Raw genomic sequence first — 143,776 nt, forward strand, 5'->3', positions numbered from 1 at the left:
GCTATGCTGGTGTGAAACCACAGGAAGCAAGATTAGAATCAGGACTTCAGTGGGTATTAACGGAAGCGCAGAATCTCATCCTGAATGGCACCAGCACAACTATTCAATGAACCACTTGTTAGGAATGGGTGTACATATCCAGTAAAGTGAGTAATATTTACCAGTATGGTTTCAGTTCCAAATTAGGGTCAAACCCAAGGGCTATTATAGAGGAGACGGCCTTAGGCTGCAAGAACTGGATTCAGATCCAAGCTTCACCACAGTTCAGGATTTTGGTTCAGGTCCTTTTCAGGCTATTTTATCTGACGCTTCTAAATCATGTCTGGGGCTTGGGCTGACTCCTCGTCACTTAGGCCAGGCGTCTTTTGGAAGCAGTATGTATGCAGCTCAGGTTCTCGCATTCAGGGCTTGTTTTCCTTTTACATGCAAACTCATATGTAACCACTGCTAGACATTCAGTCTCAAACATAGAAAATCCCTGCATTTCATAGGAATGTGGCCATAACAGATCAATGATCTATCTAGTCCAAGAGTCTGTCTCTCACAGTGGACAGTGCTTCAGAAGAAGGGATCAATACCCAGACTGCAAAATTTGGGGGTATTTGGGTCAGGGGTTTTGGAATGGTTTCATCTCTGCTAGAGACAGGTCCAGCAAGAACACTGGATCTAAACATCCCTTAACTTTGGTGGTACCGGTGTCTATACCCAAAATACAGCTCTGAATTGGGCGCATGTCAAGCTGACACCAACCTTACAGAGGAAGGAGTGGGAAGGAAGTGGCAATCGGCCCTGGTGCTATCTACAAACATATCCAAGATGGCAGATAGAAAACAAAAGTGGAGGAAAGCAGGGGAGTACAAAAGGGGTGAGAGGAGATGCAAAAGTCTCAGATTGGAAAGAGGAAAAAGAAAAAAAGTAAAAAGTCTTAGGACCAAGTTGCGAACCTCTTACTCATCTGGGGGAATGGTGGCTTGAGACGTTCCAAGAACTTAGCTTTCAGCCTTTCTTTATTTTCTTCTAAATAAAATGTGAGGCGCCATATTACTTTTGCCTCTGCTCATGATTTATTCAGACATTAAGCCTGGCTCTATGCACCTATATATTTGACTTGGACACACACACCCCTCCTGTTTTTCCTGGCGTTAATCCCATCATATGGGGTCCTCTCTCTCCAAATCACTTTGCTCAATGCCTTAGCTTCTATCACACCACAAACTAACATCTTCCCTTATCAGGGGGTAGCTGTGTTAGTCTGTATTCACAAAAACAACAAGGAGTGTGGTGGCACCTTAAAGACTAACAGATTTATTTGGGCATAAGCTTTCGTGGGTATCTGAAGAAGTGGGTTTTTTACCCACGAAAGCTTATGCCCAAATAAATCTGTTAGTCTTTAAGGTGCCACCAGACTCCTAGTTGTTTTTGTATCTTCCCTTATGACATCCCTCCATTTCTTCTTGGGTCAGCCTCGCTGTCTTTTCCCTTCAGTCTTGATCTCTTGGATTCTCTTACCCACATAGTTGTCTAGACTGCGCTTTACATCACCAAACCATCTGAGCCTGCACTCCCTCATGCTTTTGTTTATGGCTGTTTCTCTGAGTATGTCTCTAACCTACATGTTCCTCACATGGCCCTTCTTGGCTTACCCGGTCACGCATCTCAACATTTGCCTTTCCACGGAGCAGACCGTTGGCTCATTTTTTTCTTCTTTGGTGCCCAACACCCAGCGCCAGACCTTAAAACTGGACACACCACAGGGCAAAAATCAGAGCTGGTGTAAACGGATGCAACTCCAGTACAAGTAACAAATAAGGAAGTCAATGGAGCTGATTAGCTATATGAAGTCTGAATTTTGCCCCATGTATTAATTGTACTAAGGGTGGAATTCACCTCAGCATAAGACTCAGGCAGCACTCTAGTCCCCAGTCCTGTGGTCTGATCCATATGGTGTGTGCACATTCACGTGAAGCCCCACTGGAATTTGTGGGACCCCACATGATCTGACTGCAGGACTGAGGTCTTAGGGGTCTTAGGCCCAGTACTGTGACTGACACCACATAGACGGACCCCTTCACATGGGTCTGTGGCATCTGTTGCAGAAGCAGGACCCAAGATTTCAAGCTCTCTGGAGGCAGGGACCATGCTTTCATCTATGTTTATACAGCACTTAGTCCAATGGGGCCCCAATCCGGATCATGGGCCTCTGGGCAGAGTTGTAATTCAGATATTAAACAACAGTTAAGACATCATGGTCAATAATAACCATTGACTCCGCAGGATCACTCAGGGGTGAAATTCTCTGGCCTGTATTATTCAGGAATTCAGACTAGATGGTCATAATGAGCCTTTCTGGCCTTAAAATCTAATCTTAATAAGTACAACATCCAACAGTAAATATTTATAGGTTTGGGCGTTTAATTTGTCAAAATCTGCCCATCGTGCATACAATGGATTTAGGCAACAGAAACTTAAGCACAGCTAACCTTAAGGACCTGGATTTAATTTATCTAGCATACATGAACACCAAGAGCACATATCTAAAAGGTCCGGCGTTTTTGCTGTTGAGGTTTTTTTTGTTGATTTTTTTTCGCATTCCACATTTGCCAAGCACACCTAGTAACTTGCCCTTTAAAATAAAAATAACTTGCATTTTCAAAATATCTTCCACTCCATCCTATTCCTCCCCCCGCCCTGCCCGAAAAAAAAGGTGGCAAAGCAAGATTTTGGTGCTTATTAAAAATTGCGAATCACCCCATAGTTCTGTATTAAGGCAAATCGTGATGCAAGATTGGGGAGCTGATTCCCTACCCTATGAAGAAAATACATCAGCTACTTTCTCAGTATGGATCTTGCTGGAATGCACGTTCTTGGATTCCCCACCACAAAAGCCTTATTAAAAAACGATTATTTCAAGGACATTTTGCCTGAACAGATTCTGTTATTGTGAAGGGGAATAATAAATAACCATACCTAGCATTCATATATAGCACTTTTCAACAGCAGAGCTCAAAGCACATGGGGGAAACTGAGGTGCAGAGACTAACCCAAGGTCAACCAGCAGGCCAGAGCTGAGAATAGAACCCTGGTCTCCTAAGATGCAGTCATGTGCTTTAATCTCTAGCCCCCACAGCCTCATTCCAACACAAATGAGATTCTGAAAACCACAGGGTTGGAACATTTAAAAAAAAAAGAAAGTTGTTGCTTTTTTATCAGAATTTTTCCAACCAGTTTGCTTCATACAGGCAGAGATGGATCTGGCTCACAAATAATGGATCCGGAATCACATCCAAATCCAAACTTCATTGGCATTCAGCATCACGGTTTCAAGTCCAGGCTACTACAGAAAGAGGCCTTGCTTCCTGATCTTATAGAACTACTGGTAGACATTAGAGATGAGCCTGACCCAGAACACCACGTCAATATACAGACTACAATATCCTTCTAAGTCAGTTGTTCTCAAGCCTTCCATTCTGTGGACTTGATGACAGAGAAAGAATTATCCATGGACTACATCTTTCCCAGTTTCTCAACACACACACATACACACACACACACACACCTGCCCGCCCCACTCCCTTGCATGGTTCTCCAAGTGCCATTCTGCGGACTAACAATAGCCCATTGTTTGAGAACGGCGACCCTAAGCCTTTGGGGTCTGATCCAGCTCCCATTTAAACCAATGGAAAACTTGTTTCAATGGGGCAAGATCAAGATCTCATTTGGTTAGCACCTTTAATGCCAGAGTCCTCAAACTGACAGAGGAACATTGGCCTGTTTATCTCCTTTAACTGTGGCATGATAGGTTAGATATTAGCTCAACCTTTCTAACTATCCGGATGGTTAAGCACTGGAACAGGTTACCGAGGGAGGTTGTGGAATCCACATCATTGGAGGATTCTAAGAACAGGTTGGACAAATGCCTGTCAGGGATGGTCTAGGTTTACTTAATCCTATCTTAGCATGGGGGGATGAATTAGATGATCTCTCAATGACCCTTCTAGCCCTATATTTCTATGATTCTCTGACTGTAAATTGTAATAATCTTCATGTGTTGGTAACTTTGTTTTATTTTGAAGAGGGGGTGAAAGTTAGTTAGAGATGGGGGGGGTAGGAACATGTCACAGGTGTGAACTCGTGTTTCATTTTCACGCTGGAGTTGGGGTTGGTGGGAGGGTGCGGGTGGGGAAGAGGGAATGCACTCACAACCCCTCTTCGGTGCCAGTCCAGAATGGCATGTGCTGAGCCAGCAGAAGCTGAATGCAATGAAAAGTGCTAACAGGTCTCATATCTGCATCACAGCCTCATCTAAGTGCAATTAATTAGTAGCGCAGCAAGTGGGGGTGAAGTCACATTTTCTATAGGCTTTTCATTCTGGAGTGATTATTACAGGAGTGATATCATCAGCGTGCATTTATTCCAAACTAACAAAATAGCACTTAGTGACTGAAATTTTCTTGCTTCTTAAACTTAACATAGAGAGTTCCCGGAGGCTTTTTTCCTTCCCCGCTCTTACCACTATATTTATAGTGGGACACATTATCTTGTGTGTTATTGTGAGGGAGGGATTTGTGTACTTCCCCACTGACTGAGATGCAATAGTCATTTCCAAGAGGCTTCACTACTGCAGCAAATGGATCGTTAGATAACTTGGTGTCACCATTCTGGCTAGAAAAGAACATGAAAATGGCTTGTTGGCCTAGGTGTAAGGTAGTCACCCAGGAAGCAAAAGGTCATGAGTCCACAGCCTGACCCTTACTTCTAGGAGAGCAATCCTTCACCTTTGGGTTTTGATAAAATTGGATCATCTCCATTTGAGATTATACGGCAAATTGCAACAAGGTAATTAGCCAGGATTCCACTGCAGAACTGGAAAAAGGGAATCAATCATTGTCAATGTCCCCTCCTGTTTCACGAGAGTCTGTTCTTGCACCAAATTATTCCTAAAAGGTGGCCACATGGGCTGTAAAGGTAGCAGCATGTGGAAAAACCTCAGCCCACAGGAGATAGATGGTTTGGAGCATTAGTGCTGTGACGAGGAGGAACTGGTATAGAGAACCAGTTTTACAGCTTGTGAAATTAGTGACTAGCTCCCTTGAGCAGAAAATAAGGACCACAATCATTCCTAAGCTCGCTTACTTCTTCAAAAACCAGTTTAACAGGGAACGATATGTCTCATGCCATGAGTACCCAGAAAATTCACCTCATTTCCCCCAAAGTCTAGATGTTGTCTCAGCCACACCTATTACACAGGAGTCATTCCAGGACCCTCAACCTCTGGTTCTATCTCAGCACAAACCATTCTAGGAGAGGCAGCTATTGGCTATCAGCTTCCTCTACTGCTCTGGTGACCTTGGTGGGTGGGGGAGAAGGAAGGAAGCAGCAGGAGGAGAAGGCCTGGAGAGGAATCAAGATTCAGCCTTCTCCTTCTTTTTGCCCTTTTTCAGGAAGGATGGGGTCCGGAATTTCTTCTTCTTCTTGGAGGGAGATTTGGATGGTGAGCCTTCTGGGGACACAGGCCCACTAGTAATTGACTCAGTTTTGTCCTTAGGGGCATCTGGGTCGGCATCTGTGGTTGTGGTCATCTGGCTCATTCCTTTGCTTAGGGTGTCTTCTGCAGTTTGGTCGTCATCTTTCCCATTCACGACCACCGCTGCTGGCTGCGCCTTCTCTCCAGCAGCAGTGAGATCGGCAAGGGCTTGGCTGGTGTCCGTCTTCTTAGCACCTTCACAAAAGAAAGACACAAGGCATGAGGATTTATGGAGGCAGGGTCCCCAATCTCACTAGAAGGGCTGCTACTTTGTGTGGCTACAGGGCCGGATCACCTGGCTTTGCCATACAGGCAGAACAGCTGATTGCTTTAGGGTTGCTGAAGATAAGTGTCAATGGAATATTGAAGAAGTGGTTTCAACTGGAAGACTGCAGGCTAATAAGGAATGGGCATTTTCCAGCTTACCTAGAACTAGCCCTGTGGTCTTACTATAATCATTCCATCACTGACTTCAATGAGGACACTCTAGCTTGACACTAGTTTAAATAGAAGCAGAATTTGGCCCACGCAGCAAGGAAATTGTCGTGGTCTGATTCCCTTCTCTCTAACACCATTGTAAGTCCATTGGGTCTGGCTCTCCTGTGCCATGCACCTTGGGGATTTATACATCTCTGCAAAGTGGGCGTGATCTGAAGTTGGTGCTATGTTTCATCCACTTTGCACAGGAGGTGCAGGGCAGTGGGGAATCAGGCCTATGGTATTTACATGGACTAGACCTTATCATGCTCCCAGTGAGTGGAAATTTGGCCCTTGATTTAAACAGAAGCCAGAGCAGTCTCGCTGTGATGGGGAGAAAACGGGACACTGATGGGTTGAGACAGTATGGCCGGGAAGGATCCTCTGACCCACATCTGCTAGACCCGGGGAAAGAGCTTGTGCTTCATGTTGCCTCCTCGGTTTCATTTTTCCTCATTGAATGGAGGCAGAGCTAGAAGTTGGAACTAAAGGTATGTCTACATGGTAACCGCTGCAGTGGCAGAGCGATGCTGCTGAAGCTATGCCACTGTAGCACCATGGTGTGGACACTTCCTACAGCAGTGGAAGAGGTTCTCTCTCTGAGAGCCTGACGGAAGAATCCTTCCATCAACCTAGCCATGCCTACACCAGGGTTAGATCAATCTAATTACAGCGTTCTGGGTGCAAAATTGTTCAGAGCCTCTGAGCAAGGTAACTAGGTCAGTCTATGTTTTGCACATAAATCTGGCCTAGGTTTAAAACCAGAAGTCTCTCAACTTCCTCCCTGGGAAAAAGAGGTTGCAAATACCGTCTATGGAAATCCAGAGAAGAAGGGGTTATTGCTAAGCAAACACGGTGCCCAACAGGAGCAGATGGCTGAGGATGGTTAGAACTCCTGGAAGCCTGTCTGCTAAGTGACCTGTACATTTAAACAGTGCTAAGGGTACCTAGGCACTTGGGTTTTTCATTTGCTCACTCATGCGGTTTTTCCCTCCGAACCCACAAACACAGACAAGAGGGTGGTGTTTTGCAAAGGGCTTCTTTTGCAACTAGTGTTAATGAATGACCCTCTTTGACAATGAACGCAGGAAGCTGTGTTCTGGGAAAAAGCAATTAAACAATTGAATACGTGCCTCTCTTCTCTTTTCCTCTTCCTTCTCCTCTCCTTCTCTCTTTTTTCCCCTTGTTCCGTTAGTAAATCCAATAAAGAAATCTAAGATAATTATAACTAACACACTAGACTTCCATAGCACCTTTCAACTAAGGTTCCGAAAGGGCTTTGTAAAGAGGTGCTGAGCCACCCAACACCCTTGTGAGGCATGCGGTATTATCTCCATTTTAAAGATGAGGACACTGAGGCATAGATCATTTAGGCAACTTGCCCAAGGTCACGCAGTGAGTAAGGCCTGGTCCACACTAGGACTTTAATTCGAATTTAGCAGCGTTAATTCGAATTAACCGTGCACCCGTCCACACCAGGAAGCCATTTAATTCGACCTAGAGGGCTCTTTAGTTCGAATTCGGTACTCCACCCCGACGAGGGGAGTAGCGCTAAATTCGACATGGCTATGTCGAATTAGGCTAGGTGTGGATGCAAATCGAACTTACTAGCTCCGGGAGCTATCCCACAGTGCACCACTCTGTTGACGCTCTGGACAGCAGTCCGAGCTCAGATGTTCTGATCAGCCATACAGGAAAAGCACCGGGAAAATTTGAATTCCTTTTCCTGTCTGGCCATTTTGAATCTCATTTCCTGTGTGGACGTCGTGGCGAGCTCAGCAGCACTGGCAGCGATGCAGAGCTCTCCAGCAGAGGAGTCCATGCAATCTCAGAGTAGAAAGAGGGCCCCAGCATGGACTGACCGGGAAGTCTTGGATCTGATCGCTGTGTGGGGCGATAAGTCTGTGCTTTCGGAGCTGCGCTCCAAAAAACGGAATGCAAAGACCTACGAGAAGGTCTCCAAAGCCATGGCACTCAGAGGATACAGCCGGGATGCAACACAGTGCCGCGTGAAAATCAAGGACCTGAGACAAGGCTACCAAAAAATCAAAGCGGCAAACGGACGCTCCGGAGCCCAGCCCCAGACATGCCGCTTCTACGAGGCACTGCATGCCATTCTCGGTGGGTCTGCCACCACTGCCCCACCAGTGACCGTGGACTCTGAGGATGGGATAGTGTCGAGGGGCAGTTTCTCGGCGATGTTCGCCAATGGGGAAGATGAGGAAGGGTTTGTGGAGGACGAGGCAGGCGACTGCGGTTACAATACTGCTTTCCCCGACAGCCAGGATCTCTTCATCACCCTCACAGAGATCCCCTACCAACCATCCCCGGCCGTTAACCCGGACTCTGAATCAGGGGAAGGATCAGTCGGTAAGTGCTATAAACATGTTAACATTTATTTCTTAACAAAACAGGAATAAAAACTATATAAAAAGAAGGTCAATGCATATAGGGATCAAACAAAAATCCTCTTGGGACAGTTCAACGAAGCTCTCTGAGAGGTACTCGAAAAGCCTCTGCAGGAGGTTCCTGGGGAGAGGTGCCTTGTTGGGTGCTCCGTGGAAGCACACTCTTCCGCGCCAGGCCATCAGGAGGTATAATGGGAGCATCGCCTCGACCAGCATGGCAGCATAGGGCCCTGGTCTGTGCAGGGATTCACGCAGCATGCGCTCTCTGTTTCTCCTGGAGACCCGCCTCAGGGTGATCTCCCTCGGCGACTGCTGCATCTAATTAGGGGAATTACTTTAATGTTACTATTGTGAATGCTTGACTTTTCCTTTGCATAACAATGACCGTCGTTTAACAGCCACGTGTTGGAGGCTGCAGAGGAAAAGCATACAGGGATCTTTCACAGGGACAGCTGCGAGGGGCTGGAACAGGGTCAGACTTTATGCTTTCCAGATTGCCTGCAGCAGGAGGGCACTGCTATCCATTAACTGTTAAGCAGCCTAAAGTTTACGGCTTACCAGGCCTGGCTGCTACACGGATTCTGCTGTCCTGCCCCGCTTGTCCGATCTCCAGTGCAAGACCCCAGGCAATGAAAGCGAATGCCGAAAATTCGAACTTGTCCTGAGAGCACATGAGATTAGGTGCCCTGTATGGTCTTGTTCACAGAAACTGAGTAGACTGTGTTCAGTGTTCGCAAACATGTATCTTTGGAAGGAAATCACTTCCTTTTTCCCATCACACAGCTGCGGCTCTTTCCCGAACTGCCCCGGCATCCCCCTCACAGAGGCTGGCGCAGATTAGGCGGCGAAAGAAAAAGACTCGGGACGAGATGTTCGCTGAACTGATGGCCTGCTCCAGAGCCGAGGCGGCCCAGCAGAGCCAGTGGAGGGAGACTCTCTCTCAGCAGCAGCGCTCACACAGCGAACGGGAGGACAGGTGGCGGCAGGAAGACCAGCAGGCGACTCAAACGCTGCTTGGACTAATGAGGGAGCAAACGGACACGCTCCGGCGCCTTGTGGATGTTCTGCAGGACCGCAGGCAGGAGCAGAGAGCCCCCCTGAACTGTATCTGCAACCGCCTTCCCCCGCCACAAAGTCCTGTCCCCCCCTCACCCAAAATCACAAGAAGGAGGGGCGCTAGGGGCCGTGAAAACTGTCACTCCACCCCAGCAGAGCGCTAATGTACCAAACAGCTCTCATTCCCTAAAGTATGAGAATTGCTTGCCTTCCTGGCTCACCCGATCCAAAATCCCAGTTTCATCCCCCAACTGTGTAGTTGAGTATTAAAAATAGTTTGCTGTTCATTACTGTTTCCGTCATGTTTCTTTGCAGAAGACTTTGTGTGAAGGGGGGGGAGGGGTTTGTTAATTGCATAGGACAGCCACCATTAACAGGGTACAGACATGGGGGCAGGATCAACAGCAGGTCACACACAGAGTGCAGTCACTAGGCACCCGGGTCACTCTGCGAGGTGTCTGCTGCCCCAGGTCAGTCTGGGAGGTGTATGCTGCCCCAGGGTCCGAGCGCCTGGCATCCACAAATGGCAAGGCAGGCTGCCCTTACCATGCCCTTCCACCCTAGCCATGAACCTCTCCAATGCCCTGAGCCCCAGCCAGAGCCATCATCCACCCACACCTACTCACCCTTCCCACACACCCCTCACCCCTTCCTGCAAACCCACCCCTTCCTGCACACCGTCCGGTAACCGTCCTCCCCCCAGAGACCGCTGTAGGAGCAGGAGCCTGTCAGTCCTCGAGTGTAGAAGCGGTCTGTACATCACTGCACACCGTACCCACCACAGTCTGCGTCCCTGTTGGAACCCTTGAATGAGAATTCGTTAGTAAAGAAAACTTTGTTAATTAAAAATGTTCCAATAACTTTATTTTTAAACGTCTGTTGGAAGGGGGGAAACCTGGTGAACGGGGTATGTAACCGCTGAAAAAAGTCAATAGTAACTGAAACAGGGGCAGGTTCAGCTTCTCTGTAAAGAGACTGGACAGTCATAGGTTACCCTGCTCTCTGAGGAACCTAGCTTTCAAAGCCTCCCGGATGCACAGCGCTTCCCGCTGGGCTCTTCTAATCGCACGGGTGTCTGGCTGAGCGTAATCAGCAGCCATGCGATTTGCCTCAACCTCCCATCCCGCCATAAAGGTCTCCCCCTTGCTCTCACAGAGATTGTGGAGCACACAGCAAGCTGCAATAACAATGGGGATATTGGTTTCGCTGAGATCTGAGCGAGTGAGTAAGCTCCTCCATCTCCCCTTGAGACGTCCGAAAGCACACTCCACCACCATTCTGCACTTGCTCAGCCAGTAGTTGAAGAGCTCCTTGTCACTGTCCAGGGCGCCTGTATAGGGCTTCATGAGCCAGGGCATTAGCGGGTAGGCTGGGTCCCCGAGGATCACTGTAGGCATCTCCACATCCCCAACACTTACTTTGTGGTCCGGGAAGAAACTACCTTCCTGCAGGCGTCTAAACAGACCAGAGTTCCTGAACACACGCGCGTCATGAACCTTGCCCGGCCACCCGACGTAGATGTTGGTAAAACGTCCCCTATGGTCCACCAGTGCTTGCAGCACCATTGAAAAGTAGCCCTTTTGGTTAATATACTGGCTGGCCTGGTGGGCTGGTCCCAGGATAGGGATGTGAGTGCCATCTATAGCCCCACCGCAGTTTGGGAATCCCATCGCGGCGAAGCCATCTATGACGACCTGGACGTTTCCCAGGGTCACTACCTTTGAGAGCAGTAGCTCAACGATTGCGTGGGCTACTTGCATCACAGCAACCCCCACGGTAGATTTGCCCACGCCAAAGTGGTTCGCTACTGACCGGTAGCTGTCTGGCGTTGCAAGTTTCCAGAGGGCTATGGCCACTCGCTTCTGCACATTCAGGGCTGCTCGCATCCGGGTGTCCTGGTGCTTCAGGGCAGGGGCCAGCAAGTCACACAGTTCAAGGAAAGTGCCCTTACGCATCCTGAAGTTTCGCAGCCACTGTGATTCATCCCAGACCTGCAGCACTATGCGGTCCCACCAGTCCGTGCTTGTTTCCCGGGCCCAGAATCGCCGTCCCATAGCATGAACGTGACCCATTGCCACCATAATCTCCACGGTGCGGCGTACCGTGCTTTGTGAGAGGTCTGTGCCACTCTCACACTTCACGTCCTCACCGCGCTGCCGGAGCCTCCTCGCCCGATTTTTCAGCAGCTGACTGTGGAAGAGGTGTTCGATAAGGTGCGAGGAGTTGACAATGGCCATAAGTGCAGCGATGATCGCAGCGGGCTCCATGCTCGCAGTGCTGTGGCGTCCGCGCTGTCACTGACCAGAAAAGTGCGCGAACAGATTTCCCGCCAGCGCTTTCAAGGAGAGAGGGCGGGAGTGACGGTTGAATGATGACAGTTACCCAAAACCACCCTCGACACATTTTTCCCCCAGAAGGCATTGGGGGCTCTACCCAGCATTCCAATGGGAAGCGGGGACTGCGGGAACTGTGGGATAGCTGCCCAGAATGCACCGCTTCCAATGTCGACGCTTGCCCCGTTAGTGTGGACTCACAAAGTCGAATTAGTGTCCTTAGTGTGGATACACAAATTTGAAATCATCAGGTCGAATCCACAAATTCGACCTAAGTTAAATCGAACTACTCTTGTAGTGTAGACATACCCTAAGAAGCAGAGTGAGGAATAGAACCCATGGATCCCCTGCTCTAATTGCTAGACCGCACTCTTGGCTGATACTTGTCACAGCTTGTGTAAAGCCCACGCAATATACATAGTGGAGCAGCTGTTCCCTTTGTACATATTAGACTCATAGACTTTAAGATCAGAAGGGACCATTATGATCATCTAGTCTGACCTCCTGCACAATGCAGGCCACAGAATCTCACCCATCCACTTCTGTAACAAACCCCTAACCTATGTCTGAGTTATTGAAGTCCTCAAATTGTGGTTTGAAGACCTCAAGCTGCAGAGAATCCTCCAGCAAGTGACCCGTGCCCCATGCTGCAGAGGAAGGCAAAAAACCTCCAGGGCCTCTGCCAATCTTTCCTAGAGGAAAATTCCTTCCCGACCCCAAATATGGAGATCAGTTAAACCCAGGGGTGAGCTGCAGCGGGTTCGCACGGGTTCGCGGGAACCCGTTGTTAAATTTTAGCAGCCATTTTAGAACCGGTTGTTAAGGGCTGCTAAATTTAACAAAAGTTCCCGCCCACTCCTCTCCTGCTCCGCCCCCTTCTCCTCCCCCTCCCCTGCTTCCCGCGAATCAGATGTTCGCGGGAAGCCTGAACAAGCAGCATGGAGGCAGCCAGCAGGTAAGCTGGGGCGCGGAGGGGGAGGGGAGGTGCGGCTGGCTCAGCAGCTCCCGGTCCCAGACCGCGGCTCCCTCCAGCCCAGCGCCGGCCCGGGGAGTCGGGCCCCGCGGCTGCCGCCGAGCGGCCGGGCCCCGGTGCCGGCCCGGGGAGTCGGGCCGAGCGGCCGGGCCCCGGAGCCGGCCCAGCCCGGGGAGTCGGGCCGAGCGGCCGGGCCCCGGTGCCAGCCCGGCCCGGGGAGTCGGGCCCGGGGAGTCGGGCCGGCCCGGCCCGGGGAGTCGGGCCCAGGTGCCGGGCGCGGCCCGGGGAGTCGGGCCCCGGTGCCGGGCGCGGCCCGGGGAGTCGGGCCCTGCAGCGCCAGTCGTGGTCCTGGCAGAGTGGACCCGGTCCCCAGGCAGTGTGGTAAGGGGGCAGGGAGGGGGTGGGTTGTGGGGGGGTGGATGGGGTCAGGGCAGTCAGAGGGCAGGGAACAGGGGGATTGAATGGGGGCAAGGGTCCCGGGGAACAGTCAGGAAAGAGCAGGGTTGGATGAGGTGGTGGGGGCACTCAGGGACAGAGAGAAGGGGTAGTTGTATGGGGTAGGAGTTCTGGGGGGCCATTGAGAATGAGAGGAGGGGTTGGGTGGGGCGGCAAGGGGCAGTCAGGGGACAGGGAAGGGGGGGATGGGTCAGGGGTCTCGGAGTGTGTGTGTTAAGGAACATGAGGGGTTGGATGGGGCACGACCCCCCCCCACGGAGGGGGGGGGAAGGAGGGAACCCGTTGTTAAAATTTTGGAGGGAGGAGGGAACCCGTTGTTAAAAATTTGGCAGCTCATCACTGGTTAAACCCTCAGCATGTGGGCAAGACTCACCAGCCAGCACCCAGGAAAGAATTCTCTGTAGTAACTCAGATCCCACCCCATCTAACATCCCATCACAGACCACTGGGCATACTTACCTGACCTAGCATCAAAATATGGATATTTGATATGGTGAAGCTAGATCTCCCCGATCCAACCCCCCGCAGTAGCTGGTAGTAAGGACACATTAACCTTGTTAATTCAGACAGTGAATACATTTTGTGCAGGCATCCCCGCCATGATTCCATAAGGATTTGGGATAGAAAGGAAATGGCATGGAGGAGGAAGCTTTCTTTTCAGAGCTTGCAGTGCAGGGAACATTTGGAATCAGGCAGTCAACCTCTAATCTTGGCTGCCCTCATTTGTAAGGCCTGGCTCTTTGCTTGACTGCAAGCCTGCCTGCACCTCCACCCAGTGCTCCTTGACTTAGAGCCCGATCCTGGCGAGCACAGAGTGGTACTTACTCAATGCGTTGCGCTGTTTCTGCTGGGGTTGTTCCTGTGACTAAGTGCAACTCAGTGAGAATGAAAGTGACCCTCAAGATGCACTACAGTTTAAAAAACATTAGGGCTTCTCTATGCAGAGACCCAGGGTACATCTACCCTTCAAGCTGGGTGTAGATCCTCAAAGAGACATACCCGTGCTAGCTCTGAGCAAGCCTGTGCGCTAAAAATAGACTGCAGCTGCAACGAGGCACCCTGAGTACGTATCTGTCTGTGAGGATCCTGGGATCTTGAACCTGTGGGCTCTCAGCCACTACTGCATCCACACCACCACATGACAACTCTAGCTGGGACTGAGGAATTGGGAGCCCGAAGGTGTAACACTCCACTAAGTGCACCAGCCACAGGGACCCGACTGGAGATGCTCTGGAGTCCATGATTGGACTGGGTACGCCAGTGGTCCCCAACGTGGTGCCTGTGGGTGCCATGGAGCCTGCCGGGGCATCTATGTGTGCCCACATACTGCCTGGCAGACGAACATCCACTGAAATGCTGCCGACAAGCAGCGTCATCCAGAGGCGTCGCCATTGAAATGCTGCCAATTTTCGGCGGCATTTCAGCGGTGATGTCTCTGGATGACGCTGCTTGTCAGCAGCGACACCTATTGACGTTGCCACTTTTCGATGGCATTTCGGTGAATGCTCGTCCACCAGCCACGGTCCACGGTGGCTCATCGTCTGGCGCCCGCCAGACAAAAAAGGTTGGGGACCACTGGAGTATGCTATTGAAGCCAGAAAGAGACACAGGAAGCAGTCTGTGCAACAAGGTGGATCCTGGCTTGCTGCTGCTACAGACTCTGCTGTCCGCTACTTGGCTCCTGGCCTTGTCCTCGATTCCTGACTTTGATCCTGCTCTATTCCCGGCTCCTGCGCTTGGTATCATTCCAGTCCCTGAACCCGGTTGCTCTGGTTTCTGACTGCTCTGGCTCCAACCCTAGGCACTGATCTGTGGCTTTATTTCCCGTTTCCTGTCTGACTTTCGGCTCTGACTTTGGACTTGCCCATTGATCTCTGGTTCCTGAACACCGTGCTGCCTGCCAGGCCAGACTGTCCACGTCCCAGTCACTAGCACGGTCTTCCACAGCCCCCCAACACCGTCCAAGACACCAGGACGACCCTCCACTCACACCACTGTGTTAGCTTGATGAGAGGTGAGGTGAGTATGTCTCCTCAAACTCCCACGTCAAAGTGTAGACATATCCTTAGTGCACGGCAAGCCAGGGTCATCTGAATGTACAGTGCACTAGCCTGCTGTGGACTAAGTCACCACGCGGACCCAACTACCATGCATGTCAAGTTCTGGAGTGCACTCTGACGTTCCGCAAAGCGCACCACCGAACTTTTAGTGCACGGTAGTCGAGTCCATGTCACAACTTGGTGTGCCACAGGCTAGCGCACTCTACATTCATACCTGCATAGACAAAATCTTACTTCCGTCCCTCCCATCACAGGAGACTGGTCCAAAAGATCCAAAATCTGAAGCAGACCAGAGTCCATCTGTAATTTTGACTGCACCAAGCCATTAGATTTTTGCCTACTTAAAACAGTAACACCCGTCACTACGCAAAGGTATGTCAGTCAGGTGGCTGGTGTGAGAAGTACTTTGGCAAGAGAAGCACAGTGCCGAGTCCTGAGAAAGTACTAGAGTAAGAATTCAGCCACATATTTTCAAATAGAGAAATAATGCAAAGGGGTAGTAAGCCGGCTAGGACTGAAGAAAGAAAGTAGCTTCAGCTCTCAGACAGGCTGTGTATTCAATAGAGCTGGGTGAAGTTTTTCAGCTCCAACTTTCTTCCTCCCCCTTTCCGCCCCCCCCCCCAGCAAAGTGCAGATTTGGCAACACCGAGACATATCACGAGATGTCAGTTTCGCCAAATTGTTTTGGGGGGGGGGGGAAAGTAAAATATTCTGAAAAAAAATCTTTGCCTCTGTAAGACGCTCTCACATTAGGCGGCATGAGGAATGCAACACTGCATCACCCCCAGACCCTGCGCTCTGTAACATCCTTAAATGTACACAGCGTAGGGGCTTGAAACCTGCCCAGACTCTGGTCTTCTGTATGGCAGAGAGGGAGCTGCTAGGTGAAATGATCCCCATAAGTATTTATAACATTGATTTTTTTTTCATTTTACCGCCCCGACCCAAGTAATGACTTACCATCAGAAACCTCACCAAATTTTAGAGCTTTTCTTTTCCCATGCTGTCTTTTAGGACACTAAAGGCACAAATTGTGTATGCAACAGCGGAAAGTGATGTGCACAATGGGAAGCAATGGGGAAAAGACAGAAGAACTGCAAGAAAAGCTATTTATAGCAAGCATAAGTAGCTTTGCTGGCCAGTTTTGATGCTGGCCATTTGAACTTGTACCATTCGTGTTTTGAAATCAGTAAGCTAGGACAAAGCTCTGCTCTCAGATCTGTCCGGCAGATCTTGAATCCTATATTCCATTCCCCTCCCATTCACAGATCTCCCACTGATAGGGTGACCAGATGTCCCAATTTTATAGGGACAGTCCCGATATTTGGGGCTTTGTCTTACATAGGCGCCTATTACCCCTCGCCCCCGTCCCGATTTTTCACACTTGCTGTCTGGTCACCCTACCCACTGAGCTCAGCCAAAGTTCTGTGAACAGGGCGAGAAGAAAACTGTGAAGCCCTCCTGGGCAGAATTTTGTCCCTTAAGCAGATTTTGTGATCTTGGTGCGATGCTTTTGAGGGTGGGAGATTCCTTCTACAAAGACCTGAGGCTACAGCTGGCTTCTTTTTACAACATTCAGGACTATCTTTGGGCGGAAGAGAGACAGGAAATAAAAATGGGGCATAAAAACAAATCCTTCTCAAAATCTTGAGCAAGGAAAAAGTCAGAGCAACTCTTCTGAAACAGCCTATAAGAAAGGAGCCTTTCTTAAAAATCCCTGTGAAATGAGAGGCATTGGCATCTTAATAGAGGTCTAAATTACACAGTTGGATGGTCAAATCAGCACACAGGCAGGTAAAGTGGGAACTTTCAAGTATCAGTGCTTACACACAATGGTGAGGGTTTCTAGAGAAATGACAGATAGAATTTATGATGATAATAATAATAATAATAATGCTTTGCTCTCATGTAATACTTTCCCACAGTAGATCTCAAAGTGCTTTACAAAGCATGTCAGTAGCGTTATCCCCATTTTACAAATGGGGAAACCGAGGCATAGAGTGGGGAATTGTCTTGAATAGAACTCAGATCTTCTAAGTGCTAGTCTAGTGCTCCGTCCAATAGGCCATCCTGCCTCTCAGCCTAAGTGCTGATCGGAACAGCCAAATGCAGAACGTGCAGGTTCTATTAAGGTGCCCAACATTTGAAAACTGGTGCCTATTGGTGTCCCGTAAAACGAAAGACTGATACTGGGCGAACTGAAAGCTAGCGCATTTGGAAGCTTTTCCATGGAGCTGCATCCCTGCTGTGAACGTATTGGAAGATTTCCCCACCCACCCTCTATCTCCCGCAAGGTGATGGTATGCGAGCTTAGAAAACAGCCTCTCTATACTTACTACAGTGACAAGTATTCAGAATCAGAGGTAAGTCCTTTGGTGAAAGCAACACATGGAAAGAGAAAGGAAGAAATTGTGGGGACAGACATAAACCAACACAATGAGACACAATGTGACACAATGAGAACAATAAAAGAGTAATGCCACCACATTGACCTTCATGGACCAGGTCACGCCTTTGCCTAGGACAGCCAGATACCTTCATTGTCTCCGGTGAGCTACGCATCTGATCTGAGGAGCATGCTAATAACTCACACCATTTCTCTCCCCGCATTATGCCCAGCTACTGATTAACACAATGCTGACGTGTTTTCATTTTAGCTATCCGATACCCTCTGATGGTATTATGTCGCCTCTTATATTGAAATCCAAGGCAGGAGATATCTATATCTATCTCTCTATATATATAGATATATCTATCTATCTATCTATCTATCTATCTCCTGCCTTGGATTTCAATGTAAGAGCAGAGGCAACATAATACCATATATATATATATATATAATGTTCTGGAACCCTTGGGACCAACTCACACACATTTGACTGACCCAAAGCCCACTGGAATTAGTAGAAAGACTCCCATTGATTTCAATGGGGTTTGGATCAGGTCCATAGCCAGCAGTTTCTTACTACATGTATTGTTATGCTCACTGGTTGCGCCTCATTTCAAGTTACGCTGCCAACTCTTTGGGGCAGGGGCTGTGTCTTTCTATGGGTTTGTAAAGCACCTAACACAATGGAGAGCTTATTCCAGAGGAGGGCTTTGGGCACTCCTGCGGTGCAAATAATAAAGAAATAGACACATCTTCATTCCAAAGGCCTCCTGTGTGATTTGTTGGGACAAAGGTGGCGCAGAACTTATTGCCATAATAGCCCACCCTCCTTTTAACAAAGAAAAAGAGAACTGGATTATCTTTCCACTGGTGGAAGATGCCCCTCCAAGCCTACAATATGCCCATGCCTTGCTGCCCCTGTGGCAGGGCTCAAGTTTGTCTCAGGATGCGACTGCGGGAACACTGCTGCATCCACCCTAGGCAGTACCCCCAAATGCTCCAATTCCCACCATCCAGCATAACCACCGCCTGGGGCGCAGGGTCAGCTTACCATCTGAGGACTTCGCGGGGGACACAGGTGGGCTCTTTGGTGGAGACTTTGTGGGGCTTTGCTGCGGGGAAGCGGAGGGGGACTTCACAGGAGAATCCTGAGATTCCTCCACGCTCGCGTCTCTCTCACCTAGGAGCAGAGAAGACATCCAAGTGCTATGTAAAAAACGGGGGGTGGGATCCCAAAAGACACACTCTCGCCTGTCTTCTGGGTACAGCTAATTGGAGCGTATTTCCTCCAAGCGCAAATGTTTTGAAGATGTTTCAGTTTCCATAGAGAGGGTTTTCTGGGAGCGCTGTACATACACAGGGATGTGGGAGAGCCAGATGCAAGTCCCTGTTCTGCTCGATTCACAGTGATCTGGGAGGAAGGACTCTGCTCTGAACCAGGCAGAGCAAGGACAAGAACCTGGATTCCCTGGCCAGTGCCCTAGTTAACCGCCCCCCCCCCCCCCGCAACACACACACACACACACTTCACGTGACCGAACAAAGCCATGGCCGCTCCCTCCGGTTATTTACCATCTAATCCCAGTTTCTTTCTTTCCACCTCTTTCTTGTACTCCTCCAGCTCTTGGTCGGTTAGCTGGCTGAATGGGTTGGGGGGCTCTGGCTCAGTCGGTATCTCCTCCTGGGATACTTCTTGTGTCTCCGTGTCTGCTTTGGAAGCCAGGTTACTCTCCGCAGACTGAAACCAACCGCAGACACGACATTGCAGCATCAGCACAAGGGCTGGGGATAAGGTTTAGTGGGTTTTGTGGGCCATGTAACTTAAGCTAGCGATCCTCTTTTGTCACGGACCCAAGACTCAGTATTCTAGGAGCCCAGCCCATGGTTTAAGTGTTCATTCTCACCGACACTGATCCTGATCTGCAGGGAGCAAATCCCCGTGTGTAGAAGAACTGGTGCGATTCCACTATGCACAAGGGGAGCGGGTTATGGGAAAGGCACATAACCCCTGTGGGGCATGAACTCAGCTCCAAGGTGGGAGAAACACTTTAGGGGATGCTGTGGGGGGTTGGGCTAGTGGATCCATTACTCTGTGTCTCCATTTGATACTGCCATCCATGGAGTTGGGGCACAGTGTAGTTTTAACAGGGTGAGGGCAGCTCCACTCCAACTCTGAGCTGGGAGAGAGGCCCCCCACTTCAACACCAACACATCACCATCAGGATTCCCTTGATCTGAGCTCCGCAGCTAGAGCCTGTGTGCTTATTCTGCAGAAAAGGGCCTGGGGATTACAGTGGACGAGAAGCTGGATATGAGTCAGGAGTGTGCCCTTATTAGCCCAGAAGGCCAATGGCATATTGGGCTGGATTAGTAGGGGCATGGCCAGCAGATCAAGGGAAGTGATGATTCCCCTCTATTCGGCACTGGTGAGGCCATACCTGGAGTATTGCATCCAGTTTTGGTCCCCCCACTACAGAAGGGATGTGGACAAATTGGAGAGTCCAGCGGAGGGCAACAAAAATGATTAGAGGGCTGGGGCACATGATTTATGAGGAGAGGCTGAAGGAACTGGGCTTATTTAGTCTGCAGAAGACAAGGGATTTGATAGCAGCCTTCAACTACGTAAAGTGGGGTTCCAAAGAGGATGGATCTTGACTGTTCTCAGTGGTGGCAGATGATAGAACAAGGAGCAATGGTCTCAAGTTGCAGTGGGAGAGGTCTAGGTTGGATATTAGGAAACACTATTTCACTAGGAGAGTGGAGAAGCACTGGAATGGGTTCCCTAGGGAGGTGGTGGAATCTCCATCCTTGGAGGTTTTTAAGGCCCTGCTTGACAAATCCCTGGCTGGGATGATTTAGTTGGGGATAGGTCCTGCTTTGAGCAGGGGGTTGGACTAGATGACCTCCTGAGGTCTCTTCCAACCCTAATCTTCTGTGATTCTATTCACCCTTAACCCACACACGGCTGCTGCCTCAATTGGCAGAGCTGCAGGACAGCAGGGATGTTTACTGCACTATAACATTCCCTGTGAAGTTAGCCCCTTCGTTAATAAGAGTACCGGACTCCTGCTCTTCTCTGCTATCACGCTGGCTAAGAGCTGGGACTGGGGTCCTGCTGATTTCACATCCTGGCGGTTTTGCTCCCGAATCTGTGGGTGAAAAATCAGCCAATAAATAAAAAGAGCTGAAATAAAAGCCTAGCCTAGCTGGCTTAGGGGCACAGTAATAGAGCGGGCCTTGAATTGCCACTGATTTGTGCCTCGGAGAGACATTTACACCTGGGCTAAGGGAGCATAAAAAGCTCTTTGCACCAGTATCAACGACGACACAAGGAGCAAGGAAGTAGAGAGTCAAGCCCAGGATCTCTCTCTCCTTGGCTGCCCGTCTGAATCCAGTTTAGTTCAGTAGTGACTGAATGCCATCTAATGCCCAGTCCTTGAAACAAGCCAACACGTCTCAACCCTGTTCCTACAGGACAGGGAGGTTTAGCGTGACACTGGCACTATTTGGAACTTCTGTCTCAGCCAGGAGGCCAGGCACCGAATGGGTCACAAAGTGAATTTCCCGCTGACCTACGGGTGGTTCATTCTGATCAGTGCTGAATCATGTTTACAAGGCAGTGCTGGGGAAGGGGTATATCGTGAACTACCCTGGTACCTGCTCTGGTGGTGAACAGAGGACTTCAAAGCGACGAGTCTGGACCTCACCACCAGCACTAAACTTGCTGATGTAAAATGAGGAGAAAATGTAAAAAGGAAGTGGCTCATCTGCTCCCCCACCAGCTGCAGGAAAGTCAGGTCACTGGAGTCTCAAAGGAATCTACTGATTCTCAGCCACTTGGAAACTAAAACCTGCCGTAGAGCGTGGGGTGACAAGAGAGACATCTGAGAGCTGCCACACCTTGTTCCTCATTTCCAGCACTTCCTGTGGGTCTGTGTAGAGAGGCACAAATTGGTTGGGGTTTTCGATTCGGATCAAGGTCCCGCTGCTGGCCTTTTCCACCTCGTCAGCCTTCATCCACTGGCCCATACCAAGGATAGGGTAGGGAAAGAGCAAAGAAAATGCATCAAGCCCAGAATTGCAATATCATTAAGACCTAGGAGACACATGGGTCCAGCCTATGAGTTTCTGACCCATCACAGAATTTTGGATGTTCTAAACTTCGTAGACATTCAGAGCTGGGTAAAATCCCTTACAGAGAGAGGGGCTAGCTGCAAAATTCAGGAATCTGAATTTGGATTCAGATCTAACCCACCCCCTTCCTTGACATTCAAGGTTTTTGTTCAGCCCATTCGGGTTCAATTCCATCGATCTGGATTCTGGTGTGCGCAGCTTTAGGGTTTTGCCTTGGCTTGTGTCTAGTAAGCAATTGTTAAATCCCTATCCAAATGTCTATTTAGCTTAGGAACTAAGCATCTCCTCACCTTTAATGTATTTCTCCTCCACGCTCCTGTGAGGCAGAGCAGGGCTATTATTCCATTGTACAGATGGAGAACTGAGGCTAAGTGACTTGCCCAACGTCACACAGGAAGTCAGTGGCAAAGTAAGGGACTGACTGGGTGTCTCCAGAGCCCCAACCTAGCAGCCTCACCACTGGCCCACTCTTTCTGTCTATGCCCCAGGTGACTCCACTCTGGTAAAAGCCCCAGCTGGTTAGTGCATCTCCCAGTAGAAGAGGAAGGTGAACATTTTTATACAGACCAGAAGCCAATTTTGCGAGGGCTCCCTGTGGTACCTGTTGCTGCTGGAAAGCAGCTTTGCTGCCTGGAACCCGGGGGGTTGTTTTCAGGGATGGGTGAACTGGTTTGAATGCAAACTGCCCCTTCCCCCCAAAACCTTCCCCCATAACCTGAAGGTAACGGTTTACAGGCTGTCCTACTCTGGTACTTGCCTGAGCCACAGTTATTCTGGGAGAGTCCATGCTTGGGGGGTCTACCGAGTCCAACCAGAAACATCATGAAAACGTCTAGATTGGCTCCAAGCATCTATTGGGCCTTTTAACTCCTTACCCGCTGCGCTCCGCTGTTGTGGAGGAAGTTGGCCATGTTCCTTTATGATGGTGCCTCGTACCCAGCACACAAAGCTCATTGCCCCTTACCGTGGTCTTAGTCCGCTGGCTGCCTGCGCTTCTCTGATTCTCCTCAGCTATGTTCACCCGTAGGTAGGTGTTGGGCGTGTTTAGCCAGCGGGTCTTCTCCTTCTGCTGCTTCTGGGCATGCTGTCGGAGGGTGGCGATGGGAGCAACCTCCTCCTCAAAGACGAATGCTGTGACGGTGGCAGGGATCAGCACATCACTTTTGTGCTTGATTTTCTCCTGGACAAAGGGGTGCCGGTACGTGTAGCCTGTTCGGTAACCCTGGAAGGACACAAACAGAATGCTTCTTTACTTGGAAAACTCTAGCTCAGAGGTCCCCAAATGGTGGGGCGTGCCCTCTTAGGTGGGCGCAGAGGAACATTCAGGGGGGCGTAGCTAGGGCACAGCAGGGAGTGCCACCCAGCTCCGCTCCTGGCCCCAACCCCGACTCCTGGCCCTGTACCCAGCTCCAGTTGCCAGCCCCGTGCCTGGGGTCCCGCCTGCCGGGTGCATGCCCAGGGTGCCAGCTGCTGGCCCCAGATGTGGCCAGGCCGCTGGCCCCCTTACCCATGTCCAGGTCCCCTCCCTGAGCCACATCCCCGACTCTGGGAGGGGGAGTGCAGACAGGGATTGGGGGCATGAGGTAAAACGTTTGGGGACCACTGCTCTAGCTATTAGGACTCAGGGCCGGTGCAACCATTTAGGCGACCTAGGCGGTTGCCATGGGCGCTAGGATTTGGGGGGCGCTATTTTCTTCAGCAGCGACTGCGGCGGCCGGATCTTCAGCCGCCCCGGTCGCCGCCGGCATTTAGGTGGGGGGAGCTGGGGCAGGAGAGCGTGGGGAGAGCCACCTGCAGCAAGTAAGGGGGGAGAGCGGCATGTAGGGGAACTCCCCACCCCAGCTCACTCCTGCCCCACCTCCTCCCCAAGCACGCCATCGCTGCTTCACTTCTCCCGCCTCTCAGGCTTGCAGCGCCAATCAGCTTAGGCGCCGCAAGCCTGGGAGGCGGGAGAAGTGAAGCAGTGATGGCGTGCTCGGGGTGGAGGCGGAGCAGGGGTGAGCTGGGGCGGGGTGTGTGCCTCAGGGCGGAGGGTGGGGGGTGAGGAGCTGCTGCGGAGGGGGGGTGCCTCAGGGCGGTGGTGCAGGGGGCGCAAGGTGGAAGTTTCGCCTAGGGTGCGAAACATCCTTGCACCGGCCCTGTTAGGACTGGGCAAAAAAATGGCAGGAAAAGGTTAGAGAAAAATGCCACGGGGTTCAAAACAGATCTAGTGCTTGATTTGATTCTTCTTTTTCCCCCTTTTTGAAAACCACTGAAATTTTTATTAACATGTTTTGTCTAACCAAATCCTGGTTTTTAGGAATGGTTCAGTGAATGAAAGTTTTGATGATGATTGCAACAACATTTCTGATAAGAGAACATTTTAAAAACATTGCAACCAACCAACCAACCAACCCCATTATAACATTTAAGATTGTTGCGTTTTTTGTTTTGAAACAGTTCTTCATTCAAGCATTTTTGGCCTTCTCTGCTATCTGCCCATCTCCCTATGGTTAAATGAGGGCTATCTACAGTGATGAGCTGCCAAATTTTTAACAACGGGTTTCCTCCTCCCTCCAAAATTTTAACAACGGGTTCCCTCCTTCCCCCCCCCCTCCGTGGGGGGGGTCGTGCCCCATCCAACCCCTCATGTTCCTTAACACACACACTCCGAGACCCCTGACCCATCCCCCCCTTCCCTGTCCCCTGACTGCCCCTTGCCGCCCCACCCAACCCCTCCTCTCATTCTCAATGGCCCCCCAGAACTCCTACCCCATACAACTACCCCTTCTCTCTGTCCCTGAGTGCCCCCACCACCTCATCCAACCCTGCTCTTTCCTGACTGCTCCCCGGGACCCTTGCCCCCATTCAATCCCCCTGTTCCCTGCCCTCTGACTGCCCTGACCCCTATCCACCCCCCCACAACCCACCCCCTCCCTGCCCCCTTACCACACTGCCTGGGGACCGGGTCCACTCTGCCAGGACCACGACTGGCGCTGCAGGGCCCGACTCCCCGGGCCGCGCCCGGCACCGGGGCCCGACTCCCCGGGCCGCGCCCGGCACCTGGGCCCGACTCCCCGGGCCGGGCCGGCCCGACTCCCCGGGCCCGACTCCCCGGGCCGGGCTGGCACCGGGGCCCGGCCTCTCGGCCCGACTCCCCGGGCTGGGCCGGCTCCGGGGCCCGGCCGCTCGGCCCGACTCCCCGGGCCGGCACCGGGGCCCGGCCGCTCGGCGGCAGCCGCGGGGCCCGACTCCCCGGGCCGGCGCTGGGCTGGAGGGAGCCGCGGTCTGGGACCGGGAGCTGCTGAACCAGCCGCACCTCCCCTCCCCCTCCGCGCCCCAGCTTACCTGCTGGCTGCCTCCATGCTGCTTGTTCAGGCTTCCCGCGAACATCTGATTCACGGGAAGCAGGGGAGGGGGAGGAGAAGGGGGCGGAGCAGGAGAGGGCGGGAACTTTTGTTAAATTTAGCAGCCCTTAACAACCGGTTCTAAAATGGCTGCTAAAATTTAACAACGGGTTCCCGCGAACCCGTGCGAACCCGCTGCAGCTCACCCCTGGCTATCTACATCCCAGATCTTTTCCTCTTCCCTCTCAAGATTAGCAGCATGTACTGCTGTAAACTGGCCCCCCAGAGGCAGGAAGAGTGCTCTCAGGATGCCCCGAAATGGATTTGTAGTCTGTTCAGCTGGCATGCCTGACATTTCAAGGCAGATTCCTTAGCAGGAAATCAGACTGCTTGTTTGGCCAGGGACACATCCTGTGAGATACTGACGCTACGTCTACACTGCAACTGGAGATGTGAGTAGCAGCTTGCATAGACGTATCTGCGCTGTCTCCAGGCAGGTGGAAAGGGAGTGTGGAGAATGAGGAATGGGCCACAGCTAAATCGGCTGGAGACTTACCAGGTTGTCCAGCATTCGCATGAGGGCCTCAAACTCATGCTCTCCCAGGCGGCTCTTCTGCATGGGTCCAAATGTGCTCCCGGCCCATCGGACTGACCCAACGTCGTGGGGCCTGTACTTCTCCCGCTCCAGCACAATCAGATTCTCAGCTCCCCCAGCGCTAGACAAGGCAGAGACCTAGAGCAAAGCACAGAGACTACAGCAACACAGGCACAGCTGGAGAAGCCACTGAGGAAGGGCCAGATTCTTGGTTATGCTCCACCCCCTGTTTGCTCTGCAGAAAGGGGAAGGGATTCTGGCTAGCAGAGAATTCCCTTGGTGGAAGGGAGCTCCTGAATGGAATAAAGCCGCTAGAGTCAGCTCCTGCAGCAGCTACCTGCCAGCCCAGCCTTGGGGGCATGAGAGAGTTACCCTACACTAGTGGTCTCCAAACTTTCTACCTCTTGCCCCCCTCACCCCTGTCTGTAACCCCCTCCCACCCTCTGGAGCCAGGGCTGCAGCTCCGGGACGGGGGGATACAGACAGGGGTAAGGGGGATGAGGCTGGGGCCACAGCTGGGGGCAGGCGCGGGGCCAGGCGCAGAGCCCCAGGCGCAGGATCAGCAGCTGGGACTGGGAGCAGAGCCCCGGGCGTGGGGCCTCACCAGAAGTGGAGCCGTGAGCACACAGGACCAGCAGCCAGGACCAGGAGCGGAGCTGGGTGGCACTCCCTCCCCGCCCAAGCCCCAGGCGCCCCCCCCCATGGAAAAAGTGTCCCCTGCCCTGAAGTGCTTGCCATGTGAGACCCTAATCCTGCAAACGTGCATGTTACTCAGGCACCCGGATGGTTTGCAGCATCGGTCCCAATTCATTTATTTACTGACGACCTTTCCCTCGCCTCAGCTGACAGCACTGAAATAGCTGCGTGGCGCTTGTCCCGGCGTTGCCGTATTTCAGAAGGCCGAGATACGTCTGTAACAGTCCCAGACCCTGAGCGCTCAGAGGCAGAGCGCAGGCCAGTTTGGAAACAAAGCCAAGCAGCTTTGGGAGTCACTGGGCATTCAAATGCTGCTATTGCGCTGGGGAGTTAATGACTAAATGAGTGGGGGCGGAGCGGAGAGACAGGAAACAGGCAGCAGGGCCCATGAGTAGCAGCGTCAACAAGACTGCATGTGGGAAGGAGGCATTCTGCAGAGCACATGTATTCCCAGCCCTTCACCTGCAGATGGCTCAGGGGCCAGGCCTCAGCGGCGCTGCTGACCTCCTTTTCCCAGCTAAAGAAGTAGGTCGATGTGCAGAGGGGAGGACAGTGGCATTTATAATAAATGACACTGATTGCAAGCTAGCTGCCTAACCAGCGCAACCAAACCTGCTGTTTTGGTATAGCCGCGCCCGCTAGGGTGACCAGACAGCAAACGTGAAAAATCGGGATGGGGGTGGAGGGAAATAGGAGCCTATATAAGAAAAAAACCCAAAAATCAGGACTGTCCCTATAAAATCGGGACATCTGGTCACCCTAGCACCCGCACCGCGCAGGAAGAACAGAGCAGAAGAAAGTCAGCATCATCATGTTGCGTTTTCAGGCTTTGCTGACAAGCCACTGTTTAAAAAATAAAAAGAATAAAAAACCAACCCACAAAGGAAATCTACAGTAGCTGTAGGCGGGGCTGCAGGAGGTTTGGCTGTAGGCACGGAGCCAGGGCAGCGATTTGAGCACTGATGCTTTCAGTGATTCCAATGCTGATAACAGTACCAAGCTCTGATGATTGTGGCATTATCACAAACATGTCCATATCATCACTTCCATGCATGGAAAACCTGAGCTGCTGGACCACTGTCCTGTCTTAATGCAAACCCTTCCTACAAACCGGTTTACTCCGCGTGGCCAACAAGAAGCTATTAACAGCGCAACCCCAGTTTATTCCCTTTTCTGTTCTTCCCAATGCATCCTGCTGACTGTCTGGTTTGCTCAGATTGAGACAAATGCTGTATTTTTTGTGTGTGCTATGTTTCTGGGGATTTGGGAAGCAGGACAAAGTGGGGCAATCTGAGTTGGTGACAGAGCTGAGGGCGTTTGTCTGTTAACATTCTGGGTGGCTAACGTTGATTACCCGAGGGAGGATAGTTTTCTAGATGTGCTGATTGATATCATTATTATACAGAATCACATTTATGACACTCATGTCCTAATGACCAACCAAGAGATGGGCCCCATTGTAGTATTCCCCATTCCCTGCCCTGAAGCGCTTACAAGCGGAACACCCAAGACAAGCACAGGGTGGGGGAAAGGCCATAACAGGCAACCGGAGTGAACAGCGTGGTGGCAGCCAATGTCATGTTCCATTTTTAGTTAGAAGGGGATCAGCTAAATGGAAAGAAAAGAGAAGGGGGCGGGGGCATTGTAAGGAAGACGAGTGAGGGGGACAGGGCAGCAGAGAAGAGGGTAAGAGAGGCAGGTGTGGAGTAAAGCACTGGTGCCCTTGGGTGTTTTCAACATGAGTCAAAAGCCTCCAGCGTGCTGGCAAAGCACCCTGCTCTGATCTACGCCTAGAAATGAATCCATGGCATTGGTAGAATTGATGGTACTTGATAATAAGTACTAATCATTTTAACTACAATAACTGCAGCTCCAATGTAGTGAGGGGTTTGGAGCCAAAGACTTTTTCTGGACATGGCTCAGGTTGAAACTTGCGCCACCATTGTCTCAAAGCGTGTGTACAGGTGCGCCTACATGGTGTACTGAAGGCGAATGCTCCCCAAGCTAGCCCAGCGAACACATACTACGCCTGAAATACCATCTCTTGCCATGTGAGCTCTTTGGGACTGATTTGGGCCTGATTCACATCGCGCTTTGGTTTTTATATGGGTGTATCGCCATTGACTTTGGTGGAGTTATTCCTGATTTACGCTGGTGTATATGCAACAGCCAAATCAGGGCCACTGTCTTTTCTTCACCGTGAAAGCACCACACACGTTTATGGCACTGTATAAATAATGAATAGCAGCTGCAAGCCATGCAGAACATCACTCATTTTGTGTCCCCATTTGAGCTCTTGCTGAGCTCTGAAGGCTTAGAGGACGAGGTTTCCAAATCAGCATTTAATCCCTGCTCTGACTGAAGTCAGTGGTAAAGCTCCCAGAGACTTCAGTGGGAACTCATCTAGTCCAATGCCAAACATGTCTGAAAATCCCATCCCAAAACAACAGGCAATAGTGGAGGAGAAGGCAAAGACCCAGTTCAAGTTATTGAGCAAATAACAGGGCAGCAGCTGAAACACAAGATTAAGCTGGGCGTGACTGGAAGCCACGACAGTAAACAAAGCTGTAAAAAAGGAAGTTGGTTTCTGTCCTGAAGTCTGTTCCAGGGACTGCCCAGTAGAGGGAGATAAATGATCAGTGCAATCCAGCCAGATTGAATTGGTGTATTCTCTGCTAAAAGGACAGGAGTACTTGTGGCACTTTAGAGACTAACACATTTATTTGAGCATAAGCTTTCATGGATTACAGCCCACTTCATCAGATGCATTGAATGGAACATATAGTAAGAAGATATATATATACATACAGAGAACACGAAAAGGTGGAACTCCATATCAACTCTAAGAGGCTAATTAATTAAGATGAGCTATTATCAGCAGGAGAAAAAAAAACACTTTTGTAGTGATAATCAAGATGGCCCATTCCCAGGGGCGGCTCTAGGAATTTTGCCGCCCCAAGCACGGCGGCATGCCGCGGGGGGCGCTCTGGCGGTCGCGCGGCTCCGGTGGACCTCCTGCAGACGTGCCTGCGGAGGGTCCGCTGGTCCTGCAGCTCCGGTGGAGCATCCGCAGGCACGCCTGCAGGAGGTCCACCAGAGCTGCGGGACCAGCGGACCCTCCGCAGACACGCCTGCGGGAGGTCCACCGAAGTCGCCTGCCGCCCTCCCGGCGACAGGCAGAGCACCCCCCGCGGCATGCCGCCCCAAGCGTGCGCTTGGTGCGCTGGGGTCTGGAGCCGGCCCTGCCCATTCCAGACAGTTGACAAGAAGGTGTCAACTTCTTACTATCTATATCTATCTATATCTATCTAATCTATATATATATATATATATATATATATATATATCTTCTTACTATATGGTCCATTCTATGCATCTGATGAAGTGGGCTGTAGCCCACAAAAGCTTATGCTCAAATAAATTTGTGGCACCTTAGAGATTAACATGTATTCCTGTTCTTTTTGCAGATACAGACTAACATGGCTGCTACTCTGAATACACTGTATTCTCTGCAGCCCTCTCCTACAGTGCAAACCTTAATCTGCTCCTTGGGGGACATCTTCCCAGGGTCAAAACAAGATGTTGCTATCCTGCGGCCCACCATCTACACCAAGCACTAGAGTATTCCACAGTTGTGGCTGGAAATTTGGGATGGATGCTTTAGAACGCTGCAGTTTATACCACAGTGATAACTTGCAATCAACAAGACTCATTGTGTCTGGTACAGGGGGTTTGTAATGATCCTGGGTCTCTCCCCATATTAGGCGTACCAGACACAATGCAGTCCTGTCTTAGCAAGTTATCACTGTAAGTCTCTCAGTCTATACTGGTGCTAGGGAAGCAGGGCCGGCTCTAGGTTTTTTGCCGCCCCGAGCAAAAAAAAAATGTGGCTGCCCCCACCCCAGCCCTGGGCTCCCCCCCCGCACCCGTTTGCTGCCCCAGCCCGGGGCTCTCCCCCCACACCTGCACCCCCTGCCGCCCCAGCCTTGGGCTCTCCCCCCTGACCCGCCTCCCCTGCCATCCCAGCCCTGGGCTCTCTCCCCCCCGCAACCCACACCCCCTTGTCCCCCCCCAGCCCTGGGCTCTCCCCTGCCACCCCAGCCCTGGGCCCACCCCCACCCCATGCTGCTCCAGCTCTGGGCTCCTCCCTTCCCCCCTCCCCAGAGCCCCTCCACCCACACACCCCTGCCGCGCCAGCCCTGGGCTCTCCTCCCCCCCCCCCTCCACCTGCACCCTCCTTCCGCCCCAGCCCTGGGTCACTGGTAACTTGCTCCCAGGGCAGGTCATTCAGCAGGAATTTTGGATGTGCACAGAACACAGACAGGATTGGTTCCCATATGGTTACAGAACTGCAGTAAAGAGGAACCATTTTCAGCTTGTGTGATTGGAGGATATCTGGATGTGTATTATAAGACTGTCCTCCATAAATGAGGAAAAGTTGAGGTGCCTTTATTATTCTTTTGTTCCACTCTTTCTTTCTATGGGGAATTTGCAATGCAATATCACTGTTTTCCTTTTAAACAAAACAAAACAAACAAAAAAAGGCAATGGCTGTTGAAAATAGCAATTCCCGTCCTAATAACCACTGGGAAGTATTTCTTGCTCAATTTTATCCTACTTTTTCTACAGCAAATTACAGTGGATCAGTGTATTTGATTTGGGAGAAATGAAGTAACAGCTGCCCAAATTGAGCTTGAGCACTCCTGAATTTTGAGGTGTTCAAATCTGGAAGGCAGGTGCTAGATTCCCTTTCTGAATATTAGTTAAATCTGGAAAGAAAAAGTCAATTTCTGCTTCCATGGCTCAGAAGTGGAAATCCTCCTAAGCGCCTGGTACTGTATCTAAAGCTGCCCAGGTCCAGTAGAGCCTCCCTTCCCTTACTTTTCATTTTAAATTCTAGTGGGATCCACATACCTCCCTTGCTAGGCTTCAGATAGAGAGGGGCACTGTCCATTTAGTCCACCCAATTCCTTCTTTGGGGGCTGCAAGGTGAGGTCACACCAGTATCCCTAATCCAGTCTGGGAATGTCTTCTGAAGGGGATATCTGGGCCAAAGCCTTCTACTCCTTGGGCACACTTGCTCCCCAGTCATAGTGCCACCCTGCTCTAGCAGTGAGCTCTCCATTCACAGCAAGCTGCAGCATGAGGTTTCAGCTACCATACTCCCTCCCCCTCCCTTTCCTGTTGATAGCAACCAAGGGAATGCTGGGAAATGTCATTCTTTCCCTGTTCCAGGGCTGGCTCCATAGGCAGGGAGCTAACCAAGGAACTACAGCTCCCAGGGCCCCCTGTTGGTTCTCAGCTCCCAGCCTGGATCCCTGCCAGCTGCCGCTCCTGCAAATGGGCTGCCCCAAGCAGCTGCTTGCTTTGTTGGTGCCTAGAGCCGCCCCTGTAGGGAAGGGAAAAGAGCAAGTAGTTTTGTCTTTAACTTATGGGAGACACTCCAACTTTACAGTGACAAGAGTCATAAGTACCTAGGTGGCTGGTTAGCTGGAGTATTCATCTAGACTACATAGTGCAGTGCCCTGAGCAGAGTAACAAAGCATGGTAATGAGACGCGAGTTTGCAAACACATTGACAAGGGCTGATGCTCATTCCAATGTGCTGCCCTGGTGGAGTCGCTCACCTGGATCTCACAAGCAGCCTGCAAGTGAAAGGTTTTATAAAAAGCTTCCTCCACTGTATCTCCCAGCGTGATCACGCCGTGATTTCGCAGCACCAGGATCTGCGGGGAAAATGAAACACTAGCTAACACTGTGAATCCATTTCTTTCTAAAGAGGCTCAGAGATACAGTCCAATGACAAGTCTGGGTTTTTGCCCAGCACCCAAAGGTCCCTGGAATGACTTGCAGGCTATTTCAGGTCACATTCGCAATGGCAGGTTCTGTAAAAGGTGACAGCAATTTAACACCTTTGTAACTTCCCAGATGTTGAGTAGTTCTGATACTTCGCCTGGGTTATTGGCCATTTCCTTGTAATCTAATCTATGTGGCACTCCTCTTGCTGTGTCAGGAACTCCTCCAGGTATGTCACAGACACAGATGGGTAAACTGAGGCACTTGGGAGGCCCAAACTCAAACAGCAGGGCAATAGCCCAGCCAGCTATGGAACCCAGATCTCTCAGTCTGGTGCTTTAGCCATATGACAGGCCAAAATCTGACGACACGTCAGAATGTGAAGCCCTGACAGGACCTCAAACCAGAACCCCAACCCCAACCCCAGCCCAGGCCTGGTTTGGACCCAGATCTGAACGCCACCTCTTCAGCCCATCTCCAATGAAAATATTACTGGGCCAAACCCTTTCCTGTATTAGCCTAACAGCCGATCAGACATAAAGTCTTTCAGTCCGAGGAGCGTGTCTTTTCTCCTAACCTTGCAGGTTGGTCCAAGGCACTTCTGTAGCTCAATCCTGTCTGCCTCTTCCTCCATCTCTCCATTGAAATCGAAGTACACCATGTTGCCCAGCAGCAATGCATCGTGGGATACAGGCAGAATGCCACATTTCATGGCAGACACCTGGCGAACAGAGAGAATGCAGGAAGCAAAGGGGAAGATCAGCATAGAATCGTAGAATATCAGGGTTGGAAGGGACCTCAGGAGGTCATCTAGTCCAACCCCCTGCCCAAAGCAGGACCAATCCCCAACTAAATCATCCCAGCCAGGGCTTTGTCAAGTTGGGCCTTAAAAACCTCTACGGAAGGAGATTCCACCACCTCCCTAGAGAACCCATTCCAGTGCTTCACCACCCTCCCGTGAAAAAGATTTTCCTAATATCCAACCTAAACCTCCCCCTCTGCAACTTGAGACCATTACTCCTTTTTCTGTCATCTGGTACCACTGAGAACAGTCTAGATCCATCCTCTTTGGAACCCCCCTTCAGGTCGTTGAAAGCAGCTATCAAATCCCCCCTCATTCTTCTTTTCTGCAGACTAAACAATCCCAGTTCCCTCAGCCTCTCCTCATAGGTCATGTGCTCCAGCCCCCTAATCATTTTTGTTGCCCTCCGTTGGACTCTTTCCAATTTTTCCACATCCTTCTTGTAGTGTGGGGCCCAAAACTGGACACAGTACTCCAGATGAGGCCTCATCAATGTCAAATAGAGGGGAATGATCACGTCCCTCGATCTGCTGGCAATGCTCCTGCTTATACAGCCCAAAAGGCCATTAGCCTTCTTGGCAACAAGGGCACACTGCTGACTCATATCCAGCTTCTCGTCCACTGTAACCCCTAGGTCCTTTTCTGCAGAACTGCTGCCTAGCCACTCGGTCCCTAGTCTGTAGCAGTGCAGGGGATTCTTCTGTCCTAAGTGCAGGACTCTGCACTTGTCCTTGTTGAACCTCAACAGATTTCTTTTGGCCCAATCCTCTAATTTGTCTAGGTCCCTCTGTATCCTATCCCTGCCCTCCAGCGTATCTATCACTCTTCCCAGTTTAGTGTAATTTTGGTTCCCTGCTCATGTTTAAACTAACGCACCTGTCAAGTCTATGCTCAGCTTTCAAACCTGCAAGCTGTGGCCAAAGCTGTAGCCTGTGGCCTGTTGTTGCACTTTTACGGCCCTGATCCTGCAGTATCTTGAGCATCCTTCTTCCTCTGTCTCAGTGAAATCAATGGGACCTGAGCTTGCCCAGCATCTCCCAGGACTGGCCCCTCAGACCAGCAGTTGCATCAGCTGATCAGTTCACGGGCATATGAAGCAATGAAGGTTCAGTGTGAAAAATGAACCTCTGCCATCAGTGCCAATAAAAGGAACGCAGAAAACCTTCAGTTTTGTAGCAGTCACATATTTTGGCCTTTCTTCTCCCAGGGGCTGCGGGTCTTTCGCTTACTTTTATGCATCCCACCCACAGTTTCTGCGGCCCTGCATCACATTAGAAGCATAAAGCAACTGACCGAAGGTGAATCAAATGAAGTTTGGAGGAAAAAAATGTTTATTTCTTAAATAACGGAACCTGAACATATCAGAGAAGTGCTCAAGTGAGGGGCAAATGGAGCCCCCTTCTCTGGGGCTGGGCAGCATTCCAGTGTGGCAGAAACAGCACAGTTCCACTGTGCAGAGAGGACTGGATGAGCACAGACCTTGCCCAGTTCTGGGTAATCCCCCTGAGCAGTAGCATGCCAGGGGCAAGAGAGGGCAGGTAGTCTCACAACACCTCTGTAAGTCAAGTATTATCCCCACAGAACAGATGGGGAAATTGAGGCACTGAGCCATTCAGCAACTTGCGCAAGGTCACACTGTCGGTGACCGAGGTGGCAACAGAACTCTGAACTCCTGAGTTCTAGCCCCTCAAAGGGTTTAAATGGCGTTCAAAGTGGTGCACATGGTCTGATGCAACTCTGTTGCACTGGGGTGAGTTTCATCCATCTCATCTTTGCATGAGCAAAGACCATTTGCATGCTCAGGGGGTTGGGGAGGTGTTATAAAGTCTCAGGTACAGTTTTAAAGCCCAAGTTGAATCCCACTGGAAAATATGCCTCAGTAAGGACTGGTCTCTCATAACCCATTACGAATGAAGCTCCTTAGCAGAGATGGGCTTGTGCTAGACATTTGGGCTAACAAAGCCACTGCCTTTGAGTTTTGTCCCAGGGTCAACAAATGCTGTGGCTGTCCGGAAACAAGAGGCCATTCTCCTGAGCAGATGTTCTGTTGTTATTAGCTCTTAAAGGAACAGCTTTATTTGATGCACATATCTATCCTATTTAAGTATCAGAGGGGTAGCTGTGTGAGTCTGGATGTGTAAAAACATCATCGGGTTTCTAAAGGGAAATGAAACTTAATGCCACTGTGTCAGAGGTCACGTTAATTCCACTGATTTTAACAGGATGTGGATCAGTCTCTGAGGAAGTGATGTGTTTGAGAGACTCGTGGAGTGGGGATGACACACACAGATCTCAAAACCGCAGAGGTGAGCAGGGTGTTATCAGCAATGAGCCTGAACGAAGCCCTGGATTCCCCACTTTCAGGAGTGTTCAGAGCTGGACCTGAACTCTGCAGCTCTCTATAGCTGCAGTGCAAACCATGGCAAACTGTACAGCAGCTGACCCTGGCAAACCGGGGCCCATCAGCATGACTGATGGGGCTCCTTACCGCTGCAGTGGCAGGCGTGTGCAAGTGGATAATGCATCTGACGTCGGGTCTGGCTGCGTAGATGGCTGAGTGCAGGCTGAATCCTCTAGCGTCCACGGAAAAACTGGTGCTGCCCTGCTCCACCACTTCACCCAGGATGTTCACTTTAATCTGCAGCAGGAAAGAAATGAGGCAGCAGATTTACCAGGGAGGGGAGGAATTCACACTCCCCATGGCTCACCCCACATCTGCAGAACACCACTGTGCTCTGTCATCAACCCGTTGGATCCACCTTCCAGGTGGCTCTGCATTCAATGAATGTGCTCCCTTCTAAAAGATCTGATCTAGGAAGTATTTTGGGGGAGTTCTCTGGCCTGCGCTCTACAGGAGGTCAGACTAGATGATCACAATGGTTCATTCTGGCCATGGAATCTATGAATTAAGCCTGCGAGGTAGGTATGGGATACAGAATCAGGTCCTACAATTTTACAGCAACTCAGCCCGTTCCTATATGGCTTGTCTCCTTATAGATAGGAGCTGGACAAAAAATGTTGAGTTTCAAAACGGTGATGAAAAAATTTAAAACTTTGAATTTTGACCAAAAAAGGGTGGAAAAAATGGTGAGATTGCCACATGTATTTCTCTCCCCTTCACACCGCAGTTGTCAAACCACTCTGGAGCATTTCAAATTTCAAATTTTTGAGAAAAAACGGTGGGAGGGGAGGTGGAATTTGTAAAAAAAAAAAAAATCATCATCATAATTTTTGTGTTTTTTTTAAACCATCTCTCATACAGAATTCTTTGCTGTCAACATCTTCCAAAGCGGTCCCAGATTTACCAGCCTGGATTTACTTTATCATCTCGAGAGAGAGAGAAAGTGGAGGGCTTCATTATGAAAGGAGAGGATGTTATTTAGCACACTCACCAGACTAGAAGCGGTGACTTCATTACACGAAAGACCTTTAGGGCAGATCAAGAAGTGATCCTGTTCTTTGCTGACACGCATCTACCAAAAGAAATGCACAGGGGGTGGGAGTGGGGAGGAGAGGCGAGTTAGGGTTAACTGGACAATTTTCAGTAGCATGTGCATTCTTACTTTCCTGGTGGCACATTCTGAGTTCTTCATATTACTAAGAGTATCTGTCTTTTCTATAAAAACAGCAAAGAATCCTGTGGCACCTTATAGACTAACAGACGTTTTGGAGCATGAGCTTTGGTGGGTGAATACCCACTTCGTCAGATGCAAGTCAGACGAAGTGGGTATTCACCCACAAAAGCTCATGCTCCAAAACGTCTGTTAGTCTATAAGGTGCCACAGGATTCTTTGCTGCTTTTACAGATCCAGACTAACACGGCTACCCCTCTGATACTTGTCTTTTCTATAGCCATTTCCATTCCAAACCATGTCATTTAGTCAAGGGTTCATTCCATGACCACATACTCCTGGCCAGGACTAAGGATAGGTCTATGCTGCAATTAAAAACCTGCAGCTGGCCTGTGACAGCTGGCTTGGGCTTGGGCTAAGGGGCTGTTAAATTGCAGTGTAGACGTTCAGGCTCGGGCTGGGATGGAATCCGGGAGCGTGCTAGATCCTTCCAAGCCCACCTAAAATGCTAAGAAACCAAACATAATTCCTTTCATCTGCATTTCCCTCTCAAGCCTCCAATCTCTGAGATCCCACCGTGTTTCATTTTGGTTTCAGATCTCTGGGAAAGTCAAACGTGACTGACCAAGCTTGGTCTCAATACTGCACCGCTTGAGTCACAATGGGCAAGAACTTGAAACCCTGGAAATTGGGGTTGAACTAAAAAGGAAGTCAGTGACACAGAAAAATTCAAAGAGTCTAGTGCTGAATGTTCCATGATCACATGCCATGTGGCGGTGCTGGAGCTGCTAGATTTCCCAGCCTTTGATCACAAAGATAAAGGGATATGGCATTTCTCAGTAGTGTCTATGCCACTCACTATGTTTTTTGTTTTTTTGTTTTTTTGCTGTCTTTACTAGTTGTCTCTGGTCCAGATGCTCAGTATAGCTCCACTGAAGATCTGGCCCACTTGGTGTAGTAAGCAAATGAATGGCCTGAAAGGGAATTCTTGTCTAACCAGCTGAGGAGCAGTTCCCAAGCTAGGACTGTAAAGTCAGCCTGTGGAAGTCACAGCTGGATGCTTTCTGACCGTGCACATGTGCATGTAAGAACAGGGTCATTTGATTCAGGGCACAGCTGAGCAGACATCATGAGATAATTCACTTTGAACTGCCAACTCCCACCTATAGTATTAAACCGCTGACCAGGTGCTAACCAGCACTGTAGGTTGGAGAGGTTTTCCTTTCCCCTTCCTCTCAAGGATCATGCATTGGCTTCTGCAAGATACCAGCACAAACAGCGTGTGCCAAATGTGACATTTCTGCACTGGCTACATGGTGTAGTGTTTGCTGAGGGATGCCAGAATTTAGTAGAAAAGATGAGATCGGTCTCCCAATCGGAACTCCCTCTCTTTATATCCTTCCACCTACAAGTCTGGTCCACTCTGGTAACTGGAGGACCAAGAACTCTATGCTTCCATCTCAGCTCCACAGTAGGATGTGGAGGGCAAAGGCAGGAGGACGGCAGTGTGTGGTCATCTGTAGAGCCCTACCAAATTCACGACTGTGAAAAACGCATCACAGACCATGAAATCTGGTCTCCCCCTGCAAAATCTGGTCTTTTATGTGCTTTTACGCTATACAATACTGATTTCACGGGGGAGACCAGCGTTTCTCAAACTGGGGGTCCTGACCCAAAAAGAAGGCGCGGGGGGGTTGCTAGGTTATTGTAGGAGGGGTTGTAGTATTGCCACCCTTACTTTGGTGCTGTCTTCTGAGCTGAGTGGCCAGAGAGCGGCGGCTGTTGGCCAGGTGCCCAGCTCTGAAGGCAGCGCCCTGCCAGGAGCAGCGCAGAAGTGAGGGCGGCAATACCATACCAGGCCATCCTTACTTCTGCGCTGCTGCTGGCAGTGGTGCTGCCTTCAGAGCTGGGCTCTTGGCCAGCAGCCACCGCTCTCTGGCAGCCCAGCTCTGAAGGTAGTGCCACCCCCAGCAGTAAGAGTGGCAATACTGCAACCCCCCTACAATAACCTTGCAACCCCTCTCCAGAACCCCCTTTTGGGTTAAGACCCCTAGAGTTACAACACTGTGAAATTTCAGATTTAAATATCTGAAATCATGAAATGTACGATTTTTAAAATCTTACAACTGTGGAATTGACCAAAATGGACTGTGAGTTTGGTAGGTCCCTAGTCATAGTCCATCCTCACTACAGAGATGGCCCCATGTTCATGTTACCACTGGGGCTCCCCCCTCACCGTGACGTAGGTGTTGCTGAGCTGCGCCCAGCCATACAGGTCCAGCAGTCGGTAGATGCTGCCAACCTTGCAACGCATGAGCCGCTCCCCTTTCGCTAGGGACAGCAACTCGGTGCTATGGAGGTCGTTGATGGGTGTCACCGTGGAGAGACCTGAGGAGAAGCAGAGCTCGATTAGCCGGTTTGAGGGGCTCCTGGCTAGAAGGTACTTTGAGAAGCAAGGAGGCTTCGAGGCCACGGGAACTGGCCCATCCAATCTCTATCTGTTCCCCTAGATGAGAGGCAGGACACTACCCCGAGCTCTTCAGTCCGTATCTGTGGTCTGCCACGGTGGTTTCCCTTCCCTGAGCCTTCACATTATCTCTCAGCCCACAAGGGCCATGGAAGGATCTGTGGGACTCTCGAACCCATCACTGCCAGTCTTAGACTGGGGATGGGGAGCGCTGGATACAAAACACAAGGGGAGCACCCTCCCTAGCCCCATTTTTAAATGCAATTGGTTAGGGTTGATCTTATTTTTAGGATTCCCCCCACCCCATCCTTTTTTTGCCCCTTTTCTCTAACTCTTCTTTTTTTTATACTTTGCCATTAAAAACATTGGGGGAGGGGAGGGGAGGAAAAATTGGGAAGGAAAGAGGAACATTTTGCTTGATCAGAAACATGGAAAATTAAAAAAAACAAAACAATTTTTTGCAAAACATTCCATTTAAAAAAAACAACCCACAGACATTTTTCATCAAAAAGCAGTTGAACAAAAAATGTTAGACAACTCTAATGTTTACCTTTTTAGGCAATAACGTTCAGGGCATTTTAAAATACCTCTTTTATTATCACTTATTCAACTCAAGTGCATGAAAAACACTTGGGAGGAAGCTTCTCTTTGTTAAAGAGACAGCCACTCATTTCTTTAGTTAAGGGCTAGAAAAGCTCCTGCTACAGTTCTCTGCTCTTCCAAGGAGACCTCTAGGAAAAGCAGGGAATGATTTGATATTCCTGGAATTTTTAAGGTGAAATATAAAGAGGGGAAACCCTTCAAAATAGAGTCAGCAAAGCACAGTCTTCAAGGCCTGCTTTGTGCATTATAAAGAAGCAAAGAGGAGCACAAACCCAGTGTTATTTATCCTTATGCTGGTTGCCATTGAAGCTGACCACTGTATGGGTGTATGTGAAATCAGTGGAACTAGATAATATTTCACTGGAAACCATGAGAGCTTCGAACAACCCCATGCAGAGATGGGAGAGATATAGCTGAGACTTTCTTGTTAGCCTAGGGGAATTAGGCACCTCCATCCAACTGAAATTCACTAGGAGATGGGCACCATAGGTGCCTTTGGTTGTCTTTCTGAATCCTGCAATCCCTGTCCCACCCCGGTTTGGTAATTTGGCGACAAGGCAGGCCTCCCCGCCCCCCTCCAGCCCCTGAGAAGGGTTATCCACCAACATACTGATGGGCGAGGTGGGGAAGACGGAGGGAGCAGTGCTGGCCATGAAATCTGCGATCTGTCGCAGGGCCCAGATGTTGGAGTTGTTCCCTTTCTTCATTTGGTCTTGGATAAGGCTCTCCAGCTCCTCTCTGAAAGACTGAAACAGCATGGAAGGCAGTGAATCGTCAGCAGTTTCACAGATCGGCGCCCACACTGCCCTACAGCCACGCCGTGAACGTTACAGAGCCAGCATCTCCCTGACAAAGCCGGCAGCTTAATGGGAAGCAGGCTCCCCGGCCTCGCACATTAAACACAGTTAGCACTCACAGCCCTGCTGGCACAGGGGAACAAGCAACACCTAAAGGAGGACACTGGGCATCAGTTGCTCTCTCTATGCTCCATCCCTTAAGCACAGGGCATGCCCCGGTGACCCATCCAAGAGGAGAAAGCTTCATAGAATATCAGGTTTGGAAGGGACCTCAGGAGGTCATCTAGTCCAACTCCCTGCTCAAAGCAGGACCATCCCCAGACAGATTTTTGCCCCATATCCCTAAGAGGCCCCCTCAAGGATTGAACTCACAATCCTGGGTTTAGCAGGCCAATGTTCAAACCACTGAGCTATCCCTCCCCTCAGCTCTCATGCTTGTAGAAGGGGCTTTTAATAATGGGGCAGGGGGAAGTCTCCATTTTTGGATGTCCAACTTTAGACACCTAAGGCCAGATTTTAGAAGGGCTCAGCACCCAACATGCTGGGAGATTTTAAGAATCTGGCCAGTCATTTTGGTGGCTCAGTGGGTCTGATTTGCAGAGATGCTGAGTACCCGCAGCTCCTATTGACTTCAGCTGGTTTCTAGAGCTGGGCATTCCAAACAAATAAATAGAGGCACCTGTATTAGAGAGCCCGCTAGTGGAGACGCTAGGTCTTAGGCTACAGAGACAGAACAAGGGATAACAATCTCTGACTCCCACTCCCTCGCTTTGGCCAGTTTCCAGGCACTCTCTACGCACTGGGCTCTGTAGGATCATGGTGACTCGCTTCTTCTGCTCCATCATGTTGAAGTCCTGCCGGAGATTGGCCGCCATGTTCCGGATGCGCAGATATTCCGGGTCATCTTCGGAGAACCGATCGAAGTAACGCTGTCCTTGGGGGGGCGGGGAGGAGACCGGGGGGGAAGAGACCGCCTCCGGGGTGGTTTCGTTGCTCATCTTCACGGCTGTCTAGAGTTTACTTCTTGGTACCTGTGCGGAGAGATGAAAGGGTCAAGAGCTGCCTGCAGGACTGAATGTGTGTTTATTGCACCTCTGACAGTAACATAAAAACCCCCCATTCTGAATGTTGCCCAGGGGGATAGTGGATGATGTACAACTCAGTTAACAATAATGGGATGCGGGGGGTGGGGGTGGGTGCATGGCATGCAGATTCCCTTATGTTGATAACATAGGGTAGCCAACTTCGTAATATTTAAAAAATGGACACTCCTGCAGGAATGCCAGAACCTCCCCTTCCTCGCCCCTTCCCCTGAGGACCCGCCCCTTCCCCACCCCTTTCCCCCAAGGACCCGCCCCTGCCCATCCTCTGCCCCTGAGGCCCCACTCCTGCCCTGTCCCTTTCCTCTTAGGCCCCGCACCCAGTTTGCTCCTCTTTCCCCCTCCCTCCATCGCTCACTGGTTTCCCCCCCTCTCTCCACACCTCCCTGGGGGGATCGGGAGGCACTCGCCTGCAGAGCTGGGGCTGGGAGCTGCAGCCGCCCGATGCAGGTAGGAGGTGCCCCTGGCTGAGTAGGGGCTGGCGTGGGGGACAACTGGACTCTGCGTGTCCAGTCAGTAGATCTGACACTATCAGGTCCCCTTTTTGACCAGACTTTGCGGTCAAAAACTGAACACCTGGCTACCCTATGATAGCAGAGCCTATGGTTTCTCGAATAATTTGAATACTAGAGGTTCATATTATCTGAGTTATTCAAACCAGCCACAAAGAGGCAGGATGGTCCGGTGGCTGGGAGACCTGGGCTCTGCTCTACTTGGGCAAGTCACTAGCCCGCCTGTGACTCAATGGCACCTCAGTCCTGTCCTGCAGCGCCCCCTGCAGTCCCATGCCTGCTCCCCGATGCACCTCAGTCCTGACCTGCGGCACACCCGGCTGCTCTGCTCCTGAGCCTTTCAAACAGAAATGGGCTCCCCTGTCCTTCCGCGCAGTGGTATTGTGATTAAGACAGAGGTGGAGGAAGATGAGATGCCACCAAACAACTTCTTTGTGATCTAAACCAGCGGTTAAACCCATTCCTCCAGAAGCGAAAGCTTAATGCGCTCATGTGCTGAACCGCCTTTATGCCCTCAAATCAGCAGGCTTAATTAAGGCCAGGATTTTAGAGTTTGTGCTCAGAGTTCAGAGTCCCCTCTCTGCTTCCTGATCATTTTCAGGCCTGTGCATTTAACAAGTGGCACGACGCAGCCTGCCCGGAGAGTCCCCTCCTCGGCCTGGCTCCAAGGAGATGATTTTCTGCAGCATCCTGTGCGTCGGCGCTCGGAACAGAGCCAAGCTGGGATCACAGCAATAAGATTCCCTATGGGCATCTCATGCAGGGAACAGGGCAGTGTCTTCACAGACAGCAGTGGCTCTGCTGCAGAGCGACCCTGGCTTCCATTTCTGCAGCACGCACGTGCTTTGCTCTTGGCGCTGGGGTTAATCCGGTTTCCGCAGCGCCTGCGGAGGGTGTTATGCAGGCGTTTCTCAGGGCGATAAACCTGACCGGGGAGGCCCGCTGGTCCCATCAGGGGCTGGATACATAGAACATCTCTCAGCTTCAATCCAGAGGGAGAGAAAGGAAGACATGCATCAGCATGTTAACTCTTTGGAGCCTGAGGGCCGGGAGACTTGGATGCTTCCTTCCAAGAACCAGTCTTTTAAGGGTTAATCTTTCATCTTCCCAGCTCACGTTGCTGAGTACAGAGGGCTAAGTCTGTCCAGTCTGAGATGGCAATGGTGATTAGCCCCTAGAGAGCACACAGAAAGCTTGAGCCTAGCAGCAAGGCCATGGACGAGTCACTGCGAGCAGCATTCAGCCAGGGCGAGATCTGCTCTTTGCAAGCTGCCAGCAGGCTAGCATCATGCAGCCTGCACACAGCAAGGCAGCCTTTATAGCATGGAGAGGGCAGGAGACAGCCCCAGAGACTTAAACCTCCACCTGCTCTACAGGGAGGGCCTTTCACAGGAGCTCAGGGACCCTGAATAGCAGGGTGTGGGGGGGGGAAAGGTCCCAGTGCTAATGGGTGTTTAACTACAAGGGGACTGGAGTACTTGTGGCACCTTAGAGACTAACATTTATTTCAGCATGAGCTTTCGTGAGCTACAGCTCACTTCTTCGGATGCATAGAATGGAACACACAGACAGGAGATATTTATACATACAGAGAACATGAAAAGGTGGTATGCATACTTCCACCTTTTCATGCTCTCTGTATGTATAAATATCTCCTGTCTGTGTGTTCCATTCTATGCATCCGAAGAAGTGAGCTGTAGCTCACGAAAGCTCATGCTGAAATAAATGTGTTAGTCTCTAAGGTGCCACAAGTACTCCTGTTCTTTTTGCGGATACAGACTAACACGGCTGCTACTCTGATACAAGGGGACTGGCTCATTGCAGCAATAGCGCAGCCTGCAGGCTTCTAGCTAGTGCAACGTGAACAGAGATGTAGGCGGGGACCAGGGAATGCCCCCAGTGAAGTCAGGGATCGCATTCTGCTCCCAAACTACATTCTACAGCTAGGGATCTGCATGGCCCATGCTAGAGTGAAATGATACTGCTGGACGGCCTCAGACTTCGCTGAGACACAAACTACAGGGATGAGCATAGCAGGGGAAAAAACAGGCCACGGGGTTTAGATTCAGATCCAGATTTCTCCAAAAGTTCTGCTTCGGTCTTGTTAATTCCAAAGCTTTTAAGTGCCGCTTGGAAGAGCAAAGCCTCATTTCGGCTCATAAACGAATCCCGAGATGTTGACTTCTCCCGAGGGGGCTGGAGATTTTCTCAGAGAAAATCCAACTTAGTGAAGTGTTTTGCTGCCACCGAGCTCTGCTCCCCTGGTGCTGATTGCTGAGCTTGTCCGGCTGCCTGCCTGCCCCCTCCGCCAAGCACAGATTTTGCAATTAGAAAGAATTAGAAACGGACAGCAATAGAAAACTGGTATGTTGCATAAGACCCATCTGCACCCCATGACTCCTCCCTCACTAGCAAAACTGCAAAGGCAACACGTGCCTGACTCTCCTGAACTAAGCAGGAGCCTTGATTGACACTGTCAGCCTCAGCTGCGGTCCAGCCATTCAGGTGAGCTGTCAGAGACGGATCCACTGCCACCGAAACATGTGCTGCTTTGGATACAGGTCGCCCTGCATTAACAGGCTAGACTAAAGCCAGACTGCACAGGCCAGACAGGCACACAGCACCCCCACGGCTCTGGGCAATGCACGGCTGATGGAAAATGTGATGTTGGCAGACCCATTCAGAGCTCTCATGGCATTTTGCCACTGCCCAGACAAGGGGAGGGTGCAGCGCTGAGAGAGGGTGGCACAAACTTCCTCCCTTCTCCGAGGAGGGAGCAGTCTGAGCATCCTTTCTGATTTCCACTGGCCCTTGCAGAATGCATCAGGGAAGGATCTGTGCACCCATGCAATCTGCCCGTGTGCTAGTACCAGCAGCAGAGGTGGCACTCAGCTTGGAGAAGACTCAGGGGGTGGAACGCTGGAGCTAGAATGGCTTGCTGGTGCCACGCCGGAAAGCCCACGTGTGCTGGCAGCTAGCCCACGTGGGCGAGAAGCGAGGCTCTTCCCTGCCAGTAGCATTTCTGCCACACCCCAGCTCTCTCAGCGGCTGACATTTCTGCATCTGCCAGTGCCTGGCTTTGCTGCGTGCACACTGGTTTCCTCCAAGCGGATGCTGCTGAAGCAACGGCAGCAGCTGTTCACATTTACAGAGCTCTAAAGACTATATAGGGTCCTTTCATTCCCCATGCAAATGCAGCCACTTCTGGGGTGGAGTGAGGCAGTGCATAGCCATGCTACACAACAGGTTAGGGCAGGAGGTGAAGACTATCATAAGCAACTGCATCTTTGCAAGGTGATCAGATTGGCAGGAAGTCATGACCTGGCTCCTATTATTATTATTTAAGATTTGAATGGCTGTAGTGCCCAGAGGCCAGGATCCCCTGGTGCCAGGCGCTGTACAAACGCAGCACAAAAAGACAGAGATGACAAGCTCAGGATAAGACAAGCGAGAACAGAGGGATACAGACAGATGGGGACGTGCCAGGAAACAAGGCTCCGAAGCGGCTGCACAATACAAATAACTACAGAACACTGAGGCAGACCTTCCTGCCCTTACGATGAATGCCAGGGGATGTTTCATGACCCCCAGAGATCATGATGTCCAGCAAGGCAGTGCCCGCTTCCCAAAATCCCTTTGTGGGGGAGCCGAAGGGCAACTGATTCCAGACAGACGAGGGTAAGGAGTTCAGGTGTGTCGTTAATTAACAGGACAGTGCAGGCTGGGGGCTGTGAGGCTGAGAATATCCCTACGTTGTGAAGTTCTCTATGGACTCTCCCCGGAATAAAGCTCTTTAACATACCCAGTGCGACTGCCATGCCTGTTTGGGGGACGTGGCCACCCTTCACCCTCAGTGAGGCGCTCAGATACCAAGGTGATGGGCACAGTACAAGAACCTGAATAGAACAGAATGCTGACTCCGTGGGAGGAGTGCCACCTACTCTGCTCTCCCTTAGAGATCGTGGCCTTCTCCTAGGGTGACCAGATGTCCCGATTTTATAGGGACAGTCCTGATTTTTGGGTGTTTTTCTTATATAGGCTCCTATTAACTCCCACCCCCTGTCCTGACTTTTCACACTTGCTGTCTGGTCACCCTACCTTCTCCACGAGCTAACCCAGCTGCACCGTGCTTCGCTGACACGCACACAAAGCAGTAGAGTAGGGGGGCTCCACTGCTGGTGCTGCTGCTATATTAGAGACGGGTGTAAATCAGTATCGCTCCAGGGAAGTCAGTGAGGCTATGGCAGTTCACAGCAGCTAAGGAGCCAGGCCAAGGATTTAAGATATTGACACGCTGCATTATTTTGATCCTAGTAATAAAATGCCCATTCTGCTTCCACTAAACAGATCTCCTCCTTTTTACCACCCTGTGATCACATGCGCAAGGAAACGTCTCTTCATTCCAGCATGTTTTGATGGCTGTTTTGTTTCGATCTGTTCCTCTACCCACCCCGCAGACGCTTGCAATCTGTGCACCTTTCCTGTCTTTTGAAGCTCTCTCCAGCAGCAACAGGGAATGCTGGGGATTACCAGGCTCCGAAGGATTTAAACTCTGATCGTTTCTTCCCCATGCTTCTCTGCTTCTTTGGCGAAAGTGAAAAATCTCTCTGGTTTCCATGGTGAAGGCCGCTCCAGAAATATACGTTGCAGGGCTCAACCCTTCATTTAGAGGACTAAAACAGCTTGAGAAGCCTTAGCCACGTCTAGTTGCTATGATGAGATTTCTGCCTACAAAGAAGTAGCCAAAAAAAGCCGGGGGGGGGGGGGGGAAACAAACCTTGCAAGAAATTTTTTTTTTCACCCTTCCCTGCCAAATTGTTCATGATGTCCTCTGGGGAAAGCTCTCAGCCTGTATAATAAAATATGCTGCACATTGCAGTCACAACCCAGGGTCTATCTTTGCCAGCTGGGCTTGAGTTCCAGGCTGTAGATCAAAATGCCCCCCCGAGGAATGTTTCCCCACCTTTTTGCTCCAGTTGCTGCGCACACGAGCCACTGATTCTCCCCAGCTCTTTTCAGCTTTGGTTACATTTTTTTCCTCTCCCCCATCGGCGGTGAAAGAGCAAACCATATGCCCATGTTTTCAGAAGCCCCGGCCTCGAGCGGCTCAAGTCACTGGTCAGCATTTGCACGCACAGAGGTGACTCCTGACCCCCTCTGCTGCTGCATCGCCTTCCACAAAAGCATCGGAAGTGGTGTGGTTCTGATATACAACAAGAATGGGTAGGAACTCTGAAAGGCTCCATGCGCCTGCTGCTCCATGAAGCCCAGCTCATAGCTCTGCGTCCCTCACCGGGCTTGAGGGAGGAGCTGGGATAGGAGAGGTTAACCAGCCGCTATGTGGATCCTCCAGCTACTGACACAACATAAGCTGCTCCTCAAAGGGCACGGGCAGAATGACTGGGGGCTACTACAGCACCCTTGAGCTGGTGGGTAGGGTTATTCCTCCCCCACCCCCGAGAGCCCCACCCTGTGGTGAGCCTGGCACTGCAGCTTGGCCGAGAGCCCGGGCACAGGACCTGGCCCGTGTGTATGTCCCATTAGGAGCACACTGGTTTGTTACTGCAGAATTAGGGGACGTTCAGAGAAGGACAAGAATGATATGGGGTATGGAAACCGTTATGAAGAGAGATTGAAAACAATGGGATTGTTTCCCTTAGAAAGGAGACTAATGAGAGGGGACGTGATAGAAATACATACTCTAATGAGTAGTTTAGAGAAGGGAGAGGGGGAACTACTGTTATCCCCGTCTCCTAACACAAGAGCAAAAGCCTATTCAATAACAATGTAAGAACAGCCCTACTGTGTCAGACCAAGGGTCCATCTAGCCCAGTATCTTATCATCCCACAGTGGGGCCCCAACCCCCAAATTTCTCTTGACGGGCCTGGAGGTAGCAAATTCAAAACGGAGAAAAAGGAAACTTTTCCCCACACAACTTGTAACTGTGGAACTCGCTGCCACAGGCCATCATGGAGATCAAGAGCTCAGCAAGACTGAGGAAGGGAGTACACATTTATATGGATAACAAGACTATCCAGAGTTCTAATAGTCCAAGGCTGGCTTATCTCCGGAAGCACAAGGTTTACCAACCCACCAAAAACTTGTCAGCATTAATGGTCAGAGAACGATGAAACCCAATGTATGTGGGTGGGCAGATTATCTCACATCCAGGGCCGGTGAAAGGATGTTTCGCGCCCTAGGCGAAACTTCCACCTTGCACCCTCCCCCATCCCCGAACCGCCGCCCCCCAAAACCTAGCGCCCATGACGACCGCCTAGGTCGCCTAAATGGTTGCACCGGCCCTGCCCACATCTGCTACGGCGGGGTTCTGACACCTTCCTCTAAAGCGCCAGCATATTGCACTGGATGGACCACGGACTTGATCCAACATCTTATCCTTCCTAGAAACAACCTGTGGTTGGATCATTTCATGACCACTAATAATATTTGCAGCACTGGATTAGGGTAAAGAAACCTCATGGATCAGCGTGTCAGCGGATCACAACAGGGGTCAGGAAGGCTCCATGGTGGAGCCTGATGGTTCTTCCTTAATGCTTCCAGTGTTGCCTGAGGAGTGCTACACTCTGACACCCTATCGCTGCAGCATGAGGACACAGGTGGTAGGATTTGGAGGAGCGCGGGGAGCAGCTGCAGCGTCTCCTTTTATTTTGCACCCCAGCAAGCAGTTTCTATTCACCGAGCAAGGGAAATGCAAGGCTGGGCTAGTATTGGGTACATCCTGACCACCTATGTGCCCACGACCCTCCTCTCCAAAAGCCACAGGCTCCAAGGTCCCTATTTTGGGGAGGTCAGTCTCCTCCTTTCTCTAAGTCTTTCCCCCAGCATCTGCAGAACGGAGTCATTTCCCTTCGCCTCCGCTCCAGTGAAAGGAGCATCAGATCTGTTGCCTAGTTACCCAGGATCTTAAGGTACCGCAGCACCATGGCGCAACCGCCTGCTGCCTAAATACAGGTGTCTGGGGTGATAAAGCCGGCGGGATGCTGCTGGACTCTTTAGGCCTCGTCAACCAAGAACCAGCCTGGGTGGGGGGTTGTGCACAGACTGATTGGGAAGATGAGGCTAATCAGGAAAGCAGACTGGGGTGGGGCCATTGCTTAGAGCACTGAGCAAGCACACTGAGTGGCTTTGCAGCACCAAGCTAACTCACTGCCGTCTGCCGGTGGCAGAATCTATGCTATGGCTCCCTGGCGAACGAGGAACGTGTCTGGGTAGCCCTGTGAAATGCTCCCACCATTGCAGCCCCAAATGCGACGTGGCCCGAGTCACTGGCTGTGCACGGCTCTACAGGCTGCACCGCTGAGCCACAGTGCACTCTTTGCACCTGGAGGTGCTGCAGACAGATGTAAGCAGCAGATGGAGCACTCAATAGCCAGTAATAATCAGAGATGGTTAAATCTGCACTCAGAGCTGAATTAAACCTTCTAGGGTGGTTGGGGGCATCAGTGTTCTGGTTCAGCCCATTGTACAGCTTTTAGATCCAAACTTCCTCAGCATTTTCCAGTGTTGCCACCTTTTGTGATTGATCATTGAGACTCACAATATTTAAATCATAGACTATCAGGGTTGGAAGAGACCTCAGGAGGTATCTAGTCCAACCCCCTGCTCAAAGCAGGACCAATCCCCATCTAAATCATCCCAGCCAGGGCTTTGTCAAGCAGGGCCTTAAAAACCTCTAAGGAAGGAGATTCCACCACCTCCCTAGGTAACCCATTCCAGTGCTTCACCACCCTCCTAGTGAAATAGTGTTTCCTAATATCCAACCTAGACCTCCCCCACTGCAACTTGAGACCATTGCTCCTTGTTCTGTCATCTGCCACCACTGAGAACAGCCGAGCTCCATCCTCTTTGGAACCCCCCTTCAGGTAGCTGAAAGCAGCTATCAAGTTCCCCCTCACTCTTCTCTTCTGCAGACTAAATAAGCCCAGTTCCCTCAGCCTCTTCTCATAAGTCATGTGCTCCAGCCCCCTAATCATTTTTGGTGCTCTTTCTTTAAGTCCCAGTTCCTGGAAGCATGTAATTAAAAAAAAAAATGAGCTCTGAAATTCTCACTTAAAGTTTCTAGACTTTGTGATTGCAGAGAAAGATAAACCCCTACAGGCTCAAAACCCAGGAAGCAAACTGAAAATAATTTGATTTTTAAAAACAGTAAAATTTAAGGAGTCGGGATGTTAAATCCAGGATCTTTAGGGGCATATGGTGATTTCTTTGATGCAGGGGAGGAGGGGAGCTTTGGAAGGAAGGCTTGCATCAGAGTTCTTACAGGGGCCAATTTCTAGTAACATCTGCATTTTAGTTGGGTAAGGATACTTCAAATCTCATGCTTCAGGGCTTAAACAATACTCATGGTAGTGGTCAGGAATGAACTCGCTCCTCTCCTTCCATCCCCATGTACAGAACTGCACCGCAATGACTGCTGAAGGTTTTCTCCGCCCACTGAGAAACGTGAGGCAGTGGCATTCTGCTTTTAGCAGTGATCCAGCTAGATTGGTGCAATCTGGTATGGCATAGGTAATGGTCCTGCTTGAAAAATCCCTCCCACCTCACCATGCAATAAGACACTCCGATGCTACAGAAAGATATACATAGACAGACCGACAAACTGAGCGCTCGAGGAGAAGAGAGTTGGGAGTAATGTTCAAAAAATCATTTTCTATCTTGACAAACAAGCAGCTTAAAAGCATGAACTTCACAAAGTCTCCGCTGTCCATTAGCGATTTATACCCATATGAACCAGGTGCATTTGCTTTCACTCAATTGATCTATGCAAACCTGCACCAGCAGCACAAGGAGCAGATGAAGGATTGCAGCATTAGAGAAGAAGGGGATGTGGATGCACAGACAAAGCCCTGGCTAGGATGATTTAGTTGGGGATTGGTCCTTCGTTGAGCAGGGGGTTGGACTAGATACCTCCTGAGGTCCCTTCCAACCCTGATATTCTATGATTCTATGATTTCTTCCACCACACAACCTTGATCCCTGCTTCAAAGGAATCTTCCTCAAATACCACAGGATTTGGCCACATGTGGAGAAGGCCCCTAAGCTAGCATGAAAGGGCCCATCTACACTGCAATGTAAACCCAGGGTTGGTAGAATGCAAATTAGCAGACCCTGGGTTTGTTAACCTAAGGCTTCAGCGTCTACACTAAATTGGAATCCCAGGTTAGGAATTGTTGAACCCTGAGTTCCAGCCTAGGACTCCAGTATCTACACTGCATTATACAGGCCTGGGTCCGGCCACCCATATCCCAGACTTCCTAGCCCCCTCCCCAAATGTGGCTGCTCTTGCCATTTGTTCATGGAGCAGTGAACACTCCAGGACCGTCCACCAAACTTGACTGTCCAGAGGACAAATAAAATCAGCCTGTGGGATTGTGGAATACTTTTGGTGGACTCCCAGAGCATAAATCCAGTGGGGCTGCGTCTACACTGCAAAGCAAAACCCTTGGTCCTGGCTTGAACCCCTCAACCCCCATGGGGTCCTGGGACCGTGGGTCCAAGGCCTGGGTTAATGTGATTTGTATGTGGACGGAAAGGGGGTTAAGCTTGAGCCTGAGTTCGAGCCCTGGGTTTACACTGCAGTGTGGACATATCCTGTATGACCAAACAAATACAGTCCAAATTCTCCACCTGGAAACAGAGGAGCAAAGGCACTGAAATCAATTGGCTTGTTCTGGTGTAAGAAAGAAGAGAACGCAGCCCACGTATTTTAGCAAGACCCACGTTCCAGTGCAGTGCAGTACGTTCCAGTGCAGTGCAGTGCAGATTACTATAGCCAAGAGCCTGGCAGTGTTTCTCATGCATCTGCATGGGACACAGATTCACTGCCTGGGAGTGCAAATGCCAACCCCCTTGGTCTGTGCGGGGTAGTGAAATGGGCCCATCAGATATAACGCAGGCCAAAGGCCCATGCAGAAGACGAGTGCATGCACGAATAACGTCCACCTGCACAGCCGCCCCACCGCATGGAGAAAACAACCAATCGCCCACATGCACCTGCGGTGGAGACGTTTTGTGGTTATGCATCTCTGAGTGCCACGCAAGGAGAGGGTGGGTCCTCATCAACCTGCGAGTAGCTGCCCTTTAGCTCAAGTGGGAGAGCCTCAGGGAATCAGCCCAAACAGGACCACTCATCTTGTGTCACACTCATTGCTTGGCATCTTTGATCATTTCGACACCAGTGTCTTTGCGTAGGTCCCCTGGCATCCACCGGTGTATTCCCTCCCCGACCTGCAGGCCATCTTGGCCTCTGGCAAGCTCCTTTTCGATTCTGGCATTTCCCAGACAGGAGCTGTGTGAAGCTACCCTTAGGGATCAGTTCTCCTCGTTGTGTGTCCTGGAGCGCGTGGGCTCAAGATGAAAAGCAGCCACATGATGTGCTTTCAAAAACAGAAACAAAGGGGATATTTTTTGAAGCAGGGTCAATTTTACCCACACTTTTTATTTTCCTGCACAGGCACTGCCAATGCGCTAGACTATCAGCCCTCTCACATGCAGGGTTTGCAACACGTGCAGTCACATTAAGACAAACATCAGTTTCCTGGAGACAATGGAGAGGCAAATCTCCCTTGAGAAAGCCAGGGCTGTGGGGCTGGGGGTATATAGCCTGTTGTCAGTGCACAGAGCAATTGTGTCCATACGCTGGTCATTGCCTTCCAATGGACCTGCTAGTTCAAGACAGGTAGGATCTACACCAGCCCAGAGATGTACTATACCTAATCCAGTCGAAGGAGGAGGTGAAAGGAGCCCCTTATATCAGACGTGCTCATTACAGCCTGCAAATCAAGCTCTGTGTTTCAGGCAGCGGGGAGCTACGTTGCGGGAACTGCTGTTCTGTTTAGCTAAATAGCAGGCTGATCTCTACCCATCTTTGGGAATGCTCCTTGGGAGAGATCACCTCGAGTCTTCTGACGCAAAACCTAAATCTTAGGAATTCAACACCTGCCACACATGAGCAGCTACCACCTAAGCTGAAGAGGTGCTAAGTGCATCCCAAGGGTGCTGAGCACCCTCAACTAAGTGGCACCTTTCTGGACCGGCTCAGCAGCTCACAGGATCAGGTACCTGGGTGGCACATAGCAGTATGGCAATCTCACTCATCTGCTGCCTATTTCAAATATGCTTTGCGTTCATGCTTGTCTGTAGTATTCACACACGCACCAAAAGCTAACCACCAGGCTCCAAAGCTAGGACACTGCTGGCTACTAGAGGCCATAAAAAACACCACAGTGGCTAATGCAACTGTTAATATAAAGGTATTTTCATTATATTCCTGATAAAATGCTCTGAAACGGGGGCCCAGGGGAAGGCAGCTCACCAGCAAGTGTTAATCACCTGGAAGAATCCCAAGTAATATTTTTTTTGCTGAGCCTTGACAGATAGGGCTGCATTATCCATTGACTTTCATAGGGACTGAGCAGATAAACCATGCTGAAGACACTTGGAAGAGTCATGGATAGTGGGGGATTCTAAGGACTTGTTCTCCCCCCTTGACATCTGTGTGAAGTGAGGGCAAAACATTCCCCAGTCAGAATCGTAATGTGGAGAGAAGTGACAGAGGTGCCGGGCAGAGGAAAACCTTTCTAAGCCATCTGGCTCTGAGGCAGGGGGGCTCTTTATCCAAACCCAGAAACTTTGTGATGCTCCATCCTAACCTCAAGCAGGACAGGTGGGACACAGGAGGGGATTCAAAGGTTCAAAACTCAGCTGTTTGCTGAAATGGATGTGCAAAACCACAGGGTGGGATTTTTTTTTTTATTTAGGGGGAGTGGAACAGAAGGGGCAGCACTCAGCTGTCCCACTGCCCAAGACATCTGGTTCTAAACTTTCATTAGTGAAATAGTAGTATGCAAGCTATTTCCAATGTCTCAATTAGAGATGACCCCTGGATCTTAAACCTTCCCCCTCACCTCTTCTTCCCCTCCCCCACTCACAAAAAAAGCTGGAAGGAATCAGATGTGATCCAGATAGGCCTGAATCAGAACCCCAACTCTGAACAGATTCTGAACTATTTTGGATCTGAATTTCCAGGCTCAACGCTCCTTCGTGGCAGATCCAGTTCTAAAAGTGCTGGGCACGCTCAACCTCCTCTAATTTCAACGGGAGCTGTGGGTCACTCAGCCCTTCCAAGGTTCGGTATCTCGCACGATCAAATCCAAGAAGAACCCATTGTCTGTAGGAATGTTTCCCCACACAGCAGAGGGTTAAACACGTTCCTTGGTTCTATCATAAGACTTCTGAAAGATCCCTATTAAGGCTGAAAGAGACTGAACCTAGAATGTGAGACTCCAGTTGCGTTTAAGCAGATTATAGACATACTGACTGCACACAGACCTGTGAAATAAGGACAGTCCTTTCATCTCAGAGGGTCTCAGAATTCTTTAGAAACAGGGCCGCCCAGAAGGGGGGGCAAGTGGGGCAATTTACCCTAGGCCCCGGGCCCAGCAGGGGCCCCCACGAGAGTTTTTCGGGGCCCCTGGAGCGGGGTCCTTCACTCGCTCCGGGGGCCCCGGAAAACTCTCGCGGGGCCCGGGCCCCCGGAGCTTCTTCGCTCCCGGTCTTCGCTGGCCAGGGGTCCTTCCTCTCCGGGACAGAAGGACCCCCCTGCCGCGGAATTACCGCCGAAGCGGGACCCGCCGCCGGAGTGCAGCCGGGTCTTCGGCGGTAATTCGGCGGTGGGGGGGGGTCCTTCCATTCCGGGACCCGCCGCCTAAGTGCCCCAAAGACCCGCGGTGGGGGCTGCACTTAGGCGGCGGGTCCCGCTTCGGTGGTAATTCGGCGGAGGGGGGTCCCCGCCGTGGGTCTTTGGGGCACTTTGGTGGCGGGTCCCGGAATGGAAGGACCCCCCGCCGCCGACTTACCGCCGAAGCGGGGCCCCCCGCCGCCGAAGACCCCGGGCCCCCGGAATCCTCTGGGCGGCCCTGTTTAGAAACACTAACTAAGCTCCCAACAAGAGGTCGTTTCCACTATCCTGGCTGTGAAGTAGATCTAATCATTGGTTTTCTTTTCAGCCAATAGAAAATGCTGTGATTGTGTTTTAAAACTTGGATTCTTTGCCCTTTGTCAGCAAAACAACATCCCAGCAGCATAGGGTTAACAGTCCCATCAATAAAGCATGTTATAGTGGCATAGCACATTTTTAAAATGGAAGGTAAACAGCAGTGGCATACATTAGAGTCATAGAAGATTAGGGTTGGAAGAGACCTCAGGAGGTCATCTAGTCCAACCTCCTGCTCAAAGCAGGACCAACACCAACTAAAACATCCCAGCCAGGGCTTTGTCAAGCCAGACCTTAAAAACCTCTAAGGATGGAAATTCCACCACCTCCCTGGGTAACCCATTCCAGTGCTTATCTGCCAGCCTCCCCCTGTTCTTAAGACACCGGAGCATAGTGTTCTGGCCATGCCAGCACTTCCAGTGCTTCTGTCCCTTAGAAGGCACTTGGTTAAGATCCCACCCTCCCCCACACAGATCAGAGCAAACCACACTGACTGCCAATCAGACACAAGCATTTTTCAGCATTCAGGGCCAAGTCTCACGCTAACCCCCCACACCCAGACTGTCATTAACCAAGAACAGTGACCCAGCAAGTCACCCAGCTGTTAGAGAGAAGTTTGCAATAAACACAATCTGTTTGTCCTACATACCGTAGCCTCCCAGTGTGTGCTGTGGGCCATCAATACACAAAAGAATAGAGGAACGCATTAATTGATCTAAGCCTGGTTTGGCCAAATGGGAGTTACAGGTGCTTTTCACTAGGGCTGTCGATTAATCACAGTTAACTCACGCCATTAACTCAAAAAAATTAATTGCAATTAATCGCACTGTTAAACAAAAGAATATCAATTGAGATTTATTAAATATGTTGGATGTTTTTCTACATATTATATATATATATATATATATATATATATATATATATATATATATATAGTATTCTGTGTTGTAATTGAAATCAAAAGTATATATTATCCTTGATTATAAATATTTGCACTGTGAAAGATAAACAAAAGAAATAGTATTTTTCAATTCACCTCATACAAGTACTTTAGTGCAATCTCTGTGTGGTGAAAGTGCAACTTACAAATGTAGACTTTTTTGTTATATAAATACACTCAAACCCAAAACAATGTAAAACTTCAGAGTCTACAAGTCCACTCAGTCCTACTTCTTGTTCAGCCAATAGCTAAGGTAAATAAGTCTGTTTACATTTACAAGAGATAATGCTGCCTCCTTCTTATTTACAATGTCACCAGAAAGTGAGAACAGGCATTTGCGGGCACATTTGTAGCCGGCACTGCAAGGTATTTATGTGCCAGATATGCTAAACATTCATATGCCCCTTCATGCTTTGGCCACCATTCCAGAGGACATGTTTCCATGCTGATGACGCTTGTTAAAAAAATAATGCATTAATTAAATTTGTGACTGAACTCCTTGGGGGAGAAGTGTATGTCCCCTGCTCTGTTTTACCCACATTCTGCCATATATTTCATTTTATAGCAGTCTGGGATGATGACCCAGCACATGTTGTTCATGTTAAGAACACTTTCACTGCAGATTGGACAAAACACAAAGAAGGTATCAATGTGAGATTTTGAAAGATAGCTACAGCACTCGACCCAAGGTTTAAGAATCTCAGGTGCCTTCCAAAATCTGAGCGGGATGAGGTGTAGAGCATGCTTTCAAAAGTCTTAAAAGCGCAACACTCCGATGAGGAAAATACAGAACCTGAACCACCAAAATAGAAAATCAACCTTCTGCTGGTGGAATCTGACTCAGATGATGAAAATGAACATGCATCATTCTGCACTGCTTTGGATTGTTATCGATCAGAACCTGTCATCAGCATGGATGTATGTCCGCTGGAATGGTGATTGAAGCATGAAGGGACATTTGAGTCTTTAGCGCATGTGGCACGTAAATATCTTGTGACACCGGATACAACAGTGCCATGAGAATGCCTGGTCTCACTTTCAGGTGATATGGTAAGCAAGAAGTGGGCAGCATTATTTCCTGCAAATGTAAACAAACTTGTTCTTCTGAGCGATTGGCTGAACAAGAAGTAGGACTGGGTGGACTTGCAGGCTCTAAAGTTTTACATTGTTTTATTTTTGAATGCAGTTATTTTTTGTACATAAGTTCAACTTTCATGATAAAGAGATTGCACAACAATAGTTGTATTAATTAGGTGAATTGAAAAATACTATTTTTTTGTTTTTTTTACAGTACAACTATTTGTAATAAAAAATAAATAAAGTGAGCACTGTACACTTTGTATTCTGTGTTGTAATTGAAATCACTATATTTGAAAATGTAGAAAACATCCAAATATTTAAATAAATGGTATGTTATTGTTCAATCGTGATTAATTGCACTGTTAATTTTTTTAATCGCTTGACAGCCCTACTTTTCACATTAATTTGGGGGCCTGCCATATTCTTTAATTGCTGGACTTTATACATCAACAGAGGCAGGCTCAGACAGTTCTTCCCTTCTATTATTTTTTATTTGTATTACAGTTGCACCAAAAAGGTCCCATCAGGGCCACATTGTTCTAGGTACTGTATGGACCTGGGGTCATTCATCATTCATTCATGCCCGTCACCCCAATCGGGGTATGGGCCGCCAACCACAGATCTCCATAGTCTTCTATCCTGGGCCATTCGCTCTAGCTGGTTCCAGGTATAGCCCATTTTTTTGCCATCAACCTGAAGGTCGCGTCGCCAGGTATTTCTTGGGCGGCCTCTTTTCCGCTTGCCTTGGGGGTTCCACTGCAGTGCCTGTCTGGTGATGTTGGTTGGCTGCTTGCGTAGTGTATGTCCTATCCAGCCCCACCTTCTCCTTCTAATTTCTTCCTCTGCTGGGAGTTGATGGGTCCTCTCCAAGAGGTGGATGTTACTGATGGTGTCTGGCCAGCGGATCTGGAGAATCCTTCTGAGGCAGCTATTAATGAAGGTCTGGATCTTCCTGGTGGTTGTTTTGGTTGTCCTCCAGGTTTCAGCTCCATACAGTAAGACTGATTTCACGTTGGAGTTGAACAGTCGAATCTTTATTGCCAAAGACAGCTCTCTGGAGCTCCAGATGTTCTTGAGCTGTAAGAAGGCTGCTCTTGCCTTACCAATCCTTACTTTGATGTCTGCGTCTGTGCCACCCTGCTGGTCGATGATGCTACCTAGGTAGGTGAAGGACTGCACTTCTTCCAGGGGGCTTCCATTCAGTGTGACTGGGTCGTTGCTGATGGAATTGATCCTAAGGATCTTGGTCTTGTCCTTGTGGATGTTGAGGCCAACCTGTGATGACGTGGCTGCCACTACGTTGGTCTTCTCTTGCATCTGCTGTTTACTGTGCGAAAGGAGTGCAAGGTCGTCGGCAAAGTCCAGGTCATCAAGCTGGGTCCACAATGACCATTGGATTCCATTCCTACGCTTGTAAGTGGATGTCTTCATAATCCAATCGATGACGAGAAGAAAGAGAAGTGGTGACAACAAGCATCCTTGTCTGACTCCGGTTCGCACCTGGAAGCTGTTTGTGAGCTGCCCTCCATGGATCACTCTACAGTGTATGCCGTCGTATGAATTCTTGATCAGGTTGACCACCTTTGCTGGGATGCCATAGTGCCGAAGGAGCTTCCAGAGGGTCTCTCGATCCACGCTATCGAATGCTTTCTCATAGTCAACAAAGTTGATGTACAACGAGGAGTTCCACTCCATAGACTGCTCGACTATGATGCGGAGCGTTGCTATCTGGTCCGTGCATGATCTGTTCTGCCGGAAACCTGCCTGTTCATCTCGTAGCTGTGGATCGACGGCATCCTTCATTCTCTCTAAGAGGACTCGGTTGAAGACCTTCCCTGGCACCGACAGGAGTGTGATTCCTCTATAGTTGGCACAGTTGCTGAGGTCTCCTTTCTTGGGGATTTTGATGAGATATCCCTCTTTCCAGTCAGCCGGAATCATTTCTTCTTCCCATATTTTCTCAAAGAGGGGGTACAGCATTTCCACTGAAGCATCCAGGTCTGCTTTCAGGGCCTCTGCTGGGATATCGTCAGGTCCAGCCGCCTTCCTGTTCTTCATCATGGTGATGGCTTTTCTGATCTCGTCTCTGGTTGGTTTATCGCAATTGATTGGGAGGTCCTCGTTGGCTGGGTCGATGTCTGGTGGATTTGGTGGTGCTGGTCTGTTCAGGAGTTCCTCAAAGTGCTCCGCCCATCTGTTCATCTGTAGTTCTATTCCTGTTATAGACTTTCCCTGCTTGTCTTTAACGGGACGTTCTGGCTTGCTGAACTTTCCAGACAGTCGCTTGGTAGTATCGTACAGCTGTTTCATGTTACCGCTGTATGCTGCCTGCTCTGCTTCTGCTGCCAGTCCATCCACATAATCTCTCTTGTCCTTCCTAATATTCCTCTTAACTGCTCTGTGGGCTTCAGCATACTCTTTTTGAGCTTTGGCCTTTGCTGCTCTAGTCCTGCTGTTGTTGACTGCTGTCTTCTTCTTCTTTCTGTCTTCTATCTTTGTCAAGGACTCTGCTGTGATCCACTCTTTCTGCTGGTGTTTCTTAATTCCAAGCACTTCCTGGCATGCTGACCTAAGTGTGTCTCTCACTTTCTGCCATCTGTTGAGTACACTGTCTTCCTCTTCCTCAGACCGATCCTGCAGTACTGAAAACTTATTCTTCAGCGTCAATCCAAAATCTTCCTTGGTCTTATGGTCCTTCAGAAGGTTGACGTTGTACTTCGCTCTTCTGTCTGACGCGTCTATCCAGTTCTTCTTCAGCTTCAGCTTCAATCTGGCCACCACTAAGTGATGGTCGGACGCCACGTCTGCTCCTCTTCTAACTCTAACGTCCTGCAAGGATCTTCTGAACTTCTTGCTAATGCAGACATGGTCGATCTGGTTTTCTGTCATGCCTGCTGGCGATACCCAGGTACTCTTGTGGATCCGCTTGTGAGGAAAGATGCTGCCTCCTATGACCAGGTTGTTAAGTGCACACAGATCCACAAATCTCTCTCCATTCTCACTCATCTCTCCCAGAGCATGGGTCCCCATGACTTGTTCGTATCCTGTGTTATCAGGTCCAATTTTGGCATTAAAGTCTCCCATAAGGATGGTAATGTCTTTGTCTGGGAGAGTCTCTAATATTTTCTGGAGTCTGTTGTAAAAGTAGTCTTTGTCCTCCTCTTCACTGTCATTGGTTGGAGCGTAGCACTGAACAACATTCATCTTAATCCTCTTCATTTTAGTTCTGAAGGATGCTGTGATGATCCTGGGACCATGTGCCTCCCAACCAATCAGTGCTCTCTGTGCCTGCTTGGACAACATGAAGCCTACTCCCTGTGTGTGGTGTGCGTCGCTCTCTTCATGTCCTGAATACAGCAACAGCTCTCCTGTCAACAGTCGTCTCTGTCCAGCTTGCGTCCATCTTGTCTCGCTAATGCCTAGTAGGGTCAGGTTGTTGCTCCTCATCTCTGCTGCAACCTGCGCCGTCTTTCCTGACTCGTACATGGTCCTCACGTTCCATGTGCCGATGGTAATCCTCCTGGCTGCAAGAAGGGTGATCGGCTTAGTGGCTTCCTCGCGGCTTTCACCACCCAGCGTCATGCATCTTCGAGTTGAAGACCCTTCTTTTTCTAGGCTAAAAGTCTCTGTTAACTCTATTGTTGGCGTTTCTGTAGCAAGCTGATTTTTACAGGGTGGAGTTGCTAGCCCCACGCCCAACCCTCCTCCTTTACCCTGACTTGGGACAGGCAGATGGCCCCAAAGGACCTCTCTGGTGGAGTTGGACCTGGGGTGGGCAAACGTTTTGGCCTGAGGGCCACATCTGCGTATGAAAATTGTATGGCGGGCCATCAATGCTCACAAAATTGGAGATTGGGATGTAGGAGGGGGTGAGGGCTCCGGCTGGGGGTGCAGGCTCTGGGGTGGGGCTATGCATGAGGGGTTGGGGATGCAGGAGGGTGCTCCGGGCTGGGACCGAGGGGTTCAGAGGGCAGGAGGGTGATCAGGACTGGGGCAGGGTGTTGGGGCGTGGGGGGGGGGTCAGGGGTGCAGGGTCCAGGCAGCGCTTACCTCAAGCAGCTCCCAGATGCAGCGGCACGTCCCCCCTTTCGCCCCATCTGCAGGTATCGCCCCTGCAACTCCCATTGGCCGTGGTTCCTGGCCAATGGGAACTGCGGGGGCAGTGCTTGGGGCAGGGGCAGCGTGCAGAGTCCTCTGGCTGCCCCTACATGTAGGAGCTGGTTGCAGGAGCGGGGCAAGCCCTCGACACTGCTCCCCTGCTGGAGCGCCGGAGCAGGACAAGCCCTGGATCCTGCTCCCTGGCAGGAGCTTGAGGGCCAGATGAAAACGTCTGAAGGGCCGGATGCGGCCCTCAGACTGCAGTTTGCCTACCCCTGGTCTAGACACAGTGAGAGACAATCCCTTCCCCAAAGAGCACATTACACACTGTAAACGCAGCATTACTGCGTCGGTGGTGCAAATTCAGATGTGGAGTAAAATCCATTCAAGCCACTGTAGCTGCACCTCTAACAGCCAGCTCTGAGTTTAACCCAATGCCTGAAATGCAAGTGGCATAAAGAATTTGGCCCTTGTGAGGCACGGCTGACAGGCATTGCCATCAAGTTCCTGTTTTGGTGGCTTGTTGGAGGTGATTTGGGTTCATTTCAGGGCAGTTGCCAGTGGATAAGTGGTCCCATCCCCAAAATTGCAATTGCTCCCCTAGTAGGTAGTCTGAGCGGAGGGTTGAGCCATGCAGAATGGACTGCCCCCTTGCAGGGGTTAGAAGTCGGGAATATTGGCAGGGTAGCATGGGAGAAGCTTGCAGTGCCATGGGGCTCAAGCCATGCATATTCTGTGGATAACCATAGCGGGGGACTTTAGCGGCCTCCAGCATAGCAGCCAATCTGATATTGTATCCTCAGTCCATCCAATACGCGGCCAAGGAATATTTGCTCAATGGTGGCTGGATGGTTGAGGGACAGGATTTCCACAGCAGGAAAACAAATGGGTTGGATCTTTCTGGATCCTAGATGGCTCTGGCAGAACCAGGAGCTGTCAGAGGCTGCTACTGCAGGGAACACATTTTTAACACAAGGCACCAATGTTTGTAACACTATTGCAGTTATTGGTGAGGAATGGAAGGTTAAGAACATAAGAACGGCCATACTGGGTCAGACCAAAGGTCCATCCAGCCCAGTATCCTGTCTGCCGACAGTGACCAATGCCAGGTGCCCCAGAGGGAGTGAACCTAACAGGTAATGATCAAGTGAGCTCTCTCCTGCCATCCAGCTCCACCCTCTGACAAACAGAGGCTAGGTTGTAATCCCCTGGAGGGCTTGAGATGCTTGAGGGGTTCATTCATGTTACCAGATCACCTGCATGGAGTCACGGTGGTCTCATGCCAGCCCCAAATTTTGCTCCTAGGAAAATGCACCTTGAAAATTGTGTCCTTTCCATTTTTGCATGCAAACCAAGATCACCTGGCATTTTGCTAGTGCAAACAGATGTGCAATTTTGCAGGCAGAACATATGAGGCAATAGCCGATTAGTTGGTGTCCTTTATGCATAGTTTTAAGAGGCTTCCACTGTTTCCTGACAAGGTTTTGCAGACGGTGCAATGGGTTTGCGAGAAGGAAAGCTGTTTCATCTAGAAATAATTGAAAAGGAGCGATAGAAAACTGTTTGCCAGTTGAGTTTGGATTAGAGACTGGCTCAAACTAGATCAGTGCACCCCCAACGTGCAAGAGTCTTTGGATCAAGGATTTAGTTTGGAGATACATGTTTTCTTATTTCTCCAATTTTCCTCTACTGGTTGCTTTACATGCACCAGCCCTAGCAGAGGCTATTTGTGGTTCTTATGAACACACTGTTGCAGATGCAGCTGCTACAAGGTTATTCCAAAAATGGATTGCAGGGTACGTCGGAATTCCAGATACAAGAGGCCCCCATGCAATGTCCTGATTCCAGAAATGGGTACATATCCTTGGGCTCAAAGATGACAGAGTGGCTGGCGGCGTTTCCGGTTGCATTACAAGGAAGGCAGCTCACTTCACAGCCACCATCTTGGGCTGTTCTGGCTGAACCCGAATCACTGAAGAGGAAGCTTGACATCGCCCTGAGCAACATTTTGCTCCACTCTTTGGCCATCGCAGACCGCGAAGGCTACGGTTAAACTGATGAGCGGAGGAAAGGGAAGGCTTCATTCCGTGTGTTAATAGTGGCATAACTGGGGAGCTTTTGAGGCAGATTCCATGGTGCCCATCTCTCCCATGGAGCATCAGCCGGTTGCAGTAGGGCAGGTGTTAACAACTACCACTAAGGAAGTCATAGCTTGTGGTGGGACACCTGCACCAGAGGCAATGCATCACAATGGAAATTTCACTCCCCTCTCCTGCAGCCTGGGTGGCTCAGCCATCTACTGAAGCAACCTTAGCCGTGGGGGCCGAAATTGTACTTCCAATGATTGCACACATCTGAGTTTGTGCAAGCAGAACAGAGTACAGTGAAACCCCGCTATACCGCGACCTTTGGGGTCCAAAAAATTCCATCGTGCTAAATGCGGGGTCGCGGTATAGCGGGGTTTCAAACCAGTCAGTTTTTCAGTGGTCCCCAAAGTGGTGCATTGAGGTGCCCCTGGTGCCTAGTGCCCAGCAGGGGAGAGGAGCTGTGGCCCCCCGCCTGCCGGGGACAGAGAACTCTGGGGCTGCGGGCGCCGGTGCTCTCTGTCCCTGGCAGGTGGGGAGCCGCGGCTCCTCTTGAAGTGAGAGAGAAGCCGCGGCCCTGCGCCTGCCGGGGACAGAGAGCACCGGCGCCCGCAGCCCCGGAGTTCTCTGTCCCCAGCAGGTGTGCAGCTGCAGCTTCTCTCCCCTGCCATGGTGTTGGGGACCATTGGTACAGTACCGTACTGTATTATACCTTAAAGGGGAGCCAACCTGTGATCGCATTATATGCGATTTCGCATTATGGCGGGGCGTCTTATTGCGAGGTTTGACTGTATTGTGCCCAGGCACAACCGATATTGGGGTGCAGAACTGTGCATGCAAATACTCTAAGCTGCGTGTATGAAACAGCTGCGCGGGCACGTTGTCCTGGCACATTTAGCTGGCAACCTTTCTAAGTCTGAGCCTCCCTGTATTCACTGCTTGGCTCAGATCCTGCCTTATGCTGTGGTTCTCAGTGCCAAGCATCCCTAAATTGGGCATGGCCAGCCATAGGATGATGCCCCCTCCATAGGGGAATCCTCTGATGGCATGAAACCAGCTCAGTGACTCAAATGACACAACCATCAATGCTGCAGCTGGAGGAGTGGGGCGAAGTGTTCCATATACACTGCTGATGTTACAGCCCATTGGGACCAAAAAGCACTTGGCATATTTTAGAGAAGACTGAAGGCTGCTCTAATTTACACCCGTAGAGTGGAGCAGGGAATGGCCACCCCAGGATTGGGGAAGCACAGTCGTACACCCTTCCTGAGCCGGGCTTTGCACAACACAACCAAGGATCTGAACCTTTATGTTTATTCCATTAAATCTTCCCTGGCACATGGGCTCAGCTAATATTTTCCACAAGCGGATAGATTCCAACCGAGAGCACAATCCAGCAATTATTTTCCAATCCAATGTTAACGTGGAAAAGTCACGGTTGCAGAATTACACCTATCCACATAGCCTTCTCCTGCAAGGGGTTGCGTACTTGATAAATATTGGATTTAATAAGACAAAGTGCGTATCATAAGGTATGGGTCGCTGCACACACCCACCTTGTGGTATGCTCTCGTCAGGCTAACCCTGCTGTTTGTCATTGAAATGGGTGCCCTTTGCAATCAATAGCACGGGAATCTTTCTGGGGAGGACCCAGCCAAGGACCATTTGACAGAAGGGGTATTTAATCCCATAGTGCATGAACCATGCAGGGTAGCATTTGCATGTCTGTGATGCGTGTGTCTCAGGGCTGGTCGAAAATGGTATTTTCCATAAAATATTTCAAAAGAATGTTTCTAATACATTTTCCCAAAAACTTTGCACGGATTCCCCCCTGACTACATCATTTTGGCGAAATATGAAATTCAAGGGTTTCTCGGTTTGTCTTTCCCCAGCTTTTTTACCTCAATTATTCGGCTTCCCTCACATCAGAAAAGAGAAGGATTCCTCTCCCCCCCACCCCCCAAAAAAGTTATTTTGGGGATTTTGATGAAAAAAAAATAAGACATTTTGCATGACAAAAATGGTTTCAAAACATTCAACAGTCATTGGGGGTCAAAGAATACAGCGTCAGGTACTGTAGCTGCTGCACTGGCAGTGGAGAAGAGAACCTTCTGCTAAAAGCATGCAGATGCAACTTAAGCAAGAACGCTCTCCCCTTTAGCTGTGGTCGCAACATGATCTCTCTCACACACACACAGCCATATAATTTATGGCAGCAAAAGTCTTAGGGGAATCCTGGGGTGTTTTACGTGCCCTGTCCACAAACAAGGATAAGGATCTACTACTACCACCACCTAATGGTATTATTCCTTTAACTTGGCTCTGAGATTTTCCACAACTAAAGCACAAGGCCCTACCATTTGACAGGGGGGCTGGAACAATTTGTATAGTGGGGGTGCTGAGAGCCATTGAACCAAACTGTAAACCCTGTATGTGATGGGAACCACTTCAAACCAGGGGGTGCTGCAGCACCCCTAGTTTCAGCACCTATGCCCTTTGACAGAAAGAGCAGCTCTTAGCTCTGTATTAGTAGCAGGCTGCTATAGTCACGGGGAACCTCTAGAGGGAGACATAATCACACACCAATCAGTACGACACATGCAAGTGTGGGATTTGAGCAATCTCGCGCTGGCACAAGCAAAAGTGTCACAAACAGCATTTCAAACATCTTTTTGAAAATGTCTTTCTGTGCTACGTCAGAGCCACAGGGCTCCTTGCAGGTTAGGATTATGGTGCTGTCAAGGCTTATTTCCCACTCTGGCACTCCGGGTGCAGAAGGTGGGGGCCCGCAAGGATTCTAAAAATTAATACTTGCCACTGCAGGCTTGTATTAAACTCCCAAGGTTACAGCTTCTCTCTGACCTTAAATGGGTAAATGCTGCCTCCACCCAAGTGCAAAAATCCCCTTTTTGGAGCCCAGGAAGGCGCACTTGGGAATTCCTCCCTGTGGGGTACCTTCAAGCCCTTTCATTCCGCCCCCCTCCCCGGGAAGAGCTGAGAAAGAAAATAAAGGAAATCAGTGGTTGCCACCAGCTAATGAAACAACATGTGCACAAACCTCTTAGGACACAAAAACCCAATCCTGTTCTTAAAAAAGGTATATTTTATTAAAAACAAAAAGAAAGAAAATACATCTGGAATGTAGGCTATTCCTAGATTTAAAAGGAGCCAATATAATAATTAAGCATCAAGAATGATTTTCTTGAAGTCCAGCTTAATGGTTACAAGCAAAACAAAAGCATTTGGGAATCCACAAGCCAATAAGAACTAAGCAGAGATAAATCTAATCGTGTCTTTCTAGACATTTTCTGATCTACTTACATATTTGGGGTTTCAAATGAGTAGCTTTTAGGTATGATCTGATGATTTGCATACCTGACAAAAAGCTTTTTACAGCAGAGTCCCAGCCCTGTCTCTGCTCTGTCCCCTCTCTCCAGGAGAACAACACAGACAGACAAAAGGAATTCCCCCGCAATTTTAAAAAGTTCTAGCCTTTCCATTGGCTCTTTTAGTCAGGTGCCCACTCCCTTCCTTTCACTTATGCAGAGAGATTTTTTAACCCTTTACAGGTAAAACAAGTAGAGAACTACCACCAATTGGGATTCAATAGCTAATTGGCTGGCTGAGTGTCCACAAAAGGGAGATCCCCACCCTCTCATTTATCACAGGTGCCTTGCTAGAAGTCTGCTGGGCAGTTTGAATAGGAGTCTGTGCAGGCCAGCTACCTACAGAGCACCCATCACAGTGGTATCTGAACACCGTAAGCTCTTTCCAGGCTGTAGCTAAGTTGTCCTCGCCAAATTTCTTGCTTTCACAAGCACTCAGCTTCTACCACATTCGCCCCCCAAAATTAGCAGCAGTAGCAAAGTTTTGCAGCTGGGAAGCACGTGTGCATTGCAGTGAGAAAACAGAATGCACAAAGAGGCCATCGTCACAGTCTGTTCAGGGTCAAGTCACGCAAATCAATAGGCTGCCATGCATGCTAAATTAAAATGAATATACAAGAGGCGGGGCAAATCATCAGTCAGACAATGAAATCATTTGATGCTGCATGGAAGTCTGTGGGCAGTGCATTAAAAACTGCCCATTGGGAGCAGTCTGCTTTTGCAAGGATGTCTTTGTGCATGAAACTGCTCTGGCATATGGTCCTTTGGAAAATAATAATGCTGGCAGGCAGACATCATACTGAGTGTCTGATTCGAGAGAGCAGAGCTGCCCGATGGGGAAGGGTCATGTTTTCTTACAGACACACAGAGAAGAAGAGCAATCTAAGGATGGGGGAGGGTGGAATACAGACAGTGATGGACTAAAGAGCTACTCCTCCCATGAGAAAAGGGGAGCTCTCTTAAAGGGACAGCATTGATCACTCCGGATATGTCTATACAGCAAAAACAAACCCACAATCGTGAGTCTCAGAGCCCAGCTCAACTGTCTGGGACTTGCGTTGCCGGGGTCAAAATAGCAGTGTAATGTTCAGGCTTGGGCTGTAGCCTGGACTCTGAGACGCTCCCCCCTCACTGGCTTTCAAAGCCTGGGCTCCAGGCCAAACACAATCGACTCTACCTTAATTAAACAGCCCCTTAGCCCACGGCTTGCAGGCCAGCGTCTACTGAGCCACAGCAAGCAGAGGGTTTTTAATTACACTGTAGACATACCTGCATCCCAGGAAAAATGCACTTTGCAGAACTTACAGAGAAGCTCTTTGGTTTCAGCACAGGGCAATGAAGGGAGAAGACTGGGAACCAACTGGCTAAGCAGCAGTTCTGCAGAAAAGGACCTGGGGATTACAGTGGACAAGAAGCTGGATATGAGTCAGCAGTGTGCTCTTGTTGCCAAGAAGACCAACAGCATATTGGGCTGTATTAGTAGGAGCATTGCCAGTGGATCAAGGGAAGTGATTATTCCCCTCTATTCGGCACTGGTGAGGCCACACCTGGAGTATTGTGTCCAGTTTTGGTCCCCCCACTACAGAAGGGATGTGGACAAATTGGAGAGAGCCCAGCGGAGGGCAACAAAAATAATTAGGGGGCTGGGGCACATGACTTGGGAGGAGAGGCTGAGGGAACTGGGATTGTTTAGTCTGCAGAAGAGAAGAATGAGGGGAGGGATTTGATAGCAGCCTTCAACTACCTAAAGGGGGGTTCCAAAGAGGATGAATCTAGGCTGTTCTCAGTGGTACCAGATGACAGAACAAGGAGTAATGGTCTCAAGTTGCAGTGGGGGAGGTTTAGGTTGTATATTAGGAAACACTATTTCACTAGGAGGGTGGTGAAGCACTGGAATGGGTTCCCTAGGGAGGTGGTAGAATTTCCATCCTTAGAGGTTTCTAAGATCAGGCTTGACAAAGCCCTGGCTGGGGTGATTTAGTTGGTGTTGGCAGGGGCGGCTCTATGAATTGCGCCGCCCCAAGCAGGGCGGCACGCCGCGTGGGGCGCTCTGGCGGTCGCCGGTCCCGCGGCTCCAGTGAAAGAAAATTCACCAACTCCTGCCAACTTGTGTTACTTACCTCCCTTTGTAAAGCACTTTGAGATCTACTGATGGAAAGCACCATATAAAAGCTAAGTGTTATTATTAAAAACAGCACCATTTTAAATCCTTGACAGTCCTAGACTTCACTCATCAGACAAGTGCTGATGACAAAGAAGATCACTCAAAAGTTAACAAATGGCCCCTTCTGTGTATACAGGAGGGTCTCCTGGATAAAGCAATTGAATGCTATCTTAGAGAATTGAATTCCATCCCTTATTAGACAGAGTTTCCCAAGCACTGCTGTTATTAATAATATTTCTAGAGCTATTAGGTATGCACGGTTCTTTGAGACCAGTAAACAGTGCCACCTGCAGAGACTGTATCATCTAGGACACAGGTTAGGGAAGGGTGTGAATATGGGATAAATGCCACATGATATCCTCTACTGCTGGAGAAGCTCATGAAGGCTGTTCCCACAAAAGGCTGGAACCATGAGTCACATGGCTGTCGCCGCTAAACCAGGCTGCTTTGCAGTGATGGCAATTGCTCCCTCTAAACAGCATGTCAGACAGTGTGAGTAGGTTTTGTCATGCAAAACTTATCTGTGCCATGGACTAGTGGATGGTAACCTTCTGGGATGTGGGGGTTACCTGTGTCAAGTCTTCACTGAATGCAGAGGCAAATTCAGAAATGCCCACACGCACCTCCCAAATGCATATTTAACACTGTTTTTACGGCAGTGATTTCGAAACATAACCTGGGGGAGGAGGGGAACCAAATCAGGAGGCACTGCATGGCTCAGTGGACTGAAAAAGGCTGGTGTGACATTTTGTAAACACCCATCGCCAGATGCCGCCTTTGTTAGACTCCTGCAGATGCCTTTGAAGTTGCTGTAACCGGGGCAGAGAATTTGGCCCGCACTATTAGATCTGTGTCCCATGCTCTATTGGGTCAGCAGCTGACTCCATAATTCAGTCTATACTCCTTTCTCTATCACCTTAACAATATCTTGGACCTCAGCCCTCTGCTTGACCTCCCTAGGGAAATTGCTCTTCTGGCATGAACCATCGGGCGATTCTGAAGCTGCTGCTGCTAGCACAGCCAGGTTTCAAAGTGGATTAACCGCATGCCCAAACTGGAGAGGGGAACCAATAAATACAATTCAGCAGAACATCAATCACACTGCATTCTCAATGTCCCTTTGCTCTGAGCAGGCCGGCCTGCATCCAAACTACTCTTGTTTCACTTGTCTCATTTTTTCAACCTAGCTATGGAAACCTTGGTGCAGTTACATGGGAAACTGGCAGAAATCCTGGCGTCCTGGGCAGGACGCTATCTCCGTCCACCCGATGAGTTAAATAGCTCCCAACAATCCTTGGGCAGGAGTCAGCCTCTACCTATTTGCTTTTTCATTGGACTTTAACTTGGAAGTTCTCAGGCCGTGGCCTGCTCTGAAGTTGTGCCAGCGTAACCGAATGCATTTCCAAGTTGATCTATTTACGCCGGAGCAAACTAGCTGTCTGCTCGGGCCGAATTTTAAAGGCCAACCCAAACCCAAGCTGAGCACAGCCAATCCAACCCGAGAGCGTTGAGTTGTTTTCAGAACCGACCCACCCTGAACCGGATGCTTCCCCCCGAACCTGTGTCAATGCCGCCACCAAGGCCTGGTGGGAACTTCCATCTATTCGTGCCACTTTCCTGCAATCTAAGAGCCTAAGAATGGCCATACAATGGTCCCTCTAGCTCAGCATCCTGTCTTCTGACAGCAGCCGGCGCTAGAGGGAATGAACAGAACAGAGCAATTTATGGAGTGATCCAGCCCGGGGGCATCCAGTCCCCGCTTCTGGCAGTCAGAGATTGAGGGACCCTGTAGCAGGGTGCTGGTACAAAGGCACCGAATTAGCCCCTGCTCAGCCAGCCCCCATCAGGGGAAATAGATTGGGGCTGGGGAGAAATCTGGTGCCTGGCCTTTAGAACCTGTGGGCCTGAGGGTTCCAGGGCTATAAAGGCTGGCTGGCAGCCAGAAGACAGGGAAGTGACCAGGGGAAGGTCAGTCTCCAGGCTGAGGGCAGACTCTGTGTAGGAGAGGAGATTGTCAGGCCTGCAAGCTCTGTAAATAGTCTATCACTGGTGGTGGGAGAACATGGGTAAATAAAGCCACGGGTGCTGCAGAAGGAGAAGCCTCTCTGTGCTTTATTGGGGCAGCCAGTGGGCCCCAGGAGGAGGGGCAGGCAGAGGATTTGTTACAGACCCCCAGAGCATGGGGTTGTGTCCCTGTCTCTGGCTGCTCCTATCCTTGGGGTTGGCATAGCGGCAAGGGCTAGCAGGAGTGGGGCATGGAGCTGCTGCTGCTGCACTGACCCCATGGGTGGGAGGGGGTGATCAGAGAGGACCCGTGTCATAAACATACAGCTAAGGGTAGCACAAAATCCCTCCTTACCTGTAAAAGGTTAAGAAGCTCAGATAACCTGCTTGGCACCTGACCAGAAGGACCAATGGGGAAAGAAGATACTTTCAAATCGGGGCGGGAGGGGAGGAGAGAGAGGCTTTGTTTTGTGCTGTGTGGGTGTTCTCTCTGGCAAAAAAGGGAGAGACCAAGCAAGTAATCCAGCTCCCACTGAAATGATACCTCTAATATTACAGAAATAGTAAGTAATAGCAAGGAAATGTGTTAGAGTGTCTTTTGTTTTAACTTGTGAATTTTCCATGTGCTAAGAGGAAGGCTTATTCCTCGGGGTTTTTTTTGTAACTTTAAAGTTTTGCCTAGAGGGGAATCCTCTGTGTTTTGAATCTTTTGTTACCCTGTAAAGTTATCTTCTATCCTGATTTTACAGAGGTGATTCTTTTATCTTTAAATAAATTCTTCTTTTAAGAACCTGATTGCTTTTCATTGTTCTTAAGATTGAAAGGTTTGGGTCTGTGTTCACCTGTACCAATTGGTGAGGATATTAGTCTCAAGTCTTCCCCAGGAAAGGGGGTGTAGGGCTTGGGGAAATATTTTGGGGGACTAGAACTCCAAGTGGTCCTATCCCTGATTCTTTGTCTAAATCACTTGGTGGTGGCAGCACACTGTTCAAGGACAAGGTGGAATTTGTATCTTGGAAAAGTTTTTAACCTAAGCTGGTAAAAATAAGCTTAGAGGGTCCCCACATCTGTACCCCAGAGTTCAGAGTGGGAAACGAACCCTGACAACCCGACATGGGTTGTTTCCAGACCCAACCCAAGTCCAACACTTGTCATGGGTCAGGTTGCAAGACTCTGGTGCAAACCCCTGCTGTGAACACCCTTAAGCCAGTTTAAAGATTACTTTAAAAAAATCAGGATAGTTCAACTTGGAAATTTACTGATTCAGTCTAAAACGATTTGTGAGGCTCAAACTGGTTTAACAGGATCTACAATAAGTTTGCACCAGAATAACTAGCTCAATTGCAAATTGATTCTGTTACATCAATGCAGTTTTTCTAATATAGACAAGTTTGCAGTGGTTTTCATTCAGCTGCTATATAAACCTGCATGACAAAGGATGGATCATTCAATAATTGCCCCGTTCTGTTCCTCTGAAGCACCTGAAACTGGCCATGGTTAGAGACAGGATACTGGGCTAGATGGACCATTGATTTGACCCAGTATGGCCTTTCTTATGTTCTTAATGTACCAGTTGACCAAATAAGAGCATAAATAGGTTTGGAAGGATTAGATTCTTACCGGTAAATGTCAGTACACATAGGTTTCACCAGATGCACACAAACTATTTCCATCATAATCAAAATTTACAGATAGGCAAAAAGTAAGAAAAACGCTGCTTGAGAACTGGGAGTTTGAAAAGACATTTACTGTGTATATTTTGACATGTGATGTTGATAATTTGTGTGTTAATACTGATAAAGCTTTAACTTTTTTGAGTCTCAATGTCTGTTGTCATTATATAATTATTGCCTGACCTCCCAATAATTTACTGCAACTGTGAAAACTTTAAATTAAAAAAAATGCTTCAAATTAAACTTTGATATTATCTGCCAAAATTACAAAAAATAAAAAACTGAATTCTGCCAGGCTTAAGCATAAACTAACAATTGCTAGTTTTAGTGTCGCCAACTCTCACGACAGATTTCTTAAAGCCCCAGCCCTGGAAGCAAGAGATCACATGAAAATCTCAAGTTTTCATTTTAAAAAGAAGTTTCTAGGGCTCCTGGTTTCAGAGAAAGGCTTGAAAATTTTAAGTGAGTGCAACTGAAAGGCTCTGAAACCAGAAAGCAAATGAAAAAAGCCCAGATTTATTGCTTTAAATAAATCACGATTTTATAAGCCTGATTTCTTGAATGCTTGAGGCTGACTATACTGTAATTCAGAAATGCAAAGTGTGTCCCAGCCCCATTGACACCGAATGGAAAGCTCAAGAAATCTAATGCTGTGCAATGATCTTCCCTGCGTTCCAGGCCAGCTCATTGGAACAACAAAGAAACGGCCCTCACTGTATCCAACTCCAGGATTTTCATAAGATCTTCTAGTGCATGGCTGGAGCCTATGATAGATCATTTTGGGAGCTTTGTTAGCAAACTCTTAACCATGTTAGTTGTATCCAATGAACCTGTTTGTTAATACTGAATCTTAAGTTATTAATTAAAGGCTCTCAATGAAGCAGCCTGCCAGACAACCCCATCCATCAACAAAAATGATTAGGGGTATGGAATGGATTAGGCTTCTGTATGAGGAGAGATTACTAAAACTGGGATTTTTCAGCTTGGAAAAGAGACAGCTAAGGGGAGATATGACTGAAGTCTATAAAATCATGACTGGTATGGAGAAAGTAACTAAGGAAGTGTTATTTACCTCTTCTCATAACACAAGAACTAGGGGTCACCAAATGAAATTAATAGGCAGTAGATTTAAAACAAACAAAAGGAAGTATTTCTTCACACAACACAGAGTCAACCTGTGGAACCCCTTGCAGAGGATGCTGTGAAGGCCAAGACTATAACAGGGTTCAAAAAAGAACTAGATAAGTTCATGGAGGATAGGTCCATCAATGGTTATTAGCCAGGATGGGCAGGGATGGTGTCCCCAGCCTCTGTTTGCCAGAAGCTGGGAACAGGGCCGCCCAGAGGGGGGGGCAAAGGGGGCAATTTGCCCCGGGCTCCGCAGGGGCCCCCAAGAGAACAGCGGAGGCTCCCGCCTCCGCCCCTCTCCTGGAGCCTCAGCGCATTAAGCGCCGTGTCTCCGCAGGGGCCCCTGAGCCCCGCCCCGCTCCGAACCGCGTGGTGAGGGGCGGGGCTGCGAGCTCCGGGCTGAGCTCAGCTGCCTCCGCTCGGCGTGGAGCTCCCAGCCCCGCCCCCTCACCACGCGGCTCTGAGCGGGATGGAGCTCAGGCCCCGCCGGCCACACGCTGCGGCTGTTCCGGCGAGGCGCTGAGACTCCGGGTGAGGAGGGAGCCGGGGGTAAGAGGCTGGGGCCGGGGCGGGGGGAAGCGGGACCCGTTGCTGAAGCGCAGCCCGGTCTTCGGCGGCGGGGGGCCCTTCCGTTCCGGGTCCCGCTGCCGAAGTGCCCCGAAGACCCGCGGCGGGGACCCTCCCCCGCTGCCGAATTACCGCCGAAGACCGGGCTGCGCTTCGGCGGTGGGTCCCGCTTCGGCGGTAATTCGGCGGCGGGAGGCTCCCGCCGCGGGTCTTCGGGGCACTTCGGCGGCAGGTCCTGGAATGGAAGGGCCCCCCGCCGCCGAAGACCCCGGGCCCCCGGAATCCTCTGGGCGGCCCTGGCTGGGAATGAGTGACAGGGGATGGATCACTTGATGATTCCTGTTCTGTTAATTCCCTCTGGGGCCCCTGGCATTGGCCACTGTCAGAAGACAGGACACTGATGAACCTTTGGTCCGACCCAGGATAGCCGTTCTTATGTTCTTTCAAGCAAGATGCAAAACTGAGACCCTGACTCAGCCCAGGAAAAATTTTTTGCCGGAGGGGTGACCCTAGAACAAGTGCCCTGGCCAAGTTCCAATGTAGCTGCGTGATCAGTGGAGCCTGCCCCATTTCTAAATGGATTAAAACAACCTTCTCCCACCCCCTCAATTCCATACATCCCCAAGCACCATGGGGATTTAAAACCTGCATGAAAATTCTGCAGCTTGCCATGTCCAGTAATTATATTTGATCTGCATACATTGACCAGATTGTTTCAACTGTACGAGGCATTCTGCATCACTGTGTGTCCAGAACAGTTTGCCTTCTAACAATGAGGCTTCCTTATGGCAGGAGCCGTGTTATCCTCTCTTTTGAAAGCACATAGCACATTTTCGGCGTGGCCACAACAAAAATAAAGTATAAATAATAATAATAATAAATGACATTGCTATGTGCTGTTAAATACTGTCCTGTCCCACCCCAGAGGTGGCTGCATTTCAGAGGTGGTCTTAGTGATTCTTAGTTGTTTCACCTGTAATTCTGTCAAGCACTTGGCGCCTCTCTTGTTTGCTAAGTACCAACAATGTTTGCTAAACACAGACAATCCAGACAGTCCCTGCCCTGGAGAGCTTGATGTTGCAATCAATAAACAAGAGTAAACCAGAAAGCCACGTGAGTGGTTGTCTCTGATTTATATTGTCAGTGCTGTGGTGCAGCAAAAAGGGATAGAGCAAAATAGCTCAGACATGGTAAATGTCTTAAAGTGTAAACACTTAAGCAGCAAAACTGTGCTCCTGTCTAGCGACTCTTCGAAAAGGCCTGATTCTCCAGCTTTACCCCGTATAACTTCACTGACGTTAGCGGAGCGGCACCTGATTTACAGCCAAGCGGAAGCAGATTCAGACCATTAGCTCACGTAACAAGGTCATTATTTTGTACATAACGGGGAAGGCTGAGCTAAAGAATTGCATTTTATTTTCCATTTTAGTGGGCCATTAGCTAGCGTGAGTGGTCACAGCATTTAGACAGCGTTCCAGCACTCTGGAGCCATATTATATGGCTAAAGTCAGAAGATTTCCATGACATCTCTTTCCTCTGCTGTATATTCAGATACAATAGGCCTGATTCTCCACTGTCTTGCACCTTGTGTAAATACTTACACTTGTGCAGAGTGGCAGTAAAACTTGTCTCCCTCCCGTAAAGCACAAACTCTTCCAAAGACAGCTGAGTGAAAATATGGGGGGGAAGGGATTAGTGATTTTTCACCTGCATTTCCAATTAAAAAAATCCAACCAGCTTCTGTGTGTGTGTGCTTGTGTGCGCATGTGTGTGTGTGGTGAGATAGAGGGAGAGAAATCAAGATAATTTCATCCAATACCCCCATCTGCTCCCCCACACTGAAATTCAAAACATTTCTACCCACCTCACCTACCGCATCCTTCCTCCTCACCCACGGGAAACAGAGATTTCTCTGTTTAAGATTTCTGGGGGTCCACAAAGTTTCCTAAAACCGACACAACACATAGCACAACCCACAGCACGCTGCTCCCTAAGACTTTGGCTCTCACTGAACTTCAAATGCAACTTAAGAATTTAACCGGAGCTGGCATTGCATTGACACTGCAGTGTTTAATAAGCTATCATCAAAACCAGGCTGCCAGAAGCCATTCCAGGATTTGGGGAGAAAAGTATTTAATTCTCCTTCCTCACTTTTCTTGTTAGATGGCTGATGTCTTAATGAAGTTGCTTTCACTGAAGCTGCATGGAGGGGAAAAAATCACACCCTTATTTTGCTGATAAAAAGTTAAAAGGATGACAAGTCCCATAGCAGAACATTTCATTGAGAACAGAAAGATGGCTTGTGGAGATGAGAAGCAGACATGCCAGGAAGGAATGAAGACGGAAGCATGTAAAAGGTTGGAGTTAAACAGGAGCTAACATGACTCACGAAAATTAAAATAATGTAAGGAGCAGAGGACTCCTAAGAATTTAGTACCACTCACAGTTCAATTGCAGTAATAATGGACCAGCTGAAAAAGTGGCTCAGTATATGTTCGGATCATACAAACAGCACACGGGATTGATTTTCAGGACCATAATGCAGGAAATATAAATTATATAGAACCACTTGGAAAACAGAATTTCTGTTCCACAGAAAATTCCAACCGCTCCCCCCTCCTCCCGAATTGAAACAAAAAGCCAAACTATCAAAATTTACCATGGACTACAAGTTCCAAAAAAGTTTCAATTTGGGACTATCAAATAGTTTCACTTCAATAATGTTGAAACGGTCCATTTCGATAACACAAACACACTTCATTGAGATCACGTTGAAACATAATAGATACTGGAATTAATAATGTAATATTATATAAACATCAAAACCAAAATGAATCTAAATGTGTCACCACTATCAAAACTAGAAAGTCAAAATGAGTTGTTTTGACTTTTTCCCCACCAAATTTTGTCAAAGTGGACACAAGCCCACAGAACATTTTGATTTTGATGCAACTGAATTTTCTGATGGAAAACTGTCTTTTGAGGTAAGCACTGCCCAGATCCTTGCCCCCCTGACTCCCTCCCATGCTGCCACCCCCCTGCCCCAGCCCTGATCCCCCTCCCGCCCTCCGAACCCCTCGGTCCCATCCCGGAGCACCCTCCTGAACTCCCAACCTCTCATCCCAGCCCCACCCTAGAGCCCTCCTGCCTTCCCGCACCCCAACCCCCAATTTCGTGAGCATTCATGGCCCCGCCATACAATTTCCATACCCATATGTAGCTCTTGGGCCAAAAAGTTTTCCCACCCCCATGCTAGCCCATGCTGGCAAGTTAGGCTGCAGCCAGCGCTAGTGGGAGATGTATGCTGCTCTTGTCTGGAACAGCTTCAGTTCTCCCACATTGCCCTGCTGGAGCAAATTGTGGCAGCAGCCAGGAGGATTCCTGCAGCAGATGTTAGCTGAACAAGATTTCAGATTAAGCTTTTACTGTACCAGGAGCTGGCCCGTAGTCTGTGAAGTGTCTTAGGCTCCCTTGGGATGAACTATGTCCTATAACTCACACATCATATTTTGAAGGGGCCATGCTGGTTTAGTGGGCAGAGCACTGGCCTAGGCGTCAGAAGAGCTGGGTTATATTTCTAGCTCAGTGGCTGACCTCCTGTTTGACTACGGGCAAGTAATTGCTCTGTTTCCCCTCCAATCTTTTTAGCTTATCAGCTCTTTCGGGGGAGGGACAAACTTCTTATCATGTGCCTTTCTAGCACCTAGAGCAGGGGTAGGCAACCTATGGCATGCGTGCCAAAGGTGGCACACGAGCTGATTTTCAGTGGCACTCACACTGCCCGGGTCCTGGCCTCCGGTCTGGGGGACTCTGCATTTTAATTTAGTTTTAAAACATAGAATATCAGAGTTGGAAGAGACCTCAGGAGGTATCTAGTCCAACCCCCTGCTCAAAGCAGGACCAATCCCCAACTAAATCATCCCAGTCAGGGCTTTGTCAAACCTGACCTTAAAAACCTCTAAGGAAGGAGATCCACCACCTCCCTAGGGAACCCATTCCAGTGCTTCACCACCCTCCTAGTGAAGAAGTTTTTCCTAACATCCAACCTAAACCTCCCCCACTGCAACTTGAGACCATTACTCCTTGTTCTGTCATCTGCTACCACTGAGAACAGTCTAGATCCATCCTCTTTGGAACCCCCTTTCAGGTAGTTGAAAGCAGCTCTCAAATCCCCCCTCACTCTTCTCTTCTGCAGACTAAACAATCCCAGTTCCCTCAGCCTCTCCTCACAAGTCATATGCTCCAGCCCCCTAATCATTTCCGTTGCCCTTCGCTGGACTCTTTCCAATTTTTCCACATCCTTCTTGTAGTGTGGGGCCCAAAACTGGACACAGTACTCCAGATGAAGCCTCACCAATGTCGAATAGAGGGGAATGATCGTGTCCCTCAATCTGCGGGCAATGCCCCTACTTAAATGAAGCTTCTTAAACATTTTAAAAACCTTGTTTATTTTATATACAACAATAGTTTAGTTATATATTATAGACTTATAGAAAGAGACCTTCTAAAATGTTAAAATGTATTACTGGCACATGAAACCTGAAATTCGAGTGAATATTGAAGACTCGGCGCAACACTTCTGAAAGGTTGCCGACCCCTGACCTAGATCAATGGTGTTTTATTTTGGCTGGGGCTTCGGAGAGCGACTGTGTAAGATCTGAATAGTAAATGGCCAAAGATATTTCCCATCTGATATATTATAAAAGCATGAGGTTAATTTGCCCCTACCCCTCTCCCAAATGCACTGCTCTGGGAACTTGCCTTCCTCCTGTACATATGGAGGAGCTGTCTCTCATCCCATGCCAAGGGCACAAGATGGATTAGAGGGCAGAATTAGCTAACTGAGAGCCACATCTGTGAAGGCCTTTTTAATTGGCTCACCTTCCTTGGGTAGTTTGCAGCAGCCATCCTCAGAGGAAGCATAAAAAATTGGGTTGCCTGTGGGTAGCCCTAGGCAACAGATTTAAATTTTAAATAAGGGTACACCCGGGGATCGGGGGGGGGGCGGGGGCAGAAACTCTAAATAAATTCTCGCTATTTATAAGATGTCCTGCATGCAGTATATTTCCCTTCTCACACATTGGGCCTGGCATGTCATCCGACACAAAGAGGATCAATATGTAATACACAGGTTTTTCTCTTAGTGCCCCTCATACTTAATGGGATAAGGTCAGAATTCCATTGATTTGTTCAGGAGTCGGCTGGGACCCACTTACAAGCCCCTCTGGATACAACACCCTTTAAGTTAATTGTATTAAGCCTGACAGAAGAGATCGCTTTAGGAAGGCCAACATACACATGAACAAAGAGTGTCTGATTTCATCTTCATGTGGCATGGATAGAAAAAGGTACCCTGTTGGGGCACAGCCTGGAGACTAGATGAAACTAAGCTGATTTACGCACAGAAACCACTAAAGACTTGAGTCTACACTTTCAAACATGGGTGTGTAAAGATGGGCATAAATATGGAGCCTTTCAGTAGAAAGAGCATGATTTCCAAAGGTGCTGAGCATCTATAGTTCCCGTTGACTTCAACGGGCATACATAGTGTGGCAGAGCTCCGTGGGTCCCACGCTTCCAGGCGGTTTATGAGGCTCACTGCAACCCACCACATAGCCCTTTTCTCTCTAGGGCCAGGGATACAGTCTACTGAGCCAGGAGTGCTGCCAGCTTTTTTGGAGCGGCGGAAGGTCCCGTCCCCAAAACGGCACCCCTGACAGAGGGGGCGGAAGGTCTCACCCTCGAAATACCGCCAATGACCAGGGTGGCCGAAGATCCGTCCGCCGCGGTCGCCACCCCCCAAATATTAGCGCCCTAGGCAATCGCCTAGGTCTCCTAATGGGTTGCGCCAGCCCTGTACTGAGCCCTTTTCATCATAAGCCAGCAAGGAAGTTGATGAGAGAACTCCCACAGTCTCTGTTGCTCCTACGGCCTCATACCAAAACAGCTTAGCCTTCTGTCCTAACAGGGGCCTGTCTTCCCCTCCCAGGAGCTGTTCCTGTAGTGGTGGGTTGGGGGGGAACCTGGGCCCGCCCTCTACTCTGGGTTCTGGCCCAGGGATCCTAATGGTAGCAGCTGTTGGCAGCCAACCTTTCACTGCCAGAGTTGCTACATTTCCCTGGGCCACTTCCCCACAGCTCTCCTGCTTCTCCCTTCTTCACCCTTACCTTAGGGCTCCTTTAACGATGGCTTCAGGGTGTCTTCATTAACCAGCCCCAGGGGCAGCTCCAGGCACCAGCACGCCAAGCGTGTGCCTGGGTTGGCAAGCCATGGGGGGTGCTCTGCCAGTCGCCACGAGGGCAGCAGGCAGGTTGCCTTCGGTGGCATGCCTGCGGAGGGTCCGCTGGTCCCGCGGCTTCGGCAGACCTCCCACAGGCATGCTGCCGAATCCGTGGGACCGGGGACCTCCGGCAGGCAAGCCGCTGAAGGCAGCCTGCCTACCGTGCTTGGGGCGGCAAAATACCTAGAGCCACCTCCGACCAGCCCTTCAGCTGCACTTCCTCTCCTCTGGCTCCCTGGCTCCCTTTGGCTTGACTGGAGTGAGCCCTTTTTATAGTATCAGAGGGGCCTTAATTAGAGTCAGGTGCTTAACAGCCTCACCTGACTCTTAGCAGGTTAATTGGAGTCAGGTGTTCTCATTATCCTGGAGCAGCCCCTGCTCTGGTCACTCAGGGAACAGAAAACTGCTTGTCCAGTGGCCAGTATATCTCCCTTCTACTACTTTGCTGTTCCCAGCTGGTCTGGGTTTATCACAATAGGGATAATGGCATTTTCTGAAAAATCCTTCCATTGATTGTCATAGATATAGATTTAGGAGCCTAACTTTAGGTTTAAAAAAGTTGACCTCAAATGTTAGGTAGATGGGTCCATTCACATGAGCGGCAGATCTTAGTATTCTGTGTTGTCCTCCGTTCAGTGCATTGCTGGTGAACACTAGCGCTGTGCTAAACGAAATGACCTGGAGATGATCTGATCTCTTAATCCAAGGGCCTTTTCCTCTAACGGAAACAGCAGCCAAATACAAGTTTTATTACATTTCACAGTGAACTCATCACTTCCACACAACTGGGTTCTCCATCTCAAGGCAGGCGTCAGTGAAGACTGTCTCTTTTCCTTGTCCCATTCCACTTTACCTTCTCACTCCCTCTGCTCTTATGTAACTCCAGGCCTGGGCCCGAGATCAGACTGGTTTAATGGAGTTCTGTCAGGGGGTAGAGTTAGCCCAGGTGAGATTGGAGTCAGGCCTGCAGCTTGTATGAAAGCTGCTGTGCAAAATAAGGACCCAATCCTACCCCTGTGTAAGAAGATAAATGGCAAAACTCATTAATTCCAAATGAAGCTGCCCTCATTTACATCAGCTCCGAACTGGGCCCTCACTGTAGTGTTAACTCCCAGTGCTGCTCTGGCTGATGTCGGTGGAGCTGTGCCCACCGGCACCAGCAGAAAATGTGGCTATATATTTCCAAAAGCTTTTCTACGGAGCTAAACAGAAAAGCTCCTCTTCTTCTGCACCTGATAGCTTCTACCAGCTATCAACAGTTACTCTGGTGTGGCTCATCCCACAGATGACAGCTCAGTGGCAATGCACTCAGGGATTATTTTTCAGATGCTAGAATAAAAGGTCTCCAAAGGGAGATTTCTGTTCAAGTCATTAATGCGTGAGCAGGGAAAAAAAACATATTGAGCAGCTTCAGATTTCTTTCCAGACAGACACCCCCAATTGTTATTTCTCTTCACTTTCACTCTTAAGCCTTTTAACTCCTTCAGTCACCTTCTCCTCACAATTTACTTCATCAGTGCCTCAATTCTGCCACCACTTTCTAATGAGCATAGTACTTGCTACCATGAATACACACATTACCGGTTACACAGCATCATGTAATTCTACAGTGTTAAACAAGCAATCAAGAGTGGAGATAGAGAAGGGGGCCTGCTTGCCGATCTCGCACCATATAACATGGTGGGCCATATTCTGTATTGACCTGCCATCTTCCCCAAGCAATCCCACTGACTTCACTGGAGTTGCATGAGACGCAAGTCAGCTTGTGTGTCATGGTCTTGCAGTTAAGGCACTGGACTAGGACTCAGGAGATTTGGTTTCAGGTCTTGGCTCTGCCATAGATGCCCTGTATAATGCTGGGCAAGTCACTTTCCCTCTGTGTCTCAGTTTCCCCATCTTGTATAATGGGGATATCAGTTCCTTTCTCCCACCTTTGGTTTATCCGCACAGACTGTAAATTCTTTGGGGGCAAGGACTGTCTCTTACTATGTATATGTACTGCACGTAGCACCGTGGAGCTATGATCTTGCTTGGGAATCTCTAGGCACTCCTGTAATACAGATAATTAATATCAGCAACAAAGTTGATGGCATGTGTTTTATTCATGGATTCTAAGGCCAAATGGGACCACTGTGATCATCCAGTCTGACCTGTATAACAGGCCAGAGACCTTCCCCAAAATAATCCCTAGAGCAGACTTCTTAGAACAACATCCCATCTTTATTTAAATATTATCAACAATGGAGAATCCACCACGACCCTTGGTAACTTGTTCCGATGGTTAAAAATTTACGCCTGTTTCCACTCTGAATTTGTCTAGCTTCATCTTCCAGCCATTGGCTCATGTTAGACTTTTCTCTGCTAGACTGAAAAGCTCATTAATAAATACTTGTTCTCCATAGAGGTGCTTATAGATTGTAAGCACCTCATTCCTTTACCTTCTCTTTGTTAAGATAAATAGACTGATCTCCTTGAGACTATTTCTATAAGGCAGTTTTAATCAATCTCTTGGCTATTTGCTGAACCATCTCCAATTTAATCCACATCCTTCTCAAATTGTGGGCACCAGAACTGGACACAGTATCCCAGCAGCGGTTGCACCAGTGCCAAATACAGAGGGGAAAATAACCTCTCTATTCCTATGTGAGAGTCCCCTGTTTATGCACCCAGGGTCACATTAGCATTTTTGGCCACAACATTGCAACTGGGAGCTCATGTTCAGCTGATTATCCACACACAACCCCAAATATTTTTCAGAGTCACAGATTCCCCAGGACAGAATCCCCGGTCCTGTTAAGTACGGCCTGCATTCTTTGTTTCCAGAACTATACGTTTACATTTAGCCTTATTAAAATGCATATTGTTTGCTAGTGCCCACTTTACGAAATGACCTAGGTTACAGATTCAAGGCAATCTATCCTCTTATTATTTACCACTTCCCCAATTTTTGTGTCATTTAGAAACTGAATCAGTTATGATTTTATGTTTTCTTCCAGGTCTTTGATAAAGATGTTAAATAGAGTGGGGCCATGAACCAAACCACTGGAAACACCCACTCAATGACAATTTCCATTTACGGTTACATCAGTTAGCCAGTTTTTAATTCATTTAATGTGGGCCATGTTAATTTTATATCATTCTAGTTTTTTAATCAAAATATTGTGTGGTACCAAGTCAAATGTCTTACAGAAGACTATTACAACAGCACTATTATCTTTATCAACCAAATTTGTAATCTCATAAAAAAGGATATCAAGTTAGTTTGATGGGCTCTATTTTCCATAAACCCAGATTTAATAGTTTATAGCTGGTATTCTGAGATGCAAAAAGGCTTTGGCTACACTTACACTTCAAAGCGCTGCCGCGGTAGCGCTGCCGCGGCAGCGCTTTGAAGCGCTAAGTGTAGTCAAAGCGCCAGAGCTGGGAGAGAGCTCTCCCAGCGCTGTCCGTACTCCACCTCCCTGTGGGGAATAACGGACAGCGCTGGGGCTTTGACCACACTGGCGCTTTGCAGCGCCGCAATTTGCAGCGCTGGAGAGGGTGTGTTTTCACACCCTGCTGCAGCGCTGCAAATTTGTAAGTGTAGCCAAGCCCATAGATTGGAATATTTACTGCTCTGGTAAAAGATGTATTTGGAGTGTATTTAAAGAAAGCATGTCGGATAGGGACAATTTTTTGGGACACTGTGTGTTCTAAAGAGCCCAATTCTCGTCCCTCTTGCACCCTGTCCTATATCACTGTATCTCCTTTGAAATTAACAGAGTTGCTCTGGCAATAAAATTTGTGAAACTGAGGAGAATCAGGCCCAAAGCATCTCTGAGTGTTGCACAGCTTTACAGAGAAGTCACTGGTAAATAGGGTGACCAGATGAGAGGGAGAAAATATTGGGAGCCAAAAAAAAAAAAGTGAAATATCGGGACAAACACCTAAATTTTATCGGGACGTCTGGTCACCCTACTAGTAAAAGCCACTAAAGAGAAACCCTTCACTGATTTTCTTTGAGAAAATTAAATACTGAAAAAGCCTCAGCTGCCTCACTGTTTGAAAGTTAAAGCAAATGGGCTCTCGACTCTGTAAAACTGGGTTAAAGTCTGTTTAAATATGCCAGGTACTTTCAGTGCATAAAGCTTCCACTAATTTCACAGCAGCTATTTCTGTAGAGCTGTGTTGTGAGGTATCATTTTAACCAGCTCCCAACAGCCATCAGAAAAATATTCACAGGAGAGAGTAAATTTGTGGCTCCACAAATACAGGTCGCGTTTAAGGTGCTTAGTTATTGTTTCTTACGGATGTGATGTGAACCCACAAACTAGGATGGGCCTGGTCTTGCAAAAGGATCCACAGGTGCAGATAGTTTTCAACAAGGGGTTTCCTTGGGGGAAGATGAGTTCACACCTCTGGCTGTCCTGGCAAACTCAGGGCCTGAATACAAACAAGGACAAACATAAGGAGACAGGGTAGAAAACCAGAAGGGTGAGAGAGAATGTGACATGATGAGAAGCCTTGTAGAGGAAGATTTTAAAAAGTGTTTAAGATGCCGCAGTTTATAAGCCTCCTTGAAGAAGTTTCTAAAAGGGAATTTGAATGAGGTGTGAAGGCAGATGGGGTCAGGAAAAAAAAGCTTCTCCAGGGCAGTATGGGACACACAAGATGAGCGGCTAGACTGGATACGTACAGGCATGCGACCAAGCTCTCAGATTTCAATGCCCAACTGGAGACACTTAGAGCCTGATTTCCACAAGTGACAAACACCCAGGGCTCCCATTAGAGTGACCAGATGTCCTGATATTATTGGGACCGTGCTGATATTAGTGGCTTTGTCTTATTTACACAACTAGACGCCCCTGCTCAAAAAAAGTGTCCTGATTTTTCACACTTGCTCTCTGGTCACCCAAGCTCCCACTGACTTTGCATGGAGATGTAAGTGCTCAGAACTTCTGAAAAATCAGGCACAAGGTGTTTCAAGCTGACACCTAAGAATTGAAGTACCCCACACCGGTGGGAAATCTTTGACATCAGGCTATGATGACAGGCTAGTCGCCAAATGTGTTCAGCTATCAAAGAAATAGGTTTGAGCATTGGCCTGCTAAACCCAGGGTTGCAAGTTCAATCTCTGAGGGGGCCATTTGGGGATTGGTCCTGCTTTGAGCAGGGGGTTGGACTAGATGATCTCCTGAGGTCCCTTCCATCCCTAGTAATCTATGATTCTATGAAATGCAGGTCGCTCAAAGGGCTAGACGCTTACTGTGAGCCTGGCCTGCATTTCAGATTTGTAAGAGAACAACAACAACAAATATCCAACTCCCTTATGTTGCCTGAAACACAAATCCAAAACACCAGACTCTGTGCAGACCCCTAATGCAAATGGGCCAGGTGACAAATTTGGCAGAAGAATGGATTTGTATAACAGAGCAATTTGCTGAGATGTGAAAGTGGCAGATAAAGTTTTTCAAGTCCGTAAGAGACTTAGGAGCCTAACTTCTCACTTGGATATAGGCATTTAGGTTCCATGACTGGACTTAAGCTCCTAAGAACCTAAGTTACCTTTGAAAATGGAACTTAGGGTCCTGTAAGCACTTCTGAGCTCATGGGTAAAATTTTCAGAAATGAACAAAAACAAAAAAAGGAAGGAAAAATCAAATCTTGCTGTCCTCATTTTGACTGCACCAGATTCAGGTATAAACGTCACCAAACTGATTAGAAAGAATCGACATTGCATTGCATTTTGCTAATCTCTATGTGGAACGGCACCCCCACCATTTGTGTTTTTGAAAAACAGAAATTTTGAGGGATTATGCAGCTTATTATTCACTCTTCTAGCTCTAGGAGGAGGGAAATGTCACATACTCTGATCTCTCAGTATTTCCACCCCAGATGAGGTATAGCTAGCATTGCAAATGAACAAAATGAAGACATTATGTGGGTCACACAATCAGAGCTACCTATGCCACCAAAACGGAGATTTCTAGTGCAAAATAATTGTAGTAAATGGGACCTCAGTATGATCTGATCACATTGGTAAATCCTCTAAGAAATTCAGAATAACTCTCCCCAGCCTAGCAGGGGAAAATGGAAATAGTGTAAAATGCTGGTTTAGAAAGAATGCCTCTTTATAACAGTGTCCGCATGTGTTACCGAAAAATGATGCTGAAGAGCTTCTTGGGAACAGCATCATGAAGCTTGCAGAACTAGGAAACAAGGTCACTGACAGATAAGCCCTCTGATACAGTAGGTCACTGCCCTCCATCTGTCCTTCAGTAAGGACAACACAGCTGGAAAAAGCCAACTAGCTACCCAGAGATAGCATTTCTAACTGCCATATTAAATTACTCCTCAGCCTCTGTACGTCTTTTAGACAAACCCTTTTAGCAATTTGGGCAAAACATGTCAGAGAATCCATACATCGCTTTTCCATGCCATCTTTACATCCAGTAACATTTCCCCCAAACACATTACCAGATCCATAGGTAGCTGGCGTATCATCGTAAGGGAGCGAACAGCATGGCCTCCTGGGTAGAGCAAAGAACTGGGAATGAGGACTCCTGGGTGAAGCTGGGGGAATAATCATTTTTCAGTTCAGCGGCTGAACCAAAACAGAGAAAAAGTTTCACTTCGGTTTGAAGAAATCGTTTCAATTGACATGAAATGAACTGCATTGGGGGAAGAGGTATTTTTTTAAGAAAGAACATGGCATTGAAATTCCAAAGGAGATGTCATTTCAAATAAAAAAGAATTGAAACCCTTTGTTTAGAAAAGGCCAATACACAAAAACACAATTTTTTTTACAGCCAAAATAATTTTACCCAAATCCACAAAATGTTTCAGTCGACCTGAACCTCCTTTTTTTTTTTCAAATGAAAATACTTTAATCTGACAAATTTTGCCCAGCTCCACTCCCAAGTTTCTATTCTTAGTTCTGTCACTGATGAATTGTGTGATAGTGGGAAAGACGCCTGCCTCTGCTCCACTTGCCCCTGTCTGCAAAACGGGAACGCAGCTGTTACATCACACATGGTGTTATAAAGCTTAAACAACTCCAGCACAAAACCTGAATTCACACCTCACTCCACCGGCAGGCCGCTTCTGCCACTGCTCTAACCCATAAATCGGAACAGTGACTAGTTCAAACTTGTGGCCCCTCCATGGCCCACAGGGTACAGTGACAGATATTGCCACCCCACAGTATCTTTGGGGGATCCTATTGTATTAAATCTAGGAAAGGTTTATGTATGATTGTCTTCTACTCCATGGGGGAGGCCTACCACAGCTCCCCCAACAACTAAAAGTACGGGGCGGTGATTAGGTAAATTACTGAGATTAAACAACTCTAGAGAGGTACCATTCCTAGAGTGGTTTCCGTATTCTGCTTCGGGCTGGGTTTTGCTGAGACAAAAGGGGCTTTTGGTACAAAAGGATGATTTTGAACTGACTCAGACATGGAGCTTCTGTCCAAGGGTCCCAACCCCTGTAGAAGCATTGGAAATACTTTGGTCTACTAGGCCCCCTAAGACTGACAGGTGACCTCTGGTGAGCTTTTAACATGCATAGAAGAACTTTCATTGTTTGAAACATGTTTTCTCTGTGGTGATTTTACCTTGAGAATAAAGGTGCTTGCAGAGAAAGAGCTGGGTGGTGACTTGTAACTGCTGGCAATACAAAATTCATAGCCCTCAGCGAGAGCAAAGCACAGGTGCTGGCCTTTATGTAGTCTGGCTTACTGTGGATATCACAGGATAAGGCCTTAAATCTCCCAGTCAGAAGACAGTGGGACAGGATCCCTGCCCTGCCTTCCAGGTGAAGGCTGGAGACCTGAGACCTGTCTGGGCACTCAGGGAGTGAACTATGGAGGAGAGAGTACAGGTGCAGTTACCCTGAAACTGAGATAGGCACATCTACATTTGAGCCAACTCATACAGACATGCCCACACCAGCTCCGCTTGAGCTAGTACTAAAAAATAGCAATATATCTGTGGCACAGGCAGCTGCTTGGGGGGTCAGGTGGGATTGTACTCAGGGTGGCTCCCCTGAGCAGTCACCTGTGTTGCTGCAGACACAGTGCTATTTTTAGGTGCTAGCCTGAGCAGAGCTCAGCTGGGAATCATCGTTCCCAGCTCAAATGTAGCTGTACCCGCAGTCTAAATAGGTTGAATTCTTTTGGTGATTTCTTAGGCTGTGTGAAAATTAGCTTTATAATTTCCTCACACACACACACACGTAGTAACTTCAGGATTGCTGGCACAACAGACCAATCGCTGGCACTGTAACCACAAAATCTTTAACTCAAGACAACACAGTGGTTAAAATACCAGTGGCATCCTGTGTTCGTTCCTCTCTAAGACTCTCTGGTGATGCAGCATCCATTGTAGAATGGTGGCTGGATAAAAAAAAAATCCCCAAGTACTTGGATTGTAAATTCTCTGGGGCCAAGGACCCTCTTTTTGTTCTGTGTTCATACAGCACCTAGCACCATGTGGTGGTGGTCCATAACTGAGGCTCCTGGGCACAGCTGCAATACAAATAAACAATAGACAAGGCCTGCAACAACATCTGAGTGGTTTGTCTTCCACTGGAGGCTGAATGCTGCTGACCCGAAGCCTGTCTGCAACATGCTGCTCATCAGTGTTGGGGATAGTTGTCATTAGATGAGGTTACCTTGGCAGCGAGTTTCCAGCATCTCCTGATCATTTCCCTTCATCACATTCTTTGTCTCCTGGGGAACTCCTGACTGTCGGGCCAGCTGACGCAAGCCACGAGGCTGGAGCACAGAGTCTGTCACTGACATAAGCTACTAGTCTGTAGCAATGCTCAGTGTCAGTCTTCAACATAAGAAACAAGGGGGGAATCACAAGGGAGCAGACTTGTGGATACAAGCACCTACTCCTGTCAAGTTCAACATTCTATTGCTCATCAGCCAGTCTTGTAATGAACAGGGAGTCGAATAAGAGGGGACAAGAGGCTTTAGGATGATGCAAGGGATTATGGGAAGGTTTTAGAGTAGCAACTGGTAAGTGAGACTCAGAGAGGTGGCAACCAGCTGTGGACAGTGACACAGAGCTGCCAGTTTCACACAAGTGAAGAAACTGAAGCATACCAGAGGCAGAGAAATTGCTTTTAAAGCTCCCTCTGAAAAGGCATGAATTTCCCCTGTACAGTAGTAGGTGGGAGCAGAGTGTTTCTTTCTAGTGTGCAAAACAACTGGGAAATTAAGAACTGACGTGTGATTTTCAATCAGCTAGAAGTCTGCTCTCCCTCCTAGCCCAGAGCAGAAAGTAAGAGAAAGAGCAAACAACAACAAGAATTAAAGGTAAAAGCAATTTCTCTTCTCGTCTAGTCTACATGCAACCGATGGGTCCCTCACTGCCAGTTGTCGATATGGCAAGTATTGCAAAATACACCCAGCTGCCTATCCCACTTGCAAACACCTACTGAACTCAGATCTATGGGTCAAGACTTGTGTCCAATGGGAGGGTTGCGATGTTGGGCTACCAAATCACACAACAGGTATTTGCTGAAAAAGAGTGGGTGGCTCTGCATGCACACACGTACATAGAATCGTAGAATATTAGGGTTGGAAGAGACCTCAGGTGGTCATCTAGTCCAACCCCCTGCTCAAAGCAGGACCAACACCAACTAAATCATGGACACGCACTGCAGAACCATCATGCTGTCCTCTAAGGAAGAGGGCTCCGTCTAACTCATTGCACATCGGACATCAGCCAGCGGTTCTGTAACGTAATTGCATGTTGCACTTTCATTGAGAGTGCATTTCAGGAACCACCTCTCCTCCTTGGTTCTCAAAGGGGTTAATTCAACAGGCCAACCGTGGATCATGGCGAGTTTGAGAACTGCTGACCTAAGATGCCTCTGATCTCAGGTCTGTGGAGGTGTCAGGTTAGCATGCATTGATCCCTTGTGCAAATAAGCCAGTTCCCCCTGGCAAGCCCTGCCCCCATGAAAACAAGAGGCACAAACACAGTAAATCCTGAGCTCTTTCTTTAAGTTGCCATGTGGCAAAGATGTCATGCACATCCAGCCTGGTGCAACGTCTTGAGAGATGTGTGCATAAGGAAACTGCTGTAATCACTTTACCAAAGCAGGTCCATCCCTGCAGTACAGCAGCTGGGGCACTTTCTACATGGGTCGTGAATAAAGATGTGCCTTGATCGCTTCTGAACAGCACAAGCACCAGTAACAATGGAGGGCGAGATTAATAGGAGAGATAATCATAGGCTGAGGTATACTGAAGCACAAAGGAGACTCCTTGGTTCTGCTCCTCCGGAGACATGATTACCTTTTGATAACAGCTGGCTCTAATTGCCTTCCCTCTGCCATTGGAACTGAATATTTAACAGCACTATCTGGATCAGTGAAAGCCAGCAAGTGCCCTCAGCACACCACACAAACCAAGGAGGATGAGACCCAAGTGTCAGATTTATTATTCCCTTAAGAATACTGCCGTGAGGACCAGAAATTGTTTCGCCCTCTGTACTTCCATGTGCCAAAGCCTCAGCTCCATCGGCGTCAACAGAGTCATGGCCGTTTACACCAGGCGAGGAACTCATCCCCAGTGTTCAGTTCAGACAACTAGGATTTACTTTCTATTCCTTCACGCGGGCTCAATGCCAAAGTAATTCCACCGGATTTACTCCAGTTTAATAGGCTCAGCCTGTTCCTTCTCCTTTGCCGTTTGTTTTTCAAGATGGAGGAATAGCTGAAATATGTTTCAGCTAAACATGATTATTGCCTCTGCCCCTTTGCACCTTCCCAAATTCTGGCCCTCAGTCATCCGTTAAGGCCAATCCCTTGACAATTTCATGCCAGGAGTCTGTCTACACTACAATCACTGGTGTGATCACAGCATGTGTAGACAGACTTGAACTAGCTTTGATCTAGATAGCGCCAATAACAGCAGCAGCGAAGCCATGGCAGCATGGGCTGTACAATTCTGCCCAGGAGCCTGGGTGTGCATGCAAGCAGCTAGTCTGTACTGTCGTGGCTTCACTGCTATTATTTATGCTAGCTAGATCAAAGCTAGCTCAGATATGCCTACATGGAACGCAGTCACATCTCTGATTGCAGGGCAAACGTACCCTAGGGTGAAAATGCAATCACCCAACTTTGGAATCTGCAAACTGGTAGTGGCGCAAAGAAATACACCAGAGAATCCATTATCTTATGGAAATCATAGAGATGGCACCTGATTGTTTCCCAACCATCACACCGGGCAGCTAAAGGGGAAAACCCAGATGATGAAAAATCTAACTAACCATGGCCCTAACCCAGCAAAGTATTTAAGCGCCTGGTTGATATTGAGCACACATGCGGTCCCATTGTATTCAGTGTTAAAGTGTCTGGATTGGATCAAATACTTGTAAGTCGAAACATCCAAACACAGGCCGTATTTAAGAAAAACTAATGGAAAAAAAGAACTGACACCAACTGATGGGAACAATTTGCAGAAATACAAAAATGATAAACTCATGACACTGCGAGAGCCAGAAAAAGGATTTGGGGCAGAGTAGATGCATAGAAAGGGAACTCCATGTATAGTGTAGAAGTGTGAAAGCCTTTAATTGTTTCAACACTTTGCAATGTGCAGGTTGCAACTCAGGTTATAGTAAAACCTCTACTTTAAGAGTGAATTGATTGGCATAAATTAAGCTCTGGTGTAAACTGGGGAACTCCTCTGACTTTAGTGGGGTTCCACATGCTTTTGCCATGGGAAAATTTGCGTCATTCTGTGGCAAACAACTAAGATGCTTCCACTATATCTGTAACACACATACATACAACTAAAGAATTTCAAATGCTCTAACAGCCAATGAGCCACATCTGTGATCTTGTAACTTGTTTAGTTACTGGAAAGAAACTTGTTATTGAAATAATCAAATCTCAGCTGTTCTCATTACAAGAAGTGAACCAACCATACCGAAGTATCAGTGCCATGAAGACCTGATCAATTGATGGCAGAGCGCTCTTTGGTCGACCCTGATATTACACCTAGAACGAGAAGAGTAAGGGCTTGTCTACACTACCTGCTGGATTGGTGGGCAGCGATCGATCCAGCAGGGGTGGATTTATCGTGTCAAGAATAGACGCAATAAATTGATTGCTGAGCGCTCTCCCGTCAACTCCGGTACTCCACCGGAATGAGGAGCATAAGCAGAGTCGACGGGAGAGCGTCAGCTGTCGACTTACCACAGTGAAAACACCGAGGTAAGTAGATCTAAGAACGTCAATTTCAGCTACACTATTCATATAACTGAAGTTGTGTATCTTAGATCCACAGTAGTGTGAACAAGCCCTAAGGTAAGTCAACAGGAGAGCATCTCCCATTGACCCAGCACAGTGTAGACACTGCAGTAAGTCGACCTAAGCTATGTTGACTCCAGCTATGTCATTCAGTTGCATAACTTTGGTTGGGTTACCACAGTGGTGCAGACGTAGCGAAAAAACGGCATAACAAGATACAAGAGCCAGAAGTTGAAGCTAGACAGAATCAAACTGGAAATAAGGGGCAATCTCTTTAACAGCGAAGGAGTTAACTATTGGAACAGCCACCAGAGTGGTAGGCTCTATCTCCCGAAACCTTTAAATCAGAACCTGATGTCTTTCTAAAAGACACGCTCTAGTTCCACTGCATTTACTGTGTTGGGCGTCAGAACGAAGCATGAAGTTCTATGGCCTGCGTTATACAGGGGGTCAGACTGAACAGACACAGTGGGTCCCTGGCCGGAAAATTTAGGTATCTCCATTAAAAAAAAATAGAGATAAATTCTGCTTCGGCCCATGCAACAGTTTATTTTTGTGTAGCATGGGAAAGACATTTCTTGAATCATAGAATATCGGGGTTGGAAGGGACCTCAAGAGGTCATCTAGTCCAACCCCCTGCTCAAAGCAGGACCAATCCCCAACTAAATCATCCCAGCCAGGGCTTTGTCAAGCCTGACCTTAAAAACCTCTAAGGAAGGAGATTCCACCACCTCCCTAGGTAACCTATTCCAGTGCTTCACCACCCTCCCGTGAAAAAGTTTTTCCTAACATCCAACCTAAACCTCCCCCACTGCAACTTGAGACCATTACTCCTTGTTCTGTCATCTGGTACCACTGAGAACAGTCTAGATCCATCCTCTTTGGAACCCCCTTTCACGTAGTTGAAAGCAGCTATCAAATCTCCCCTCATTCTTCTCTTCTGCAGACTAAACAATCCCAGGTCCCTCAGCCTCTCCTCATATCTGGTATTTCTACTTGCCTCTCATCAGCTTACCTTCTCTTCCATTAGCACCACAGCTCTACTGTGTCTGGTCCTGCCTTCTTTGCACAATCCTGGCTTTTATAGGAGTCAGTGACGTTTTGGGTGGGCAAGCAATGCAGGATCGGCTGCACTATTAGCACGATGTTCATCGATTGCTTCCATTGAGGATAACCAGTCATTTATTCATTCCTTCGAGTGTATGAAAAGGTCTGCATGATGCTCCAGGATAGGCCATTAATCATACATACAATTTCTAAACTAAACAGGCCAAAATGCTCATAAAAACCCCTCCCATATAGTCAGGATAATTTCTGCAGCAATGGTAGCTGATAAATGCATACTGTCTGAATTATATACTGAGCAGCCATTTAACACCATGTCCCTTAATATTATTCTCTATTAATAGGAAGATTATTCCCATATTTCCAGGCAGGTTTGAAGCTCTATTTTCCTGGGTTGGGTGATGTTCCCTTGCACAGAGCGGGCCAGTGCAAAGATGAGGTGACATTTAAGTCCTACTGTCATAACTATAAAGGGAAGGGTAACAGCCCTCCTGTATATAATACTATAAAATCCCTCCTGGCCAGAGACACCAAAATCCTTTTACCTGTAAAGGGTTAAGAAGCTCAGTAAACCCGGCTGACACCTGACCAGAGGACCAATAAGGGGACAAGATACTTTCAAATCTTGGTGGGGGAGAGGCTTTTGTTTGTGCCCTTTGTTTGGGGGTTGTTCGCTCTTGGGACTAAGAGGGACCAGACATCAATCCAGGCTCTCCAAATCTTTCTGAACCAGTCTCTCATATTTCAAACTTGTAAGTAACAGCCAGGCAAGGCCTGTTAGTTTTATCTTTGTTTTCTCAATTTGTAAATGTTCCTTTTGCTAAAGGGTTTACCTCTGTTTGCTGTAACTTTGAACCTAAGGCTAGAGGGGGTTCCTCTGGGCTCTTTGAATCTGATTACCCTGTAAAGTTATTTTCCATCCTGATTTTACAGAGATGATTTTTACCTTTCTTTCTTTAATTAAAAGCCTTCTTTTTAAGAACCTGATTGATTTTTCCTTGTTTTAAGATCCAAGGGGGTTGGATCTGGACTCACCAGGAATTGGTGAAGGGGGGGAAAGAAAAGGGAATAGTTAATTTCTCCTTGTTTTAAGATCCAAGGGTTTGGATCGGTGTTCACCAGGAACTTGGTGGAGAAGTCTCTCAAGGCTACCCAAGGAAGGGTTATAGTACTTGGGAGGGAGATATTCTGGGGGGGAGGTAGCCAGAGTTTCCCAAATAACTCATAAATAATTTGGGTGGTGGCAGCAAAACCAGATCTAAGCTGGTAGTTAAGCTTAGAGGTTCTCATGCAGGTCCCCACATCTGTACCCTAGAGTTCAGAGTGGGGAAGGAACCTTGACACCTACTCTGAGGAACTAAAGAAGAAGTCTCATGTTTTGTGACACCTCTTGTCTTATCCATAGATTGTGAGCTCTCTGGGCCAGATACCATGTTTTTGTTTTGTGTTTGTACAGCACCTTGCCCAGTGGGGCATAGGTGCCGACTTCCTCCTTTCTTGTGGGGTGCTCAACCCCCGTTCTGCCCCAGGTCCTGCCCCCACTCCACCTCTTCCCCCAAGTCCCCACCCAGCCTCTTCCCGCCTCTGCTCCACCTCTTCCTGCTCCCACCCCACCCCCACCCTGCTTTTCCCATCCTGTTCGGCCCCCACCTCTTCCTGCCCCTGCTCCTCCCCCACAGCGCCTCCTGCATACCGCTCAACAGCTGATCACGGCAGGCAGGAGGCGCTGGGAGGGAGGGGAAGGCGCTGATCTGCTGCCAGTGGGTGCTGAGCACCACTGCTTTTTCCCCATGGGTGCTCCAGCTCCAAAGCACCCACAGAGTCAGCAGTGGGGTCCTGGTCTGTAGCTGGGGTTCCTAAGTGCTATGGCAATGACTGGGGCATCAGGCGTGTGCAGACCCCCATGCACAGGAGTAAATTTCACCCTAGCTGCACGCATTCTCGCTATTATTTCTTAAGCAAGGTCCAGTTATACAAACTTCTGTGCATCTGCATCTCCCCTGGGGTCTCCCGAGGTTCTCAGCACACCTAATAGGATCAGGCCCCAAAATATATGTGCAGCTTTAAAAGTCTCACCTAGAAGAGATCTGGACACCCAGTTCCCAGGAAAATGCCATGGGAATCGGGAACTGGCCAGTCAAGTCTCCTAACCTTCTGGGACGCTGATCATACTGAACAAAACTGATTCTGATTTCCTCTTGCCTGGATACAAATCAAGAGCTGCTCCACCGAAGTTGACCACGTTGGTGTAAACCTCGTTTCAGTGAGCGCCAAGACTAAAGGAGGACCAGGGCAGCTGCAATCTGCTCCATTTCATGCAAATCAGGAGAGAGGCACAAGCCCCTGGCACGTTGCCAATGAAGCCCCTAACTGGGCAGAGCTGGTGTTTGAACCAGATGCAACAACAGTGCCCTGCAGCATGCATCTTTTATGTTCCTTTTTTGGTGTGTGTTCCATTTCTTGCCGTAGCCAGCCTTTTAAAAAAGGTAGCAGAATCCTACAAAAAGAAACACAACCGTAAGGACCACTGTCCTGGAAATCTAATGCAGACAGCAGGGAACAGTGTGTTTTATGCTGATGTTTAGTATTAAAGATTGCAGAGCACATAGGTTATTTGTCTGTGCTTTCATGGAGCATTATGTTTATGTATTTATTCCTAGATTTACATACTGCATCTCATTTCCCTCTCCCATGTCTCCCCGGGCGATCAAAGCCCACTCTCTGATCCTCCCTCAAGTGCCCCACGCGGTCTCTTAATGCAAATCTGAGCATACAGTAGGCTAAAGCTCCTTTCAGTACAAAGAGATGGTAAGGGACATGCCGATTCTGATAAGACAAAGAAGGAAGCCTGGACTAAATAACTGCAACTCTCACGCCCTTGGGCTGAATTCAGTTCTCCAGACTTGTAGCGGTGTAAGGAGTGACTGCACTTAACTTAGTGGTGTTACACCAGTGTCACACTAGGGCGAGAAAAGACTCAGATCCATTTTCACCTGCTGTAGAATTATTGCTCGTTTGGATTGCATCATTTAAAGTGCTCAGAAAAATCAGCATGTTAAGTACACAGCACCCAATTCTCCTCATTCCATTGGGCCAGACCTTCAGCCAGTGTAAACTGTCCCTCTGTGGAAGTCACTGAGGCTATGTTGATTGACACTAGCTGAGAATCTGGCCCACGGATTTTCATGGAGTTGCTCCCAATTTACATCGGTTGACTCAGGCCCATAAGCTGCTATAATACAAATGGGCCCTTCTGCTGTAGTTTAAAACCCAATAAAATCCAGCAGAAGCAAAATAAATTGCTTTGTATTAAATACACACAGAAAAACCCTGACTTTTACAGTTTGTGCAGTGTTGAAAATAAGTACGGCGAGAACCTACATTTTCCCCTTGCTCACCAATCTCCCATTTCAAAGGGAGCCCAATTTTGTATACAATTCAAGAGAAAAATACTTGAAGTCATTAAAAACCCTGCTTCAGACTCCAAGATAAAAAGAGGGAACTCTAGTTTACCTACTTATGAAACACCTGGGGGGCGGAAATAATCAGAAAATACCCATCAGATACAGAAAACCCTAAATATGCTCATGTCACACCAAGGCCTTCATATGCAGGCCAAGAATCCTGAAAGCTTATATTCTCCTTCCACCAAAGCAGGTCAACCCGTGGGTCACATTGTCACATTGTACTATCAGGAGCTGGTGTCTCAGTAACTCTAATGACTTCAAAGATCTGGCCCTCAGAGTTAGCAGGACTCTCCACTGGCCTCAGGGGTTCTGCTTAAGGCCTGATGGCAAAGTCACAAGTTGCAATGGGGCAGGTCTAGGTTGGATATTAGGAAACACTATTTCACTAGGAGGGCGGTGAAGCACTGGAATGGGTTACCTGGGGAAGTGGTAGAATCTCCTTCCTTAGAGGTTTTTAAGGCCTGGCTTGACAAAGCCCTGGCTGGGATGATTTAGTTGGGGTTGGCCCTGCTTTGAGCAGGGGGTTGGACTAGGTGACCTCCTGAGGTCTCTTCCAACCCTGAAATTCTATGATTAAGTCTGTTAAGCAGATTTTGCTGTATTCCATGGCTGCAGCACGGGATCATTCTTTGGATCAAAGTGGGTCCCTGGCCTAAGCATTCTGATAGGTCATTTGCTGAGTCTCTTCCCTTTTGATTAAGTGCTACCGTTGTGCCACTGATTTGCAAGCCAGGCTGTTGATGCCAACCCAGCACCTAGACTGCAGAGATGGGATGATGGGAGGGACAGCAGGGAATGCTCACGACAGGGTGGCCTGTAAACGAGGCAGGTCACAACTAGCTTAAAAATCAGGCACGATCCTGTGATGTGCAAGTGCCCTCAGGTAGAGCTAGAATTTTCCCCTGCTTGCAATGAAGTCCAGGGCAAGACTCCAATGAATTATACTAGGTGCCGGCTCTGTATTGCATAGGAACCGCTCTATGCTATCTAATACTGAGCCTGTCACTCGGCCTCATTCTGCTAGATTTGAAGGGAATATCCTCCAATACTATGGTTCTCCTCCCTAGCCCGTTACTATGGTATCCAAGCAGCTTCCAAAGGTATTTGGAACAATCAGACCCTAAAAGACTCGGGTGAATGAGCGTCTTGTCACTCACAGTTCCATCTTCCAGGCACAGAAGTACTTCTGCTTTGAGTCTACCTTAAAAATACCCTTCCCTGTTTACTGCACAAAGGATTGAACAGGTAAAGTGACAGATCCTTAGCTGGGGTAAACCTTAGGCCTGGTCTACACTAGGGTGGGGGGTCGAACTAAGGTACGCGACTTCAGCTACGCGAATAGCGTAGCTGAAGTCGAACTACCTTAGTTCGAAGTACTCACCCGTCCAGACGCCGTGGGATCGAAGTCCGTGGCTCCCCCGTCGACTCCGCCACTGCCGTTCGCGGTGGAGGAGTTCCGGAGTCGACGGGAGTGCGTTCGGAGTTCGAACTATCGCGTCTAGATTAGACGCGATAGTTCGAACTCCGAGAAGTCGAACGCTACGTGTCGACCCGGCAGGTAAGTATAGACCTGCCCTTATAGTAGCTCCATTGACTTGAGGAACTGGGTTGTTGTTTTTTTAAATTTGGTCTTTCTCCCATCCTGACCCCACTTTAAGGATTCATGTTTTCCATAAGATCCCCTGCTCATTGCAGCCAAGCATTGAGGCACATACCTCCATGCACCCATCCTTATCCAGCAAGGCACATGCTGAAGTTCTGTTGACTTCAATGTGATTTAAGCATGTGTTTGAGCATTTTGCTAAACAGAGGTGCTCCGCTGAATTGAGGGCACAGTGATTGATGCTCTTTTGGGTGTGTGTGGGGTCTTTTAAAAATGAAACACAATTCGTCTTTCCACCTGGTCAAATCTTGCTTACCTGTGCAATGCAGACCATGGGGTGAACATGACCTTTTCTTAGATGCATTTGGCAAGACGCTCTCTACTGTATTTTCCTGAATGCCCAGCCTAGGTGAAGTCCAAAGAAGCTCAGATTGAAAGAAGCGTTGATGTTGAGTTTTAAAATATGCTAACCTGGATTTTGATATTGTCACAAAACATGTTACTTCAGTAACCAGGTTTGAGAGTGTGCAAGTGCAACACTGAAGCATTACCAAAGCAAAGCAAAATGAAATCTGTTCATGTGATGATCCCCCTCTTTAAAGATGGCAGCTAGACAACAGCCTCTGAGCATATTCTCAAGAGGTTTTATCCCATGAATAATGAAGCTGTCGGAACTGCTTTGGGATTGGCTCTGGCTATTCACTATTGTATACTTACAAACATTTTGTACACAGTAACCAAAATATACACTACTGCACTTTCCTTTAGCTAGCATGATTGCAGTGCAAAATTTGCTTTAGCTACTCATGACAGAACTAAGTGTAGTCTTGTTTTTGTCCAAGCTTAATGGGAAAAAAATGGTCAATGATAAAAAAGGAAAATTGAGGTACTGTACTGCAATTTAGGTATTAACAGAGGTTGGTATTTTCAAATCTAGCTATGGAATTTAGGGACACCATTCCCATTATTTCTAATTGCCCCTAATCAGCTTTGAAAATCTCAACCAGAAAGTACTAATATCTAGCAGCCTGTTTATATAAACACACAGGTATTTTCCCCAGATAGATAAAACGAAGATGTTAATTAAGTGCAAGATTAATGAAACAAATGTTATCCCTGATTTATCTGAGAACAATCACAAGGTAGAATATTGAAGGAGGGTTTCATAAATAAAGTATTTTGAGAGCAAATAGAACATAATATAATTCCTTCTATTGTTTGTATTTTTTAACAAATTGACAAATTTAGGAAGCACGTTGCACAGAAAAGATAGCATGTAAATGAAGGGTAAATTCAACGTCTATTTTAAAAGGGGAAATGCAAGCAGAATGTAGTCATTTGTATCCACACTGCTGTAAAAGCAGAGTAGTTGCAATGGAGTAATTAACGAAGTCACATTTACATGGATGTAACCGAGCGCAGAATCTGTTCCCAGAAGTCTGGAGACATACTCAATTTTTCATCACATTGAGAGAGTATTCTCCTCCCACAAATCAAGCCTCTCATCCTCTTAGCAAGTAGCAAGGTGTCTCAAGAACACAGGGCCCAGTCCTACAGGGTCCTGAGCATTCTGAGGGGCGCTCAGGACCCAGAACTGCTACAGAATTCAATAGGAGTTGAAGGTATTTAGCAGCTCTTGGGGCTTGTTTATATGGTGTGTTACCATGTGGCAAGTCAGGGTGTGAATCTACAGTGCTCCTGCCTGCCTGGCAGTAACCGCCTGTGTGGACACTGCTATGAGGCAGTGAAAGTCTGCCTTACTACTGCTTGAAAGCTAAGTAGCCACGTCTAGTATGCTAAGCCACACTCCAACACTTTCAGGGTACTGTTGCTGCATCCACATAAGAGGTTGCTACATGGCAAACTGACATATTGCAGATTTATACCTTGCTGTGTTAGAAAGACATTGCAGAATCAGGCCCATAACGCAGACCCGTTATTTAGGGCTGAGAGACTTCTGAGGCATGGAGCATCTACAATATCCCATGAAGTCAATGGGAGCTGAGGACCCTCGCAGTCATTATTCGAGACACTCGGCAGCTTGAGACACTCGGTCCCTCTGTAACTGGTTACATATATTATCACCTCCCCTGGCTGAGTAAATTTCCCTTCCTTAAGATATTCTTGAAAGGTTTGTTCACAATAGACTATGACTAGAGCTGATTGAAAGATGCCAGTTATTTCTCATAGGACGTTATGTACCGTTTACATTTTCCCAAAAGCTATGTTTTGCAGGAAAAAAGGAAGTCAAAAAAACAGGCAAAGTTTTCAGTTTTTCATAAAAACCTAGAAAATGTCAACTCCCGTGAAGATTTTCCACAACACTCTTCATTTGGGCCCAAGAACCATTTTTCATTCCAAAATTGACACAATTCAGCCAGCTGTTGATAGGATTCACATTCTTTCTAATACCGCCTCTCTCCCTCGTGGACAAACATCTAAAGGGCAGATTGCACCTGTCAGCCCAGCTCTGAGCCAGGTGTGGGGTGCACACTGCACCAGTCCTTTAACAACTCGGGAAGGGATTGTGACTCAGTTTCCCCATGGCTCTGGTGAGGAATAGTTTTTTGCTAGCCTATGCCAGGAGAAAGTTACACTCTCCCTGCATCAGCTTAGTTGCGTTGGCCAATGCATTGGAGAGGGAGAGATTCAGTTCATTCTCCTCTAATCCTGCATGCCTGACCCAAAATCCAGGTACCCCATGCAGAGGCAGAAAGGGGTGGGTCCTTATTCCCATGCCCATAGCATATAGTCCAGTTTACAGTCTGTCTAACCATGGTCCCCCCTTTCTCTATCCCTTGTTATCCCCTCATTCCTTGTACATTTGATATAGACTAGAAGCTCTTTGGAGCAGGGCCTTTCTTTAAAGGCAACCCTGCTGGAAACTGAAACGCAGCCCAGATTGTCCATTTATCGATGCCCACTAATAAAAAAACCCTAAGGAATCAATTGCTAACAAAAGAAAAATTGACTTTGTTGGTGTTGATGTGACCAAAGGCAGAACTGGAGCTCAACAAGAAAGTCAGAAAACAAGATTGCCTGGGAATCCATGGGGTAACCAAGCAAGTAAAAGTATCTAAATAATATATAGCAATTTGATAATGGGCTACTGAGCATGGTCCTCCTTATGAAGCGATGCTTACAAGCACCAAGCTCTGAGACATTATAAATAAAAGCTCGCTACTGAGTCTGAAGAGGTCCAGTATGGAGGTTTGCAAACACTGTGCTATATTATTAAAGATGTAGATTTTTATCCCAGAAAGGATCATGCTGAGTCTGACCATAGAATTTCACCCAAGATTCTCAGCATAGTTTCTGTGACGCAAAGCATAAGCCCTTCTAGCAAAGTAGAACGCAGTACATTTACTTGCCAAACGGTGCTGCTGTGGTTATTATGAGAAGTGTTTCTTTAATCAGCAAAATAAACCAATAAATTTGACACTTCCTCACACTCCAGAGACACTGGGTTTATCAAGGCTAAGGAGGAATACTTCTGGGAAAGCCCCCTGTTAAAACATCAGCCACTTAGGTGAGGAAGTGAATGTGAAATTCATGTAAAGAAACAACAAATAAGGCCATTTGGCCTTGGTCTAAGACAAAAGGCAGAATCAGGAAGAGCTGAGTGGGAACAATAGCTCTTCCACATGAGAAATGTAGCTGAACTTCCCCAGAGCTAACAGCTCATTCACAGCTGTTACCTGTCTTTTTGGAACCTAGCAAATAAGGACCCATCAAGGGCCCATAGTTACCTCCTTTCAGGCTTGATTTAGATTTTGACATGGATCCTGAGTTTCTTACTAATTTTTATTATGGTAGTGCCAATGGACCATTTAAGATCAGAGCTCGATTGTGCTAGGGGCCGTACAAACCCAAGAGCAGATAGTCCCCTGCCCTGAAGAAGTTACATTCCCCACAGACAAAGAGTGAGGGGGAAGGAATAGAACACAGAGAGACAGAACCATCTGTGTGACAACAGCAAAACTGATGTTTGTTCCAGGATTGATTTTTTGCTGTCAGAGGTGCTGTTTAGTTCAGAGTATATTTGCTGAACAGAAAGACAAGGGAAGGGAGAGGGGTGAGTGGGCATAACAACACTCCCAGGGACTATGTCTGATTGTTTTATTATCTTGGGACATCACTGCTTGGGTTACACTGAACATATAAAACCTTTAGCAGGGACAGTGCCTTGTCCAAGGTCCTGATATCCTTCTGCTGAACCTGGAAGTCAGTCCTGCAGATTTGTCCCCAGTGAGTCCCCTCACAAAAGCCATTCAGCCTCTGCTCACACTAGAGCTATGTTAGTAAGACAGATTTAAATATTTTACTTCTGTGGCTGTAGGTATGGATACAGCAGTATGGCGTGCATTGGTAAAATGGCTCATCTCCATCTATACGAATTAGGGGAACATTGTTACCAGGCTGCTAGCAACTGTGTTTAAAAGCCAGATTCAGAGGTGGCATAAACAGCCATGTAAACAGCACAGCAGAAATAGGCATCTGCTATTGTGAGCGGTGAATACAATGTGTGTGTCGAGAGGGAGAAAGGGAACGTGGCAGGAAAATCCACCAACAAGAGGGTTTAAAGAGGTGTCAGATAAAACCAAAATGGCATTTTACTCTCCCACTATTTTTTTCTGCTTCAGCCTCACATTTCTGCGAGTTCAGTGTGTAAACAATGCCCACCTATTGACCTGTAGAGTGCAGCAATATTCATATAGACCGATATTAAACACAGTGGAATGATTTTACCCATCACTGACATCCACTTCACATGTGGCTGTAACACAGAGGCTTTTCAGCAATACAGGACAACACCATGGAAAGACAGGAGATGGAGAAGACTGGATCCAATGGAAGGCTGCAAGTAACATCCCCAGAGAGCAGAATAACCCCTATTGGAATTAGTCTAGGATGCCAGGCAAGCAGCTTAACTTCCGCTAAGATTGCAGTGGGATCTTAAAGCCATGTACAATCTTTCAGCTAATTTATGACACAGGGGCCCCTCCAAACATCCTTCGCCATCCGACCCCTTTAATGCAGAACTTAGTCTGAGGCAAGAGCGCTACCAAATAAGCCATCACTTTCTGCAGCCCGCTGGGCTTACATGACAGACTCTGCTCCTCATACAGACCACACCCAGCATGTGAGAGCTGGCAGTATTGCAGCCCAGAGTGGAAGCGCCTGCATGCTGTTCAATGCCTGATTAATCTTTCAGAGATGCTCACTCACACAGCTTTGTTTTATAAGTGTATTAATAATGTACAGCAGTGGAATTTGCAACATGGCTCTGTACCAGGCAGATGCACTAAGTGCTCTGATTTAGACACCAGAGGCATAGGGTCTGATTCTCTTCACACTGGTGGAAATCCACTCACATCAGCGGAATTACTCCTGCATCAGGGAGAAGATAATCCAGGGCAGACAGTCTCTAGGGAAATAAGCCCCTTTCTCATTGGCATCAGTTTTAGAAAATCCATTTTCAGAGCCATCTGTGAGGAAAGGGAGGATGTGGTCTTTGGAAATCCATTGTCATGGGCTAGTTTGTGGCTATACGGTCTGCCCTGATGGAGGGGCAGCGTGTTTGTATGTCAGCCACGGAGCAACAAAGGGAGGGAAGAAAACCTCATGGTAAGTGAAATAGAATGTGTTTTGTCTCGCTAACCTCCTTAGAATCATAGAATATTAGGGTTGGAAGAGACCTCAGGAGGTCATCTAGTCCAACCACTTGCTCAAAGCAGGACCAACACCAACTAAATCATCCCAGCCAGAGAGCGTTTAAGTCTCCTCTCCATGTTTGATCGAGCTGTTGCTTCAGTGGAAGGTTGTTTGGTTTTTTAAATCTGTCACCTAAAACTTAGTCTTACAACTAGTAAGCAAGGAGTACTAAGTTGCAGAGAAGAAAAGCCAGATAATCAGAAAGACAGGTGGCCTGAAAGAACACTGATAAAGGGCTATTGTTTTCACTCCAACATTGGTTTGCTTTGCAAAATACCAAGAGTGCAGAACACTCTAATAAAAGCAGTGGAACATTATTATTTAAGTAGCAACATCCATTCAGAGCCCAGTGCTTATGTGTCCACATCATAAAGCTCAACACTGCATTGGCAGCATTGTTTCACAGTCTCAACGGGGGCACCAGCAACTGAATGTGTCCCTTCTGGCCCTACAGGTGATGCTTCTTGGTCGAGGTGAGACACAATGACCATGGAAGTGTGAAGGAAACTTACACTGTACCTGAAACACATCCATCTCCAGAGCTGTCTATCTATCACTTGTCAAGAGCACTGAATTCACACAGGAATTTCCTAGACCAGCAGGCATTCTGTTTCCTTTCCCCGCCTCCGAGGTTAATTCAAATGCATCATTGATTAAAGATGTACTTCTGGTGCCATTTCCCAGAGTGCTTTCTGGCTGCAGGCAGAAGCATCAATTATTCATCCAGCCCAAGCATCTGCTCCACAGCATTGAAGTCTCAGGAGGTTCACTTTAAGTCACGGTGGGGCCCAGGTTGTATGTTTTGTTCGTGTTGACACACACAATGGAAGTGGCTTTGCCGAACGTATCCAGGTTGCAAAGGACTCTGTGTCAAGATTCGGCAGTGGCATAACACATAGCTCCAATAAGGGGCCCAAGAATCTGAAACAACACCTGCTCAGCAGGCTTCAAGGAAGCCCATTAGAGCTGGCAGGAACACCCCATTTGCTCTGAAAGAGTACGTCTACACTTGACTTTTCAGTCACGTTAACACATGTTAATCAGTAATTAACATATGATAATGAACTGATTCTAGTGTACACACGACACAAATATTAGTCCTTATTTGTGTTTAACTGTAGCTATACACTCAGGAACAAACATTTGTAAAGTGGCGATGCTAGAATATACAACCATGTTAGTTACTGTGTGTTAACACAGCTGAAAAAGTCAAATATAGATTTGTCCAAGAAGTGGATAGGTCCTGTAGGATCTAGCACTGGCATAGGGGATAATGCTATGAAATTCCTTGCATACCTAAAATTTTGTCTTCTTTAAGTGCATAAGGAATGGTGGATCAGAACCCATGTGTCTTTCTGGACCCATGGGGCATTATAACCTAGTGATAAAGTGGAAACCATGCTATTAACTTGCTGGTTTCAATAGGGTTAGATGGATGTAAACCAAAAGGCAGAAAGTGTCCTACCATCTACACCATAGTGTGTTCTTCCCAGTCAACCCACTCTTTCATTTTGCCGGGTGAAGTGTCTTTCTAGGAAGCTTTCCAAGATTGATCTGGCTCCTGCTCATTTGCAGAGAAAAATGAGACTGACCAGCAAAGGCTTTACAGTCTTCAAGGCATTTTTCTATCTTTTAAAAAAAAAAATTTTCCCAATGTTTCATGTGGGCACCTGGGATGCTTAAAACCTAGATCATTTCCTTCATGAATCTCTCTTCCTCCATTGCCCACAGGGGTGTGTTGCCTGCTCACCTCCTTCTCCCCCACCCCCAAAAAAGAAAAGAAAAGAGCGATGAGGAAAGTATTCAGGAAGGAAATAAGTTGCTGTTTCAAATACACATGGGCCTCAGCTGCTAAGTTGGAGTCTGGAGTTGAGGTTTGGAGAAGCTGGAGGACATGGAAAGCAGAGGGGGTCAGACCACTACAGAAACAGGAGTTGTCGTAGTTTGACACAAACAGTAAACACATTATTATATGGTGTCTAAGTGTACATGGCGATTTGCAAACAAAGGACAAGTAATACATTTTTCAAAAGCACTTAAGTCCCATTTTCAAAGTGACTTAGCACTCAGGAGTCTTAGTTTTAACGCAAGTCAGCGGGATTCAGGCTAAGCGCTTTAGCATCTCTTGAAGACAGGACTTACCCAATGTCTCTGCTCTAAAGAGCTCACATCACAGGTCCACCCGTTTCAAACCTGGACTCATAAGAGCAACCCCCATCTGTTTATAACAGATCTGCTTTCAAGAACTAATCACACAAGTAACGGTTTCTAGGATGGGGCCTCACGTTTGACATTCGACAATGATGTAATTGGGGTCAGGGGTTAAGGTTTGCCAAAAAAAAAAAAAAAAAAAAAAAAAAAAGAGGAGGCAGTCATGGACCATCTTGGTAATATTCCAAGAACCAGTACTTTTGTACCTTGCCTATCCAGAATCACATCCTCTTAAAATGTACCCATTAGATTTAAATGTAGGATCCACATGAGAACGGGCAATTCCTGCTTTACTCAACATATGCTCTGTTCAGAGAACAGCTAAAGGATTTCAGTTGAATACAAAATAACCATGGAAACGAAGACTATCTTCCTCATTTAGCCAACTAGGGTATCAGAACATGGAGCCTATAGTTGTAGGGGGATGTGTTGCAATCAGAAAGACAGAATTTCCAAGTAAAGAAATAATTTATTCAGGGTACAAGAATCGAGGAGTTAGATTGGAATGGTTAGTAAAACGTGTTTAAGCAGTCTAGTATGCACATTGCAGAATTAAGAGGTAAATGATTGTGCCCATTAGGGAATGCGACATGAAAACATTTTTATGGATTTCAACAAGCCATTGATGACTAAAAATTCTGAAGCCACTGATAGATTTTCTTATTTATGTCTGAATGTTCAAGAATCTTAATTACATACACACAGTCTAGCTACACAATTGTATGCCTACATTAGCTAAAAGCCCATGAAAATACACAGACGGCACCATCTGTAGGCAATTTAGGCATGCTGTTATGCATCTAAATTGTGTGCACAATGCTGTGACTGCACACAAACCTGGTGAGTGGGGAAATGCATCTAGCCACTTGCACACACAGGTCAGTAAACGCACATGCAACCGTCCTCTTGGGAACATAGCAGTGAGTGAAGATGATTGACAGAGGACCATGTGAATTTTAAAGGAGGCATTTGAAAGAGTGGGAGGTGTTTCACAGAAGGGCACAGGGGGTGGCATGCAGAATAGAGTGGGAGAACGAGGCTCAGGGATCTGCGTGGGATGAGGGAACGGGTGGGAGGCAGAGGAAGTGACAGCGAAGATTAATTACAGAGACACAAATTGGAACAAGGATAGGGAAGGCAAAATGAGTTACGTGACAGCACTGAGGATAAAACAACAGACTCTAGAAGCTGTAAGTGGGAGGACTGGACAGATTAAACACTGAATAAACCATGCAAGAACACACCCCAAAAGGGGAAAGCGCTTATTCTAGTAACTAAAAATACATGTTCCTTTAAATGCTAGAAGCAAGCAGTAGGAGGGAAAAGTTAACCCTCTTAAAGACAGGAGCATCCCCGAAGACGAGAGACTGTAATTATTTTGCATCTGTCTCTACCCAAGAACAATGAGATCAGATTGCCAGAGGGTGGGGGTGGGGGAAGAAGAGAATGGGAAATATTAAGACTGCTCGAGTAGTAGAGAGCATCAGGTTAAGGCTGCCCATGTAGAAGTAGAAATACTTAGTGAGTATGTACAGAAGGGACAGGATGTGTTATGAAAAGAATGGGATCCACAATCAGCACTGCGTCATGATCCTGTCAACCCGTAGAGCATGGGGGTTGTGACGCCAGCAAGAATCATTGGGTTATGACCACCCTGCCCTTCCCATATTACTGAATGGGAAGTTGGTCCTGGCTAGATTAAAGGAGGATTCTGGGGTGGGAAAGGAGGTCACGGCACATAGAAAAAGATGAAAAGCCCCAGCTCTCACATACACACACACGCACAGAACTGAAAGCAGCATTGACTCGTTGGTTCAGCACCTACAATTGGAGCCAGACTTTCTAGAGTTCACTTCCCATTAAGACACCCAATTAAAATGGTGATTTCTATGGGGCTACTTGCATGCTTGACGTTAAGCACATGATTAAGTGTTGGCAGGATCATGGCCTAAGCATTTATTAGGGAAAAGTGTGTGTTCTCCCCACCCCCCCATTTTTCAATCAAAACGTTGATGAAAAGTTTCAACCAACTTTGCTTGTTACATGGAAAATACTAGGAAACCTTCATATAGGTGTTGAAGCGCTAAGTGTAGTCAAAGCACCAGCGCTGGGAGAGAGCTCTCCCAGCGCTGTCCGTACTCCACCTCCCTGTGGGGAATTGCGGCCCCAGCGCTGGGGCTTTGACCACACTGGCGCTTTGCAGCGCCGCAATTTGCAGCGCTGGAGAGGGTGTGTTTTCACACCCTGCTGCAGCGCTGCAAATTTGTAAGTGTAGCCAAGCCCTAAGGTCTAGCAATCCCCATGCTCCAGAGCTTATCTTTACACTTAGTTCGTCTCACACTTGTCACTCACAGATCAAGGCATTTTACTTTGGAAGCTTTGCATTTTACAGCTAGGGAAAGACACATCGAAGCAGCCTGTTCACGGTCACCCAGCGGGCAAGTGTCAGGTCCAGGAATAGGACCCAAGTCCTAGTCCAGTGCATACCCACTGGACCACGTGATGGAAGTGGTCTGACAATGGAAGGAGAAATGTTGCATTAATACAACTTCCTCATCATGCACAGAACTAACCGAAGAATGTTACAATGGAGGGTGATAACTGGAGCAGGGGATGCGAAAGGGAATGAATCACTATGGGAGGCTGGTGTCCTGATTCCAGAGCTCAGGCAGCAGATACATGACAGGCTTTGAGCTGCATTTGTAAACCAAGTGAAATGAAGCAGAGCTATGCAGGGTCTTGGAAAACAGGAGAGTAATTCTGCAGTAGACAGGAAGCCTGTGGAGGTCTTTCAGGATGAGACCCGTAGTCTGATGAGAATCCACAAAAGCAACTAGACTCTATTCCTTAGATTGCTTTTAATGACCAATCTTACCACTCATCACCAGGGCATGTCAAGAGTGGGAAAGACACTATAGGCAGGGAAGCTAATACATGTCTTGTGTACGGTGCCAGTTACTCTAGTCCATTTTATTTATTACTCAGATAGTTGTCAGAATTAATCAGGTCTTTAAAAAGTCACCACATATGTATTAAGGATCTCACTGCAGTCAAATTTTACCATCTAAAGAAAAAAAACCCGATTGGGTGACCACTGCCCTAAAATATACACACTACATTCAGATTATTTAATCTACTGCACCCAAACAAATTTTACGGCTCTTTTTGGAGACCAATCACAATGGCTACAAATTCAACTGATATACTGGGGGAAGAACTGATGTGTAAGCTGGAGTGCAAGATTTGGACACTTATTCTTGGCCAGCCAGATTTTCCAGAAGTGCACAGCACCCCACAATTAGGGCCAAATTTTAAAAAGAACCCAGCATTCATTTAAACACCTAAATGAAAGTGGCCTAATTTTCCATAAGAGCCCAGCACACACTGAGAAAAATGGAGAATCCTCTCTCCTGCACATGGAGAACAATTAGTGTGGTAACCAGAATCCCCTGTCAAGATCAGGGCCCTTTTGGTTTGGGAGCCCCTGCTCCATACTCTACTAAATATAAACACTACCCAAGCAGGACTGTTCGGCCCTTTTGAGATATCCCAGTGTACTGCATCAAACTTCATTCAGCAAAGTATATCTCATACAGATTTTAGTGCTCATTGTTAAATTCCAAGAACAAGGTAAAGGAAAACCTTATTTAAGATAAATGTGACTGAAACAAAATAAGCGGCGGTGAGGTTACATAGGTAGAAGGAATTCTGAACAGCAGTTGGAGAGGAAGCATCATGATGCACAAGGTTTAAGAGAAGGAAAGATGCCCCCTCTGCTCGCTCAAGGATATTCACTAGCTTGACATTCCTCCAATCCTGTTGCTCAAGTGTCCCTCGTTTTGAGGGACATCACTTTAGCCCCAAAGTTCCACATACATCTGGTATCTCCTCACTGTTACTGCTGAAAATTTACCTCAGAAATAAAGAATCTTTCATGATTCGTTTATAAGTCGTTTATACCACAGGAAGGAATGCCATGCAACCTTTTGACTCTGCTGCATCAATAGTCAGGGCAACGCTCATTCTGAGTCTCTCAGAATGCTACGTTTGGGCCTTGGCAGGTTGGAAGGTGTGGGCGCCATTTTGACACAAAAATCCAAGATGGCAGCTCTTCAATAGAGCAGATCTCCGCAAAGCCTGTTCACATCTTTTTTGCCTGGGAAACATACCATAGTTGCAACACCACAGTACATTAAAGGTTGGAAAATTAATCCCAATCTTAGCGACTGGAGCAAGTTACAAACTCATATTGGTCTGGGCCTGTGATTGGTGGCACTTCAAGCAAAAACTCTAGGGTAAAGCCAGGTTTACCTCCTCTACTCCTGTTGATAGATGAAGGACTCCAGTTATGAAGCACTGTGGCTAAGCAGTAGCCTCAAAGAAGTGAATTCCCCTTAAGTCTGGCCCTGACCTTAAAGCCATACATCTGCAGTAAAACCTAGAAGAACAAGAGTACCCTGAGAAACTCATTCATGTTTTGAGTTTCAAGAGCTCAGATATCCTGGGAGTATTGATTTAGTTGGGGATTGGTCCTGCTCTGAGCAGGGGGTTGGACTAGATGACCTCCTGAGGTCCCTTCCAACCCTGATATTCTATGCGAAGCCAACTTAGTCACTGGCTATATGGTGTCACTGGCTATCACCCACCATCCATGTATATGTGCAAATGCAGTGACCAAGAAGTCACATAAAAGGGGTAAAGGGAACCAGCCAGGCCAAGGTAAATTGCATCTTCGGTTTATTCAGAGGATACACAGATGCCTGAAATTTGTTACTTTATGCTTATTTGGGTTTTAGAGCAACCCACAATAAATCTTTTTAAAGTCACCCTCCTGACAGCACATGGCTGGTAGGTTTGTTGCCTCTGGAAACACTATTTGTGCAGCTGTAGTCAGTTGCATAGTTACTCGTGGAGCTTGGTTCTACAGATTATAAAAAGTGCAAAACTGTCATAGCAAATAAGCAAATATAAGGTGTTCCAAAGAAGTATTTAATACTAGATTGGTGCAGTCATCTCCTGGCTAGGCAGCATGTGTGCGGTCACTTGCACTTGTTAAGTATCAGCAGAGACTCAAGGTTTAACTGATGCCTGCAATTTGTTTCATCCGCCTGTCTCAGCTGTAAAGACCGTACACTTTGAGGCAAGGACTGTGTTTACCCAGCAACTAGCACAACATTAATTACTGTATTATTGAGCACTTAGGGGCCCAGTCATGGAGCCCCGGTGGTAGGCGCTGTCCAGACACAATGGGGTCTCAGTTGGGGGCAGGGTCTCTAGGAACTAGTGTAATAGAAATATAGAATAGTGACCATAAAAAGCTGCATGAGTGTGGTGTCTGGGCTTACTGTGTATTAGCTTCTCACCCCATATTTATCAGCAGGGGAGGAGGTGTGGGGAATAGGCCTTTATAAACAAAATCAGCAACCATCTGTTTGGAGTCTGAGATATCTGGCGGTTTGCCTGCTGTGCTTGGGGCAGCAAAATCCCTAGAGCCGCCCCTGTCCGGAGGGCCATAGGTGAACATAGGTGTATGACCTTTAAAATAGCAAATCACTGAGAGGAAAAGGGGTGTGTGTGTGTAACCACTGATCTGCTGCTACATCTTGGATATTCACTGTAGCTGGCAATCGAGAGATGTGGGTTACATCTAGGTGATCAATATGCAAAACAAGAGGTCACTGATTCTGGGTTTGTTACTCAGCTCCCTTGTTTCTCTGAATCTCAGACTCCAAACAGATGGTTGCTGATTTTGTTTATAAAGGCCTATTCCCCACACCTCCTCCCCTGCTGATAAATATGGGGTGTGCAGCTTTTTATGGTCACTATTCTATATTTCTATTACACTAGAGGCAGGCAGGCTGCCTCTGGCAGTTTGCCTGCAGAGGGTCCGCTGGTCCCGCGGCTTCGGCAGACCTCCCGCAGGAATGCCTGCGGGTGATCCACCGAAGCTGCAGGACCAGCGGACCCTCTGCAGGCACACCAGACCAAACTCCAGCCAGTTGGTTCACATCTGACAGATTATCACAAACGACCTATTCCCACATGTCATGTGTTAGAGAGAAATACTTGTGTCTGGCTGAATTTACCCTCTGGAGCATTTTGACGCCAAAAGCTCATTTGACACTAATTTACGAAATTTTTCATCCCCTTGCCACACCTGCCCATTGTTAACTCAGTAGGCGTAAGAGAATTTATGTTGCTGTGAAACAGGCCTTTTGATAGGCGCAAATGAGTTATTTCTAAACTGAGAAGTGAATAGGTAACATCTACATGCCTGATCAAAGAATTGACACAGCAACAGTGAGATTTGTCATAAATTATGAATTAAGAGGCACTGGAATAGAAGAGGGTTAAATTTAGTCGCCACTCACTTTTTAATCTTGGCTACAAGATTTTGATACAGAAAGATGAAGGGCAAAATGTCCAGAAGTATTTGAGATCTTGGTGCCACAATCCCATTACTTTCAAGGGGATTGAACTTCCATTGTCTAAGTCCTTCAGGGTCTGCTGAAAATAAATGTTTCCCAAAGGTTGCACATGCATCTTTAGACTATTATCATGGTCATGTCCACTGCCTTGACAGAAGACATTCCTTTCCCATGCGGTCTTGTCGACACACCCTGTCTCTGTGGCACTGACTACGCTAGGAAAATTAGGACCTGTAATTCGCGCCATTCAGTGGAACAGGACATGTAGACAAGACTGATGAGAGTGGGGAAAATGGGGGGGGACAATTGTACTGGGCTCAGCCGCCCCCTCCCCAAATATCTACAGCAAGTGAAACGTAGCAAACATGACGTACCAGGGACACACATTTCTCTCAGCAGACCTGCACATAGGAAGATTCTGGCATTATATCAGTGTCCTCTAATCTTCCTCAGAATAGAAGATATGGTAGTAAAAGCCCCTGAATCTACACACCAGCCTGCACCTTTGACACACCCGGCAAAGCTGTATTGGGGTGAGTCGCAGGTGCTAACTGTGCAGACATAGACTTTGTAACCTAGACCTGTAAGACATACAGTATTTCAGTGCATAGAAACTTTGGTTTCCATCCTCAAGGTCCCCACATTCAGCACTTGGGAGCACCAGAGATTCCAATTCTACTTTGTGATATGGTTTTCCATTAATTAATTGAAAAATCAAGCTGCATGGGAGAGGCAGCAGGAGAAGAAGAGATATCCCCAGTTTACAGATATTCAGAGAACCCTAAAATATCCCACTAAGTGACTTCATATAGCTGAGTACTTACAAAAACCCATAATTAAGTATTGATATCAATGGGCAGACATAGCTTCATTTAAATTCTGACCATACTTGTAATGTCTCAGAGTGCTGGCCCCTCTAGGACTTGGACGCTATGAAGTGCCAAATTCAGGTACATTATACAGCTTTGGTTTAGATCAGTGGGGAAACAGCTGATCTGATGGTACTTTGGAGAACTGTAAAGAAGTGGGGGTGGGGAAGAGAAGCAAGCAGATGTGTAGCAACCCTGTGTCACAGAGATAAATGTATCAAGCTTCAGAGGGGGAGGACAAAAGAAAGTGATTTGCATTCAGTGGGGAAGGCCAAACCCAGATATTCCAAAAAAAATTATGCAGGCGAGACAATAAAACCAGTGATTTTAAAGTCGCTCTCTTAACTGCGCTAGAGAAAAGGCTAGAGAACCCACACATGCAAAATAAACAGTACAGTGAGTCATTCATATTAGTTTCAACATCAAATGGTTTAACATTTCAGCCACTCCACAACACCGAGACCAGCCCTTCTGCAGCCAAGTGTCAGAGCATGAATTGCTGCCTAGGAAACAAGAGGGATTCCCTGAGATCAAACGATGTGGAAGCCATACAGCAGGCTCACCAGACGAAAAACATTTTTTGTCCTTAAATAAAAGCAATTGGTGGGGGGGGGGGGAACCTCAGCTGTCTGAGGTGCATGATCTCTCCTGTATCCCCATTAAAATGTGCAACAAGATCTTCTATTGCAGACATTTGGAGCACAGTCAGATGGGCGCGGGGAAATATCTCTTGTAGATTATTATCCATTTCAAGCAAGGCAGACTCTCATCTTATTTGCCCTGAAGAATTCACTTATTAGCCCTTGAGAGACTCCACCTAAGGCAGCAGACAATGCACCATGTTAGACCTGCAGGAATTAAATTCAAACACCGTCAACATCATTATGTCCAAAGTCTCCCACCCACACTGGCATTCAGAGACCTGCGTGGGTTTAGCAAGGAGCAGGGGACCTTGGCTTGAATTATGCAAATATATAGTAGATACATAAACAGAACAGCCGAAGGAGTGAGGAGTTGCATTAGTTCAAAATTGCTTACCTCTTTAAGCATCTTCTAGCATCTGTTTCCCAGCCCCAATATCTGCAGCGATTAATCTCTGCTCCCGTGCCTTCCCAATCAAAACAGCTAAGCAGATGAGCTTGTTCCATCCATCCTGCAGTCTCTCTGATTTGACAGGTCAGCTGCAGCAGCTTCCTTACCACGCCTGCCTGCTAGTCCACTTTCCAGCATATATCACCCAGACATAGAGTTGGAAGAGAATTAGGGCTCCCACACAGACCCGGGGGCGGGGGAGAATGCAGAAGTGAGGCTTCACTTCCTCCCACCCTCCTTACGTTGGCATCAAAATTAAATCCAGGGCTCACATGATGTTGGAGGGGAAAGCGTCTATTTGACAATACCTTTGATGACAAAAGGCCAACTCCCTACGCATTCCGGGCACCCTCTAGTGGCATATGTCCCCAACAGCAGGGCACTGACTAGGGACTGCAATCCTTTACCGGCTCTGTCTTGCTGCAGTGTGGAAAACATGATGCAATGAGGCATTTTTATTACCATGTTTTTTATATAAATGCATCCATCCAATTAATCCCTCCACCATAGATTAACTAAACCTATTGAGAGCCAGGAGTTTTGGCTACTGTTTTTTTTCACTTTGGTGTCGAAAAAACAGAATCCTATCACTGAGTTGGACTGTGGAATAGTCTCCCAAGGGACATGATGTAAGAGCAGTAGGAATATCAGTTTATGGAACAATTCTTCTCTGGCAGAGGGAAGTTGCTACACCACAAGATTTCAAATTAGCACTGCCCTTTCTTATTTACACTCACACACACCCCTTTTTTTTTTTTAACTCGGCTATTGTTTTTCAACTCGGCTATTGTTTTTCAACATCAAAGCCTCAAATCCTGCCCAAGATTTAGGTGTGGAGGGATAGGTCAGTGGTTTGAGCATTGGCCTGCTAAACCCAGGTTTGTGAGTTCAATCCTTGAGGGGGCCATTTAGGGAACTGGGCTAAAAATCTGTCTGGGGATTGGTCCTGCTTTGAGCAGGGGATTGGACTAGATGACCTCCTGAGGTCCCTTCCCAACTCTGATATTCTATGATTAAGAAGAGAACATGTACTCAGAAGACCTCAGAGCCTGTATCATCTCTAGAGAAGTGTCATTGGGAAACAATCATGGCAATAAGATCTTTTCCCTGAAGCAACACTCACAAGTTGGCTGCACTGTTGCTGAGATGATGTCATTACGTAAAGCACAGGAGAAATGCCTAACGCAAGTTGCACGCTGGCTGGGAGCAGCAATGTATTGGCCATTAAGGTAGCAGAGAATGTTGTGACCTCTGCTACAAGGCCATGTATTGCTGCTGCTGAGTGAAGCAGCTCCTTGCTGGATGGCCTGTTGCAGAAGATGCATAACCATGTGCACCTAAGGGCAGGAGTTATGGCTTGGAAGGACATACCTATATCACCATCAGGCTACAGCAACTCAGGGTAAGATACTACAGGGGCATGTAGCAGTATAAAAGCTTAAGATAGGCAGGAAGTTAAGTTATACCATAACCCTCCCCGCAAGCCACCCTGGGTGATGAGCAAGTTCAGATCCAGCAGTTAAAGCTAGGATTTGGGCTTTGTGCCTAGTACAGTGAAAATGGCTGTTAATTCTGGTTGGAGATGAAGCCCTGTGGTGCATTTTACCTCTGGTGTTCTATGTACCTCCCAGGGAAGAGGTGGTCAGGGTTTTAGACTAGTCACTTCTATTTCCAAAGGGGAACTAAGCTACCATAGGTCAGGCCAGCCACGCTCTCTCTAGAATTAATGGACATTTTGTCTGTATTAAAGGGGGGAGAGGGAATCAGGCCAGCAGAGCTCATTTGTGTAGATGGTGCTTCTCCTTTGTATTTAAGGTACTCATATTTCCCCCGTCACCGTAGTATCTGAGCTCTGCCCCATCTTCAATGTATTTTTCCTCAACACTGCTGTAAGGTAGGGCAGTGCTGCTATCCCCATTTTACAGATAGGGGACAGAGGCACACAGAGGCTAAGTGACTTGCCCAAGGTCACGCACAAAGTCTGTGGCAGAGCAGGTAATTAAACCCACATCTCCCAAGTCATAGGCTAGTGCCCCAACCATAGATTCCAGGGCCAGAAGGGACTGTTGTGATCATCTAGTCTGACCTCCTGTATGACTCAGGCCAGCCCATAGAGCCTGCCCAAAATAATTCCTGTTCAAAATGAATACCTGGTTTCCACTTTGAATTTGCCTAGCTTCAACTTCCAGCCATTGGATCACTCTAGAGCCGTCTGCTAGATTGAAGAGCCCATTTTCAAACACTGGCTACTGCTAAACTGTGATCAAGTCGCCCCTTAACTTTCTCTTTGTTAAGCTCAATAAATGAAGCTCTACGGGTCTCTCACTATTAAGCACGTTTGCTAGTCCTTTAATCATTCTTGTGACTCTGCTATCGACCCTCTTCCATTTAACAACATCCTTTTTGAACGATGGGCACCGGAGCTCAACACAGTATTCCAGCTGGGTTATACGAGTGTAAAATAGAGGTAAAATAACCTCTCTAACCCGACTTGTGATTCCTGTTTATGCATCCAAAAATTGCATTAGCCTTTTTGGCTACAGAATTGCACGAGGCTCATGTTCTGCTGATGATCCCTAGATCTTTGTCAGAGTGACTGCTTCCCAAGATAGAGCCCTCCATGTAGTATGGCCTATATTCTTTGTTCCAAGATGTATACATTTAGCCATATTAAAAACACATTGTTTGCAGCCAGCTTACCAGACAATCCAAATTGCTCAGTATCTGTGACCTGTCCTCTTCATTAGTTACCACTCCCCAAATCTGTGTGTTATCTGCAAACTTGATCAGTGATTATATTTTCTTCCAGGTCATTAATAAAAGTGTTAAATAGCGTAGGCTCAAGAATCAATCCCTGTGGGAGCCCACTAGAAACACACCTGCTCAGTGATGATTCACCATTAACAATTACCGTGAGACCTCGCCGCCAAGGTTTAACACGTCATGTTGATTTTATATAATTCTAGATTTTTTAAAATAAAATAAAATAGAATAATTGAATATTAGGGTTGAAAGAGACCTCAGGAGGCTATCTAGTCCAACTCCCTGCTCAAAGCAAGACCAGCCAGGGCTTTGTCAAGCTGGGCCTTAAAAACCTCTAAGGAAGGAGATTCCACCACCTCCCTAGGGAACCCATTCCAGTGCTTCACCACCCTCCTAGTGAAACAGTATTTCCTCATATCCAGCCTAGACCTCCCCCACTGAAACTTGAGACCATTGCTCCTTGTTCTGCCATCTGCCACCACTGAGAAAGGCTGAGCTCCATCCTCTTTGGAACCCCTTTCAGGTAGTTGAAGGCTGCTATCAAATCCCGCTTCGCTCTTCTCTTCTGCAGACTAAATAATCCCAGGTCCTTCAGCCTCCTAATAATTTTCGTTGCCCTCTGCTGGACTCTCCAATTTGTCCACATCCCTTCTGTAGTGGGGGGCCCAAAAACTGGACACAATTCTTCAGATGTGGCCTCACTAGTGCCGAATAGAGGGGAATAATCACTTCCCTCAATGTGCTGGCAATGCTCTTTCTACAACATTTTGCAGTATCAAGTCAATATCTTACAGAAATCTAAGTACTACATCAACCATATTATCTTTATCAACTGAACTTGTAACCTCATCAGAAAAGGATTTTCCATAAACCCATGTTAATTGGCATTAATTATATTCCCCTCCTTTAATTCTTTATTAATTGAGTCCTGTAGCAGCTGCTCCATCTTTCCAGGATCATCCTTCCTCTCTCCACTCTAGTTAATCTTCCTCCCCGTTCTAGTCAACCATGACTCTGTTTCTTCACACTCTTCCTAAATGATGGCATAGTGTTCCTGTGTGCCGTTAAACAGCTGACAAGCTCCAGCCCAGAAGTTGCTGGTGTGATTAAACACTCCATCAGCTTGCTGGGGGCTGCTGAAGAAGGCTTAAGTCAATCTACACAAAGCTCACGATCTCAGAGCAGTGCAAGTTCTCTTTGGTAAATCATTACAAAACAGCTCCTATTGATAAAATGCTCGGCAATGAAAGGTACTTGGCCCTTTTCTAGTGCTCCCCATGATTGGGGGCGGGGGTACATTCTCAGCTTTACAGAAGTTATGGTTTCTTGCCCTAGCTGAATTCTGTCACTGGATCTCTGTGGACCAAGTCTACATTACAAGCTAGCGGTGCGATTCTCCTGCTTATGTCCATGACTAGCACAAGTATAAATAGCAGCGTAGCCATGGGTACTGGCAGCAGAGGCATAGCATTCAGGCAGGTTTGTTCTCAGCACGGCTACGCTATGCTTCTGCTGCGGCTACAGTACTTACACTTGTATTAGCTGAATGCGAGCCAGAGAGTCACAGCTCACAGTGTAAACACAGCCTCAGATTTTAGGAGCCCGAGGCTGCTGAGTCCCTGTTCCAACCACTACATTGTAGCGGGGGGAGATTTTCAAAAGTGCTCAGCTTTGGCCTCACTCTGCTCACTTGGACGTCAAAGGTAGAGTTCCCATTGACTTCCGTGCAAGTGGAGCTAGGCCAATGCTGAGCATGTTTCTCTTTGGGGGCAGGGATTGTGAGATTAGGTACAGCACCTAGCACCGCGGGGCCTCTGTCCTATCAGGCCTCAGGATGGCCCTGGAGTACAAGTAATATTCAGACTGCTTACTCACTTTACATACTACTAATCCTTAATACTTGTAAAAAAAAACTTTGAAGATGTAAGATACTAATTAAGCCTTAACACCCCATAATGGAGGAATTATCCGCATTTTACAGATGTGCCAATGGAGATACAATTGATTAACTCATTTGTCCAAAGCTGCAGAAAGGTAATGTCAGACACGGTTAGAACAAAGTCGCACAGGTCCCTCTCGTCCTCGGCGTGTTCTGGTACAGAAAGCAAGCAGTCAAATAGCTATTTATTCTTGCTGTCTCCCTTACAAGAGAGTTCTGTCTTTTGTTACCTCTTCAGACAGGCAGTATGTACCATCACACACACATCCCTACCCAATGCCCCTGGCTCTAGGAAGAACCATTTCCCCCATTTGGGATGCTTGAGGGATAATTTTTAGGAGCTCTGAGCAACCTATTTTATCTGAAATCAGTAAGCCCTGAAACTGCTCAGCAGCTCATCTCTTCTGAAAAGACAGGCCAGGATGTTTTAAGAGATGGGATCCCCAAAACTACAGCACAGAAAAATCAGGAGCCAGTTCTGAAAATCTGGGCTTAAATGCTGGTTTGTAATTGCATCTCAGTTTAAAGATGAAAAGTTCATTGAGGAATTCAGAGGACAGAAACTAATTGTATATAAAAGGAGGAAGTTTTTATAACACAAGTCCATTTGTTTCCTATATTAATGTTTGCCTACACACAGATTTGCACCAAAATAATGAGAGCTGTTTTCATTCACCCCTTTTGTTATTTCTAGGGTTGGCTGGAAAAAAAAATCCATTTAATGACAAATGGACATTTCAAAATTAGCTTTTGTTCCCCATCTCAATAAATCTGCATTTTCCAGCAAAAATCTTTGTAAAATAAAATAAAAAAAACCAATTTCCAACCAGCTCTACTTATTTCTGTGCACATCTGTGCACCCGCTAGCCATTAGGAAAAAGTTTCTTTTGTGAAATAAGACTAAGATCAGGCTTCAAGAGTGGGGAAAAAAAACATAAGCTGGAGAGAATATGCAGCTTCTGGTAGTTTATTGATTATTTTTTAAAATAAAGTTTTTGTAAAGCAAAACAAAAAACACAACACCCATTCGGGGAAACTCAAGTTTTCATTAAATCTCACTTGAAAAGAAGATCATCCACGTATCCATAGTGTTTGGTACCTGAAAGACAGTGTGGTTAAGAGACTATAACTTGTAGCAGTTTTAGGAAGTGAAGTTACCTGGCAATGAAAAAAATATCTAGTGGCAGTGCTTGTCAAGAGTCAGAGTTTAAGGCCAGATCATCCAGTCTGACCGCCTGTGGATCATAGACCACTAAACCCAACGACCAAAAGATTACAGCTCACAGGAGATTAGACCAGGGGCGGCTCTACGAATTCCGCCGCCCCAAGCAGGGCGGCGCGCTGCGCCGCTCACGCGGCCGGGCGCCGGTCCCGCGCCTCCGCAGGACCTCCCGCAGACGTGCCGCTGGTCCCGCGCCTACGGTGGAGCTTCCGCAGTCATGCCTGCGGGACGTCCACACGAGCCGCGGGACCAGCGCACCGGCCGCAGTCATGCCTGTGGGAGGTCCGGTCGTCCCGCGGCTCCGTTGGACCTCCCGCAGGCATGACTGCGGAAGGTCCGCCGTATCCGCCTGCCGACAAAAGGCCGCTCCAAGCGTGCGCTTGGCGCGCTGGGGTCTGGAGCCGGCCCTGGATTAGACTGTTCTATGACACAGGCAGATAACAGGAGGGACTGGGGCAGATCATGCCCCTGAAATTATTGAGATATACCCAGATATTCTTGGGAAGTCGCAGGGGCAGGGGTGGTGTCCCTAGCCTCTGTTTGCCAGAAGCTGGGAATGGGCGACAGGGAATGGATCACTTGATGATTCCTGTTCTGTTCATTCCCTCTGGGGCACCTGGCATTGGCCATTGTTGGAAGACAGGATACTGGGCTAGATGGACCTTTGATCTGACACAGTATGACCATTCTGATGATCCTCACGCTGCAGAGGAAAGGCAAAAACCTCCCAAGATCACTGCCAATATGACCGGGGGGTAAATTCCTTCCTGACCCCACTTATGGAGATCAATTAGACCCTGAGTATATGAGCAAAAAATCAGCCAGCCTCCCGAGAGAATGCTCAGTGCCACATCAGAGCACTGACTTTCCTGGTCCAGTGTCCCATCTCCAGCCATGGCCTTCCCTGATGCTTCAGAGGAAGGAGCTCAAAAAAGAAATTGCAGAACTTTGACACCCTCAGAGGCTTATCTAGGTTTATTTATGATGGGGATCATTCCTTGTCACCTCTCCGCTTTCATGCCACCCCTTGATTTTTACCCTCAATAATTGTAAAGGAGCAGGTGCAGGAGGCATGCTAATACAGGGCAGAGGAAATACCTTCAATTTCATCTTTCCTGTAGCCACACATCGTGTCCAATCCTCAGCCTGCATAAATCAGCAATAGCTCCAGAATCTGGCCCAGAGCCTCCACTCCTATGGAGATCACCCACCCTGTGCTTTCCCACTGAGTACTGCACAAGGATTTGTAGCATCAAGATTCGTGCACTAGAATCGGACAGCAAATAAACTAAAAATGCCCTGCGCCAGGTTATTAGATAGTACAGACAACTTACTTCAGACTAGTCAGGAGAGCTTGCCATTTTAGTGATTTGTTTGATACACCTTTAAAAAAAAAGAAATTCGGACACTTTATTCAAGGATATTCATTAAGTTGCTTCTGGGGATTGTATTAAATCAAATTTGAAAACAATTGCTGCAGGACACTTCTTAAACAGAAGTGCACAAGCCTATATCAGACCTGAGCTCTATGAATACTAGAAAAACTAGAGGGTTTGCAATTAGTTTCACATTTCTTCATAAAAAAGAATGATATTAAAGCCTCAGCTAACAGAAGCAAGTCGTATTCTGAATCAATATCTGAAGCTTCCTCTCACGCTCTTGTCTGTTACAACTATAGATAAAACAGAGTTGCCTGCAGCCAAGTAGTTGTTTGTGTGAACTACTGTCTACTTTGTACAACTCTAAATTACAAGATTGGAAAACAGCTTTGCAGCTTTCTTGGGGGCCTGGCCAATGCACAATGCCCTCCCTGTGGTATTTTAATGATTACTGCACTTTAAAAAAGGATCTTTTCCCACAAGGTGATCTTCACAATAAGGGTCTTGGGATGGAGCAACACAGAAGCCTGATGTTAAACAAAGATGTACCGTTTTTAAATCCCCTCATGCTCTAAAGCAGGGGTAGGCAACCTATGGCACACGTGCCGAAGGCAGCACACAAGCTGATTTTCAGTGGCACTCACACTGCCCAGATCCTGGCCACCGGTCCGGGGGGCTCTGCATTTTAATTTAATTTTAAATGAAGCTTCTTAAACATTTTTTAAATCTTATTTACTTTACATACAACAATAGTTTAGTTATATATTATAGACTTATAGAAAGAGACCTTCTAAAAATGTTAAAATGTATTACTGGCACGCCAAACCTTAAATCAGAGTGAATAAATGAAGACTCGGCACACCACTTCTGAAAGGTTGCCGACCCCTGCTCTAAAGCAAGGGTGCTTCATCGGATAGCTGGATTTTCAGAATTACTGAGCATCCAGTTTGTTAAAGTCATGGGGAAGCACATATGCACTGCACCTCTGGGGTGAACCCATTTATTTAGTTGCCTAATTTAGGCAGACAAGTTCATAATGTTGGTTTCACTTTTTTGATGCCTGAGATCTAAACATACTCACAAAATTTGAACTACAAGAACTCGTAAAAGTGTTCCAAAAACCCAAAGCTAAAAAACGTAAAGCCAGCCAAGGCAATTAAATTCAACAAAAATCCCCCACCCTCTAACTGCCCATACCCAAGCCTTCTCTGGATGTCTGTGAGAAGAGGTGGACCTTGCAACATGCCCTAGAGGTCAACAGACTCAAGCTATTTTGGACCAACAGGCAAGGGAGAAAATTGCAACTTAAGGACATTTCAATAGAGCCACACCTGCTTTCTTTCCATTCAAGCACCTTTGCTGATTACAGCGATGGCAGTGTCACACAAGGAGAGCAATTTCCCAGGTCGGAAGATTGCAGGCTATTTAGGACTCTATAGGTCAAAAAATAAGGCTAGAATGGTACATCTAGGGATGGTGTATGTGTTATCCTGCCTCAGCATGGGGGTATGGACTAGATGGCCTCTTGAAGTCCCTCCCACTTCTATTAAACTCAGACATTCGCTCTTACCAGCCTTCCATTCTTCTGGATTTGTACGATCCCCAAGTAAGAAGGAAGGATGCTCCGGCCCCAAACGTATACAGGGTTCTCCACTACATTGCTTGTCCAAGCTACGCTCATGTCGTTTTCAGTCCTGATATAACAGCCGGCGCTCTGTGGCAGGGCACTTCCCCCAAAGCCTTCCTCTAAGGAGACTGGCATGGACACGCTGCTGGCTAACTCCTGATCAACAGGGTCTTCCAATTTCTAGAAGCAACAGAAGGCAGCGTAAAGACAGGAGAGCTTAGGTAACCATCACTCAAACAAGGCATTGCAGAGGTCGCTACTGCAGTAAGCCATTACATATCAAAACCAGTATGAAGAAGCCAAACCAATTGGCCTTCTTAAGAACCAGAGGGTGGCAGCTGCTATACAGGAGCCCAGGAAGGACTAAAACAGAGGGTAAGTGGTAACAAAGAATAATCTCTGTAACCTTAAATACGAGAGACATGGGCTGAAGGTGTCTTCATAGAGTCTGAGAAATGCTAGAAGGATCCCAGTGGGTAAGTTGTACCATATTCTAGCCCAGGGATGGGCAAACTTTTTGGCCTGAGGGCCACATCGGGGTTCCAAAATGGTATGGAGGGTTGGGTAGAGAAGGCTGTGCCTCCCCAAACAGCAAGGCCCCTGCCCCTTATCTGCCCCCTACCACTTCCCGCCCCCTGACTGCCCCCCTCACAACCCCAACCCATCTAACCCCCCCCCCGCTCCTTGTCCTCTGACCACCCCCTCCTGGGACCCCCTTGCCCCTAACAGCCCCCCCCCGGGACCTTCCCCATCCACCCCCCTCTGTTCCTCGTCCCCTGACTGCCCCCCAACCTCCACCCCATCAAACTAACCCCTGTCCCCTGACTGCCCCCTGGGACGCCCTGCCCCTTATCCAACTCCCCCCCCCACACACACACTCCCTGCCCCCTTACCATGCCGCTCAGAGCAGCAGGACTGGCAGCCACGCCGCCCAGAGCGCTGGCAGCATGGTGAGCTGAGGCTCCAGGGGCGGGGGGAACAGCAGGGGAGGGGCCAGGGGCTAGCCTCCCCAGCTGGGAGCTCAAGGGCAGGGCAGGGCAGGACGGTCCTGCGGGCCGTAGTTTGCCCACCTCTGTTCTAGCCCCTACAGCATACAGGTTATGCAGATACGGACATCAAACTCTCACTCCTCAGTGCATATCACCTCTGGGTTGGGCTCAGCCTTAAATTGGGCACAGAGGAGTCTGTGCAGCTCAATTACCAGGAGAGAGGAGAGTGCAAGAACATGGAACTGAAAGTAGACTACTCCCTTGCTTCAAAATAAACCTTCTTCCAGATCCTTAGCATGTAAATTATGCCAGCTTAAACTCCTTTATACACGTGCAGTTTTATGTTTTCCCTCAAAGATACTTGCAGCTCATGACAAAATGCTGCATTGCATAAAAAACACTGGAGGGCCAACCCTAGCACGCCGGCTCAGTGCTTCTGCAGCTTTCTGCTCCATTCTGCGGCCTTCTTCATACAAACCCTCACCGGGCTCACTTACCTTCCTGAAAGCTCCAGCGAAGTATTTTCAGAGGCAGCCAATGTGGAAGCTACCTCCAAATCTAAAAGACTGAAGGACTAAAGCCGGTTGGGGGGGGGGGGGGGAATTGGGATCTCCTCCATTTCCCTTGCCCCAGGGGGAAAAAAACTAGAAAAAATAGAAAGTTTCAAAACTCCAGTTTTTATTTCAAATAAATTTTTTTAGCTTTTCAGTGTTTGGAAAAAAAATCAAAAAGTTTGGGCACTGGAATTTCGCCTCCTTCTCTTCTTTTTTGCTGCTGGATAAAAGTAAACTGAAAGTGGGGGGGGGGGAAACCCATCCTCCCTTTTACTTTTTCCACTTGAAAAGTGGAAGGGAAGTGTAAGAAAATAAAGTAAAAGAAGTTACTTTAGCTGACTTCCGTCCCCTCCATGTACATAGTTTCAGTGGCTTTTTCTTTACTTTCAGTTTTCTACCTCCCTGTCCCACCTAGGGTGACCAGACATCCTGATTTTATAGGGATGGTCCTGATATTTTGAGCTTAGTCTTTTATAGGCACCTATTACCCCCAATCCCATCCCAATTTTTCCACACTTACTATCTGGTCACCCTACTCCCCACCCCCATTTACAGGGTGGGAGGGAGAAAAAGGATTAAAAACCAAACACATTTCTCAGTTTCCAGAAGCCAAAAAACAAAATTCTTCCCTTGCAAAAAAATTATTTAATAAAAACTTGCATTTTCCAACAAAAAAGTTCATCTGAGAGCTTTCAAGCAGCTCCCAAGGATTATAGCTGTAATTGCTTAGCTCATAAGAAAGGTTTGTTTCATAACCCAGCTACTTTTGTATTCCTGTGAATGAGTAACTGACAGGAAGCATTTATGGCAGGGAGAGATGACCAGTACATTAAAAATGGCAGCTTTCCAATTGCTAAAGTGCTGCTTTATTTTGCTATTGGAAGACTGTGAAGTAGAAGGGACAGGTAGAAAGGGGGCATGATGTTTTAACACATTATATTAAATATTGAATGCAAAATACCCATGAATTAAGCTCAAATTCTGGTTGGATGTTAGTGATTACATTAAGAGTCATTAAGTTGCATTCACATACATGCTGGTACCAAGACCCCTTGTGAGAATTATAGATTTATTACACAGAGAGGGGAAGGTTCTTGTGTACCTCAAAGCCTCCAGTTTCTTCCAAAATCAAGTGGAGCAGGCGTATATATTCAGTGGCTGCTTTAAGGGTGTCGACCTTACTAGGCTTCCGGTCTTTAGGTATCAGCGGCACGATGGTCTTCAGCTTTGAGAAGCCACTGTTCAAGTTTTTTATCTATCAAAGATATTGAAGAGGAAATTAAACAAAATTCAGTCCATTAGGTGCAGAACTCCGTCCACCCAGTGGTGAAAAGGGGAAACTTTTAAAGGCAGCTCATTTTAAAATGGATAGATCAGTTACATTCTGCATTAAGAATAATTGGTTGCCCTTTATGAAAAGATTAAATGCAGTTTTAATGACCGCTTAATCGATGGTTGTAGAGTCTAACACATGGATAGGTGGCTTGTAACCATCTGTAATACCTTTCACTGATGTGCCATCTACCACATGCATCAGTCATTGATTAACCCTTTATTAATGGAAACTTAATGTAAAGTGCAACTGAATTAGTAACTGTATGTGGGATAATCCATCACCTGCGTATCCTGGGAAAAATGAGGGTAACCACACAGTTGTGATCAAATAGCAAAGCTGAGGGCATCAGTGCTGGGGGTGCTACAGCATTAAACAAGAAGGTCCATGGGCATCTTAGGCATTCTGTTCTAAGACGAGTCACTGGTCTGATTACTGCAATTCCGATGTAAAAGCTTTAAGCTCACCAGGCTCAGATTTTTAAAAGATACTTAGGTGTTGCTCCGTTCAGCCTTGCAATGCTAAATCGATTTAGAAGCCCTAGTCTCATTTTCAAAAGGATTTAGATACTTAGAGCCAAAATCCTATTAATGGCCAATGGGATTTAGGCCTATGGGCCTAACTCCCTTTTGAAAAGGAGACTGAGGCTCCTAAATCGGTTTAGCGTGGCAACGCTGACTGTGCAGAAGCACCTCAAAAAATCTGGGTCTTAGATCAGAAGGCTATAGACAACTTTACACAAGCAAGTAACTTGTGAGTAGTTCCGCTGAACCCAAAGGGACTACTGGTGCAGAAGCTTGCGCAGGATCTGACTACAGCTGAGGGCAAGGACCTTCGGCATATTCGCCCAAGTTGTGTTAGCAATTAGTTATGTGAGAATGTTTGAAAATAACTGCCTACTGCACATGCTGCAGCTGTGTTTACTGACCACTCTAACCATCCAGATGCGTCACAGCATTCTGATCGGGTGCACTTCCATCAGCATGCCATTATTTGAAACTCACCTGCCAAATACATTTTGCATTGACATTGTGCATCCTTTCAGTTCTCTCTCTTCAGTCTATACTTGGTACGGTGCCAACCTAGAGTTGCCGTGATATGAATTTTGAATTTCTTAACTTTTTGTTCATAACAACTTGGTCATTTTGTTGCATCAGAGTCTTTTGCACTGAGACCGTAACATTATTTACGCTGAGCAAATTTTGATGGAGTAGGTGACGAGCCAAATATCTAGTATTGCTTGTACACCGTGACCTAGGTCTTCCAAAAACAGTTTTTTGCAGCAACAAGCAAGCTTGCAAATATGTTTGGCAAGTGCTGATCACCCAGCCATTTCTCTATTTGGATAGGTTATCTAGAATACATAATGTACACTCCTCATTTGCAGATAAGAGTCACTTTCACAAGCATTCAAAGCACATCTGTTGCTGAACTGTGACAACTTTCCCATGTCATGGGCTGTCTTCTGTAACTGCCCCAGGCGTAGCGCTCCCATTCATTTGAGGAGTAGTTCTGCGCATGGAGCTGCTACTGTAGCAAGGCTACAGTATCAGATCTGATTAATTTGAAGAAGGCCACACAGGGAGAGTTAGGGATCTTCATTGGTTGGGGGCGGGGGGGGAGTCATTCCAAAAGGAGAGGGAAAAGAACCTCACTCTTACATTCTAAGTTCTTTAGAGCGAGGACTGTCGTCATGTCCAGCAGCACCAGCACAGGGGTGGACAAACTACAGCTTGGGGACTGCATCCGGCTCTTCAGACATTTTAATCCAGCCCTCGAGCTCCTGCCAGGGAGCAGGGAACCACAACCAAAGGGAGCTGCAAGGGTGGCACCTGCGGACAGGGCAGCGCCCAGGACCGCCTGGCTGTGCCTACAAGTAGGAGCTGGAGGGGGACATGACGCTGCTTCTGGGAGCTGCTTGAGGTAAACGCCACCTGGAACCTTCACCCTGGACACCCTCCTGCACCGCAACTCCCTGCCTCAGCCCTGATCCCCTCCTGACCTCTGAACCCCTTGGCCCCAGCCTGGAGCACTCTTCTGCACCCCCCAACCCTTCATCCCCACCCCAGAGCCCACATCCACCCAGGGCCGGCTCCAAGTTTTTTGCCGTCCCAAGCAAAAAAAATTTCCAGTGCCCCCCTGGCCCTGCCCCAACTCCACCCCCTCCCCGTCCCATTCCAACCCCTTCTCCAAATCCCAAACCCCGCCTCCTCCCCCAGATGCGCCACATTCCCCCTCCTACCCCTCCAGAGCGGTGGCGTGCCCGGGGGAGGAGGCGGGGCCAGGGATTTGGAGAAGGGGTTAGAATGGGGTGGGGAAGGGGTGGAGTTGGGGCAGGGCCAGTGGGGCCCCCCCAGGGTTACTTCCTGCAGCCCTCCCCACGCCCCCGCCACCGCAGCTCACCTCCACTCCGCCTGCTTCCCCGAGCGCACCGCTGCTGCGCCGCTGCTCCCCACTTCTGCCCAGGATTGGTGCAAAACAGCTGATTCACACGGCAAGCCTGGGAGGGAGGGGGGAGAAGCGCAGCAGTGGCGCGCTCAGGGGAGCAGGTGGCAATGGAGTGGAGGTGAGCTGGGGGGGGGAGCGGTTCCTCTGCCCCCCCAGGGTTACTTCCTGTGGCCCTCCCCACCACCGCAGCTCACCTCCGCTCCGGGCCGGCTCCCGGCTTTTTGCGCCCCAAGCAAAAAAAAAAAAAAAAAAAGAAGGAGCCGGAGTGCCGCTCCTTGGAATGTGCCACCCCATGCTTGGAGCACTGGTGCCTAGAGCCATCCCTGACACCCCCAGCCAGAGCCCACACACACACACACACACATCCCAACCCCCTGCCCCAACCTGGAGCCCCTCCCCGCACCATGAACTCCTCATTTCTGGCCCCACCTCAGAGCCCACAACCCCTGCCGGAGCCCTCACCCCCTCCCACACCCCAACTCCCAGTTTTGTGAGTGTCTATGCCCCCCCCTACAATTTCCATACCCAGTTTGCCCACCCCTGACCTAGCACAACGGGAGCCAGAGCTGACTGTGACTTTATGGCATCACCCCAACAGAAGCGTTGAATAATAATTTAGAGATCTCCACAGAAACCAAAGATAAGTTAGACACTAATAATTAATCCCACCCTGTAGCGAAGAGTTGAGCCAGAACTGAAATTTTGTATCAGTATCCCTCCACGATTTGGGGTGATTGAAGCCCAGACTGAGGTGAGAATTTCTGTAGTCCTGGATCAGGACCTCCTTGTTCCCACCATGAGCCCGGGTCACTGGATCACGTTGGAACGTTAGAGAAACAAAATGTAGAAGTTCAGACTCATTTCCCCCAACTGCCCAATTCTCCAGCCGGCTCGCCAACAGCTTATTTGCCCCACTGAAGCTTTAAAAACAAAAAGCAGCTGTTTATTTTTGATGGAGAACAAGAGGCCCTGCGGCATCTGCAGCCCCCTTACCCTCTCTCTCTCCTTGGCGTTAGCCGCCTGTCTCCTCTCCAAGACCTCCTCCAGGTTCTCGGTGGAGAGGTAGTGCCCAGAGGGCTGCCTCTTCATCCTCGTGATGGCTGCCATGAAAGGGAGGGGGCCAAACTGCTCGCTCAGGACATCTCCCAGAACCTCAGGCACGGGGGTCACCAACAGAGGCACCCGGTGCTGCTGCTCCTCTTCCTCAGAAACTTGCTCCGCCATCTGTGATGTCTCAAAGCAAATCAGTTGCCACTCAGGTCCAACAAGGCAAAGGAGCACCTAAGTTGGCGGGGGGCTTCTCTTGCTCCACTAACTGCCCCAGGTAACGGGACTGGCTATTCCTTTGGGGAGGAATGTGGGAGTCGGGGGGGGGGCTAGCAGGTATAATGGGGTGGGGGCACTGCTCACCTGTGGGGTATTTTGGTGACAGTGGCTAGCTGCTCTGACAGCCTCAGGGAGCAGAGAGAAGAGGGCACTCAATACTTCCCCCCAGGTAACACAGAGCTCACCGCTGTATTTTTGGGGGTGGCCACAGTGGAACCCCCAGAGGGTACAATGGAGGGGTGCACTTCTCACCAGGGGGTGAGCCACTCTGGGAACTCCCAGAAAACACAATGAGGGGGGCACTTCTCGCTGGGGGGGGTGAGCCGCTCTGGGAGCCCCCAGAAAACACAAGAAGGGGCAGTAGCAGTCCTTCCGGGGTGTCCATTGCTCACATGACTCTGGTGGTGTAGGACTCCAGAGAGGTGCAATGGGGGTGCCCTAGAAGCCCCCCATGTGCTTGGCTCCCCTATGATGGGGGGGTGCAGGAGTCAATAGAGAATCCAATAGGCGCCCCCCCAGGACACACTGGCGGGCAGAGATGAGTAGTGGGGAGCTGCTCACCCCCTCTGTGTGTGTGTGTGTCGGGGGGGGGGGGGGTTACCTGGCTCAGCTGGGGGAGGGGCAGCAGGGAGCCCAGGACAGGTGTCTCGTTCCCCCTGGAGACGCAGCGCAGGGCGGGACAGAGCAGCTCGGAGGCCCCCGGGGGTAACTCTCCCGCCCGCGCTGAGCAGCTCGGACGCGGCGTCCCTAAGGAGCCGCACCTGGGGCTGCCGCAAGGCGCGCCCGGCCCCGCTCTCCGCCTGGGGGCGCTGTCCGCGGCCGGGCTGGGTTAGCCCCGGGGCACACACCCCCACACACATTTGGCATCATGGCAATTTGTTATAGGCTTTTCAGCGGGTTCATCCTCAATTTTGTTACTCAGAGTTCACGGTGATCTGCCGGTTGACTCGAGTGTAAGGTTGCTGTGGATCATAACCTGCATGAAAAGGTATTCATCTCCTAAATACAGAATTTAGGGACAGATTTTGCTGTTTTGAGAATCTGATTATTAGTGATGAGAGGGATTTTTTTGCCAACAGCTGCAATGTAACACTAGATGGCACTATTTTACCTGCCTATTTTCTACTCTTCCCATATCGTTCCCTTCTCTTCTTCCGACAAAGGGACAAAAATATCACCATCATCAGTAAGGATTTAAAAGATATTTCCCATCACTGTGTTGCCATCATGCTGTTACAATTCAAAAGTGCTGTAGCTTGGAGAAAATACATGATCACATAGAGGTCCTTAAATTATTTGCAAATAACGGCCAACTTGTGGAGCGATGAAGCAATGAAAACTCAGGGTACGTCTACACTACGGGACTATTCCGAATTTGCATAAACCGGTTTTGTAAAACAGATTTTATAAAATCGAGTGTGCGCGGCCACACTAAACACATTAAATCGGTGGTGTGCGTCCATGGTCCGAGGCTAGCGTCGATTTCTGGAGCGTTGCACTGTGGGTAGCTATCCCGTAGCTATCCCATAGTTCCCGCAGCCTCCCCCGCCCCTTGGCATTTCCGGGTTGAGATCCCAGTGCCTGATGGGGCAAAAATCATTTTCGCGGGTGGTTCTGGGTACAGCCTCACCCCTCCCTCCCTCCCTGACAGCGGCAGACAACCGTTTCGCGCCTTTTTTGCTTGGTGAACCGTGCAGACGCCATAGCACAGCAAGCATGGACCCTGCTCAGCTCCATACCGCAATCGTGGATGTTTTAAACACCTCGCGCACTCTCGTGCAGTATATGCTGAACCAGGACCTTCGAACCGAGGCGAGTAAGAGGCGGATACGGCAGCGCGGCGATGACAGTGATGAGGACGTGGACACAGAATTATCTCAAACCGCGGGCCCCGGCGCTTTGGAGATCCTGATGGTAATGGGGCAGATTCTATCCATTGAACGCCGATTTTGGGCCCGGGAAACAAGCACTGACTGGTGGGACCGCATTGTGTTGCAGGTGTGGGACGATTCCCAGTGGCTGCGAAACTTTCGCATGCGTAAGGGCACTTTCATGGAACTTTGTGACTTGCTTGCCCCTGCCCTGAAACGCCATAATACCAAGATGAGAGCAGCCCTCACAGTAGAGAAGCGAGTGGCGATAGCCCTGTGGAAGCTTGCAACGCCAGACAGCTACCGGTCAGTCGGGAATCAATTTGGAGTTGGAAAATCTACTGTGGGGGCTGCTGTGATGCAAGTAGCCAAAGCAATCACTAAGCTGCTGCTACGAAAGGTTGTGACTCTGGGAAACGTGCAGGCCATAGTGGATGGCTTTGCTGCAATGGGATTCCCTAACTGTGGGGGGGCAATAGATGGAACCCATATCCCTATCTTGGCACCGCAGCACCAGGGCACCCAGTACGTAAACCGGAAGGGGTACTTTTCAATGGTGCTGCAAGCACTGGTGGATCACAAGGGACGTTTCACAAACATCCACGCGGGATGGCCAGGGAGGGTTCATGACGCTCGCGTATTCAGAAGCACTACTCTGTTTAAACGGCTGCAACAAGGGACTTACTTCCCAGACCAGAAAATAACAGTTGGGGATGTTGAAATGCCTGTCGTTATCCTGGGGGACCCAGCCTACCCCTTGATGCCATGGCTCATGAAGCCATACACAGGCAGCCTGGACAGTGGTCAGGATCTGTTCAATTACAGGCTGAGCAAGTGCAGAATGGTGGTGGAATGTGCATTTGGCCGTTTAAAGGCGCGCTGGCGCACATTACTGACTCGCTCAGACCTCAGCCAAACCAATGTCCCCTATGTTATTGCTGCTTGCTGTATTCTCCACAATCTCTGTGAGAGTAAGGGGGAGACCTTTATGGCGGGGTGGGAGGCTGAGGCAAATCACCTGGCCGCTGATTACGCGCAGCCAGACACCAGGGAGATTAGAAGAGCACACCAGGAAGCGGTGCGCATCAGAGAAGCTTTGAAAACGAGCTTCATCAATGGCCAGGGTACAGTGTGACTGCTGTGTTTGTTGATGAACACCCAACCCCCTTGATTGACTCAGTCCCTGTAAGCAACTCCCCCTCCCCCTTCGAGTACAGCTTACTTATGCAAATAAAGTCACTCATTTAAAAAGCATGAATTCTTTATTGATTCATTATAAAAAGAGGGAGAGAAGTAAGGGTGTGCTTTGGGAGGAGGAAAGGAGGGATGGAGAAGGCCATTAAAAAAATAAAATTCAGAGTAACGACATCCTTCTGGTTGGGCTGTCCACGGGGGTGGAGTGGGCGGGTGCACGGAGCCTCCCCCCACGCGTTCTTACACGTCTGGGTGAGGAGGCTAAGGAACATGGTGAGGGGGGAGGGTGGTTATACAGGGGCTGCAGCGGCACTCTGTGATCCTGCTGCCGTTCCTGAAGCTCCACAAGACGCCGGAGCATGTCAGTTTGATCACGCAGCAGCCCCAGAGTTGCATCCCGCCACCGCTGATCTTCCTGCCGCCACCGCTGATTTTCCTGCCGGTCTTCCTGCCGCCACCTCTCATCTCGGTTGTCCCTCCTGTCCTCACGTTCATCCCTCCTGTCCTCACGTTCACTGGCCTCTTTCCTGTAATTTGAAACCACGTCCTTCCACTCATTCAGATGAGCTCTTTCATTGCGTGTAACTTCCATAATATCCGAGAACATCTCATCTCGCGTCTTCTTTTTCCTCCGCCTTATCTGTGCTAGCCTTTGGGATGGAGGAGGGACGCTTGAAATATTTGCAGCTGCATGAGGGAGATAAATATTTAGAAAGATACATTTTACAGAACAATGGTTATACTCTTTCACAGTGAAAAGCACTATTCACCTTACATAGCACATGTGATTTCCCTACAAGGTCGCATTTTTCATCTTAATAGTGCCTGCTTGCAACTCTTGGGTTACAGATCTCAGACACAGGTCCAGGCATCAGGATTCAGCTTGCATGCGGCCATGGTAAGCCACTGTCTCAGTGATTTACCCCTCCCCCGCCAACGCATGGCTAATACCACGCTAGCTCCCTGCTAATCAACAACCTTCCCCCTCCCCCCCACCCACTGCTTGTCCGGTAGCTTGGGGAAGATCGCCTCGCCGGTGACCAAACAGAAAAGATCATCGGCATTTCACTCCTCCCCTCCCCCCGCTTCGCTACGTGCAGGAAAGTGTTTTTTTTAAGCTGCTGCATTCCACGAACCCAGTAGAAAAATGGCCACCCCCCCTTACTTAAATTCCTGATTTCTAACCAGGTTATCCTGAACGATATCACTTTGCTGAGGATAACAGAACAAGATAAAGAGCGCATGCTTCTTGAATGCCAGCAGTCACCGGGACCATACGCCGCTATGCTTTGCCACGCAATGATACCTGATTACTTGCTACATGCATGGCATGGTAAAGTGTCCTACCATGGTGGGCGGAACAAGGATGCTTTGCCCAGAAACCTTCTGCAAAGGCTTCTGGAGTACCTACAGGAGCGCTTCATCGAGATGTCCCTGGAGGATTTCCTCTCAATCCCCGGACATGTTAACAAACTTTTCTAAGTAACTATACTGTCTGCGAATGCGTCCCAAGTCCTCAGGGCAAATCAATCATTAAAAAAGGCTTGCTTAAAAAACACTGTTTGCTATTTGCAAAGGTACACTCACCAGAGCTCCCTTCCATGGCGTCATTCTCTGGAATAGTTGCTTGTGAGGGCTGGGAGCAGGGTAATTCCGTCAGGGTGATAAAAAGCTCCTGGCTGCTGGGGGTCACGGAGTGCTGTGTGCTCTCTGCGAGGTCTTCCTCCTCTTCTTCATCTTCATCTTCCCCGTCTGACATGGCAGAGATTACAACCCCCACCTCGGAATCCACGGTCAGGGGTGGGGTACTTGTGGCGCAGCCCCCTAAAATTGCATTCAGCTCAGCATAGAAGCGGCATGTTTTTCGACCTGCCCCGGACCTTCCGTTTGCTTCTTTGGTTTTCTGGTAGGCTTGTCTGAGCTCCTTAACTTTCACTCTGCACTGCACGGAGTCCCTGCTGTGGCCTTTATCCGTCATAGACTTAGAAATTCTTTCAAATACTTTTTCATTTCGTCTTTTGGAACGCAGTTCTGTTAGCACTGAATCCTCTCCCCATATAGCGATCAGATCCATTACCTCCCGAGCGGTCCATGCTGGGGCTCTTTTTCGATTCTCAGGAGACTGCATTGTTAACTGTGCTGATGAGCTGTGCGTGGTCACCTGTGATGATGAGCTCTCCACGCTGGGGAAGCAGGAAATGAATTTCAAAAGTTCGCGGGGCTTTTCCTGTCTACCTGGCCAGTGCATCCGAGTTGAGAATGCTGTCCAGAGCGGTCAGTGGTGCACTGTGGGATAGCTCCCGGAGGCCAATACCGTCGATTGCGGCCACACTAACCCTATTCCGATATGTTAATACCGATATTAGCGCTACTCCTCTCGTCGGGCAGGAGTACAGAAACCGATTTAAAGAGCCATTAAAATCGATATAAGGTGCCTCCTAGTGTGGACGGTTGTGGCGTTAAATCGGTTTTAGGCTCCTAAAACCGATTTAAACGCCTAGTGTAGACCAGGCCTCACTGTACCACACTTACTCCTTTGCTACTGCGCTGCTTGTTCGAGGGACAGTACAAATGCCAGGGTTTGACATTAAGGATAAAAGAAAAGGTAACAAACATGCTTTCCCGGCTGAACTAATTTTTGGAGCTAAACTGAAATCCTCCTGTACCAGAACTGAAGCCCTTACATAAGGTCACATGGATCAGCGGCAGAGTTGAGAATAGAATCCAGGAGCCCACTCCAAGTCCTGTGGTCTAGAGAATAATAATATCACCCCTTCTATAACAGATAGTAAATGGGTGTGAAGTATTTTACCCGAGACTAGAATATATTATTATTATTGTCTATTCATAACTGGAAGTTGGTGACTTCTGTATGACAGCCAGGGGGTTCATTTATTTGAAAAATCAAGAGCCAGTCCCTCTACTTTTTACTCTTGAGAGTGAATTTTGCCTGCATGAGGACTGAGAAAGGCAGGATCTGCCCCAGTTGTGTGTCTTTTATTTAGTGAAGCACATGAGCTGTACTTTTGACAAACACAGAAGGCTCCTGTGTAAATGGGCTGTTAATTCTGACATGAATCTAGCTCTTGGTATGAATCATCTATGTTATATTAATAGTGTGCTACGGTCTGGAGTGAAAGGATTGACCCGATGAGTGGCAGAGACTAAAGTTGACTCATTTTCACTTGTCAGTTGAAATCATCTTTAGCTATCCAGCGTGGGGACCGATTTTCAAATGATGACAGCGCAGCTCCCATTTAGGCACCTACATGCAGTGGCTCGATTTTCCAAAGGGCTCAGCATCCCGCAGCCCCTACTGAGCACACACACTTCAATAAACGCTGCAGATTGCTGAGCACTTTTGGAAACTTGGACCCTGGTGCATGTGCATTTGGTAACCGTGCATGCACAGGCAGGCCATATGTTGTTAGCAGTTCAGTCCGATATGGGTTATTGAGAGGACTTGGCGGCCTGCCCTCAATGATCCTGGCTTGGCAGAGATCCACACCATCCGCCTTATAGTCTGCTAATAAAAGATTAAGATAGAGTCCCCTGGGGGAGTGTTAGCCAGCAGTGAGCATCATGGGGAAGCTTTAGCTGTTCTGTTTGCCCTTGGAGATGCAAAAGCCTTTCATGGTGTTGGCAGAGCTGTTAGGGCATTCCTAACGGCATGTTAGGAACCACTGGGAAAGAGAGAGATTTGAAAACAGAAAATATCATAGTGCCACTATATAAATCCATGGTACGCCCACACCTTGAATACTGCCTGCAGTTCTGGTCGCCACATCTCAAAAAGGATCTATTAAAATTGGAAAAGATACAGAGAAGGGAAACAAAAATGATTAGGGGCATAGAAGAGCTTCCATACAAGGAGAGATTAAAAGGATTGGGACCATTCACTTTAGGAAAGAGACATCAGCGGGGGATATGAGAGAGGTCTGTAACATCATGACTGGTGTGGGGAAAATGAATAGGGAAGTGTTATTTACCCCTCCACATAACAGGAGAACCAGGGGTCACCCGATTACATTAATAGGCAGCAGGTTTAAAACAAACAAAAGGAAGTACTTCTTCACACAGTGCACAGTCAACCTGTGGAACTCATTGCTGAGGGAATGTTGTGAAGGCCAAAAGTATAATTGGGTTCATAAAATAATTAGCTAAGTTCTTGGAGGATAGGTCCATCGATGGCTAATAGCCAAGATGGTCAGGGACACAACCCCATGCTCTGGGTGTCCTAAATGCCTGACTGCCAGAAGCTGAAACTGGACTACAGGAGACGGATCTCTTGATAATTGCCCTATACTGGTCATTCCCTCTGCCCATTATTGGAAGACAGGATACTGGGCTAGATGGGCCATTAGACTGATCCAGTATGGCCATTCTTATGTTCTTATGTTCACTGATACCTGTGCTCAGGGTGGGATAGAAGATGGATATTGGTTCCCATAGTGCACGATCTCACTAATGTGATGGAAGTACAAATAGTGCTGTATGTCATAGGAAACAGGCTCCTTCTTGTTAGAGCAATGAATGGTTCATAGAGAATTTGTTGAGGGTGAATTCACCCCTGTGCAGAGGAGCAGCGTACGGTCATATGACCCATTTGATTGTTGTCAAATGTCCTTTGAATGGAGGGTGACTCAGAGACCAACTCTCAGTGGAGATGTGTCCATATCATTACAACAAAATTCATAACCACAGCTTATCCTAAACTGGCAGCTACCACAGAGAAACCAAAGACTAAACTCTCCTATAGATGGTCTCTGCAGGTGAGGGGTAAGGAGCATTGTGGGACACTTGCCCTGCTGGGCCTGGGCATGTTCTGTGATTTAATAAGGGGCTTCACACTCCAGGAGAGTTAAACCAAAGGCTTCACTAGCATAGAAATCACTGAAGATAAAAAACACTAAAAAAAATTAAGATTTTGTTTCAAATTAAGGGATTACTGGAAGGAATGGGTCATAGGTGTATTTAGCCAACTCATGTGCTCAGATATGGTTGCATATAGAATACAAACTGGATTTGCATTTTCTCTCAAAGTTAGATTAAAGAACACAGGACCCTTTCTACTCTATTTAGCAAAGATTATAATGGGAAGGCTTCCAAAAGGCTAATGAAACCAACATTCCTCACCCCACTGATCACAGGTGGGAGTGTATTTCAAAGGAGTTGCTCAATTATCAGCGTTCCGCCCCACACACCCGTCTGTAACTTCCCCTCATGATTGGCGAAGCTTCCTACATGCAAAGCCCTGGTCTACACTACAAACTTCTGTTGGTATAACTACATCACTTAGGGGTGTGGGAAATTCACACCCCTGAGTGACACCGTTATACCGACTGAACTCCTGGTGTAGACATTTCCCGTCGACATAGCTACCAGGGGAGGTGGATTAACTACACTGACAGGTGAAGCTCTCCATCGGCATAGGTAGTCTTTTCACAAAGCGCTACAGAGGCACAGCTGCAGCACTATAAGTGTAAACAAGTCTCAGGCTGTGCTAATATTTGGCTTCCACACCCACTAAAGTCAATGGGTGTGTCTCCATTGGCTTCAATGGACTTTACATCTGCTCCTAATGAAAGGGTGAAGGAGAATCCCCTTGAGTGATATTTAGGGCTAGAGCAGTGCTGGAACTGGAATTTCCATCTGATGGGAAATTCTGTGATTGTGAAACAGGTTTTTTGTTCCAAAAGGTCACTTCAAAATTTCACTCAAACTTCATTTTGGGTTGACAGAAACATTTCAATAAGATAAAAAAATATTTTGTGTTGATTGCAACTTATTAAAAATGTTGAAGTGAAAGCATTGTTTGGAAATAAAATCAAACATTTCAATAAGGTCAAATTAGAACACTTTGACAATACTGGAAATGTTTCATTCAGATTTTTTTAAAACAAATTTTAATCAAAAGCAATGTTTCTATGAACACTTTGATTAGGTCAAATCAACAGTTTTTGGACAGAAAACTGTTTTGATGCAAAACCTTATTCCAGTTCTATTTAGGAAGAGTATTAATATTGACATACCACAACATTACCAGTGTCACCTCCAAATAAAGATGGGTGAACTGTTTTCCATAGGAAGTGTTTGCATTTAGCGCTCTGGAGATACAATCACAATCAAATAATTTACAAGAGATTTATGCTGTGAGCCTATCAGATCCTACAAAATCAAAATGGACGAGCACTTTTATGGGAGCCTCTAAGGATACGTCTGCACTGCAAAAAAAGACCTGCAGAACCGAATCTCAGAGCCCAGGTGAACTGCCTCCAGCTTGCAGGGTTCATGCAGTGGGGCTAAATATCCCAGCGCAGATGTTCCTGCTCCTTCAGGAGCCCAGGCTCCGAGACCCTGCCCCCCTGCAAGATTTCAGAGCCCAGTCTCTAGTATGAGCCCAAATGTCTCCATTGCTATTTTTATCCTCTTCGCATAAGCCTGAGTCAGTTGACCCACGCTCTGAGAGTCACTGCTGAGGGGGTGTTTTTGCAGTGTAGACGTACCCCGAGGAACATCTCTGCATTGCTGGAAATGATGCTAGTGACTCAGTAGGTGGCAGTGTTCCATGAGTCAAGTTAGAGCCAGTGTCCCATCCTCGCACAACACAAGAGAGTGCAAATGCTGGTGGTTTATTTTGGCTGAGATACAAAAGTAGGGTTTGGAAGAAATCCATGGATCTCACTCGTTTCATGTACCTACAGGATCCGGGTTCAGTTAGGATTCGTGCCTCCTGGGCTCTTTCTCCGGACTCCTTGCACAGGCACAGAAGTTGCCTGATATATACAGGTCTCAAATGGGTTAAGGATAGAACTGGTAGAAAGCAGTCAAAAATGCAGGTCTGGAGAGATCACTCTTTATGAAGGGGCAGTAGGTTTAGCTTGCTGCAGCTCAGATGGCCTGGCTAAGCTGCTGTGATCTGCTTGAATATATTTAAGCGCATCTTTCAAATTTTATAAGATCTTATGTAAGTGCTTTTATTTCAGCTGGCATTAGGGGTTTCTAAATCAGACCTGATTTGTCTCCTTAATTCTCTCAACTCACTGAATTTGTAAGGCATGCAGCTTTGCACGTCCTATAGAGCGTACTACTTCTTCCTCTGGAGCGGGGGTGTGTGTGTGTGTTACTTTTCTTATGAATAGTTTCTCTTCTGCTTTCCACATGCTTTTCTCAGAGTGACTGAGTCCTGCACATGTTCCTGCCTTCTGCTCACTGGGTGGACTTTCTGGGAAACACTTGGTCATTGAATAAGAACAGAGCTGGCTGTTTGGAGAAAGGTGCACTGTAGAGACACTGCCTTTTATGTGGAGTGGTTCTCTCTCTCTCTCTCTGCTCAGTGAAATATTAAAGTTTGACGTTACAAAGCCATGCAGCTGCAGAACAGAGTCTGCCTTGACTGTTCATCGCTCAGATCTAACATTTAAACTGGTCTGTATAATTCTGACATCAGGATGCTGAGTAATGTTAATAAAAATCAGCCTGGCTGTCTTGATGAGAACGAAGTGCGGCTCTATGGAGCAGTAGCTGATAGCATTTGTTAATAGGTACAGCATGGTCAGTATCCTTCTTGGTTCAAACTCTATTCTGAGCTCACGTGTGTGCATATATGTATATGCCTCAGTAGTTCCCCCTCGATGTTACTTGGAGGGAAAATGAATCCCTGATTTTACTTTTTATAACCATCAGCACAGTCAGTCAGAGGATTAAAACTACGCAGAGGAGACAGAGTGGTCTTGTGTTTGCAGCAGGGACTGGATCTTGGCTCTGTTCCTAACTGCCACTGGCCTGCTGGGTGACCTTAAACAAGTCACATCCCTGCTCTGTGCCTCAGTTTCCCTACATGTAAAGGAGGGTAAGGATAATTACCCACCTTCCTAAAGTGATTTGAGATCTTGAGAAGCAAAGTGTAAACCCCCAGGCAAGGCATCATCTTACTTTCGATCCACTGAGCTACCACAGCGATGGCAAAGTGTAAGCATTATCTTTGTGGCCAGAAACCTGGAGGTCTCAAACCCTGGCCCATTGAGGATTCTGTTCGGGTTCTTCTACTTGAGTGAGATAGTGTGGCCTGCTGGACATAGGTAGACCAGATAGCAAGTGTGAAAAATCGGGACAGGGGATGGGGGGGTAATAGGAGCCTATATAAGAAAAAGACCCCAAAATCAGGACTGTCCCTATAAAATCAGGACATCTGGTCACCCTAGCTGCACAGAGTGCTGGCCTGGGACTCCAGAGACCTGGGTTTTACTCCTGGCTCTGAGTTGCTGGGTGGCCTTGGGCAACTCACGTCCCTTCTCTATGCCTCAGCTTCCCCATCTGTAAAATGGACATGATACCTTCCTTTGTAAAGTGGCTTGAGCTCAATGGATAAAAAGCATTAAAGAAGAGCTGGGTAGTGTCTATGGATGCAGAAGAAAGGGCAGCCCACCTTAATTTACACATTTTTAAACTCACCTGCTAGTCGCTTTTTCCTTCCGGCCTCTTGGTGTATGTGTAACACCAGCTTAGACTCAAACGCCCTCACACTGAGTTAGACTCACAGATGATGTGTATGTAATATTGGCAAAGTGGGTATGAGACTCGGGATATAACAGCACACTTATGGGGCTGAAAGGCATTGGTTTATCCCAGCTTAGATTCTCCTGTGGATTGAGCCCTTCCAGTTGTTTTTTTGCTGGGGAAATTCCCACTTCATCTGAAGTCCCTGGGAGCTGCAGACACTCACCATGCTTTGGTTCCTCAGCACAAGTCCATGCGCTTCCCAGCTCTGGCCCATTCCTTGTCCTTGGAGAAAGAGCTGCACTACTTTTAATGCTTTCACTCATTCTGAGGGCAACTCACCCCTGTGCAGAGGGCTACTGCCAGGCCTGTGTGAGTGCTGAACAGGCCTAAAGTCTGCACAGGCCTTATTCTGGCCCCCTACCCTGGGGGCAAATGTGTCTCGTAGGCAGAGCCCAGCTGAGGGTCTGTATCAGGAGCACTGTGGCAAATGAGCTGCAGCGAGAGCAGAAGAGGAGGGAAAATTATCCATCAAGGCTTTTATGACCACCAGACCCTGAAAATCTAAATTTCCTTTTTTAATCCACTGTAATGAGCGACTGTATCCAGCAGGCAGATCTGTGTAATCACATTATTGCTAACCTAATCAGGGTGGCATTCTGGAGAATTGATCTCACAAATGAAACCGAGGGCAAGTGGCTTTAATTCCATCTCCGATGCAAGGCATCCTTATTGGAAAGTGAAGTGCTGAGATTTTCTGGGGGGACCGGATCACGTGGGAAACTAATGTCCTATGAACCCCTTTGCTCCTTGCTGGTTGGAATGCTGGTTGGCAGAGTACTTTAGTTCCCTGAAAACATTTGCTAATTTTTCTCATCAACAGAAGTTGGTCCATTAATGATATTACCTCATGCACCTCGTTTTTTTTTATATCCTGGGACCGACATGGCTACAACACCACTGCACAAAACAGGAAATTTGCCATTTTTCTGTGGCAGGTTTGGCATTTTTCACCCAGCTCTAGTCAGGAGCGACCAAAAGTTGTTAGAGTTTAAGGGCTGATCCTTGTTCAGTGCAGAGATAGGGAGTTGCCAAACTCACAATGATACACATGAGGGAGGCTGATCAATGCAGTGAAGCTACCAAGTCATTCCTTCCAAGATGTAAGAGATGCACAAGAGTGCACAGCTAAATTCTTGTAGCAGCGTCAGGGTTTTGCTTAAGCTCACATCTCTTCAGACATGCCCACGCCCTGCCCCTTCTCCACCCTGGGCACTTGCAAGTGAGTGGCCTGTGATTCACTGTTGCTCAGCGAAGAGGCCTATGCTGCTTTGCTGTATTTTACTCTGCTTATGTTGGTACCATTGTGCACCATGCAAAGGCTGGCAGGATCGGTGATCATAGAAAAAAAGGTGTCCTCCCAGTGGATAAATAT

The 143,776-nt window shown here is 48.0% G+C and overlaps 2 protein-coding genes across 5 annotated transcripts; both read right to left on the reverse strand.

The window, feature by feature from the left end:
* Positions 1-2,413: 2,413 nt before the first annotated feature.
* On the reverse strand, positions 2,414-115,375 carry ADD2 (adducin 2). 2 transcript variants are annotated; one of them, XM_045008206.1, is made up of 15 exons: positions 115,144-115,375; positions 41,264-41,494; positions 40,277-40,412; positions 38,833-38,984; positions 36,417-36,497; positions 35,513-35,662; positions 32,800-32,943; positions 32,054-32,152; positions 25,693-25,869; positions 22,775-23,032; positions 21,577-21,696; positions 20,736-20,825; positions 19,249-19,414; positions 18,728-18,856; positions 2,414-5,719 (listed from the first exon to the last, which is right to left on the reverse strand). In XM_045008206.1, the coding sequence occupies exons 2-15, from the start codon at positions 41,459-41,461 to the stop codon at positions 5,403-5,405; spliced, it is 2,217 nt and encodes a 738-aa protein (XP_044864141.1). In that variant the 5' UTR covers positions 41,462-41,494; positions 115,144-115,375; the 3' UTR covers positions 2,414-5,402. The 2 variants fall into 2 exon arrangements, with proteins under 2 accessions (XP_044864141.1, XP_044864142.1); XM_045008207.1 differs by lacking the exon at positions 115,144-115,375 and having other exon boundaries at positions 41,264-41,539.
* A 5,482-nt stretch (positions 115,376-120,857) lies between these two features.
* On the reverse strand, positions 120,858-131,617 carry FIGLA (folliculogenesis specific bHLH transcription factor). Of its 3 annotated transcripts, none has more exons than XM_045007411.1 (6): positions 131,539-131,617; positions 130,445-130,675; positions 126,773-126,925; positions 124,071-124,307; positions 122,456-122,504; positions 120,858-120,998 (listed from the first exon to the last, which is right to left on the reverse strand). In XM_045007411.1, the coding sequence occupies exons 2-5, from the start codon at positions 130,673-130,675 to the stop codon at positions 122,484-122,486; spliced, it is 642 nt and encodes a 213-aa protein (XP_044863346.1). In that variant the 5' UTR covers positions 131,539-131,617; the 3' UTR covers positions 120,858-120,998; positions 122,456-122,483. The 3 variants fall into 3 exon arrangements, with proteins under 3 accessions (XP_044863346.1, XP_044863344.1, XP_044863345.1); XM_045007409.1 differs by lacking the exon at positions 131,539-131,617 and adding an exon at positions 131,379-131,511; XM_045007410.1 differs by lacking the exon at positions 131,539-131,617 and adding an exon at positions 131,379-131,510 and having other exon boundaries at positions 130,445-130,684.
* Positions 131,618-143,776: the final 12,159 nt, after the last annotated feature.

Source organism: Mauremys mutica, chromosome 2, assembly GCF_020497125.1.
Source record: "Mauremys mutica isolate MM-2020 ecotype Southern chromosome 2, ASM2049712v1, whole genome shotgun sequence".
Lineage (NCBI taxonomy): Eukaryota > Metazoa > Chordata > Testudines > Geoemydidae > Mauremys > Mauremys mutica.

What these genes read in the sequence shown, in the direction of transcription:
- ADD2 (XM_045008206.1), bottom strand. Translation starts at nt 41,461, where the DNA reads ATGAGCAACGAAACCACCCCGGAGGCGGTCTCTTCCCCCCCGGTCTCC. An exon ending in TCAGCAACACCTACGTCACG is followed by an intron (nt 36,498 to 38,832) that starts GTGAGGGGGGAG and finishes TTCTTTTGGTAG; the next exon opens with ATGCGTGTCAGCAAAGAACA. An exon ending in AAAGAAACTGGGATTAGATG is followed by an intron (nt 18,857 to 19,248) that starts GTAAATAACCGG and finishes CTCTGCTCCTAG; the next exon opens with GTGAGAGAGACGCGAGCGTG.
- FIGLA (XM_045007411.1), bottom strand. Translation starts at nt 130,675, where the DNA reads ATGGCGGAGCAAGTTTCTGAGGAAGAGGAGCAGCAGCACCGGGTGCCT. An exon ending in ACGCCAAGGAGAGAGAGAGG is followed by an intron (nt 126,926 to 130,444) that starts GTAAGGGGGCTG and finishes TATCTTTGATAG; the next exon opens with ATAAAAAACTTGAACAGTGG. An exon ending in AAGAAACTGGAGGCTTTGAG is followed by an intron (nt 124,308 to 126,772) that starts GTACACAAGAAC and finishes TGTTGCTTCTAG; the next exon opens with AAATTGGAAGACCCTGTTGA.